Source organism: Bombyx mandarina, chromosome 17 (genome assembly GCF_030267445.1).
Source record: "Bombyx mandarina strain Sakado chromosome 17, ASM3026744v2".
Taxonomy (NCBI): Eukaryota; Metazoa; Arthropoda; class Insecta; order Lepidoptera; family Bombycidae; genus Bombyx; species Bombyx mandarina.
Window position 1 is genome coordinate 16,086,491 of NC_143223.1, and position 121,219 is coordinate 16,207,709.

Sequence of the window (121,219 nt, forward strand, 5' to 3'; positions counted from 1 at the left end):
TGAAGAATATTGGTTTTGAAGCATTACCACAAGAACCTTGTGTGTTTGTTGCGCAAAGGGATGAAAAAATGATGTTAATTGCTATTTATGTAGATGACATTATCCTAGCTACTAATGATGAGGTGTGGTTGCATGATGTTAAGCGTCAGTTATCTAATTCCTTTGAAATGAAGGATATGGGCAAAATCAGTACTTGTTTGGGTATCGAATTTTCACGTGATAAGGAGCATAGAGTGTATTTAAAGCAAGGTGCGTATATAGATAAAGTATTAGAGCGTTATGGAATGAGTGATTGTAAACCTATATCAACACCTATGGATGTGAACGTTAAACTAGAAAAACCCAACAGTGTAAACAATGATGTTATGAGTCAGTACCCTTACCAGAACCTTATAGGTGCCCTTATGTATTTGGCTGTATCTACCAGACGGGATATAGCTTATACTGTAAATTATTTAAGCCAATTTAACACTAATTATGATGTACAGCATTGGAAGGCAGCTAAGCGAGTGTTGAGGTATTTGAAAGGTACATCAACTTTCGGCTTAATGTATGAGAGGACAGGTGTACCATTGTTTGGTGTAGTTGATGCAGACTGGGGTGCAAATACGATTGATCGAAGGTCATATTCCGGTTTTGCATTTATTTTAGCAGGTGCCCCAATTACCTGGGAAGCACGAAAACAGCGTACCGTTGCATTATCGAGCACAGAAGCCGAGTACTTGGCGCTTTCTGAAGCAACTAAGGAAGCTATGTATCTCAGAAATGTGATTAACAATGTTGGTGTAAAATGTGGTTGTGTGACATTATTTAATGACAACCAGGGTGCTATGAAGCTTGCACAGAGTAGAAGCTATCATTCTCGCACTAAGCATATTGATGTTAGACACCATTTTGTTCGAGATATGTGTGAACAGAGTGTGATTGATTTGAAATACTTGAGTACAGACAAAATGCCTGCTGATATTTTGACCAAGGGCTTGTGGTGGACGAAGCATTATGAATGCATGAACAATTTAGGAATGATGGAATAATCATAATTGTCTGTGATGTCTGTAGTTAAGAGCTCACGACTTTGAGGGGAGGTGTTAATAAGGTAAAGTTCGATGAGCAAACTTATCTATGATTAGTCTGTGCGAACTGATATATGTCAGAATATAATGTTAATTTGAAAAGTATAAAATACTATTGAACTACTAAATTGTTTCTAATTATGCACGTCCTAACAGGTCCTATTCTGTTTCCATAAATAGTAAGTGGTCTCTGGTAGCTGAGAGTTGAGTTTCGATTGCAACTGATATTGTCTTCCGCTTTCTGAAGAAGAAAATTCGGTTCTAAAGTCCTACGCCTTTTACTGATTAAATTCGTTGCGGAATCCGAGACATATTCGTTTACCCTCGGGCTACCTAAGCTTCCTCGTTCTCCGCTTGGTTACATCGTGTGTTGACACCGCGTAGTGTTAATAAAAAGACAGCTTTTTCTTCATTTGGCTTATCTTTAATACGCCATAGCAATAACCTCTAGATTTTAAGTTGTTTATTTTCTTTCGTATTGTTTTAAACTTTCTCTGTCTACACTATAAACAGGCTATACTTAACAGTTCCCCTGATGAACTTAGCTTTAACGTTCTCTCAATATTTCAGGGTTAGTGTATATTTTTGGGCCGTAGGTATTATGGTGACACCGAAAAATGGACTAGAACCTGGGTAGACAGATTTGTTTGGTCCAAACGCCCTACCCGCAGTCTCCGGTCAACTCGTGATCATGGCGTTTACAATTTAATTTTTTTGGCGTGGAAGTCGGTCCTATTTGTTTTGTTAATTTGGTATTTACTGCATATGAATTCTGTTCAGATTAGCATTAAATATATTTTGTATTACCTATTAGATTAGCTATGTAAAAGTAATCCCGACTTAAAGGATAAGACGCCCGGTGAACTCATATGAAGTGTTATGAAGAGTTCGGAATCACAAAGTAGTCACGCTTCCCGGTTTGAAGAGTTTGGCAGACGTTGTACCATTACCAGACCTTACCATTCGACTTCCACCTCTTACTTCACGGGAGGGGTCATTCACCTTACGGTATTTGTGCTCTGGCTATAGAGTGACTTATGAGCTTGGTTACTGAACTATAAAAACTACTAATTTGATTCCTTGTTCAATAATAGTTTTTGCCGTAAAGTTACATAAATGTTAAAAGACATTTCAAATTGTCTTCAATTCTAAAGAGGATTTAGTGTCGAAGTGAGATTCCTTTAATGTCGAGAACTGTATCCAATGCTCTGTACAGCTCAGAGGCGTGTAAATAAGACAATGTTATGATTTACTGAGAATACAAGATACAGTCAAACAGTAGCTTTGGGGAATTGTTCGGATGTAAACATTGTTAACGAGACTAAGGATCTATCAGTTTAGGTATTAGATCAAACGTTGAAGGAAACTCTTGTTTGTGCCTACAATGTATTAAGGCATGATGTAGTAGGCATGGCATGGCATGGCAAGGCATGTTGTTTAGCGGAAGGCAGCGGCTTGGCTCAGCCCCTGACATTGCTGAAGTCCATGAGCGACGGTAACCACTCACCATCAGGTGAGCCGTGCGCTCGTCTGCCTACAAGGGCAATAAAAAAAATGTGAGATCGCATGGGCTGGTATACAATGTGTCAAGATGAGCTTAGTTGAGGAAGTTTTCGTAGGTATCATTATGATCATCATCAGCCTACAGACGTCCACTGCTAGACCATAGGACTCTTCCAAGGTTTGCGACAAGGGCCGGTCCTACGCAGCCTGAATACGCCGTGGTTTCGCGGCGTTTAGCAGATCGTCAGTCCACTTGACCCGAAGCTTATTACGAAGGCTGCGTTTTCCATTGCGCGGTCGTTATTTTGTCGTTCTTCGAGCAATGCGTTCTACCCACTGCCACTTTAAATAACAATTCTTCGATCTATGTCAGTTACTTTGATTCTTCTGCGAATCTCCTTCCTGTTCAACCTCGCAGAGTAACTCTGAGTATAGGTTATTAGGTTTTATCAAGAGGCTTGGTGCGCTATTTACTAGTGCTAAATTTTTTAAGGTGCTGTACTGTGCATATGTGCGCAGTATCCTAGAGTGTTGTTCGCAGGTATGGAATCCGCGATATAAAATTTATATAAGTAGGTTGGACACCATACAGACCAAATTCATGAGGTTTCTTCAATTTAAAACTAAAGTGTATGATCCCGACTACGAGACGAGATGTAGAAGGCATCACATACTTCCATTGGAGGAAAGACGTAGAATAGCTAATATTGTTCTTTATAGCAAAATAGCTCAGTCTGAGGTGGACTCGTCTTATCTTCTATCGTTGTTATGTTTAAGGGTGCCCCCGAGATCCATAATGCGCGAGAGCCGTCAATCATCTCGTCTCGGAGTACCTCGTGGTGGTACAAATTACAGACGTAATGCATTCTTTATAAGAGCTGCTAACAGTTTCAATGCTCTAGCTGACTTCCCTGAACTGAACATTTTCAACACTTCTACTAAGAGTATTAGGAGAACATTAGTCAGTCGATGGTTGAATGCAAATATTTAATTAATTATTTTCTATTTACTACGTTTTTCTGTGTTTTTTCTCAAATTGTTTTATTTTTGTTTTTGTTTTACGTTTTACTTTAATTATTTGATTCTAGGCGATGCGACGCCCCAATCGTTTGTAGTTATTTAAATGCGGAGACATTTAAATGGTGCTTAGTTGTAAGGTTAGAGTTTATATAGTTTATGTTCACTGTTTGTCTTCCTAATAAAATAAAATAAAATAAAAATAGCCCTCTTCAAGCGCGCCGTGGGCAGAACACCAGCCAGATGGTCAGATCTAGTCAGAGAAGCACTTGGTAGTAGTCTGTACCATGGGGTCCATACCACCCATGATCGAACACAGTGAAATAACGTCACATTTTGTCGCGATCCTCAGTTGTGAGGGAACGATATAGAAGAAGAAGAATTGCTTTTTAATGACTTCACAGGTATACCCAAGCATAAATAGTTATTTTTAGTGGGTTTGTTGGCCAAAAGATTATACAATGTGAATGCCGAATCATACTTTGCAATTGCTTTGTGATATAAACCGCTACAAAGTAGACAAAATATCTAAACGTGCTATGGAAGGCCACAGATCTTATTCCTTTATGGCCGTTCCTCGCGGTGGAGGTAAACGCGCCAGAATACTAAAAATTTTATTCCAAAAACATCAAAATCGATCAGCCCTATTAAAAACACATAAAATACAGGCTAAGTCTGGGCAAGTACAGTTTTTGCGTTAAAGGCGGAAAGAATACCGACGCGTTCCGAAGATTGATAGCTCCCGAGACGAAAACAGAGACGGGTTCAACCTTAAATGATTTTAAGGACGCCGCATCATTTTTCAGGAGCAATACTGATAGTCTGTTTCGATCCTTCCTGAATCAGATTATCTGGTCACTAATTAGTTACATTAGCCGGATATATACGATTACAAACTTTTATTTATTTTTATTTGTTGCTTAGATGGGTGGACTACTTCACAGCCCATCAGGTATTAAGTGGTTACTGGAGCTCATAGACATCTACAACGTACATGCGCCACCCACCTTGAGATATAAGTTCTAAGGTCTCAGTATAGTTACAATGGCTATCCCACCCTTCAAACCGAAACGCATTACTGCTTCACGGCAGAAATCGGCGGGGTGATGGTACCTACCCGTGCGGACTCACAAGAGGTCCTATCACCAGTAAAAAACTTTTTTGGACCCGATTAATCGCCACATCGTGCGAAGATCGGACGGCCGATGGGTCAGAAAGATCCTCAAGTGGAGATCACGTACTGGTAAGCGCAGTGTGGGACAGCCACATACTAGATGGACCGACGACCTAGTGAGAAATGCAACGAACCAGCCGCACTAGATATCGGTTGGAGAGCAGTGGGCAATGAACGAGATGACGATGAAGATGATAGATTAGTATAGAGGTTTCATATCACAGTTTCACTACGACTATTTCAAAACATCGACATACACAATATACGACACAGTACATGGACGTACTAAGATTTTCGAAGGGAAACTTGAAAATAGGAAAACACGTAAAGTGCCGATTAATGACGTCATTTACCGAAGTTCCCGGGCGATAACTGCTTTAACTAGGGATGATTGGCCCTTCAGGGCTTTCTGGGGGGCTTCGAGGAGTTTTGAGCAGCCCGTTCAAATGCCGTGGTTACAGATATTATAACAAGCGTGAATTATTATTACCGATGTATATATGTTGACAATACAGGAGATAGAAGTCTTATGTATATATAGTATTTTGATCTTCTTCTTTAACTTGTCCTTATCGCATATTATGTGAGGACGATGTAGCATGTTATCGCGCTGCATAGCGATTTGACATGAGTTTTACGACCGGCGGCTTGCTTAAATATCTCCGTGAGCTCTTCCATAAGGGAGGAACTTTTCTGTTTCTTCTCTTGGTGTTACTCTACCTGATTTTGGTTGTATGATAAGCGTTTTATTATTTTAAATATTTACACCAAAATTAAGATTTTCAAATATCAAAATATTTACTATTTGATATATTATTCGTTTTTTTTTATGTAATTTCAAGTCAAAATGACATGCAATGTGGTATGGTGGAGGCTTGTAGCACTCATATTAAAAAGTAAAGAAAATAAAAATTATTAATTCTAGTTTCTAGAAATAGTAATTTTTAAAGCCAAAAAAAATGTCTTGCGATGTGAACTGACCTCGAACGAGAAATTCAGTAACAGAATAAAATAAGTTTTCACATCACTTATTCAGAAAAGGCTGAAACGTGTCTACTCACTAATAGGAATTTTAAGAGTACGTTTAAACAAGGCGGATCTTTTGCGTGTATATATAATATATATTATATATATATATATATAGCGAAGAGAAAACCCGGACTTTGAAAACATAATAATACAGTTATTCTATTTTTATTTCCAACAAACTTATAATAAAATTTCTCAATGTTCTCTGCACTAAGAGCAGCTTCTTTCGTGGAACGCGTACATTCGATTTTCTAATCTATACTAATATATAAATGTACAGTGGTTGTTACGGATATTCCGTTATAACTACTGAACCATGCATCCGATTGACTTGAAACTTGGTATCCATCTAGAAAATTCATCTATTTAATGGATAGGTTAATATTTATATGAATGTTGGACTCCCTACACCAGTTGCGGGGGCGTCGATAATGAGAATCTTTGTGGGGGTGAGAAATAATAATGATAATTTTAAATGCACAGCGAAGCGGACGGCTACAGCTGGTATATATTAAATATATACGTATTTGCATATTTTTGACATAAAGCTCGAACTAGGAAAAATACATTTATAAAATATAATTTTACTACACTAGCCTTTTGTGTCTGCCGCATATGTGAAGCGTGTGAATGTCGAATCCTTCAAGGGATAATGTATATTTGATTCGTGATAGAAATAGACAGACCGATCGCAGTTATTATATCTTAATTTTTGGCTTTCTAAAAGTCATTTATGACGATTTTTGGTGACTATTTGGAAAATTTGATAACAGCTCGGGAATAATACAAACAATTAAATATAACCATATAGCTACAAATTCACGTAGCGTTCTACTTAAGCAGTGCCTTAAATACCGAAAAGCGTTTACATATTATAGTTTTAGAATAAACTTAAAATCTAACCGTAAGTGGTATCGGCGGCCAATAAACGCGGGTCGTGGAGGCAATACATTTTGGGCAGAGGAAGTGCGCCCAAAATGTTTTCTTCACTCGTGGCCTAAGTCAGAGAAATCAGCGATTTCGATAATTTACTTTTACATAATTTATGTATCATGTACGTTTTAATTCTAAGAAAGTAACCCTAAAGTCTGATTAGTATATGAGGAGATCTTGACAAGAGAAACCAACTTTAAGTAAACCGGCACCGATTATAGAGTGCCAACTTAATTGTTTAGATAATAGCGACTTTTCATCTCAACAGGCAGTCAAATTTCCATCCCACCCGGTATAAAGCAAATACCATAGCACGTATCAAAATGAGGATGCTGCAAACTTGAGACATGAAGATTGAAGACAAATTTCTACTGCATTAAGGCATATTCCTTCACATCGTATGCCAGAATAAAAAGTTAGAATAGATGAATAATTGGACAAAATCAAATTGTGTGAATTTATTTGTAAATTACAACTGAAAGTAATATTTCTTTAGGATATGTTTTTAAGACATTCTTCTCCTCATTAGGATCGTCAAAGGACGTGGAAGTAGCGTAAAGGTGATAAGCATGATGTTTGTTTTTTTTAAATGAGTACTTTTCCTTAAATAGACATATAGTTCTGCATGATCAAGCCTCGCTGTATCTAACCGAACACCATCCTAAATGAATTAAATGATATTAAATCGCTTAAGCCTATGCGATTTATCACCCTCGCTCCGATATCCGGACGACTTCCCTTCCGGGCCGTCCATAGAATAAATAAACAAGTGTATCGAAGCCAGATTGGACGTAAATCACCGCGGAACAATATAAACTGTCTATGGACTTGTCGCTTGACTGATTGACGAATTGACTGCCTGGATCGCGTACAAACTGTTTGTCTTTTGAATCACATTAATTATTCAAACTTATTGACAATCACAGTATATTAAATATTGGGAAACGTATGGCATGAATATAATCAAGCAAAGATCTTCTACCCAGCAAATGTCTTAGTTGGGGATGCTACAGACATCACAGTGTGAATAGTGATTCCAAAAGTGAGACACGAGAATAAATAATAATAATAATAAATCAATATATATTCAATAACAATCCCGTGCTAAATTCGTAAAGAACTTGTGTTACAGGTACCAGATAACGGAAATAAATGTATATTTTTTATTATACACATACATATATGTAATATACATCCATAACCCTGGAAAAGACATTTTATATTTATCATATAAATATATTCCTTTGGCGGGATTCGAACCCGCGACCCCCTTGTGTAGTGACCATGTCATTTACCAATACACCAGACGGCCGATAAAGTCTGAATTGTATTGGTACAACGACTGTTTCAGTGGCTGATGGTTTGGTCCGGTACTTTACTTAGTTTATTTATTTTATTTATTGGGTACCAACATGTTATACATCAGCACAGAACATTACAGGTATCATATACATTGATTTCACACTAAATGCTAACACAATTACAGGTACCGACTGCATGCATAAAAAAAAGCGGTTCATTATATAAAAAACAAAGAAAAACTATATATAACATTACATGAAGACCTTAAGACCTTGAAGACCTTAGTTTGCACGGGAATGATCTGGCTATGCAATTACTGCTGTGAAAGTAGAAAATTTAATTATGTTTGAAGAGTGGAGCGGCCGCTCATTGATGCAATCGAGGTGATCTCTTTCTTGTGTTTCTTTTTCTCTCAGTCTCAGTATAGTTACAACGGCTGCCCTTACCCTTCAAACCGAAACGCATTATTACTTCATATAGTCATTCATATAGTTAGGGCGGTGGTACCTACCCACGCGGACTCACAAGAGGTCCTACCCCCAGTGGGGCTTGGGTGAGATGTATTGGGACATGAGTGCGCCGGCGTTGCCGGGGTCGGCGTTAGACGCTTCCGATACCGCGTACATAGGTATGAGGTCCTACCACCAGTTTCAGTGGATTGCGGCATTAATGTTGAGCCTATTGACTCCGGTTACCATTTAGAATGCGAGCCGTATATTCAAGCCACTCTTATGAACTAAAATACGCAATGTTGAATGATAGCACAAAAAAATATTTTCATTTTTATTTCCATTGCACGTAATTAAGGTGGGTGGGGGAAATTATGAACTCGTGATAAGGATATTAATTTTCGGTTTGATAAACGAATATTGTTTTTATTTTACTTTAGGCTAGCTCTTTACTCTGGATCCTGGTTCGTCAGCTGTTCTTTTACAGACTGTGAGACTCACATCTTTTCGCTCTTCTTCAATTTCAACACAGGTAAAACTTAGAGCGTGTACTCTTCTCTTGTTACGCCACCCTCGCGGGAAACTTTTCAACCTCCACGAAGTTTCGAAGTCTAAATTTAATTTAATTAATTAATTTATAAATCGCTCCCAATTTTTTTTTTCATTTCTTCCTATGATGCATCGCCACAGATCAAGATATAATATGTAACGACTTACATCAACTCATATAAATAATATGTGTCATGTAAATAAATGATAACTGTTGGAGTAAACGCGTTCTTGAGTGGAGACCGCGAACTGGAAAACGCAGTGCAGGACGCCCTCAGGCTCGGTGGAGTGACGATCTGGCTGGCAGGAACTGGATAAGAGAAGCCGGGGATCGTGCTCAGTGGCGAAAAATTGGAGAGGCCTATGTCCAGCAGTGGACTGGTATAGGCTGATGATGATGATGATGATGATGAAATAAATGCCACAGTGAAAACACCCTCAAAAAACCTTCTATGGAGTACTAACGCCGCTGTTTTTCAAGCTTTTACTTTATTTACGCTGTGTTTCAATATTTTACTGGGCTCCCATAATTAGAACATACGTCATTATCATCTGCGCTCCGCAAACCTGTTTTATAGAACACCATTCGCTCCCATAGTGGGACTATTTACACAACCCACCAGACTCTGTGATATATTTAGAGTTATAAAATAATTTGCAATATAAAAAAGTATAAGAAACAGCAGGGAACACAGTAAAAACATGCACGTACATATGTTTCGTACAGTCTCGAACAAAAGCTAATATTCAAAACGAGTCAAAGACACGTAGCGCTTTGACGGAACGACTGAAAGGACAGATGAGTGCAAAAGTCGATATACGGAATGGATTGTGAGTAGTCACGTCTTTTAATTAATTGCTTGGTAACTAGAGTTACCGAGAAGCATCCGTGTGTTCTGATATATTTGTAAAGCAGGTCAATAATCATGATAATCTATAAATGAATTTTCGAAACATAAAAATTCTACGTAACCGGCAAACAATAAACTTGAAAATGAGAGCTCTACGAAACTAATTATCATTTATATTTTCTAAATCATAATAAAAAGTATTAGTTATTATTTTTCGATAGTAATAAAAATGAAATGAATAATTTCTAAATTTTATTTTCACATAACACTTTTGTAAGCGACGGTCTTCAGATCGAGGCTTCAATACAATATCGCCGGCGGGCGGGGTTTTCAATAATTGCCGTGACATTTTCAATATTCTCACTTTTATTCAGCAATATTTCACGTTTCGCATCGGAATTGTGCTAGTAGATAATATTTTGTATGAAACTTATTTTATGTAGTTTGACGATGTTATTCAACCATAAAAGATGTTAAGTTATCGTGCATTGGAAGCGATCGTGCCGTAAATTATTAGGCGCTCAGTGTACGTACGAGGCGGGGTTCGAATCTGGCATGCAGCTTGTTGTTACGTTTTTTTTTATTGCTTAGAAAGATGGATGGACGAGCTCACAGCCCACCTGGTGTTTTTTTTAATTTTTAATTTTTTTTATTGCTTAGATGTGTGGACGAGCTCACAGCCCACCTGGTGTTAAGTGGTTACTGGAGCCCATAGACATCTACAACGTAAATGCGCCACACACCTTGAGATATAGTTCTAACGTCTCAGTATAGTCACAACGACTGCCCCACCCTTCAAACCGAAACGCATTACTGCTTCACGGCATAAATAGGCGGGGCGGTGGTACCTACCCGTGCGGACTCACAAGAGGTCCTACCACCAGTAATTACGCAAACTATAATTTTGCGGGTTTGATTTTTATTGCACGATGTTATTCCTTCACCGTGGACGTCAATCGTGAACATTTGTTGAGTACGTATTTCATTAGAAAAATTGGTACCCGCCAGCGAGATTCGAACACCGTTGCATCGCTCGATACGAATGCACCGGACGTCTTATCCTTTAGGCCACGACGACTTTTTAAGTGGTTACTGGAGCCCATAGACATCTACAACGTAAATGCGCCACCCACCTCGAGATATAAGTTCTAAGATCTCAATATAGTTACAACGGCTACCCCACCCTTCGAACCGAAACGCATTACTGCTTCACGGCGGAAATAGGCGGGGTGGTGGTACCTACCCGTGCAGACTCCCAAGAGGTCCTACCACCAGTGAATTAAATTTTATTTCACTGGTGGTAGGTATAAATTACGTATTTCCTTAAAGAGATTTGTACCTGTCTACGGGATTTGAATAGCTACACAGTTGTCTTACTTGATATTTTTGATGTGATAGCATCTTAGAAATCGATAAACACCGGCTGCACGTACGAAAAAGTGTCACGTTCCGCCTGTTCCGTTCGCGTGCAAACGAGAGCGCGGAACAAGCGATAGAGAAGGAAGATCGGACTAATCGTGGCTTGTGGCCATTAATCTCTATTCTTGCGTGACGTCACAGCTAGCAGTTGGAATAGTTCTGCTACTGACGTTATCACTTAGGCCTATCGTCCATAAACCGACTTTACAGACAACCAATTTTTTATTTATTACCTAAACGATCGGACTAGCTCACAGCCCCTCTGTTGTGTTAAGTGGTAATGCCTTCTAAGCCTCGGTTTTTTAGTACAAGGACTGCTTCACCCTTCATACCTAAATGCATTACCGCTTTACGGTAGAAATAGGCAGTGGTCCCTATTAGTTCGGGCCCGTAGGACGCTCTATCATGAATAATTATGGTAATTTTTGCGGGTTGGATATTTATTATACCGTGTGATTACTTCATCATGGATGTCATTCATGCGTATTTGTTAAATACGTATTTAATTTTAAAAATGGTGCCTGCCTACGGGATTCGAACACTAGTACTATTCCATCGCTCGATACGGATGCACCGGATGTCTTATCTTTTAAGCCATGATGACTTTGGGATTGGGACTTTATTGATTTGGTTTTTCCTGTGTCTCTTATGTTGCATTTAATTTGAAAACAGTACATATCCGCAAACGTTCAGATTAAATTGCCTGATTAGATTTGTAAAATCTTGATCCATTTTAATGTACAAAGCTAAGTGCACATGCAAAGTGAGCACAATTCAACTTAAATAAGATTTAAATGGAACAGTGGTATAACAAAAGACTGGACTGCTTGTGGTAGGACCTCTTGTGAGTCCGCACGGGTAGGTACCACCACCCTGCCTATTTCTGCCGTGAAGCAGTAATGCGTTTCGGTTTGAAGGGTGGGGCAGCCGTCGTAACTTTACTGAGACCTTAGAACTTACATCTCAAGGTGTGTGGCGCATTTACGTTGTAGATGTCTATGGGTTCCAGTAACCACTTAACACCAGGTGGGCTGTGAGATCGTCCACTTACATAGGCAATATAAAATAAAAATAAAAACTTACATATTATTATTTCATTTATTGTTTACTATTTAGAGGTATTTTAAACTTTATAGAAAAATAAGGTTTAGCAAAGCTTTCGTTTATTAGCTTTAGCCGTGGTTGGCATTCGAATAAGCTTACAGAAGCTTACAAAAGTTTGCAGAAGAGTATAATAAATGTTTTTACAATACTCACGTTGATTAGTTTCGGTTGGACACACAACATACTAATAGTAATTGTATTTTCAATTATGATTTCTCAAAACAGTACCTCGTTTTTCGATCGTTATAATAAAAAAAAAACTGCGCCTTTGGGTAACACCGTAATTTGAACCCTTAATTTATTGTGCTAAGGCGCTATTTCGGTTGAAGTTTTTCACGTTGTAATCGTTTCCTATTAAGTTTAGCCCACAGAGTTTCTCGCCGGATTTTCCCAGTAGGTCGCGTTTCCGATTCGGCGGTAGATTTAGCGAAGCAGTGCTCTTGCAAGGGCTGGTGTTAGCGACGTTCGTGAGCTCACCCACTGGCTCGGTGAATCTAGTATGACCCCTCGAGGTCACTAGAATAAGTTGGATTTTTTATTTATCTTTAGACGCAATATAATAGGGGTGGTATTCAACAAAAAGAAATATCTCCAACGTAGGCGTCTACCAAAATTTTAGCGGGTAGAAATATTTGTAGCATATTGAGATCTTTTACTCGAATTACGAATTTCAACACTGAATATGAATTACTCTTGCAGCCTCGTGAATAATATTATTATATATGCACATATACACACCGTATTTCATAGCCAATATGGGTAGATGAGTTAGATACAATTGCCTGCGAATTTCTTAGTCATATCTAACTACTTTTTGAAGTCGTCGCGGATATGTACCACCACTCTGCCTATTTCTGCCGTGACGCAGTAATGCGTTTCGGTCTGAAGGGTAGGGCAGCCGTTGTAACTATACTGAGATCTTAGAGCTTATATCTCAAGGTGGGTGGCGCATTTACGTTGTAGATGTCTATGGGCTCCAGTAACCACTTAACACCAGGTGGGCTGTGAGCTCGTCCACCCATCTAAGCGAATAAAAAAAAAAGACGTAATATATATTCAGTAAACAAACATTCAGTTGTCAAGTAATAAAGGTGCCTTAATACACGTGAGGTTGTTCGGAAGTTTCCTGTGTCGCGTGAGCTTGTATTGTTTCAGGAAATCGGATCTCACGTGCAGCGTTTTCTGTTGAAATCCTCCACGGCTCCACGTAAATTATGTTCGTGACTTACTTTTTTTTTATTTATTTTTATTGCTTAGACGGGTGGACGATCACACAGCCCACCTGGTGTTAGGTGGTTACTGGAGCCAATAGACATCTAAAACGTAAATGCGCCACCCACCTTGAGATATAAGGTCTAAGGTCTCAGTATAGTTACAACGGCTGCCCCACCCTTCAAGCCGAAACGTATCACTGCTTCACGGCAGAAATAGGCGGGGTGGTGGTACCTACCCGTGCGGACTCATAAGAGGTCCTACCACCAGTTCAAAAATAGTTAAATAGTGTGTGTTTGAGTTTAAAAAATTCTAAATTAATTTAGTATGGTTATATATTTGGTTACGTCGTTGACAGAGTTGGCGCCAGGCTGGCAGACAAATCAAACAAAAGGGATGAAGATAATGTATGCCGTGTTTACTCTATTTAATGAAGGGAAAGAAGAAAAAGGTATTTATTCAAAAATACATTTCACTAGTTTTTCTGATAAAATAACAGTTGATGTTGAGTTAAATACGCATTAATGTGATAAAAAACAAACACTGGTAAGTCATGGTGGTCTAAAGAATAAGACGCCCTGTCTACTTTTTTTTCTTTTTTTTTATTGGTTAGATATGTGGACGAGCTCACAGCCCACTTGGTGTTAAGTGGCTACTGGAACCCATAGACATCTACAACGTAAATGCGCCACACACCTTGAGATATAAGTTCTAAGGTTTCAGTATAGTTACAACGGCTGCTCCACCTTTCAAGCCGAAACGCATTACTGCTTCACGGCAGAAATAGGCAGGGTGGTGGTACCTACCCGCGCGGACTCACAAGAGGTCCTACCACCAGTAATTACGCAAATTATAATTTTGCGGGTTTGATTTTTATTACACAATGTTATTCATTCACCGTGGAAGTCAATCGTGAACATTTGTTGAGTACGTATTTCATTAGAAAAATTGGTACCCGCCTGCATTCGAACACCGGTGCATCGCTCAACACGAATGCACCGGACGTCTTATCCTTTAGGCCGCGACGACTGTTTTTTTTTTTTTTTTATTGTTATTTTTTATTTGTCTTTTCCATAGCATGACGTCATTAACCATATGGATTTCACATTTATTATGAACTCACACGATTGCGCAAAAAAGTGGCACGTATTGTGAGGCGGCAGAGACTAATAAGCACCATTTTGTCTCTTGAAGAATTCGACCGTTATTCCTACCCAGTTGACCTTATCTAAGATTCCTTACTGATCTTATTTAACGTAGCTCACAGCATTACAACATAAATGGCACTGCTCATCTTGAGACATGAGTTCCAAGTCTCAATTGTATTTGCGAACGGCTAGCCCATCCCCCAATGGACGTACGATGCAATAAAACAAACTATTCATCAATATTTAAAATACAGTGCACTGAATGATATTTCAAAACGGAATTTTTAAGTAGCATTCGCCAGAGTGCTCGGAAATGTTGCGCTCTAGAGACGCACGAGACGAGAGATCTCCCGAAATACATACAACGGCCCGAAGTTCTTTTCGAGCTTTGTTGCCGTATATACATATTTCATTTTGTAAAAGCAAAAGGAAATTACCGGAAAACGTTTTTTTTTTTTTTGTTTCGCTCTGTTGCAACGGTAAATTATTATAAGTCAAGCGTAGCTGTGACTTGGAATATTACAGTTAACAGTTTGATGACATGGTTATATGTGTTATTGTTTTTGTGATTATTTTTTATTGGATTAAAGACAGTTTGAAGCCGTCGTGGCCTAAAGGATAAGACATCCGGTGCATTCGTATCTTGCGGTGCAACGGTGTTCGAATCTCGCAGGCAAGTGCCAATTATTCTAATGAATATAAGTAGGTCAAATGATCACGATTGACCTCCACAGTGAAGGAATAGCACCGTGCAATAAAAATCACTGTACTGTAAAAAGTGAGACCTTAGAACTATTATCTCAAGGTAAGTGGCGGCATTTACGGCATGTAACTGTCAATGGGCTCCGGTGACCACTTAATATCAGGTGAGCCGTGAGCTCGTCTACCCACCGTAGCAATAAAAAAAGATATTGTATTACATTTTATATTTATAGGTAATGCCGAAGAGGCTAGAGAGTATCGGTTTTGTGCAAGGTACAACGTGGGATTCGCTGAGGTGGTAGTTTCTATATTATGGGATAAGGTTGGTTGTGTGTAGCGAGACCAGGCGATATTACTATCTTGAATAACTTTTCACTCACTAGACATCGGAGGCAGTGGCACTAACTTTATTTATTTATTTTATTGCTTTGATGAGTTCGATGAGCTCACAGCCCACCTGGTGTTAAGTGGTTACTGGAGCCCATAGATATTTACAACGTAAAAGCGCCACCCACCTTGAGATATAAGTTCTAAGGTCTCAAGTATAGTTACAACGGCTGCTCCGCCCTTCGAACCGAAACGCATTACTGTTTCACGGCAAAAATAGGCGGGGTGGTGGTCCCTCCCGTGCGGATTCACAAGAGGTCCTATCACCAGTAAAAGGCAACAACAAAAAGTTCAACAAATTCTTTTAATCCAGTCCAGACTACTAATTCTAACTTGAACTACCGCACGGAAGTTATGCATTCCAATATGTACCCGGTAAAATAGCTATTATTTCAACGCAAATGAGACTATGACTACTACACCTCGGGGAATTCATGTCACTTAAATTTAGAGGGGCTTATCTGCTTATCAATGAAAAACGACAGGTATAAACATTATGATATTAGATGAGGGATCGTATTGTGACGCCCGGAGTTTATTTGACGGTCATGTCAACTGACAAGATCAGTACTGAACGATAGCGTTCTGTAGAAATTTGGGTCGAGCAAACAATAGTCAGGAGTTTGAATATTATGGCTAATTCTTTTTTATTTATTTATTGTTGTTTGTGCTGAAAATATACTTTGGAGGGTAACATTATTGAAGTGTGATTGATTATTGGCTGGGAATTGAGCTTGATAAAAAAAATGTGAAGTCTAGAAACATAAATTCGTAATAGCTTTGGCTGAACAAGGACGTGGTATAATTATTTACTACTACTATAATTATCGCTAGCCGTGGAGCAGTAATGCGTTTCGGTTTGAAGAGTGGGGCAGCCGTTGTAACTATACTGAGACTTTAGAACTCACCTCTCAAGGTGGGTGACGACATTTATATTACAGATGTCTATGTAGCTACGATAACTTAACACCAGGCGTGAGTTCGTTCATCCATTTTAGTAATAAAAAAAAAACTTGAAGTCTCAAGGTGGTGGGTCACAAGTTTTGTTATCTATGGACTCCGGTACCAGCGCACACTAAGTAATTTGCGAGCTTAATGTCCATGCAATGTGATACAACCATCTTTGGACATTAAAATAATGTCATCGAAACATTAACTAATCAGCTGTGTGCTTAATGCGAGTTTTTTAACGTTCTCGACAGCGTAAAAGTTAACGTTTGCCTACGTTTGCCGCTAGGGGCGCTGTTTCTCCATACAGATTAGAGTTAACTTTTACGCTATCGAGAACGTTAAAAACTCGCACTAAGCACACAGCATTCAAAAGTCTACGCAAAATGCTACATTAGCTCTGCAATTAACTAAACGAGGATTCGGAAGAATATCATCCGAGGACCAATACCACCACCAAGTACTACTTAAGCTATGAATAACATTTACAAACAGCTGGGACGAAACAAAAAGCTTTTACCGCATTTTCATTGTTGTTTAAAATATTGCTTTTTCATTCCAGAAGCTGAGATGTTAAGTAGTCCGACAAATAGCTAACGAAAAGTGGCAAAAAGATTTTATAAACGACTGAACTAAATCTGTTGAAAATATATAAGGAACAGAGTTGCATTCAATGGGGGTTACGGGGGTTATTAATATATTTAGAAAGAATTTATGTGAAACATAGTGATTGGATGTGCTTTTATAACCACTGTGATGTCGTTATCACAATATCAAATTCCAAATTCAAAAAAAAAACTTTTAATAATGAAAATAATAAGAGAATAGATTTGATTTACAGAAAAAAATATTGTAGTTCTATAGTAAATTTTATAGTATTTTGTACTAATCTCAGTTCTATAATTTACGGATGTCCTACACATCAAATCGAAATACATGATTGATTCGCGGTAAAAATAGACTTAATGGTGTGGTACCTATTAATGCGACCTCACAATTCTTTTACTTTTTAGTAACTTATTGATCGTACAAGTCGCCTTCGGTTGTTTTCATAATGAGTGTAATCCATCCATAGAGAAAAATCCAGATTTTCGATGACGTCATTTTACCGAAAAGCAACTCCAAAAGGCTCTAATTTATTCATCAACGTCTGAAGCGAACATTTTTCACTCGAAAAATCCAAGCCCCCCTTGACTAGGTCCAGTACGTCCCGTGATTTGGTGTAAAAAAAGTCCATGAAACACGCTCCTAATCTCACGACACATGACCGCAAACCGCAAAAGACGCATTGCCAAGGATTATTTTTATTTCAACTTCGGAAACGGAGAATTGTTTTTTTATTTATATTGTTCAGCCATTATTTCGGCGAGAACGAATTGGGTGAAACGGTTTTTAAGCTGTCGTGACGTATTTTTATCGTGACTTGGTTGCTTTAATGACCGATCGCTAGTAAAATAAATAACAAGTTAATTGCTGACAGACTGCCGTCCTTGAGCTTTCATTCTAGACGATTATTGTTCGGATTATTATACAATAACCCCTTTCTTGCATGAAGGAGACAAGTGCAGTGTTCGACACCATCCTAATTCAACTTTCAGAATCTTCGGCTATTCTCAAAAAGCTCAAGCCTTGAAAGCTGCTGCATCGTGGAAGACCCTGTGCATTAAAAAACAACAACGATCCCTTTTCAAATTGCAATATTATGTAGAACCAGTGCGTTCATCGACAGTGCGTTTCCACATGACTTTTGTTATTCTTTGTCTGTCTGTCTTTGGTATGTACTCCCCACGTTATTTCGCTCTATCATAAGTCCTTCTTCAAACAAGGTTCCTGAGAGTATTAGCAGTAGACAGCGGTTCGGTTGTGCCTTTAGCATTGCTGACATCTATGACGGATGACTTCTGACGATGATCAGGCTCGTGTGCCTAAAAGGGCAGTAACAAAATACCAATTTTTCTAATCTTAATGCTTTTGTAAAGTTAGTAATTATTGATAACGAATTGTTATCTATTTATTGAAGCCGCTGTACTGTGACATCTGTTCTTAAATCTGTATCTATACCTATATATAAAAATGAATTGCTGTTCGTTAATCTCGAGAACGGCTGGACCGATTTTGCTAATTTTGGTCTTGAATTATTCGTGGAAGTCCAGAGAAGGTTTAAAAGGTAGATAAATATGAAAATGCTCGGAATGAAATAAAAATAACAATTTTGGTGTTTTTCCTTTGACGTGTCCCCCGTCGGACGGATTTCTTTTGTTTGTTTTAATTTGTATAAAGTCTATTTTATACAAAAGTTTAGGTCCTTTATTTATCGATTGAGGCACTACCAAGTCTGCCGGGTCAGCTAGTAAACTAATAAAATACTTTATATGGTCGGTGATTTGATAAAGGTCAGAAGAATCACTTTTAGAGCAAGTTTTAAATAGTACAGTTGCATGAAAACAAATTTTCGATCGAAATGAGGTATGCGAACTGAAATAATATTATTATAAAATGTATAAATAGGTATGAGATTAAACCGTAAATTGTGCTAGTTCTGTTTCGAAATAACCACAAGATACAATACGAGAAGCGGAGCGGACTTTGATAATTTATTTTCCTGAGCGCCAATACTTATCTCTTTACAAAGCATTGTCATAATTCTAAGAATTCAACCGATTTGATATCGACCACAGAAGCCAATAAAACTTTTATTCATAATGGAAAGTGGGTAATGCCTTCAGTCAGACGAAATGCAAAGGTTACCTAAAAATAAACATTCAGAGCCAAGATCCGGGGGTGGACTACGCAAGCGCGGCTTTCTACCGGCCGCCTTCAAACATTCGGGCTGTCGCGACTAAAAATATTCACGGAATTTACTGGGATTAAAGGTTTTTTTTTATACCGTAGATTCGTTCTTAACAAAGTTTAAATTTTGCGAACCGTCCGTCCGCGCGGGTAGGTGCCACCGCCCTAGGGGCCTATTTCTGCCGTGAAGCAGTTATGCGCTTCGGTTTGAAGGGTGGGGCATCCGTTGTAACTATACTTGAGACCTTAGAACTTATATCTCAAGATGGGTGGCGCATTTACGTTGTAGACGTCTATGGACTCCAGTAACCACTTAACACCAGGTGGGCTGTGAGCTCGTCCAGCCATCTAAGCAAAAAACATAATTAATAATAACAAAAATAAATGAAAAATCTTTATTATTGTATAAGGAATGTACATAAAGATATATCGGCATTTTCTTCTATAGTTTATAGTGTCTTCAGATATACACAGAAAGTCATTGATTTACATACTTTAGAGGAAACCCATTTTGAGATATAATTATGAATTTATCGTCGTGAAGATTCTACTTTACCGTGTGTTCCACAGCGTTTTATTGTGACGAACACATTACAATTTAAACTATTCTACGCCGGAACTTAACCAAGTCTCTTAGGATTAACCAAAATAAGAATAAAATACTGTTCCAGAATATTTAAATACCAATTTAAATTTTTAAGCCTAGCAACACAAAACACCGACGAATGTTATCATTTTGACATTTGAATTCAGTTTCAATCCGGTTCGCGTGGGGCACGGTCGTGTCGTTACAGTCTGAAAATACGCGAACTCCCGCGTGTTTAATTAAAATAGTAAGTCACGTGCTTTTTAATCGAAATGTGAAGTGTATGAGTTTCGCATGGATGTTTTGTTTAGTAAAAATGTGGTTTAAGTGCTAATAATTGTGGATTTCAATTAGTTAAAATGCTGTTGATCATTTTGAGCGTGTTCATTGGTGAGTTTAATTTAACTGTAAGTCATTTAATGATAACGGTGACCACGAGAATGTTTCAGTCCAGGGAAACCTTAACTTTACAACTTAATCTTGTTATTTGTTGCCCAGAGCCGATAATTTTTTCGTAAAAATTTTTGAATTTTTTTTTATAATTAGTACATTTTTGGTGTTTTTAAATGACTAGTCGCAATATTTCCAAATAGAGCCCATTGAGGCTAAATAAGTGAATACAATTTTAGATTAGAGTCATAAAGTCGTAAATAGTTTGAAAATAAATATAAATAAACGATCTCAAGGCCCGCCTGGTGTTAAGTAGTTACCGTAGCCCATAGACATCATGAAGCCTATGTCACCTTCATTTTGAGACGTGAAGTCGAAATCTTAATTGTATTATGTAACGGCCCACCCTTCATCCGAAATCCATGACTGCTTCGACTGCCGGCAGTAACAAGCAGGATAGAGGCGTCTACGCTTCCGGGTTTACAATATGCCCTGCTAGTTGAAGATAGCTGAAGATCGTACTAGGCAAATTAGTAAAATAGCACCGCTTTTTTTTCCTACCTAAGCTGATAGCCTCGAGAGGCTATTTCAGCGTAACTTTAGCTAGTAGTTGAGCTCACGGGGCTCAAACCGGAGTGATGCTAACACTGACCCTAGCAAGAGCAGCGCTTCGCAGAATCTACCAGCGGATCTGAAACACGACCCACTGAGAAGATCCGGCGAGAAACTCAGTGGGCTGTGTCTATGTTACATATTCTTCGGTGAACTGCTTAAGCCCCTTTCACAGTAGACACAGGAAGTGATGGACTGATGGTATTCCAGGCAGACGTCACAAAGCTAACAGATTTAATACAAAAACACGTGTTCCGTAGATAATCATTTTTGTTTATATGGGTGGACGAGCTGACGGCCTACCTGATGTTAAGTGGTTACCAGAGCCCATATACATCTACAACGTAAATGCCATCACCCACCTCGAGACATGAGTTGTAAGGTCTCACTTTGAACAGTACAACGGTTACCCCGCCCTTCAAACCGAAACGCATTACTACTTCACGGCAGAAATACGCAGGGAGGTTGTCCGTGCGGACTCACAAGACGTCCTACCACCAATCTGCAAATGCTTTGTTCTTAAGAAAAAAAATATTAATTTAATAGTTGGAGTTATCGATATACACTTTTGTAACATTAATTGCATTGACTTATAACAATACGTTTAGTGAAGCAAGATGATAATGATTATTTTTTCGTCACAAACACAATGCCGCTTTCAAGCTACATCTACTGTCTCATCTAGAACCGCCAAAAACGCATTCTCCAGCGGCCACATAATAAATAGGGAATCGCGTAATATACGATATAAACGATCCTATAAAGCGCTGCACATCGTTGGCGCATCATTTGAAAACCATAAAAATCGGATTCATGAAATTTTTCGCAATAGCTGCACTGTGATCCCTGATTTTTATGGGCTTACTACTACGAAGCATCGATGTGTTCGATCTTACGTAATTGCGGTAGAAATAGATTTCGGGACAAATCAAATCTGTTTTCTTTTTTCTACCTATAGTGATAGACTTGAGAGGCAATTTCAGCTTCGCCTTGACGTGTAGCTGAGCTCACGGTGCTCAAACCGGGAGTGTTGCTAACACTGGGTTTAATAAGAGCAGTGCTTCGCAGAATCTACCACAGGATCGGAAACGCGACCCACTGAGAAGATCCGGCAAGAAACTCAGTGGGCTGTGTCTATGGGTTAGTTCGCTCGTCGAGCCCTTCGTCACAAGCTACGGGGACGGTGACCGGTGCTTGTGGTACCTAAAAACACCGTTAATGGATCGGGTGGATCCGTTATGACGTGTAACCCTGTTTCATAGACACTTATTTCTTTCCAATTACCCTCTTATGGAGGTGTAGGACTCGAATCAAATTCTTCCATTTGCATCGTTCTTGGTTCATAGACACAAATTCTTATCGTATTTCTACATTAAACATTCATTTCACAACAGTAAAACCTATTAATTTAATGTATTTTATGATAACAGTTACGACTTTAGGACTATTAAATTCTTAATTCACATTTTTATGTTTACAGTTATTATGCAAAAAAATTAAACGTTATAAGCTTTTATAAGTTACGAACTTTAAGCTTTTCATGTTAATTACACGACCGGAAGATATTTAATTAGAATTATTAATGAATTAACTTTTCTTGTAGTATCTTTTGCCGTGGCCGTTTAGATTTTAATTTGTCCATGTTTTTGACGGTGATCTCTTACCATCAAGTGGTAGGAGCGTTACATGCTACAGATCCTTTCGAGTCCGTAAAAAGCATACCACCTTTATTCTTGTTTTAATGTGACCTAACAAGCTATCTGGGGTTTTACGATTACTTGAGTTCATAGACCTCAATATGATAGTGCTGCCATTAATTATGGGGCATTTGTCTCATAAGTCTCACGCATCAGCATTCGGATCGGTACTAAATACGGTACGGCCTGTCTCGCGTGAAACAGCCACTCACTGTCAAAGGAGTATATATCAAAGGAGTATATTATAGTGCACAATTTTATTATCCAAGCCGACTGATGTTACGTTATGCAATTTATTTATTTATTTATTATATTTTTTACACACAGCTGTTAGAAGAAACACGACAATACGGATACAGAGTACAAGGGCACTACTTATTTCATGTTGAAATCTCTTCCAGTAGGCCCGCAGAAGGAAAGAAGAATTAGGAACACAAACCTAGTGCATACAGTAAACATTACATATAATTATATATACATATTACAAGATACATTATATATTATAGTAAATTATACAAATATATAAACTTAGGTTATGTAATTTATGCCATGTAGTATTTATTAAGCAACGATGGTTTAAGCTTTGATGTGTGATTAGATTTAATAGAATGAGGAGAAAACGCGCTGTGAATCCCATGGAGTGATGCGACTCGGCTAGAATTACTTAGGGTTATTTAGGCGCCAGTAAGAGATAGGTATTATATGTAGTATCAACCTACCGAATCCTACTTATTTCTGCCACAAGTGCGCTTCGGCTTGAAAGGTAGGCACATGTCAGGTATTATTAGGTCTATGAAATTGTCGTTTAGTATACAGAAAATTACCCACTGAGTTTCTCGCCGGATCTTCTCAGTAGGTCGCGATTCTGATCTGTGGTACATGCAGTGAAGCACTGCTCTTGCTAGTGTTCAGCAATTCTCTCAGATTGAGCCCGTGAGCTCTACTAGTCGGAGTGTAGCTGGAATAGCCCTTTAGATGACCAGCGATTAGGTAAGGAAAAGGAGATAGTATTTTTTTAATTGGTATAAAGTGGCAAATTTATTTTTATTTATTTACTAGCTGACCCGGCAGATTTTCTAGTGCCTCAATCGAGAAATAAAAAACCTAAACTTGTGTATAAAATAAACTTAAAACAAACAAAAGGAATCCGTTCGATGGGGGACACAACAAAATTGTCATTTTTATTTAATTCCGAACATTTTCATATTTGTCTACCTTTCAAACCTTCTCTGGACTTTCACAAATAATTCAAGACCAGAATTAGCCAAATCGGTCCAGCCGTTCTCGAGTTTTAGCGAGACTAACGAACAGATAAAGATTACACTTCATGTAAAATTTACATTGGCGGACTTAATGCCTAAGGCATTCTCTACCAGTCAACCAAAGGTAGTGCAGAGTGTATAGTGGTAGGTGCAATGAAATTTATATTAAGCTACAAATATATACACAAAAAAGTATATAAAAAGTGTATATATATATACTTAAGTAAGTATATACACACACACACAATCACGTATACATACATATAATAGCTTATACAGTATTTATAACCCAGCGTCAAAACAAAATAAACGAATTTGCTTAAATCTGATTGCGAATTCGCGAAACAATATAGGCTACGGTCTATTCCACCGGCACCCATTACGTGCTGGGAGATCGAACCGGCGGTCTATACGTTTTGATGTTTAATTAACTCTGCGGCCCCATAAGACGGTCCCGAATGACTCGTAGTGCTTGATGTGTGTATACCCTGGCCTGTTTTTTTATCAATTTCAGATCTTTTCCTCACGAGGCATATTATTGTGTGTGCGACTTTAGACTGGAGTGGATTCCGTTTTGTTCATTGTGGAACAGTAACGATGGTGTTACACATTAAGGAACCAAGAATTATGACAACTTGTTTCATTTCTATAAACGATTCAAATTCAAATTCAAAATCATTTATTTCAACTTAGATGTCAGTATGACACACTTGTTGAATGTCAAAATAAAAATAACAATGTTAACTCTATCACCGGTGCCAAAAAAAGCCACAGTCCTGAGAAGAACGGGCGAAAAAACTAAGCGGGCTTTTTTTTTGTTTTTCTCAAAAAAAAAAAAATTTTTAAATAATTAAAAATATTTACAATAATAGAAAAAAACAAGTCAAAAAATAATAATAATAAAAATAATGAAAAATGAAAAGTTAATAATACATAATAGTTCGATAATACATAGTTCGTTAGTAATACACTAAAACCAAAGGGCCTTTTCATTTTGTTTCAGTCATTATTTTGATAAGGCATGTATTTAACGCGGCGACAAACTAATCTCGTTTAGGATTTTAAAAATAATTAAAACGGGTAGCAAAAATAATGGGTTAGGCAGCTACAGTAAAATAGCATTTTAAGTATAAAGTAGCAACTTTATATTGTATTCTATTCGCTATATTCGCTTTATTTAAATTTAAATTGGCAGTGATTTTTTGGTGAAGCAACTGAATTTATTTAGGCGACAACTTGGCGGCGAATATAAAGTAGAGAATAGGCCTTTATATATTATACAATGAGATTTTTTATAAAATTAACTGAGATGAGAATAAAATATGCACAAAGTTATAAAAAACATACTCTTTGCGACATTTTATAAGGTCTAAATAATGCAAATTGCGGCATGCAAAAAATATAATTGGTCTATACTATTTTTTTTTTTAATGGTAAACAGTAAAAGGCACAAAAGTAGAACAATTATCTTTATTTATTTATGAAACATTATAAATGAAAGTAGCTATATCAAGGTAGATAAAAAGTACTACAACTAACAAAAAAAGCTATTGCAATATTAGTGCAGGCTTTGATTTAGTAGGGCGCTCACGTTTTCTTTTGAGTCCAATCGGAATCAATTTTGCCTCTAAAGGTGGAGTGGTTAGTTTTAGCCGTATGGCTATACCCAATATATGTTTACAGATGTATATTTTAAAGAATTGAGGACAAGTGCATGTGCCTTGCTTCCATCCTGCATTAGGTAATTCGGTTTTCCAAAATGCGAAGTTTTTTTCTTTGAACTCATCAAATGTATGCCATGATTCATCATATGTCATGCCCGTAACCTTAACTTCTTCATTAGGTACTAAATATACTTTTTTATTACAATCAGATATTTCTTTTTCTTTACTTTAACATTCTGTTTTGCCCAACAATATCCTTCTGTCCATTCTTTTAATTCAATATTATGAGTTTCTGGGAATGAATTTTCATTGATATCATTAGACCACTGTGTAACCATCTCGCTTGCCACAGTAAGGAATCGTGATAAGGGAAAGCGTTCCCGCATCGTATTATGATCTTTGATTGACTTGTTGAAAGCTTCCAAAGCATTGTTAGTAGTCGGTGAAGGAGTCGCTGCTGCTCCTAAGAACCAGTTAGGATTTTTAAATCTTCTAATACTTAAAATTGGGACCCGTTTTGATTTTTATAGCTGCTTGAAATTACTGCCCGAAAGTGTATTTTTATATGGTAGCCAATAGTTACTATAATACAATATTTGATATCCCACTGTTAATATTAGCTGCCAAGTCATTATTTTTAATACCTCACATATTATTTCATTTTTCCTGTTTAATATATTTACTATCTTATAGTGGCAGCCGTTATTTAGTTATTATAGATCTTATGTTTTGTAGCTCATTATAATATAATTGTTGCTAAAATATTTAACCACTACCAAATGATTTTTTTTGGAACCATGTAGTTAATCGCCTAATAAGTTGTTAGTCGCCTCATTAATAATTTGCCTTTTGATAAAACGATTCTGAGCGGATGTTTCCTTTATTGTTTTCTGGCGTAGATAACAATGAAGAAAATTTGTAACTCGGGATCTTGTAAATCGACACGATTATTATTTGCTATATAAATAGAAAAGTCACTAATAGTTTTTATCCTTTCAACTCATTATAACTTACACGCAAAAACATCGCGCACGATATAAATTTGAAATTAAAAATTGCTTTTACAAAGTATTATATGAACAAAAACTCAACCCCGTATCAGCCCTTCGAAACTTTTGGTGAAATAAATACAAATTTCTCTTCTTTGTTAGGGTTGTTGAAACACAGGTTGGCCCTGGCTTTATTCTATTGTTAATGACAGAAACATACGGAAAAAATTAGCTGACAAGCATGTTAAATTTATATCTAAATGCGAAAGCGAGTTTGTTTTTTATTCTTTACTATACGATGACCGTTTTTTAGAAATTATATTTAAATACGAATTACACATTGATAAAATAATGAAATATTCCAAGATTGTTTAGGCATTTTTATGTGAAAACGTGAGTTAAAAAGACAGAAATAATATAAATAAACAATTCGTTTTCTTGGTCTAACCTTAAACCAAACACTCATTGGCTTCGGGTGGCTTAACAACGCCATCTGTTGAAATAGCTTTAGTGTTATTGTGTCTTTAAAGCAGTTAGTTGCTCTCAATTATGAAAAATAGTACTATTATTCGTCAACAGATGTCGGGAAGAGTCATAAAGTTGATTATCGATAAAGTTGATTATTGAAAACACGAATAAAACAAAATTTTCTGAAAATAAATCGCAGCTAGATCGATTTATCGCCCCGAAATCCCCTGTATACTAAATGTTATAAAAATCGTTGGAGCCGTTTCCGAGATTCAGATTAAATATATATAATCTGAATATATATATAAGAATAGCTCGTTTAAAGGTATAAATAAGACATATTAATTATTATTTAATATAAAGATATAGATTAATTAAATGATTGAATGGTCGAGCCCACGGCCCACCTGGCTTTAACTAGTTACTGGAGCCATAGATATGAGATAAGAATATCGTCATCCTTCTTAAGACATGAGGTCAAATACCTCAATTGTACTATTTGTTTGTTATGTTTTCACATCTTACCTATATGCCGTATCATAAGTTGTGATCTATTAGGTTTCCTCCAAGGGCACTCGAGCAGCTATCGAGCAGCATCCATCGTCCTCCTCACTGACTGACCCCATCGAGTTTATCAACCTGTATTGGTTAAGCGGCAAGATCCAACCGGTATCCTTCCATCTCAAAGAAAGGCCGTAACTCTGATGCCGTTCAGTGGAAGAGCTTTTTATAGGAGGAGGAGGAGACAGTTATAACTTAACCGACAATATCAGTCAAGGCTATCAACATTTTATACTCATATCACAATATGGGTGGAAGTAGCATTGAATTGATTATGGAGTCCAGTGCCATTCCACCAGATAGACTTGTTAGTGGGCTCGTTTTACCTCTCTAAGTCTTTTCACGGGCTTCAGCGTTTAGGTCTTTTGCCTTAGGTATTACCGGTCACGATGAGCCTTTCCAATTTCGATGGTGTGGACATGTGATGCATAGAGAGGAGACGTCTGTGACTAGGAGACGTATGGAAATGGTAGTGCCAGGTACAGGGGGAAGAGGTCGACCGAAAGAAAAGAAAGAGGAATGAGTGTTGAGATGACGGCTGATAGAGGAGAATGGAACAAAAAAATTCGCTGTGCCGACCCTGCCTAGTGGGATAAGGTGGAGACAAAGAAGAAGAAGGAGAAGATGAGCCTTTTCAATTTTTTTCGGGTGCCAGCTTTCTGCGCCGTATGTGGATGAAAGGTTGCTGGTAGTGGGTCAATAAAATGTTGCGGAAAACATTATACCCGTCCACAGCAAAAAATCAAACAAATGAATTTGGGTAACAGCCCTCGGGTCGATGTTTGTAAAGCTTATAACTTATAGGGTTCTCGTTTGTTTTTACCTGATTGGAACTCAGAGGGCGGCCGCTAGTCAATACATTTCTATTACATATAAATTGTATATAATGTGGTTTATTTGGATACAAATTTATTTCGATTTCCAATCGTCGCTTGTAGCGAATTGGTTTTGAAGTGTTCGCAATAAAAAATTAAGTAGAAAACTAAATGACGAATTTATCCCGAAAGGTAGTGAATGAAATGGTTAAGAATCATATTTATTGATGTATCGGGGTGTGGAGAGGCCGGGTTGTTGTCTATGGTCGTTGATTTTTGAAACAGTTGGAAATCTGAAGGTGCAAGGTCAGGACTATACGGCGGATGCATTAACAGCTCCCAGCCAAACTCTCTTAGTTTTTGCTGAGTGGCCTTCTGTTGATTGATTCCGGCCGCTTTCTCTCAACTTCTTGCTTTAATCTCATCATTTGTTTGCAGTACAGTTCAGAATCGATGGTCCTGCCTGATGGTAATAGCTCATAATGAATAATGCCCTTCCAATCCCACCACACACACAGCACAACTTTGTTGCGAGTGAACCCAGGTTTCGCCACAGTCTGTGAAGCCTGACCGGCCTTTGACCACGACCTTTTTCGCACGTTCTTGTCGTACGGTTTCATTACGTCGTAATAAAGAATCACAAATGAATACACGGTTCATTAGGTTCCTTTCAGTGAGCTCGTGAGGTACCCAAATATCGAGCTTTTTGTGTACCCAGTTTTCTTTAAATGCACCGAAACTGTTTTGTGGTCAATTCCCACTAATATGCCCCTACTAATATGCCGATTTTGCTTCACTTTTTCAAAAATGGCATCGATTTTATCCGTAATAAGGCGACCAGAGCGACGTGCAACTTTGACATCAAAATTTCCGGATTGAAAACGCTCTTAACCAAATTTGTGCTACTCTCACAGACACTGCACTAGGTCCATAAACATCGCAATTTTTTCGCGGCTTGCCTTCCATTTTTATCTTTTCTGTAGTAAAATTTTAAAATGTATCGAATTTCTTCATTAGATTCACTCATCTTGATAGTACGAAAAATAAATAAAAAGTGAAGGAATAACATCGTGTAATAAAAATGAAACCCAAAAAATTATAATTTGCGTAATTACTGGTGGTAGGACGTCTTGTGAGTCCGCACGGGTAGGTACCACCGCCCTGCTTATTTCTGCCGTGAAGTATACGTTTCGGTTTGGAGGGTGGGACAGTCGTTGTAACTATACTGAGACCTTAGAACTTATATCTCAAGGTGGGTGGCGCATTTACGTTGTAGATGACTATGGGCTCCAGTAACCACTTAACACCAGGTGGGCTGTGAGCTCGTTCAGCCATCTATGCTATAAATAATAAAAAGTTGAGTGTGGTTGCTTGCATCACCTTACTTATTTATGCTTCGAAGCGTTCGTCGGATCTCGTTTGAAGGGTAAGCAATACTACACTAGAGAATCCCACACAGATCTCCTCAGAGTCCGTCTCTTCACGCCAATGTGAACACATTATAATTTTCGGTGTGAAGCGAATAACAATAAATCTTAGTTAGTGAACATATTTTTGTTTTGTTAACTAAGCTTACATAAAACATTTTCATTATTAAGTAACAAAGTTTTAGTGATCAAAACAGCCGATACAAAAGCTCTTTGCGATATCACATAGACGCTTTCACGGTAAACTTAACTTGTCAGAAAGTTTGGTGCATAAAATACGTAACATTTTCCTTGATGTTACATTAAAGTTATGTCTTTGGTATATACGAGCTGTAAGCTTGGAGTCAGTATCACGGAGATTGCGTTCCTACGAAATTAATGATATAAAATTGAATTCTACTAAAATGTAAGCACGTATTAGATTCGATGACTGCGATTTTTTTTCGTAGGCAACCCAAAAATAAATTTTCAAAATAAAAATGTTTGAAAAAAAATCTGAAAGGTTTTGCCTTGTTTGGAGTTCGTGAATTGCCAAATCATCATCCTCACGCCCCAGAGCCGAAAAAAGAAACGTTGGTGCTGGCTTATTCAAATTATCGTCACGTCGGATTGGAGATTAACTTTGCACTGCGCACCCCAGTATAGCTCGTTATGGAATGGAATGCGGTCAGAAAGTACAGCATTCCGAACCCTGGTAACTATTTGTCATGATGACAATTTAGAACGAGACTTCTAGTTGGAGTCTAGTTGACTTTAAGTCAATCATGGAATAAGTCATAATCTATCTATATATATAAAAATTAATTACTGTTCGTTAGTCTCTCTAAAAGTCGAGAACGGCTGAACCGATTTGGCTAATTTTGGTCTTGAATTAGTTGTGGAAGTCCAGAGAAAGTTTAAGTAGATAAATATGAAAATGCTCGGAATTAAATAAACATAACAATTTTGTTTTTCCTTTGATGTGTCCCCCGTCGGACGGATTCCTTTTGTTTGTTTGAAGATTATTTTATACAAAAGCTTAGGTCTTTTATTTGTTGATTGAGGCAGTACGAAGTCTGCCGGGTCAGCTAGTAAGTCATAAAATATCTCAATGTCAATACAGTGCAGTGTTCATTAACTGTGATCAGCCCATAGACATCTAAAACATAAATGCGCCACCAACCTTGAGATATAAGTTCTAAGGTCTCAGTATAGTTACAACGGCTGCCCCGCCCTTCAAACCGAAACGCATTGCTGCTTCGCGGCAGAAATAGGCGGGGTGGTGGTACCTACCCGTACGTACTCATAAGAGGTCCTACCACCAGTAATTACGCAAATTATAATTTTTCGGGTTTCATTTTTATTACACGATGTTATTCCTTCACCGTGGAAGTCAATCGCGAACCTTTGTTACATACATATTCCATTAGAAAAATGATTCGAACACCGTTGTATCGCTAGATACGATTGCACCGGACGTTTTATCTTTTAGGCCACGACGACCTCAAATTGTCTCTTCGAGATACTTCTGTCTCTTCAAGCGGATCAGAATATCAAAATAGCTACCATTATAATAAAATTTGTATGTTTCAAGGTAGGTAACGTATTTGTGTCGTGAATTATATGAGCTCTTGCAATCATTCAAAGGAAACTAGGCTGTGACAATAGCTTTGAAAAAACAGCAATAAAATTTGGAAGAAAGCTGCCAAGGTGTTACGAGTCTGGTATTCCGTATTTTCCCCAAGTGAGACATTGCTCACCTTGGTCATCTTTGCTCATCTTTTGGCTACCCATAATCAACGGCCATCATATTCGTCTCTTTATAGAGCTGCTGCTTACAACCCCCGCCGAATGAGATAATTGTGATATTTTCGAACCAGAATCTCCAAAATCTCACGCTCAGTGGTGTAATGCTTCTTCAGGTCACAGAGAAAATTTAACCCCAAATACAATTACCAATTATGCTAAAACTACTTACACAACGGCCATTTCAAATTGACCAAAAGCAAGAGAGAAGAGATTTTAAAATGTGGGCTAGTGACCCTAATCTGAAACTGATATATAGGTCGTTATCAAGACAGTTCGGGTAGACAACAGTAGCTCAGAAATAGTTCGAAACGATTCTGGGAACCCTATAAACTTAATTATTAACCTTCGTTATTTATTCAAAATGAAACTGCTTACAGAATATCCAACCCTATTCATCTGATCAGTTGGTTTTCTGAATTATTAATGTCCGTTCTAATGTCCGACCGATAACTAAATAAACAAGAAGGTTTGCAAATTATTTTTTTGTTTACTATTATTGGTACCTATTTTTTTTTGGGTGTTCCAATGTTGGGCCAATAGAAATGATAGTGCGACCGCGTATTCATCTCGCTCACTTGCATATTTTGATACGGCCGTGTTGAGTACGACATACCGGGGTAACAAAATATTTTTTTATTGCGCAGACGAGCATATGGCCCACCTGATGGTGAGTGGTTACCGTCGCCCATGGACTTCAGCAACGCCAGGACAGAGCCAAGCCGCTGCCTACACTTAAGTACTCTCCACAAACCTCGTTTGAAGAAGGACATAATCATAGCGCTCGGGAAACACCGTCGAGGGCAGCTAATTTTAAAGCCAGATGGTACGTGGCAATAAAAAACTCTGGAAACACACTGTGGATGAACCCAGTGGTTCAGTAACTGAATAATGACAAAGAGTAATACTAAAGTACCGTGGACCTCATAACCGACTTGACACTAAAGAATGTCTGGAGCGCATCGATACTATTATGTAAATGCACGTATAATATAAATCCTTTAATATCCTAGGGCTTCTTTCATTAAATACTCCTGTGTATACGAGATTTTATATTATTGCAATAATTCAGTTCTATATAGTTTTAAATGTTTCATGTTCATTTTATATTTTTAAATTTCCACTACTTTCATTTAATTAATTGTATTTCGTTGCCTCTTTTACAAAGTCCTCCAAATAACTTGAAATTGTTCTACCTAGACGGTTGCTGCTAAATCCATACTGTGGTTATGAACATTGTAGCCTCAAAATTTATCATGCATTTTTTGTATCTTACGACGTAATTTGGCAAAAGTTGGTTTATAAATCAGCCTACTTATTGGACGTTTGTCGGTTTCACTGATTGGTGTTGGTACATTTATCAAAAAACGAGGTAAACCGAAATAGAGATTAATCCAAAGCAGCGTGGCGATAGAACTTATGTTATGATTAGTTATGCAGGAAAATCGAAGGAGATGGCTGCACTACATTTGGATCTATATTCAGAATCGAATTACGACATTATGCCCGACTGTGTAGTCGTTCCACAAATACATTCACACTGTATTTGGTCCAGAGTTGTGAAGTCTAGAGGATGTTTTCAAAAACGTTATAGCCATCGAGATATTTTAACTTTATATTTACTAGTAATAGGACGTCTTGGGAGTCCGCACAGGTCGCGTACCCCCGCAATAGGCAAGCTATTTCTGCTGTGAAGCAGTAATGCATTTCGGTTTGAAGGATGTGGCAGCCGTTGTAACTATACTGAGACCTTAGAACTCATATCTCAAAGTGATTGCCGGCATTTACGTTGTAGATGTCTATAGGCTTCGGTAACCACTCAACACCAGGTGGGCGGTGAGCTCGTCCATCCATCTAAGCAATAAAAAATAAAAATAAAAAACCCGCAAAAAATTCTAAGTTGCGAAATTATTGGTAGTAAGACGCATGAGTAGGTACTACCACCTTGCTTATCTCGGCTGCGAGGGTGTTATTGCGCTCCGATTTGAAGGGTCGGATAGCTTTTATACGATACAATGAAATATATAGGTCTATATTATATATCTGAATATAAGTGGTGGAATTTACATTGTGATATGTCTGGGCTCCGGAATCTACTAACACCAACTGCTCTGTGAGCTCGTTTATCCATCTTTGCTATAAAAACCTCTATAACAAATAAACTTACTGATCAGGACTCAAATTTAGTTCCCATAGTACAGCACTCACTGTGCTTCGAACAAAAAGACAAACAAGACGAGGCGGTTTATCAAAAGATACGCCACAACGGTTTTGGCTATTAGTAGCACTAATTTACTACCTCAGCATACACCATCCATATCGATAATTTCGCCAAAACATTTTACTAATCAGCTCTGCGTCAATTCCTTTGTTGAATACTAATTTATGTTAGGTGTTATTTGTTTCTTGAGCACTGTGACAGAACCTAAGGAAAAAGAGTAAAATAATTCTTAGCATTACGCTGGCTATGACATTGTCGATGTCCATAAACGACAGTTACCAATGACGATGTAGACTTTAAAACAATAGGACAACTTTTATGAACCATGGATTAAAAGCGATAGCAATTGCGGTACGGTTTGAAAATTAAGTCCCTGGTCAGTTTACGAGCGTGTTTGTATGTCAAGTAATAACTCTGTTATTGTTAACGTTGAGAACTGAATTACTACCAAACTCACTCAGAATAATATTTAGATTTTGGGTTCAGTTAAAGTTTTGATTCAATATAACCACGGTCCGGTAGAGTTCACACGAATTAGTACCAGATACATACTTATTTCTATATAGAGTCGTTCAAAATGAACTATAAGTGTTTTCTACTATACTATATTTGTATTATATGTGCTATCAACTTATAGTTGATTTTGAATAGGATAGGATTTGGATAGGATAGGATAAGACGGAAAAAGTACAAGACGTCCGGTGTACTCGTATGAAGCGATGCAACGGTGCTTGAATCTCGCAGGCGGTTACCAATTTTTCTAATAGAATACGTACTTAATAAATGTTCACTATTGACTTCCACGATGAAGGAATAACATCGTGTAATAAAATGAAAATCCCAAAATTGTAATTTGTGTAATTTCTGGTGATAGGAGGTCTTGTGAGGCCGCACGAATGGATACCACCACCGTGCCTATTTCTGCAGGAAACAGTGATGCGTTTCGGCTTGGAAGGTTATGCAGCGGTTATACTATTAAAATTGAGATTTTAGAACACAGGTCTCAAGGTAGGTGGTGGCATTTACGTTGTAGATGTCTATGGACTCCGACAGCTTCTTAATGCCAGGTGGGCTGTGAGCTCGTCCACGCTGCTAAGCAATAAAAAAAGAATTCAATACGGTCTATAAAGTCAGTTGTACTTCTTATGAGAAAGATTCCAGATTCTAAGCTATCAGATATAACGCGAAATTATTGAGTGTTCACAGCTCGCAGTCAATGCAATGTAAAATAATGTAAATGTCAGATCCTAGAAATATTTTGAGAATCTGTTGTATCATTATGAAACTATCCATCACGAGAAGCCAAGCTTTGTGATGGTCATGGCAAAAACCTATGAAATCAATTTGATGGAGTTACGCATGAACCGGCCTAAGGATAGCTTAATATTTATGTATCTTTGATTTTTTTTGTGCCATTAAAAAATACATATACATACAACAAGGAAAACTTAAAAAAATATCAACGAAAAAACAGCCAACAAAAAGCTCCCACACTATAGGCCAACTTTTTAAACAGGAAGCTCCAAGTTTACCGTCAACTATAGAATAATTCCCATCCGGTTCGCGCTAACTTTGAAAGCTCCGTTAAACTGAAATAAGGAGTTTATTAAGTTTATCCTTTTTTTTACAAACTTTTTTCAATAACTTTTGGAAAGTAGAACTTTGCTTATAATCCACTGTTAGTTTGTAACTAGAATGTTTTTGTTACTAGCGAAAATATGCAAACGGGTATCAAGAGAGCATCAACGAAACAGTTATTATACAGTTAATTGAATATGTGATCTCATCGTCTCCGCAAAGTGAATGCCGGTCATCTTGGAGTATGATGATAAAGTGTCACTTACTTTGTAATTTGTGATAGCGGTTAAGTTATTATTTATCGTCTAGTTTTCAGATTAAAGTCGTCGTGGCCTAAAGGATAAGACGTCCGGTGCATTCGTATTTAGCGATACACCGGTGTTCGAATCTCAGGAGGGTACCAATTTTTCTAATGAAATACGTACTCAACAAATGTTCACGATTGACTTCCACGGTGAAGGAATAACATCGTGTAATAAAAATCAAATCCGCAAAATTATAATTTGCGTAATTACTGGTGGTAGGACCTCTTATGAGTCCGCGCGGGTAAGTACCACCACCCTGCCTATTTCTGCCGTGAAGCAGTAATGCGTTTCGGTTTGAAGGGCGGGGTAGCCGTTGTAACTATACCGAGACCTTAGAACTGATACCTCAAGGTGGGTGGCGCATTTACATGCTATCATCATCATTGTAGATGTCTAAGCAATTAAAAAAAAAGATCAAGGTACCTTAAATTATAAGAGTCTGTCTGGTTATTGACTGGCAAGCTGTTATGGAATTAAAGCAAAAGCTTAATAAAGCTGGTCAATGTACCTGCGAGCTTACGGTACCAAACTTAATAAATTTAGCACAAAACAAGCAAATTCATGTAAAATAAACCCAAAATTGAATTGCCCTACAAAGAATAATGCTTCACACAAAGCCTTCTTTATTGTGTAAACCCTCTTCAAAGCTCATGCTTGCGCCTTGACATGTCTTTATGCATGTTCTTAACAGCCTTTGTAATAGCCGGATAGTTTTGAGCTCTGTACCGAAAATAGCAGCATTGAATACGAGTGTATGCTTGAGGTCTAATACGCACGAATGGGCACACTGTGGGCCCGCACGCGGTGGTAACGCCGTCTAAATGATTGATATGGATTAAATTCACTTTTCGGCTTGACTGTAGCCTCGCGTCTTAAGTTAAACAGTTATGTTGGTGAGCGTACGATGGACATCCAAATATATTTTTTACAAATTATGTGATTTGTTATCCGTCCTCTAAACTAAGATACCCTGTATTCTGAGAATCGGACACCGTACAGACAAACTTATTTAACCTTATGTTCACCATGGCTTTGGTGAAAGTGGATCTGGAAAAATTAATTATTCGTTGAAGCAAAGTCAAGTACAATAGATACACTATTTCTGGGATTTATTAATGAGACATTATTTAATTTCATCAAATATTTTTTCGATCAATTTTTTTTATTCAGATTTATCGCCGCGATACAGGTAAGTCAAATCTATTTAATTTCTCTTCATTTAATTTTTCGTATATTAAAGTAGGCACGTGTTTAATAATTGACAATTGTATAATCTATACACTGAAGCCGGTTGCCGTACGAGACAAAAGAAGACTAAAAGTTCAACTTAGGCCTACTAGAACTATATAATAAAGCAAATACCGCTATGCCACTGAATTGAAGCTCCTAAGCTAAGGTAAAAGCGCCTATTACGGAGGTATTTCGCAAAATTTGAAAGTAAGAAAGAAAAATAAGCATTTGTAAGTATTTCTAAAGATGGAAAAAATTTTCATCGTCAAAAATGGAATTTAAATTTCGTATTACTGTTGAGTCTATGTTTCTTTTCTAGAAATTACTTATTTAAAAAAATGTTTTAAATAGCCGGGTCGATTTTCCCTAATACGGAGGTATGATTGAGGTCAGAGCCTATTACTGCGGTAGACGGTTCCTAATACAGAGGGTCAGAAATTATATTTATTAAGTTCCGAACATATAATATTTTTTAAGTAAATAATATAAATGTGAAGAACTTAAATTGTAAGTTTTGCATTAATTGACCACTTTTAATGAAATTTATAATACAAATGTACCTAGTAAGTATAACAGTGCATTCACACAGGTCTGCTCGGAAAGAAGAGTACATTTTTACCGCGTTTAAAAGTGATTTGGATTGTATTTTAACATGAGAATTCTAGAGAATTTCGAATGTATACACATAAATAAAATTGGAGTGTCTGTTTGTAATATTGAAATAACCGCTTTTTACCACATGCATATAAATATATATACGGTACATACACCAAAATAACATTTTTTACAATTTTTGTCTGTCTGTCTGTTTGTTCCGGCTAATCTCTGGAACGACTGGACCGATTTTGACGAGACTTTCACTAATAGATAGCTGATGATATAAGGAGTAACTAAGGTTTTTTAGACTTAAACTTAATGGTAAACTTAAGGTAAGTGAAGTTTTCGGCTCAATTCAGACATCGGTGGCAACGGCCGACAGCGATGCGAAGGCCTACCCGATCTTGTGGACCGAATGGTAAACAGTCGACGTCGCCCTAAGCACGTCATTACAGATCTTCCCGATCCATTAACGGTGTTTTAGGTACCTCAAGCACCGGTTACCGTCCTCGCCGAACCCGTCGCTTGCGATGAAGAACTCGAAGAAGAAATCAACCTATAGACGCAGCCCACTGAGTTTCTCACCGGATCTTCTTAGTTGGTCGCGTTTCCGATCCAGTGGTAGATGCTTCGAAGCACTGCTCTTCGTAGGGTCACTGTTAGCAACACTCCCGGTTTGAGCCCCATGAGATCATCTACACGTCAAGGGGAAGCTGAAATAGCCTGCCAAGGCTATCAGCATTGGTAGGAGAAAAAAAAGTTGCGAAGAGCACTTTCAGCTTTGAAAGAATTTTAAACTTTATCTACATTGTTTTATAGATCAGTATCGCTTGAAAGGATAAAAATGTTCGGTGGCTGATGCGGCGGCCGCTGCCACTGCTGTCTGAATAGAGCTATACATATTTAAGATGAACAAAATAGAATTACTTAATGGTAAATTTATTGAGGACTGCTTAGGAACAAACAAACAAAGCATTTGCTTGACCATCTGTGAATGTTTCACAGATGGTCATCTGTGAATGTAAACAAAAGATAAGAAAGTTTAATAGTTTTATGAATGAGTCTTTGTGCCTTTACCGACTCAATAGAAATTCTCTGTACGGGATTTCTGGGAATCTGTCATAAATGGTTCATAAAAACAAATCGCTATACCCGAAATTGACGCTATAGTATCCAAAGTCGCTCTTACCGAATGAATTTCTTACGAAAGTATGCTTTACATTCAAGGGACGTAAGTTCGACGTCGCTATAACCGAGGTCGTTATTAATGAAATCCACTGTATTTAATATATTTTAATAACCTTTCACTTGTACACTATTCCCCTCTTATACATCGTATTTCTCTCTGAAAAGGGTTTGCTGGAAGAAAACTCATGAAGAATTAAGCTCGCCTTTGTACATAGTATTTAGACATTCTTTAAATCTGTTTTTATTGTATTATCTTTTTGTGTAAAATAAGTATAAATAACCTTTCTATTATTTCTATGGAAACCTAAAACTTATAATTTTATGTTCTATGAATATGACCGTAATAGGAGATCATAGAACCTAACACAGAGTTACCTGGAAATAACTACCACCGTAATAGGAAAACTACTCGTATTTTTTTAATCCTAATTCTGACCCATCAAAATTTCGATAAACAAAGAATGTAAATACTTAATCAAACGATAACAGTTTTTTGGCCCAGATGTGTAAAACTCAAGTCAACAGTTATACAAAATAAATGATTTGTGATTAATTAAAATACACCTTCCTATTTTTACCCCTTCTAAGAAACCAACATTTTGCACTCGACAGTTTTCATATTTAACTAGATTTTTAATGAATAATACATACCGCAGAATATGGTTTCTAATTTACAAGATTAATAATTATTCCAACTAAACTTGGAACTAATTCAATAACTTAATAAATTGAAAGTTATAAACAATTAAATATGCCCAGTATATTTCCTATTTCGGAGTTATACCACCGTATTAGGATTAATCTATAAAATTCGTACCGTATTACGGCGGTATTTTGTTTCTGATTTTTTGAGTAAAAAATGAGTTACATATATGAAACAAGCTATTTAAAAAGTAAGTATAATAGTAGGAAAATGCTATAAATAACACATTAACAAAGTTGAACGACTTATTAATACAAAAAACTTAGTTTCTAAATATTAGTGTACTTATTTTTTTGTTCCGCGTTTGTATGGAAACTCCTCTCACGTTGATACCGTGCTACAAACTGATAGATCTTGTAGTGTTGTTTATATGCTACACTTGAAAATGTCAGTTATGTTATGAAGTAATAGATTTAGAATAAATAGATTCCGTTTTGGTGAGCTTAAACTGAATAAAACAAGAATAAATGTCGAAAATAGAAATACCACCGTAATAGGAAGCGATTTTGACTACCGCCGTATTAGGAGCTTTTACCTTATGCAGTTGAAGTTAAGCATTAAGCTCCCAGATGTGTTGGTACCACGGTTGTTCTGCTAAAATTACTAAATAAGAAATTAAAGTGGAGGTAATATGACTTGAGTTTCTCGCCGGATCTTCTCAGTGGGTCGCGTTTCCGATCCGCTGATAGATTCTGCGAAGCGCTGCTCTTGCTAGGGTTAGTGTTAGCAACATCAATTACTAAATAAGAAATTAAAGGGGAGGTAATATGATTACTTGAGTTTCTCGCCGGATCTTCTCAGTGGGTCGCGTTTCCAATCCGGAGGTAGATTCTGCGAAGCGCTGCTCTTGCTAGGGTTAGTGTTAGCAACATCAATTACTAAATAAGAAATTAAAGTGAAGGTAATGTGTCTACTTGAGTTTCTCGCCGGATCTTCTCAGTGGGTCGCGTTTCCGATCCAATGGTAGATTCTACGAAGCACTGCTCTTGCTAGAGTCAGTGTTAGCAACGTCAACAGGTTTTTGCCCCGTGAGCTCACCTACTAATTAGGTGAATCTAGTATAGCCCCTCGAGTTACAGAAGAGGTAGGAAAAAAAAGCTATAAAGAGAAGATTCTTTGTGTTACTAGAATCCTCAGTAGTCGCTATTTCTATAAACTCATCTTACTCTAAAAGTGGAGCCGTGATATGATAAAATGAAAGATCGACCTCATGTCTCAAGATCGCTCACACTATTGACTTTGACAAGTTTTTAGACTCCGGTAGAGGGGAGCTCGTTCAGCTTTCTAGTGCAATAAAAATATCCCGCTAAGCGTTGGATATCCAATAAACCTATGTAAAGCCTGTTGTAATATATACAAAGAATTTTATCGAGAAACCCTGTTTCTAAAGCAAACTTTTTATTTTATATCCCTCATAAAAGCTGTATGCAAATTCACCAAGCGAACCTTACAAGTACTTCGGAGTAACTTCTTAAAAAAAAAGCAAAACAGGCCATAAATTCAGAGCTTCACAATACTCTGTCCTAATATAAAACTACTTCTGTATGCTTCAAGCAAATCCCACAGAGCGAGTAAAATGAAATTTACTACAGGGCAGATTCAACGGTCGTCCGCTGTCGTTACGTTCCCGTCACGGTGTCGTGTCCTCATTTATGTTAAAATAAAAGTTAGTGCTCCCCGAGGATGCAGGGGTGGAGGTCGCGTGTTGATTTTGAAGTTTACGGGAGATATTTCGGTTATTTATTGTGTTTTTCTGGTGTTATACTCTTCATAATCACAGAACGACAAGTTCTTAATCGAACAATATCCGAAAGGAGTCTATTAGCGGTAGGCACTGGCTTTACACTACCATCGGATAGGATGTTGTCTTATCTGCCTATTAAAGCAGCAAAAATCAGACTAAGAAAGTCGATATCAAACTGCATGCTGCAAATATAACTATAAAATATAAATGTTTCCGTTATTTTGATGAGTAAGTGCTTAAATCTTAAATCCAACACCCTAACGGGTAAGGTCGTAAGTTCTTAAGACCCAAATCCTCCAACTATAAACAAAAGCCGTACTGCATCCAAGGAAACTTGGGTTAATGGGCCAAGATGCTTATAAAACTGATGTGAACTTGTCCCTCCGGGCGAAGATCAAATTATCTGTAAGAACGGACCGGAGTAACTCGAGAATGTCCATCGAGATACACTTAATAGCGCTGAGACATTTACTAGTTTCTTGAAGATATATATTGTTGAATTTTCGCCAGAAAGATGGAATTTTTTGTATACCCTAAATTAATATATATACCGTGAAGTGTTTCGTATACAATATTTGTGGGTTCTGGCCACGATAGTATGGCTATACAAATGTGATTGTCACAATCGACCATTAAGCTAAAAAAATAATCACAGAGATTTCATCAGTATAATTGGTAGGACGTCCGCAGTACTGGTATCGTGTGATGCGGTAAATTGGCGCTCAAACCCACACGCAGATGCCGATGTTTCTAATTAAATACGTAGTTAACTCGTTTTCACGAAAGCTTTTGCTATGGTGAAGTAATATCGTGTAATAAAATAAAAACCACAAAATTTTACGTATGAGAGATTTGGCAGAACTCTGAAACCAACCCATGCGGGCTCATAATTGCCTGCAGTAATCAAGATTGGAAGGATAATTGAACTGTCAGAATAAAATGAGATGAACGGGTGATGTTGTTTTGAGAAAAATAAATAGGAAAGTAGTGTTTCTTTCGGTTATCGCGAGCTGTAGACACATTTAGCGCAGAATAGCGGGCGGTGGATGGAGACGATAGGCCCAGGATCGGGTCGCGTGACGTGTCTTTGGAGATGCCTACGTTCAACAATGGACTAAAATCTTCTTCTTCTTCCTAGTTTTACACTCTTGACAGAGAGGTCGTGGTGATGCATCAATCGAATCCTGCGACACCGATGCTCTCGCGATGCGACGCCATGTGGCACGATGTTTCGAAGAATGAGAGCAATCGTTTATATTGGAGCGAGTCATGGGACATAGGATAATATCCAAGTAGTCTTTAAATACAACAAATTGATTCCACGTACAGAGCGCGAACCACTGAAAAAAAAACATACTAACTTTCACAGAGAATGATTGGCGATTTTTTAACACCTGCGATCCTCTTATCGCGACGATGAAAACCCAAGTCAAACTTCAAGATAATGTTAGTTCTTTTTGCTTGCAACGGAACATCACGAAATCTTTTTAATGTGAATGGGTTATAATTAAGCACAACATTCAAGTGTCGACATATAACAACATATTCGTCCATGACTACGAAAACTCTTAAGTATCTGAAACGTCTAGAATTAATAAACTGAAAATATTAAACGCGAAATAAAACCCTTAAAGTAGTTTTAATAGTAAAGTACTAAAGATTATTATTATAATTGTTATGAAACGATCGTGAAAACCTAAGTTCACTTTTCTGTGGAAACGATTTTCTGAGCGGATTACTGTTGATCCATTGTTGCGGGACGATAGGATTAACGGATTAAAATCGCCTTCCTCAGGATTCGCGGCGTGATGAATAGCGGTGGATTTGAAATTTGACAGTTCCCTGTCTTAACGCCTAATTTTGACTTAAAAAAATCCTGTAATCTCGAAGCTAGGAGTATAAATATATCTGAGAGTAAATGAATTGATATTATGGTTTTCGAGTTGGATTCATTCCTAGGGAACGAAAATCTGCGTTGTTTGGTAATAGTTTTGCTTCACTTTAGGAGCGAAGTTCCTTATTGAACGATGCGGAAGAGTACCCTAACCGGGAAAAAACGTCCGTAACGTAAGATTTTTTCTATTTAGTTTGTTATCAACAGATGTCGCTGCATGTAAATTCAACAATTCCTGAATCGCGGTGACGAGATGTTACACAGTTGATAGACATTCTCGTATTTCTCTTGCTAACTCATACTTACCTGGCGTGGGGGATACCGTGATAATGCAGGCGGTTCCCCCTTGCGATTATTTTATTTTTATCAATAAAATAATCATAATAAAACATGTATACCCGAATAATTATTTACTTTATACCTCGAATATAACTTAATATTAATATTTTTATAATGAGGAGCTTTGTTCTTATCCGGTGTCCCACGACACTACACATCTTTTTTTATTATTTTTTTATTGCATATATGGATGTTTGTACACGTTGCTCTCTATTGATAAGGCATATCGTGAGTCCGAACCCACATATTTCTATTCCTTCCTGCTGCTAAGAGGGAATGCGTTTCGGCTTAAGGTTAGAATAGCAATACAACTTAAACTTATACCTCATCTTACAAAGTAACTAAATTGAAGTCGTCATGTCTATGGGCTACGTAATCATTTAATATCACGGTTGCGAGCTTTAGTACTTATATAAAGCAATAAAAACTTTTTGTTGCATGCTTTAATTACCAGGTTTATATTCCATAATATAATTTCGCAGTAAAGCTCATTTATTGGATAATCTCGTTTCAATTATCATAAAACATGAAAGTTAGCTTTAGAGGTTATGCAAATATGATAAAGAAATGAAATAGTTTTAGTCAGAAAAATTGGGAAAAGTTCAGCATTTTAATAATTATAATATAGCTATCTGAAGAGTAAAGGACTGACTAATGAGATAGTTTGGTTAAGAAGTGTTTCCTCAGATTTTCACCTATTTCGGCATCTTTAACATCTTTACTTTGTGGCTCTTTTCGCAGTTTTTCCATTAAAATTACCAAAAATTTCTCCAATGAAATTATGTCATTGCCTATAAAATACCACATATCTGAGTATATTATGAATAGGCTGGTTCCATGGTGTTTTTAAAATTATGACGTCAGCGTTGCTGACACCATACTCTTCATCATTATCATTGCCTTCCATAGTGACAGTAATTAAGACTCACTTTTCCAATGAATTCGATTTATTACATTTCAAGTGTACATCGATAATAACAAAGAGCTCCGCTCCGTTCGACTGCTCGGGTCGAAATGTTTTGTGCGACAATAGTCATTCGTATTTATAGTAAAGTATAGTATAGTGGGGGTCGCTTAGTCATGAATTCTCTTGAATACCATCTTGAACAGATGTCTACATGCTTAATGTTAAGGAAACAGTTAACTTTACCTAATACTAGTTAACCAAATAGTGACGTTGCGCCGAGATATATATTATAATCAAATGTAAATAGATATATCGAGCACTGGTCAAGAGTCTGTTCGGACTGTTGCCATGTGGTGCACATATTGAAACTCACGCGTTTCGTCAGTCACACTGTCATAATCTCTGATCGAATACTTAGCCACTTTGCTATTAGGGTATTATTATGGGAATGATACAAAAGATCCTAAATAGAGATCGCAGTACTGATTCCGACTGGATTGAACCAGGTTACAGTGGTACAGGAGCTGATCACTTATCATTTGAACAACGAGGCGATTGCTTATATTAATATATAACAATATTTCGTAAGTTCTCGGCTCTTTTGCTTTTAGTACATACATGTATGAGCCATGTGTTAATTGCTAGAAGCACTAATTGCTTTTTCGCGTCCAGCGTTTGTTTGTGATGTTTCAATGTAAATAAAGATGTTATTAAGTTTGTTGTTTAACATAGAGCTTTGTTCCAGGCGTTCTGTTTTAATCAGCTTGTATTTCATTAAGACTGTATGCGTACCTACATATTAGTAATTTTACATTATAATAAATTTAAATAAATTTGAATTAAAAATAGTGTAAAAAAAAGGTTTTATTGTAAAAAAAGCGAGGGGTGCTTTTAGGGTATTTATTATCAACATAATCTTTCTACTCATATCTGTTCATAAAATATTTATAGCTATTGATACCATGCTTTTTTTTACAATAAATTATTTTTGCTTACACAATTTTTAATTCAAACTTATTAAAATTTATTTTCTATATTTTAGTTGGATTTTCTATAAAAGCGGATTTATAGGACCTATAAAAGTTTTTTTAAACTATTATTTATTTTTCATTTTTTAGTTGAATTTAAATTTTTTCAATTCTTTTTTTCAATTTTTCAAAAATTTCATCTTAATCAGTTGGTAAGTTATTCGCGAAATAGGTGATCGGCGCGCCTGATGATTTCCCTTCTTGGGCTTGACGCAGACACTCCGGGTCTCAGGAAAACAAAAAATCGCTAATCCTGATTATCATAGGGATGAAACTGCTTAAAATATTGAACTGTCATCGGTCCTTAATAAGTATGCCAAATTTTGAGTCAATCCGACGTTTTGAAGGGGGTCAAAATCATGTACAAAGATTCCGTTACATACTAACATACGTATGAAGCTAATAAAAGCGTATTAAAAATACATCTAGTTTGTACAAAGCTGGGTGACTGCCAATAGCTTGTATAAAGTAATTTTGGTTATTGTATTTCTCATATATTGTATTACATTGTTTTCGAATAAGATTGGCCCGTGTCGTATACAATTCACTTTCTGTTTATGTTCAGAGAATTTGGTCTTTACGACACAAACTAAGCTGTACACAAATCTGCTAAACGTTCTTTGGACGACTCGTCTTTAGATAATTAAGGCTAGGTTTGTTTATTCTTCCATTCTTACTTAAACTTGCCGAGACTTACTTAGAAATTGCTACCAAGACTCGGATAAAATCTCACATAATCCGAATTTCTGTAGCTATATTGAGATTCAGATTTTGACTGGCATGTTTAACAGCTTAATAACTGTGGGAAAAACCGAAGAAAAATGAAAAAAAAAAATATTTATCCAGATAGTGCTGTTTTTTTGGTCTTGGAAATATGTGAAGAATTTGAAACAAGATTTTGATGTTGATGATGTCACGGCTAGATGTTGGTGGCGGTACTCATATTGCGATGTGATGTCTCAAGTAACCACCAACCAATAAACGGGTGATGAGCTCGATGGCCCATCAACGCAGTCAAAATAAAATAATAGCAACCAGATCGAGAATTCATAAGTTCATATTTTAGCGAACATATTGTGTCATTTGAAAAAAACCCTTTTCTACGACGTCCGGCTACTTGAAATGGACTGACATTTTGCTGACTTTTTCACTCTTAAAACACCCTTGATACGACAGGCACTATGAACATCTGAATTTTAGTGTCTTGAACAAAAAAAGGTGTTATACCGAGCTCGGACAATCATATTATAGATCAAAATTTCGATGACCCCTTAAGCTACTACTAATCTAATCTCTACTACATTCTAATCATCCATCAGCACTGATACAATAATACTATTCTGTTTAACTCTATGTCTAAAATACGCATCGGCATCAATTAGTGTTTTTAATTTCCTGACCCGAATAATCAATCATTTATGCTTTTGGATTGAAAGGATATTGACTTAAATGAGATTTCGTCGATGCCCATATTCCCTTCATAGTTCGAATCCTGAGGTAGGTGTCAATGAAGAGGTAGCGTCTAATCCACGATGTATTAGAATTTTCTTAATTGCCCGTGGCTGGACATACTATGTACCCGCAATGGTGCCATCAATCTGCTTGCGGCAAATATATGCCGAGACATTGTAGAGCAGCTGTTAAATGAAACTTAAGATTGAGAATTGACCTCATGTTTCAAGGAGGACGGTGTTGATGTCTATAAGCCTGATGATTCCTTTGATCCTTTTCTATTTCTTCTTTCGATTTCCCGTTTACTATGTATTATACTAACGACGTTCTCAGAAACTGCGCATTGAGTGACGCCAGCTTGAACCGTATTATGAGTTTTGTGACCGGAGTATATGTTCTAAAGACGTGATAAAGAAATAGCAATGTTACTTATTATTGCGGATAATTTAAAATGTCACGTGATTATGCGTAATGAAGTATATTCTACCAATAATGGTGGACTATAGGCATGGATAACTCGCTTGCGATCACGAAACCCTGTTATGTAAAATACCTTTTTTGTTAATATGTAAACAAGAATCAAGCCCTAAAATCAATATTGCCGAGACGCAACAAAAAGCCGTTACTATTTTCTTCGAAGCAAAAACTTAATATCGTTTGACTCCGACGGCCTTAATGTACCTTTATAAGAATTACGAAGAGTTATACCTTCCAATAAATCGTGGCCTGTTACGTCGATATCCTGCTGAAACTTTGATAATTCTTTTGGTTAACTTCATAAGTCGAAATCGGGTGCGCGTAGGGTTGCCAGCCATTTGTAAAATAATATAATGTTATTAGGTCAATTCATATTTTTTTCTAAAAGTTGTACACTTAAAATGGTAGTATTTTTTAATTACAGTTAAAAAATTTTACAATTTGATTATGCATTTGGTATTTTATTCAATTTAATTTAAGATCTTGACTATATCTATTTTCATTTATTAACTATTAGGCATGTTTATCATAAATGCCATTGCTCATGATCGTGAGCGACAATGACCAACCATCATCTGATGGGCCGTATGCTCGTTTGCCTACCAAGGATTAAAAAAATACTAATCGTGCATGACGCTTTTAGTCGAAATTCAGAAAAAATGAAACATTTTTTTGCTCAGCATAGCCAGTGCCACAAAAAAAAGACATTAATGTCGAAAATCACTGATGTACTCACCCATTGAAAATACGAAAAAGGAGTAAATCAATAACGCACCGAAAATTACCATTAAAAGTACGGAATGTTAGCAGTTCAAGGAAGTATTGGATTTATTACTAATATTAACTTGGGCAGTATGAGTGAAAACTGGATCTTTTTTTTAAGGACCTATTTCTTCGAGATACGACCCTTTTTTGGTTGTATACATAGTATGGTATAGGTATGCCCATACATATATATAAACGGTTTAAGAACTAATGTTTTATTTAGTAGTCAAGGAAAATCAAGCATTTGCGGCTTTCGATATCACACATTTTACTTACTTCCAATTAATTGTCAACATGATCATCCATTATCATGTCATGAAGATTAAGACTCCTTATTTAATAGCTGATTTTTCCAACAACAACCAAAGTTTTTACGATCACAATAAAAATGCTATTTCTTTCGACAAAAGTCTGGCAACCCTGCTCTCCCTAGATTCGGTAACTTCTGTAACAAAAGACATCTCGACAATGTGTAACTTCTTATTACATGTTAGATTAACTTGCATTATTACCTTGACTGAGACATGTTGATTACCATGCCATACTAATGCTAGAGAATGGGGGGAAACGTGAAATAATTAATGCCCTTGCTCTGTAAGTTGTTTGAGGAAATAAATCGCCAACCGTCGCATTGGTGTTGGCTAATTAGGGGTATTTTACATAATTCTGTGTTTGTATGAAACTGATTTTGAATTTGTTAAGTGTATAAGGCAAATTATATGCTAAATTATTAGTGTCTCCTATTGTACCTAGGAGGATATTGAGTCTTTTTAAGATTAGTATTTCGCTTTTTGTAACTCGTAAACATATTATTACTACAGTTCATCGGGTGGGCTCGTGGGCCGGGCCGGCGGTAGTGTGTTGGCGAATTCAAAAAAATCTATACAGAATTCAACTCAAATTACTACTTCACATTCACTGTAATAAAAAAAAAACTATTCAAAATGTATTTATGCAAACCAGCTGAGCTTTACTTGTATCGTTCTTTTCTCTGCGGCTTTAACGTCTTATTAAAATTTATAGCTCCCGAGTAAGGAGGGCTTAGAGCTGTAGGTTCGTTTAAAGATCTTTTTTTTTTCGTATACCCATTGTGAATTATAGAACTATTTGAATATAAATTCAATTTCCCTCGTATTAGCCGAAGCAAGCCTTCAAATAATAAGAACAAAGTGAGTATTCGTGTTTGTATTGTTATGTAATCTTCATTTATCGTACAGGAAACATCTGGCGGGGATCATTTCCCAATTAAATATAACCTAATCACAATAACTAGAGGTCCCGCAGTAGTCGAAATTCGACTATAATTTATTGGAATTGTAAGTTTGTACACTATTATGATTAATTTTTTATACTTCTATAATCACAAATTTAGCCAAGACTACACTATAAAGAAAAAATATTAACAAAGACAAACAATATTTAATCTATTCTCAATTTGACAACAGACGTCAAGAACAAAAGTTTGAAAATAATTAGTATGCATGCGTGTGTGCGTCAAATACATGGTATGTAGTGTGTGTAATGGTTTTCTTTATTGATTTAATGTATCTTTTATGCCAGTGATTCTCAACCTTTTTTTTGTTGCGGCACATATTTAACGATTTCAAAATTTGGCGGCACACAAAAAAAAAAGATAAAAATTATTTATTTACTACAACACACTGCATTAATAGTTTATCAAAAAAATTTAATATACGAAATAAACTAAAATATACTTTTTTTTGTGGATTTAAATATATATTCATGTTTAAAATATTTTTCTTTTAAAATGATATAATTTAATAATATTAACATTATTAAATAATCGCAAAATTAGGCGGCACACATTTGAAATTTGGCGGCACACAAAAGTGCCGCGGAACAGTGGTTGAGAATCACTGTTTTATGCATTATTTTACAAAAAAAATAGCATTGTGCACTTCTTCTCTATATTCTCTATAAGTGTGGAAAATTTCATACTCCTCCGTCCGCGCAATTTTTGTAAAAAGGGATACAAAGTTTTAGCTTCACGTATTATCACAATAATAATGAAATGTAGTCAAGTTTTAGTTACGTCCATTTTTGTCTAAAAAGTGTGAGTTTCGGTTTGAAGGTCGTTATGCTATAATACAGACTTAGAACCCATGTCTCAAGTTGGTGGTAGTGCTTAAGTTGATGATACGTTGTTGTATGATATCGATTAGAAAATTTGAAATTGACAACATTTATTTTTTTCACTTACTTGTACTTATACAGTAAGTTACAGTACTTGATCAACATTCTCGCTCACGACTCGGTCGTGCGCGGACGTGCTTTCCGATCCGTGGCCCGCTTGCGAGCTGCGTCTCTGAACTCACAGCTGTGCTCGACAGTGTAGTGACCGTGAATACATCGTGCTTACAATTCGGTAGTGCGGACTTTCCGATCCGTTGGTTGCTTGCGATCTGCGTCTCGGAGTCCATTTTTGTGGGCTAAAGTGTTGTAACCGCGAACCCACCCTTTACCAACTGTCTTTTTCAAGACAAAACCAATCGCTACGACCAGGCTTCCTGTGGCACTCACAGGCTAGCGATTTCCTAACCCTTCCCAAAACAACAGTCTTTTTCAAGACTAGACCCCCGCTCGCGATTCTGCCTGCTGTAGCACTATACAGCCCGAGCGGGTTCCTTTCCTTTTCCCCGCCGATTGCCGTTTTCACGGCATAGGCATCCCCCCCCCCTGCTCCTTGCTGTCCTGCAGCACAGGGGGGTTACAAATCCTATCCGGGGCCTCGCCTTTCGGCGAGTTCAACAAAAGTCCCGGGGCCGCCCCCCCCGGGCAAGAAGACCGAAGAATGGAAGAAGATAGTGCTAGTGATATTGTCGGGTTCCTCCGGGATAGGTACCCGTCAATTAGGGCCGAGTACCTAGAGCTTAGGGCCGCCCGTGGCAATCCCTCCCCCCCCGCGTCCGTCGCCGCGTACTTCAAACGTGCCTCGGAGGCACGCGCCGCGCCCCCCGCCGCCGTAACACATTCGAGCGCACGTTCCGACGATGCGGCTCACATAGCGCCTAACGCTACCCCCACCCCCGCGCCCGCGTCGTTTACGTCATCGCGCGCTTCGTCCGTCGCGACCTCGATCGTTTCGAGTTCAGGCTCCGATACCGAATCGGAGATGGATTTCGAATCCGCGTCAAGCCCTCAGCCTGGAACTGCGGATGGGTTCCAAACCGTAACGCGCGGCAAAAAGCGTACTCGCGCCGTGGAGTCCCGGAGCTCCACGACGAAACAGACTAAATCCGCGACCGCCTCCCGCCCGCAGGTAGTTGTGACACCGGAGTCGGACTCCGCTCGCCGCGTAACCCCACCGCCGCGTCCCAAGCCCGCGCCCGCTCCTAAAGTAGCTGCCCCGCCCCCGCTGATACTTCAAGAGAAGACAGCGTGGAATCGCGTGTCCCAGGCCCTTCAGGCCAATAAAATTAATTACACCCATGCGCGTAACGTCGCGCATGGGATCCAGATAAAGGTCGCAACGCCGGGCGACCATAGGGCCCTCTCTTCATACCTCCGAAAGGAGAACATAGGTTTTCACACCTATGCTCTTCAGGAGGACCGCGAGCTCCGCGTAGTGATACGCGGAGTCCCCAAGGAGTTAGATATTGATTACATAAAGGAGGATCTGACCGCTCAGTCCCTCCCGTTAGTTAGCGTGCACCGGACGCACAGTGGGCGGGGCAAGCAGCCCTATAATATGATCCTCGTCGCGTTGGAGCCAACCCCGGAGGCAAAAAAGAAAATCTCATGCCTCTCGACAGTTTGCGGCCTATCCGGGGTCTCCATCGAAGCCCCCCATAAACGTGGCACTCCCGGGCAGTGCTACAGATGCCAGCTTTACGGCCACTCGGCTCGTAATTGCCACGCGCGCCCCCGCTGCGTAAAGTGCCTCGGCGACCACGCCACATTAGATTGCTCGCGTGTTAGGGAAACCGCGACCGAACCTCCAAGCTGTGTCCTATGCCTTAAGCAAGGGCACCCCGCGAACTACCGTGGATGTCCTAGAGCTCCGCGAAAACGTCCAACCCACCCGGCTCCACGAACCGTCGGCCCAAAGACTTCGGCACCTTCAGTGCCGAAACCCGCCTTCGTGCCGGCTGCAGTTCCCACGGTCTCGGCGTGGAAAAAACCGCTGCCGTATACGAAGGCGGGAACGGAAACCGCACCCCCGCCCCCGCTCGTGACACGCCCCGCGCCCCAGCCCCTGCTCGCACCTCGCCCCGCGCCCGCGTTCCGTCCACCGCAACCCTCTGCCGTCAACGACTTCGCGCTCTTGCGCGACTTTGTCACCGCGGTGAACTTCGACCGTCTGCGATCGTTCGCTGACGCTATCCGTAGGTCGGTAACCCCCGAACAGCGGCTCGCGGCCGCGTTCGATCACATGGACGTTTACGAGTCCGTGTCGCGTACGTTATAAAATCTTTACCGGTAATCAATGGCGCAAAAAGGTAGAGAAAAACCGTATTCCCTTACGTTAGCATTCTACAATGCTAACGGACTCGCGCGGCAACGCGATCAAATTTTCGAATTCCTCCGCGACAATCTTATAGATATCTTGTTAGTGCAGGAGACCTGTCTGAAGCCCTCGCGTCGCGACCCGAAAGTCGCGAACTACGTCATGGTTAGGAATGACAGACTCACCGCCTCCAAAGGCGGGACTGCCATTTACTATAGACGGGCCCTGCACGTTGTCCCTCTCGATACTCCCTCGCTCTTACATATCGAGGCGTCAGTGTGCCGTATCTCGCTGACGGGACACCAGCCGATCGTCATCGCATCCGTTTATCTCCCCCCGGACAAGCCCCTCCTGAGCAGTGACATCGAGTCACTGTTCGGCATGGGAGACTCCGTCATCCTGGCAGGCGATTTAAATTGCCACCACACTAGGTGGAACTGCCATCGTACAAACGTTAACGGTAGGCGTCTCGACGCGTTTATAGACGACCTCACCTTTGAAATAGTCGGTCCCCCAACTCCAACATGTTATCCGTATAACATCGCGCTCCGTCCGAGCACTATAGACCTGGCATTGCTTAGGAACGTAACTCTGCGCTTGCGTTCCATCGAAGCAATGTCAGAGCTCGACTCAGACCACCGACCTGTCGTTATGCAGCTCGGTCGCCCTCACAACCCAGTCACTGTTACGAGGACCATGGTGGATTGGAATAAGCTGGGCACGTGCCTAGCCGACGCCGCTCCGCCAATCCTCCCTTACGGCCCGGATTCGAATCCATCCCCCGAAGACACCGTCGAATCCATAAACATCATTACCGATTACATCTCTTCCGCGATCATTAGATCTTCAAAAGAAGTCGATGTGGAGGACAGCTTCCACCGCATCAGACTGTCCCCCGATCTTAGGAATCTCTTAAGAGTTAGGAACGCGGCAATCCGGGCCTACGATCGTCTTCCCACGCATTCAAACCGGATTCAGATGCGTCGTCTACAACGCGAAGTCCACTCCCGCTTAAGCGACGCGCGTAACGATAATTGGCATAGTTATTTAGAACAACTCGCGCCCTCCCACCAAGGATACTGGCGACTAGCAAGGACTCTCAAATCCGAAACTATCGCTACTATGCCTCCCCTCATACGCCCTTCAGGCCAACCACCGGCATTCGATGACGATGACAAGGCTGAGCTGCTGGCCGATGCACTGCAAGAGCAGTGTACCACCAGCACTCAACACGCGGACCCCGAACACACCGAGTTAGTCGACAGGGAGGTCGAGCGCAGAGCTTCCCTGCCGCCCTCGGACGCTTTACCCCCCATTACCACTGACGAAGTTAGAGACGCGATCCACAACCTCCAACCTAGGAAGGCACCCGGCTCCGACGGCATCCACAACCGCGCGCTAAAACTCTTGCCAGTCCAACTGATAGCAATGTTGGCTACAATTTTAAATGCCGCTATGACGCACTGCATCTTTCCCGCGGTGTGGAAAGAAGCGGACGTTATCGGTATACATAAGCCGGGCAAACCGACAAACGAAACTTCTAGTTACCGTCCGATTAGTCTCCTCTCGACGATAGGAAAAATTTACGAACGGCTCCTTAGGAAACGCCTCTGGGATTTTGTTACCGCGAACAAAATTCTCATAGACGAACAGTTCGGATTCCGCTCTAAACACTCGTGCGTACAACAAGTGCACCGCCTCACGGAGCACATTCTGATAGGACTAAATAGGCGTAAACAAATCCCGACCGGCGCCCTCTTCTTCGACATCGCGAAGGCGTTCGACAAAGTCTGGCACAACGGCTTAATTTATAAACTGTACAACATGGGAGTGCCAGACAGACTCGTGCTCATCATACGAGATTTCTTGTCGAACCGTTCGTTTCGATATCGAGTAGAGGGAACTCGTTCTCGTCCCCGTCAACTGACCGCCGGAGTCCCGCAAGGCTCCGCGCTCTCCCCGTTATTATTTAGTTTGTATATCAATGATATACCCCGGTCTCCGGAGACCCATCTAGCGCTCTTCGCCGATGACACGGCTATCTACTACTCATGTAGGAAGATGTCGCTGCTTCATCGGCGACTCCAGATCGCAGTAGCCACCATGGGACAGTGGTTCCGGAAGTGGCCAATAGACATCAACCCCACGAAAAGCGCAGCGGTGCTCTTCAAAAGGGGTCGCCCTCCGAACATCACTTCGAGTATCCCACTCCGTAGTAGGCGCGCAAACACCTCCGCCGTTAGTCCCATCACTCTCTTTGGCCAGCCCATACCGTGGGTCTCGAAGGTCAAATATCTAGGCGTCACCCTCGACAGAGGGATGACACTCCTTCCCCATATAAAAACGGTACGCGACCGCGCCGCGTTTATTCTAGGACGACTCTATCCAATGCTTTGTAGTCGAAGCAAACTGTCCCTCCGTAATAAGGTAACTCTCTACAAAACTTGTATACGCCCCGTCATGACGTATGCAAGCGTAGTGTTCGCTCACGCAGCCCGCACCCACTTGAAATCCCTTCAGGTCATTCAATCACGATTCTGCAGGATAGCCGTCGGAGCGCCTTGGTTCCTTAGGAATGTGGATCTCCACGATGACCTGGAGCTCGACTCATTTAGTAAGTATCTACAGTCGGCATCGCTGCGCCATTTTGAGAAGGCGGCACGACATGAGAACCCTCTCATCGTAGCCGCTGGAAATTACATACCCGACCCAGTAGACCGAATGGTAAGCCGTCGACGTCGCCCAAAGCACGTCATTACGGATCCTCCTGATCCATTAATGGTGCTTTTAGGCACCACAAGCACCGGTCACCGTCCTCGTCGAATCCGTCGCTTGCGACGAAGGGCTCGACGAGCGAACTAACCCATAGACACAGCCCACTGAGTTTCTCGCCGGATCTTCTCAGTGGGTCGCGTTTCCGATCCGGTGGTAGATTCTGCGAAGCACTGCTCTTGCTAGGGTCAGTGTTAGCAACTCTCCGGTTGAGCCCCGCGAGCTCACCTACAAACGTTAGGGCGAAGCTGAAATAGCCTCTCAAGGCTATCAGCATAGGTAGGAAAAAAAAAAAAAAAAACTTGATCAATGACATCCTTGTATTGAGGTAGCAAACATTTATGAACGAAAAATAGAAAAATTATTAAAGTAGACAATTATTAGGCAAAATGGGTGCGCAGCCCTTCCTGTTAAATAATCTGGTTCCCTGACATGACAGGTTACAAGGGTTGACAAGAATTTTGGCATTGATTATAATTAATTATATTTTTTACGGGGTATTTTGTAACACGTTGTATATGGACTTCGGTAACAACTTAATACCATGGAGTCGTCGTGTTCTAAAGGATAAGACGTTCGGTGCATTCGAATCTAGCGATGCAACAATGTAGAATTTTTTTTTCTAATGAAATACGTACTTAAGAAATGTTCACGATTGACTTCCACGGTGAAGGAATAACATCGTGTCATAAAAATCAAACTTGCAAAATAATTTGTGTAGTTACTGATGGTAGGACCTCTTGTAAGTCCGCACGGGTAGATACCACCACCTTGCCTATGTCTGCGTGAAGAAGTAATGCATTTCGGTTTGAAGGGTGGGGCAGCCGTTGTAACTATACTGAGACCTTAGAACTCATATCTCAAGGTGGGTGGCGCAATTACGTTGTAGATGTCTATGGGCTCCGGTAACCACTTAACACCAGGTGGGCTGTGAGCTTGTCCACACATCTAAGCAATAAAAAAAATTAAAAAAGGTACCAGACGGGCCATGAACTCGTCCCCTTATTAATGCAATAACTTAACCTCTGCTATCTGATGTCGGGGTGGTAGAGCTTGATGTAACTTTTAGTGTGATCGGGAAAGTAAAATCGTTCGTTTAAAATGATATTCCATACAACTATAGTTGGATATCTCATGGCTCCATAGGAAAGAATACAATATGATAAAGTCATGGTGCATATTTTATAAGACATGTCAAGACTATTCCAAGCCGTATATCCTCGTAGTGCAATCTATAGTAGGGGAGCCCACGATGCTAATTGGGGATTTCCTCGAGCGTCATAGAGACCTATTGGGATGCAAAGCTTAGATGATAAGAAGAAAAAAATGTTCTATAATGTATACGTGTTCATTGGTGGGGAGAGCGGCTATAGATTTTAAAAAATGTTAAAAAAATACTGTTGCATGAACATAATCCCCGCTCGGGCTCCCCTACTACTATTGACGTTTTCTTATTGTTTCGTTATTTTCATCTTTCTTGTGTGGACGAGCTCACAGCCCACCTGGTGTTAAGTGGTTACTGGAACCCATAGACATCTACAACGCCACATACCTTGAGATATAAGTTCTAAGGTCTCAGTATAGTTACAACGGCTGCCCCACCCTTCAAACCGAAACGCATTACTGCTTTACGGCAGAAATAGGCGGGGCGGTGGTACCTCCCGTGGCGGACTCACAAGAGGTCCCACCACCAGTAATTACGCAAATTATAATTTTGCGGGTTTGATTTTTATTACACGATGTTATTCCTTCACGGTGGAAGTCAATCGTGAACATTTGTTGAGTACGTATTTCATTAGAAAAATTGGTACCCGCCTGCGGAATTCGAACACCGTTGCATCGCTACATACGAATGCACCGGACGTCTTATCCTTTAGGCCACGACGATTCAACCTTCATCTGAGCTGTATTCATTTCTAACGAACCGCGACACTGCCAGTCGAGGTATAGCAAAGTTGGTTAAGACGAAAAACCTTGGAAATATTATTTTCGTTCAAAAAACTTTTGCAATTTCATGTAAAATTTCCAGTTCCAGTAATCATAACCGAAATCTAACTTCTCTTCCAACATTTTGCAACATTTTGTCAACAAGCCGCAAAATTATGAAACTCATTTAAATTTTCATTATTTATTTAAAAGCGACGAAGGAAACGAGCGTAATATGGAAGTCGTAATTATTTTCTAAACAATTTTCAAGTAAATTTCACTGGTGGTAGGACCTCTTGTGAGTCCGCGCGGGTAGGTACCACCGCCCTGCCTATTACTGCCGTGAAGCAGTAATGCGTTTCGGTTCGAAGGGTGGGGCAGCCGTTGTAACTATACTGAGATCTTAGAACTTATATCTCAAGGTGGATGGCGCATTTACGTTGTAGATGTCCATGGGCTCCAGTAACCACTTTACACCAGGTGGGCTGTGAGCTCGTCCACTCATCTAAGCAAATAAAAAAAAAAAAAAAAAAAACTTAACTATTCTTCCAGTATTCACTTGTTACTCTCTCCCATACCTCTAGTAGCCCTTCTAAACGATGAGGTACAGGTAATCCGAGGGAAGGTTACTTTGTCTTTGATTCCGCAACGAACTTAAACAGAAAAAGATAGGAGGCGTAGGTATTTAGAAGCAGATCTACCATGCACAACGAACTACGCACGAATGTAGAATGGGAGCCATGTAAGGAGCTGAAATACTATTTATGTCCCCAATACTATGTAATTTTTTTTATTGCCGTATAGGCAGACGAGCATACGGCCCACCTGAGGGTGAGTGGTTACCGTTACACATGGACGTCAGCAATGCCAGGGGCAGAGCCAAGCCGCTGCCTACCGTTTAATAATGTATTGAATTAAAATGATCTAAATCAAACAACATTAAAACCTGCCACATTATCTTGCCATCTATTTCTCCCATATCCACCGAAAATATCAGACAAAAACGCACAGATACTCTATACTAAATTATATACTGAAACAAAACTCTATCCGAGAATCAAATAGGGACCTCTTCAGTCGTAATTAAAGTTCACAAATAACTCCACTAGCTCGAATTTGCTGTTAACCAGTGCTATTTGACTAAAACATTCTTAAAATAATATGTTTAATTACATCTCGGGAGACTAAGAGACTAGACAGTCTTCGTCCTCGCATGGCGTAATTATGTTTGGGCTTCAATACCTGTGACGGATACAAATTAATGTAAAAAAAAAATACCCGATAGGCGATCACTTTAATCAAGGCAAAAAAATACCTATCGAACAAGATTTGAAAAGTATTTTCAATCAGTCTTACTACAACTAACTTTGAAATTGGTTTAGAATCAGAAATGGCTGCTAGAAAAAAAAACCTAATATGATAATATGAAAATATAGGGATTTGATGGCAAGTTAAGAAACGGATAAAGTCTAAAACAGTGTCGGCACGCCTAAATCGTTCTTACAGGGATTCAAGCGAATGAATACTCTTTTTGTATAAAAAGAAGCTTAGGCTTAGGCTTAGCTTGGAAGAGGAAAGGCAAGCTGCTTAGTCCTTACAAGTGTACATATGCTCTTCTTATATTTCTAGTTATTATATATTATTATATTTGATAGAAAAAAATGTGTGTGTGTGTGTGTGTGCAAGTCACACACGGTAGAAGTGAAACTTACAAATAAGTATAGATATACTGACTATCCCACTACACAGGAGCATGCATATGGACAATGTATAGTAGACGATAGTGGGGATGCTACGAAGAGTCCCAGAAAGAGGAGACCGAGAACGTCTAATGTGTTCTATCTCATTCTCTCGCCGGCTGAATCCTATACATTTATGTGTTTGTGTCTCTATGGACTTATTTTTTCGTTTCATCGAGTTTGAAATCACAACGATTCTAAAGAAGTTTCACTCCAAAAACTAGGGTAAAATATTACTATACTATAATCGTGCGGCGACGGATCAAACATTTAAGTAATAAGATGAACATTATGATAGTGCCTAAAGTACGACCAAAAAGTGGCCAAAAATAAGACCAAATTGGTTTCTACTTAATAGATTACAGTGCTGACGATCCTTGCGTTTCATTCCAAAGTCAAAATGCTTGGTTAAAATTTTGTTAAAATGTGTTTATTACCAGTTTATTATAATGATCACCAGTTCTGACTATTTATCATCAATGTTCTGGAATATTACTAAAATACACTGAATAGCCTTAGTTAATGAAACAAAACGAAAATGAAAAACTCTTGAAAATCTTTACACAACAACGCAACGCTAATCTTAAATAATTCACGAACTGGAATCTAAGACAACAACTATCATCCTTTTTCATCAATAATATATCAGGGGAGTCAAACGTAGGAATCCTGGAATAAGGATACCTATCCTAAGCTGTCTCCCTGAGGAGACTTATCTACTCCACTCAGCATTTGAATAACATAAGCGTTTGTACATATTGTATGAAGTCACGTTCTACTGGAGTGGATAGGTGAGAATGGATCTTTTAGTAATATGTAAAATACATTTCTTTATTAGTTACGCACAGTATCTCAGATTCCGTCTATTATTAACCGACTTAGGAGATACCCACTTTTATGTGAATTCTATCACCAAACTTCGGACACAAGACTGATGTTAGTTCTTGAGGGGATTTTAGTACAAGACCTTACTACACGCCAAGCGGGCCGTTAACTAGTCATCCATCTAAAGTGATAAAAACACTACTTCAGAGGACACACTTTAATTCTACGTGAAGAAGATAAACAGTTATTCCAGATTCTTGACCTAGATCGTACGACACAAAAACAATCTCAGGAAACTTGTTGTAAATAAATGTAGTGTGTTAGGTAAAAGTGGTAATTAGCGACGGTGAATGTTTTAAAATTTATGATTCTAAACGAGTTACCCTAAACGAGCCACATCGCTCGTAGAGGCCCCGATAACTTGGAGAAGCTTATGGTAGTTGGTCAGGTTGACGGGAGAAGATCACGCGGACGCTCACCTACCCGCTGGTTTGACTTGGTTAAGACGCTCACCGACCTGCCAATAGCCGAGGCTATAAAGACCGCCGAGGACAGGAAGACGTGGGGAAGCATTATGCATCGAGTGGTCCACATTTTAGATTAGACACGACCTTCAGTAATGAAGAGACCGACTCAGAAGAAGAAACGAGCACCTCAACAAAACATAAGGAATAGCAGTCCTTATTAGATCGATGTAGGTTAATAAGCTAGCACCATTGAATTGAAATGCTAATAGCCCTAAATCCTTTATCAGCCTAAAACAATTATCGCCTATATCCGTTGATACGACATTAATCCTTGCTTTGTATGCGTACCCGAGTCTGGGAAAACTTATTTGTGATTAGTTTAGAGAAAATTGTAACAAGGGTCTTTGTGTTTGAGGTCAGCGTGTGTGTGTTCACTCTGACTTAAATCATCGCAGGTTTTGGGTGAATATTTTGTTGGTTTCATTAAGCTTATTCCACGATTTCGTTTCATTGCGATTATGAATGCTTGCGGTTCAACGCTTTTGCATATTTAAATGACAAGTTGAAGTTTTAATTGGATTTTTGCTTATGAAAATGCAGTCTTCAATAATTAATTGATCTTAAAAAGACTGTTGAGGTATCTTAAAAGCTGTCGCGCGAGTAAACTATGTATAAACTATGTATATATCATATAAACTATGTATAGCCCCGGCTTCCTTGAACTGCTTGTGGTAAATATATTTGTAGATGTTTCTTCTTCTCCCTAAACAGGCACTCTTAATAAGATAACCAGACTCCCACCTTCCACAGCACCTAGCCGCTACCATCGGTATCTTCTTTATATTGTTACGCGCTGAGGCCCGGGATAAATAAAACTTTTAACGAAGTACAAGTTAAAACTCTATTTAATACTTAGAACACTTACAGAATACTTTACGCTTTCAATTTCTCAATTCACATCTTCCGTTTCGCTTCAGGTGATCCGTTCGCTGTTTCACATTCAGTAGATCCGATTACTAACTGCCTTCGTGTCATCTCTGCAATGCCTTTATAGTCGATACGACATCTCTACAATTATTGAGAACATTCCGGACAAGTTTAGTCGTTTCGATATGCGTTTTCGCTATTTGATAATAGATGGCGTTACACTTCTGGAGCGTTCTCGATATTACTAGTTCTTTTGATATTCGTTTCTGCCATTCGATGACAGATGGCGTCATTCTTACCAGCGTACCTTTGTATTAACCGATTATTTTAGTATATGCAACAAAAAATAAATGAATTAATTAAAAGGTGGCTGGTTCATAATGATGGAATTAATGATATAAATAATTAAAAAGTCTAAACACAATATTTACCAAGACTATAACATCTTCAGGCAATGCACAACAAATTTCCCTTAAATATGATCACAATACCCCCGAATATTTCAAGGAAAATTTTCTACAATTTGATGGACATAAACTATGTTAGACTCTCAAACCTTTCTCAGCTTCATTCTAATAAAACAAAGTTTGTTAACTCTTTTGAAACGGTGCCAGCATCAGATATGTCCAACAAAACATGAACTTGACGTATTTAGGCATCTCAAATGGAGTAAATAGAAGCGTTTGAATGCATAATAAATCCTACAATTACACAAAGCCCGTACTGTGTGCTGATAGTCAAAGCTAGTCAAATTAGCGCATGTTATTCTTGCTCAATAGCATAGCATAGCATAGCATAGTTATTATTCACCATTGAGATTGAAGTTTTAATTCATTTAGAATAAAGTACTGTTACGCGCTGCGGTTCAGGATGAATAAAATTCTACCGAAATACAAGATAACACTGTATTAGCACTAAGAGCACTTAAAACACTACAGACACTTTAAAATTCTCAATTCGCTTCTTCCGCTTCGCTTCAGGTGATCCGTTCGCTGTTTCGCTTCGAGTAGTTCCGATTACTGACTGACTGCGTGCTATCTCTGCAACGCTTTTATAGCCGATACCACATCTTTGGAATAGTCGAGAATATTCCACAAAAGTCGAGTATTGTGTTTCCGCTATCTGACAATAGATGCCGTTGTACTTCTCGAGCGTTCTAGATGCTACTAGATCCTTCGATATCCGGTCGGCTATTCGGCGATAGATGGTGTTACTGTTATCGGAGTAACAGTACGACTAGTAAGTAAAATGGCTGAGGTAGAACACTAATAGAACCAACTAGTGCCTTATAACTGCATACTCCATAGGAGTCAATTTTATTTAGCCAACCGTTTGATCTCCAGTTAAATAGATGATTGTCATGCTGGTGCGAGTAACGCCATCTGTTTTCAAATGGCAGAAACTAATACTAAAACTACTGGTACTATCTAACATTTTCTGGAAAATTGTAGATATTATGTCGTGTCGACTATAAAATAGTCGTAAAGGCGACATGAAGTTGGTAAGTAGTCAGTTCTATTCGAAGCGAAAACACACACGGAGTACCTGAAGTAAAACGAACGAAGTGAATTGAAATAATTGAAGTCTACTTTTAAATAGTTAAATGGAGGTTTAATTTGTATTTTTTGTTGTCTGTGCTTGAATTGCCCTTAAAACGCCGCGCTGGCCATTGCGGGTTCCCGAGTACACTTATTTCAATTAGTATTTTGATGAACGTTGATATTTAGTTCGAGCTCCAGCGCTTATTTTTCATTGGAATGTAACAATAGACTTAATCATACAATCTTTAACATAAAAATATGCTGTAATCAATTGGCACATCTCATTTAGTGTCTTGTTATTTAAAATGTTTACTTCACGTCATATCTCTATGTTACTACATACCTATATAAAGTGACTACTCGTACTCATATTCTTATATAAATTTAGTTTAGATAAGATAGATAGAGAATAAGTCATTTAATATCGTTTTGTTTTGATTTAATTTAATTGTTTTGATTTAATGTATGGGTAAGTGATTCACACCGAGCTAGAAACAATAATTCGGAATCATTTATTGTAGTTTCTTTTTTGAATTCTTTTATTTAACACGCTAAATTAATTTTGATATTAGAAGCACAGATATTAAACGCGCAACGAAGAAGAATGTTTCAAAATTAAAGAAGTTTTCGAAATGTTATAATTAATGTATAATAATGCTTTGTTTTTTTTTAATAAAAAAAAAAAAAAAAAAATGCTTTGTAGAGTTAGCATAAATGAATAATATAAAGAAATATACTATATTACGAATATACTTTCAATATTATTGCATATGTTCTTATTAATTATCCCTTTCCCATTGTAATGCACTTAAGAATAAGCTCCAGTCGCGCATTGGGATACTTCACGCACTTTTTCTGAGAGAGTAAACACACATCGTAAGAACTGTATTTACAAAAAAGAAATGAGCATAATTATAATATTATTGTGGCCTTTAAATCTTAAACTAATTCACTAATATCTAATGCCATATGCTGATTTCTATTATCCTCAAAAATAGCCGATTGGATTAACTGTTTCTTAAATTTTTTAAACTATTACAGTATTTTATGTTTCGTTGTAAGAAAATTATAAGTTATACATTAATCTCTTGTTTCGAAGGTTTAAATTATGTCTCTTGGTGGATTGTAATTATGACCTTTCATAAGGATATATCTAAGGCACAGGTGTTACGAGCTTTTATTTACAGCATTTTAACTTTAGTCCTACGGATTAGGCAATTTCAGAAATGTCACTTTTACAACTTGATATTGGATATTTATTCATTTTAGAATCCTACATTTCGATTACATTATACATTTTGTTATCACCATAGAAATTTTCTATTTTAATCACATTTAGTAACGTTGTGTTACCGCAATCCATAGGTATCTATGTACTTGTCGTTATAATACAATTATTTATTGAGGTTTACGTTGCAACATTGTACAAAGAGGAAACCAAGAAATCTATGGATACATTTAGTTGATAGTTCTACCGTGCAAACCTTGACATATTCTTTCACTGTGGGCTCATCGTGTTCACGAAAACTATCAGGCATATGACACGTCTGGTTAAGATAATAATAATGTACATAATATGTTAGATGTCAAGCCGAAACGGCTCTTAATGATGTACAATAAAATCTATTTTAAAATTTCAAGTTACATTAAACGAAGGAGTTATGGACACACTCCGTTTAACTGCCCATAATGCCCAAGCTCATAAATTGCTGTATGCAAAGATGATTACCTTGAATGAAATCCTCTTTGACCTTTTTGTGTTTACTTTAAACCTTATTTTAAGTGTGGTGTTTGTCCGCTTCCGGAAATTTCTATAACTCGGAGAATCTCATCATTGTGTGCGCAAATTGAGGATTATGTAGATTTTTCGGTTTCGCTGTTTCAAATTTATCACTCTGCCAAGTAAGGTTTAGTGATTTGTTAATTTTGTAAAATAACTATTTTAAATTAAATTAAAAGAGGAAGGAAAATGTACTGCTACCTTTTGCAACTGCTATAAGTCGAACCTTTGAACACAGATTTTGCATGACACTCTCGCATTCCAATTCAAGGCTTTTGTGGGAGATGACGAGGAGTTGACTTAAAGGTTAAAGTCTTAACAAGCCGCTCTGACTACCCTTCATATCGTAAGAGATTTTCGAAAAGCATGGGCTCTCCGGAGATGCTAGAAATACACTAAGATGTGAAATAGTTTAACGTTTAATTTCTTTTTCCATCTTTTCAAAAATAAAACCATGGTACTGGATAAATATCGAAGAGTGCAACAGTACTGGAAAAATGATATCTAAAAAGGCAGTGTTGATAAACATAGTCAAGTCCAAGTAGAAGAGACTGTATTTACCGACGTTATAAATCACTAGTGGTAGGACCTTTTGTGAGTCCGCACGGGTAGGTACCACCACCCTGCCTATATCTGACGTGAAGCAGTAATGCGTTTCGGTTTGAAGGGTGGGGCAGCCGTTGTAGCTATACTGAGACCTTAGACTTATCTCAAGGTGGCGCAAGGTGAGCTGTGAGCTCGTCCACCCATCTAAGCAATAAATAAAATAAAAATGCAAAATAGGTTGAAACTTTTCCACTTTAATTCTTCTTCATCTGAGTCGGTCTCTTCATTGCTGAAGGTCGTGTCCAATTTGAAATGTTGACCACTTGATGCACACTCGATGCCAACTTTAATTATCATAAGTTATTTTGTTTCCAGCACACAGCGTGTCGCACACTATCACACTTTTGGACGTGCCCCGGTGGACTGATCCTAAAAAAGAAGCTGAACTACGGTGTCAGTACACGAGGCAACCTCTCGATCCTCCGTTGCACTCCGTCAAATGGTACAAGGACAATCACGAGATCTTCAGATACACCCCTCAAGAGGTACGTGGATGTTTTGTTGAAGCTATTGTAAAATAGTATTTATAACAGCGAAGATTGGTCGGTTTGTTCTTGGTGAGTGCCTGTTTATCCCATATAGTATTGGTTGTATGACTGGTATAAATATTGGTACCTAATATTTTTTTACGTACTATAATATTTTACTGGTGCTAGGACCTCTTGTGAGTCCGCGCGGATAGGTATCACCACCATGCCTATTTCTGCCGTGAAGCAGTAATGCGTTTCGGTTTGAAGGGTGGGGCAGCCGTTGTAACTATACTGAGATCTTAGAACTTATATCTTAAGGTGGGTGGCGCATTTGCGTTCTGGATGTCTATGGGCTCTAGTAACCACTTAATACTAAGTGGGCTGTGAGCTAGTCCAACCATCTAAGCAATAAAAAAATAGTATTAATATATTATGCTTACGAAAATGTCCATGTTGGACGAATAAGGTAAATCATAAAATAGGATAATCCGGCATGTCCGTAGATTGAAGAAAAGTAATGACGTAGAAAGAGGGTAACTAAATGAAACATAAATAAAAAAAAAGTTTTTAAAATTATGTTCTATCTCTGTTTGTTTGTTCGAGCACATTTCTGGAACTACTGACAGAGTTTTAACGTAGTATTTACATGTAGGCAGAGATTAATTTGGATCAGAATATAAACTTTGTTTAATTAAAATCGCAAAATGTAATTAACATCATTCAAAGAGTTTTGGAATTCAATATGATACTGCTATCGGTTACAAGTTACAAAATAAACAATACTGTTAATATGAAAATATTCCTGTCTGTCAGTTAAGTTTTCACGCTCAAACAACTCATCTATTCTGATCTGATTTTGATAAATTCGGAATGGAAATTGGTTGAACCCCGGGAAATAATATAGGCTACCTTCATTCTATTGTTGAGTACGGGTCTCTGCTAAAGCGGTATACAGAATTGTCTATGTAGGCAAAGCTATGTATGGAAATCTAGTCCTGTAATTTAATTTTTATTTTTATTTTTTATTGCTTAGATGGGAGAACGAGCTCTCAGACCACCTGGTGTTAAGTGGTTACTGGAGCCCATATACATCTACAACGTAAATGCGCCACCCACCTTGAGATATAAGTTCTAAGGTCTCAAGTATAGTTACAACGGCTGCCCCACCCTTCAAACTGAAACGCATTACTGCTTCACGGCAGAAATAGGCAAGGTGGTGGTACCTATCCGCGCGGACTCACAAGAGGTTCTACCACCAATTATTGATGTCAATGTGAATCCACATGGGTCTTGAAAGTAAAAGTGTCCCACTTTTACTTTGAAGCAAAAAGAGCTCTAATTTGAAGAGCGGGCGTTTTACAATATATCTAATTAATCCAATCTCATTTCTCATGGTGGGTGGGCCATTCACGTCGTGGGGTATATAGAATTTGGTTACCAATTAACACTATAGGTTATTAACACAATAGGTTGAGAACTAGTTTGCTTATCTAGAGCAATAAGAAAAGTAGTAAGGGTTTCATTATAATATAATATACTAGTTGTACACGTCCGCTTCGCGGGGCATTTCAAATTAACATTATTATTTCTCACCCCCCCAAAGATTCTCATCATTAACGCCCCCGCAACTGGTGTAGGGAGTCTAACACTCATATAAATATTAGTAGCCTATCCATTAAGCACATGTATTTTCTACTTGAATACCAAGTTTCAAGTCAATCGGATGCATGGTTCAGTAGTTATAACGGAACATCCTTAAAAACCACTGTAGATTTATATATTAGTATAAACTAGTGGTCCCGCAGTAGTCGAAATTCGACTATAATTAATTGAAATTGTAAGTTTCAACATTATTATGGTCCTATTGTTACAGATTTCGCCAAGACTACACCATAGACAAACTCATAATATTAAAGATAAACAATACTAACCTATTTTCAATTTGACTACAGACTTTAAGCAATAACAAAAGTTTGACAATACTTCAATGGAATAAACAAAGAGTATATGCGTGTGTGTCAAATACATGGTAGTGTGTGTAATGTTTTCTTTATTGATTTAATGTATCTTTTATGCATTATTTAAAAAAAAAAATTAGCATTGTGCACTTCTTCTCTATATTCCCTATAAGTGTGCAGAATTTCATACTCCTCCGTCCGCGCAATTTTCGTAAAAAGGGATACACAGTTTTTGCTTCACGTATTAATATAAAGATTTAAAGCTCGACTCAATCACGTGACTTACGCTCTGGGTTCGATTTAATCTCTTGTGACGTCACATGTCAGTGAGCCGAGTGTGATTGATTGTGACGTTGTCTCTAAAAGTTTTTACGCGTATCTTACGTCACGACGTCAAGTCACGTTAAAGGGATTGGGTTATTGCCGTTTTTTTATGAAATTATTAAACTGATTTTTTTTTCGTTGCTATAGTAATCCATTTTTATTTCAGTTCACTCATATCTATTTATTTTCTTGGTTGCCGGTTTAGCTGAAGTACACCAACCATAGATAATACACATAAATTAGTTATAGATAAGCAATTCAAGCACTCAACAAAAATATTTACGGGCGTCGGCCACTAGATGGCTTCGCTTCGAATAGTTTCTCATTGCTCCTGTAGATGGCAGTAGCATAGTACCTATATTCTATTTTATTTTTAATGAAGGATTTTGTAAATTTTCAGAAACCACAAATTTCATCAATTTGTCTATAACAAGTAAAGACTTGTATCATTTATATTTTATTTTTATTTTTTGTGTTTAGTTATACAATAATTAAATGCCTTAACTTTAATAACATATAAGTTTAGGGGCATCCGCTACAAGATGTCGCTAGTTTCCATACAAAAAAATGTTTGTCTTAAAGTATCGCAGTTTCAGGGCCCTGATTAACATCTAAATATGATTTCAACCACTCATCCAGTTAGATAAATTCGACGTCAAATTAGTATTGTACAACAACTATCTGGTATGTCAAACCGTTATATTATTGTGAGGCATAGTAATTAAAAATTTACAAATACCTTCGTAATTTTATCGAATAACTTGTGTCAGTTTTAATGTCGCATAAAAAATACTCAATTCATCTCGATAATATTAAACGAAAAGTAAATTTTAAACATAGCATTTTAACATTACACCTTCAGAGCTGTACCCTGGGCCCGTCAAAATGTACTGATAAGCACGCATGGGCCCCATAAGAGGCACACGAAGGGTCGTTTCACGAAATCTTATGTGATTTGCATACTAAGCTCTGCTTAGGGATTTACAACCAGTTTTTTTTTTCAAGTATGGTTTGCCAGGTTTTTAGACCTTATAGGGATGCACAAAAGGAATTTTTTGTATCTAATTTCTGTGCATCGCTCTCTTGGGTCAACCATGTTAGAAGGGTTTCTTATGTAGTAGATAATATATTAGAACTACCAAGGATATAAACTACCAAGATCAAATATTTTCACACTCGAAACATGATGAAACGGATTTTTAGTTTATATGGACAAGTATGGATAGTGTTTATTGTAATTACTTGTCTTAAGTACTGCAATATTAGACTAACATCAACATTTCATTCTCCTGATCTTCTTTCTCCTCTTTCCCAGTCATCTGGGGTCGGCGCAACATGTTTTCTCCTTCCATACTCCTCTATCATATACCGTTTCTTCGCTCACTCCCTTCTTAGCCATATCGTCTTTAACGCAATCCATTAATTTCTTCTTAGGTCTACCTCTTCCTCTATATCCTTCCACATTCATAGTTAACACTCTCTTATCAACCTCATTTTCATTTTGTCTCATCACAATATGTCCATATTATTATCATCCCAAACGCGCACTTCTCAGCTTCTCGGTCACAGGTGCCCCACTTTCAGACTACAGAACAGACAGACAGAATATTAGACTAACATATACCCATAACACACACACACCCACACATAAATTCAGGATTTCACAGTACATAAATACGAAAGAAAACTTGTCAATAGAGCCAAACAGGAAAAAACACGTGTCTAAATAGACTATTAAGGAACATCAGTTAATCTAAATCTAAATTTTATTTTGCATCCGCCCACAACTTTCAAGAAATTGAGCTATAAAGCTTATTAATCAGAAAATTAAGCTCGACAACTTTCAGAAAAAGTTAAATGAGCTCAGACTTGGCAACGTCCGCGGATGTCATCTTGTTGTGTAATGAAACTTAAATGTCTAATTTGATGTTCGCTGAAGGATATAAAGGAAAACGAACTGTTATTTCCGTGGCATAAGCCTGACAACTTTACTTGTGACTTGTGGTGTGAGATTTTTTATCAACTGAAATTGTATTTTTGCTGTTTATGGAAAAATTATCCAACTGATAAAAGACTACAAACACACCGCAATATTGGTATCGCTATCCATCCTGAAAGAGGTTTGTGTCTTAATCTGCCTTCAGATTGAAACCCTCTTCTTCCTTGTTGCAGAATCAAGTAGAGCGATGGTGCCAATCAGAGCAATCTCACAACGCGTTCTAACAGTCAATAACCGAAACATTTCATGGCTGTAGTACCACTGTACCAAACTTAATGCTGTCAAAAAAAACTAAAACATATGCTAAACTATATGTAGAGCTTAATGAAAGCACAAATAGTAGACTTCCAATTAACTGCCTTATTAGACCAAACGTGAACTAGGTCAGCTGCTAATACTCGTGCTACTGAATGAGTACCTAAATTTTTAATTACTTTTTTAAACTTCGAACGGATGTGTCTTTGAGATGCTTAGATCGGAACGAACGGCTTATAAATTGATTACATTGATTTGATTGCCTTGATTAAATTCTAAGTATGTACTATATAATTACATAAAACACTATTATTACAGTACAGATTTAAAACATACATTTTCTGGAAAATGAAGAAATGGTGTATATGACACCATGGATGACACCGACATTGGATATTATTATGCTGGTGTCTGTTAAGAGTCCAACGGGTAGTAAAATAGCTTACATCTAAAATGTATCACTAATCAATGTAATTAAATATAAAAGCATGACGTCATAGAACAACATGGCCCCAGACAACTTAAACATCAAACTCGACATATTGTGTTGTTCCGTCGACGTTATTAATTTAGCAGATCTTAGTCTAATGAATAATGAATGTGTAAGCTCTTGCCCCGGGTATGTTGACTTGTACTTAGGGACTGTAAGTAAATAGAGTTCGGGAGCTTGGCTGACTTTATTTGCGTCTTGTTTGAAAGCTCGTTTCTAGACAGCTTGGCGTGTTTCGGTTTCATTGGCTGTGCATTTTCTTTGGTAAGGAATTTGAGTTATCAATTTATAGAGATAAGAATGTCTGTATTTTGATGTTGTAAAGCAAAAATTACTGAGAGACGCAATTACGACTAATTGATATAAATAAACAAAAACAAGAGTCCTCGACCCCTGTCTCCTAAAATTTTTGCTACTACCATAGATTATACGTCCATTTATGCTTTATCTCTATCTTGAACTCTATTTAGGTATCTGGTAACGTGGCATGTTGTATGGGATAATATCAAGGTTTAATTTATTTTTGCCGAGACGCATTTAAACATTTGAGTTAGAGGTACAGAACAGAGATTCATTGGCCCTCGGATAGCCCGCCGACCGACAATTTGTCGCCAATGACCGTCCGTGTTAAGTACCATGATGATCTATACGATACACGTCAATAGTGCAGTCGTAGAATAAGCGTTATTTCCATTCAACTTTTAGTTTTACCTCATGCTTCGAGGCAGCTTTCATGCTCCTCTACGAATCTAGACAATAAAGTCACACGCACTAATTACACGGCTGCTCGTTATTTTGACAACCGTATCGCGCAGCCACAGACACAACGCTGCTCCTGTATGTATCTAAAGCGATACCATCGAAACTAATCCCGCTATGGAATTAAATTACGGAACACCCGAAGAAGTTTCACCGTTACAACGGTTTAATGGGATTTTTATTCTATCTGGATCCTTGTTTGGTTTTATTTCAAAACTTCGGTACGGATGCCGTCTAATCTTCCATGTTTTATTGTAAATGGGTGTAGTTTTGTTGTTCAGGAGTAAGTGCCTTGAGACGGGAGGACAAAGACACCGATCACATTGGAGTATCGGCTTACGCTTCGATCGTCTGAACCAGTCTTCATTGGACCAGTGACCAAGGTGAAAACCGCCACCTACATCCAGAGCCCGAAGTCTAAATTGTACTATATAAGACTTGTCCTACCCTACAAATTGGAAGCCATTATTGTTTTACAGCAAAAAGTTGGAGAATGGTAGTATCTGGTACCCACGCCCTACCACTTTTAATAAGCATTATTGCTCGATTTATGCGGATTAATCCGTCTACAGAATACCAAGTCAAAGCACATTCAATCATCAATTTATAACGTATTATCACGAAGTATCAATTTATTCTAATGGAGTGCGACAAAAGTAAATGTTCATAAAAACCTTTCCGAAAACATTGGGGAGAGAGTGAAGCCGTCGACAAAAAAAAACCCTAACCAAATTCCATCTTCTACAATTCAATTCCGTCATAACAGTACAGCCGAGGGCAGATGTTTTAGGCAATTCCTTACGTCAAATACACGTATTTTGTCAAGAAGAAAGAAAAAAGCGAGGGTTAAACAATAATTCCTTTGGGCGAATGATACATAAGAAATTCGGTATGTTTGTACATTCAGATAAAAAACGATTGAACCGTATCAATTCTATTTGTATGCGCGACTGTCCCGGTTAGTGTGGTGCAAGTTAAGAGCGACTTTTGTTTTAGCAAAGTACGCTATTAAATATTTATTTGGATGTGTTGAATTAGGTTTTCAATACACACTTATGAGGGGATATGAGTGCGTGTTAAGATGTTTAGCTTTTGCTGCATCAAATTACAAAATTTAAACTTGTTTTCAGAAAAACGTATTAAGCCAATCTGTGCCAAATAACAGTGAATACTATAATGGAAGGTTGTCACATTCTCAAGCATTGTAATTGTATCTATAGGTTGTTTTTATCAGTGACCGAACTCACGATCCACCTGATGTAAAATTGTTCACTGGAGTCTATGGACATCACAACCTTACACATCACACCATAGACTACGAAGTTGAAGTCTTATATTGTTGGAACGAAGTTCCTTATCGCGCGTTGTGAAAGGGGGCTAGACGGAAAAAATCTTACGAAAAGTTGTCACGACACTTTTTAGATCCGTCATTCTGACCAATCAACGTGTAGGCGCTTATCGCGTGACATTGCTCGAATCCGATTGGTCCGCGTAATGAGTACAGTTTCTCGAGATAGCGTTTCAACAATAGTAATTTAGTTCATAGTATTGTTTTTTTCTTCTTCATAATGCCGTAATTTATTACTATAACTTAAAAAAAAAAATTACAATTCCTTCACTAATTAATCGAAAGGAACTTCGTTCCATCCGGGTGTCCCTTGACACCTCTGAAGTTTTTATATAATGGTTGTCCACCCTCCAAACTAGTACGTATTAATGTTTCGCGGCAGAATTAAATAGGATAGTGGTACCTACCTGTAAGAGCTTGGAAGTCGTTTTAACAGCAATAAGTGCCAGTTGACTATCGCAATACACTGGTATAATACTCATAAAACGGGGTTGCTCATTCTCCGGTTTTTCATCACCTGCAGGAAGAGATGGTGTTATTTTAGACAGATACCGTTGAGAATAATTGTGTTCTCGACCTTATACAACCTCAATACATATCTCAAACGTATTTATGAGGGATTAAACAATATAATCACAAGTCTAATGAAATTTCGAATTATCGTGATCACTGATGGAAAAGCATCCTGCCTATGAGGACTCAACTAAAAAAGTAAATAGGGTTTCTATTGACTTGTACCATATGTCATCTAGCCCTAGCAAGAGCAGGGCTGTCCTTCAAAGATAAGGGCTCTGGATCAGTCTCCGCGATAACTCAGCATTCTGTTATGTCAATACTGTATTTACAAACAATTTATTTTTAATCATACGGAATTTATTTTACACTCGACTGCGGACTAACTAATGGAACTTTATTTTTTTATTGAGATACGCTTTGGATGCGATTTGGAGTCGGTAGAGCACACGTTTGGGGTCTGCCTAACCTGGAAGGGTCTGGATAGGGATCTCAATTAATTTTTATTTATTGCGTAGACGTGTGAACGAAATTACAGCCCATCAAATGCTATGTTGTTAGTGAAGTCCATAGAGATGACAATATCAGGGGCGCCGTCCAATAAAATTGCGACAAGCTCAATGAGATGCTAGAAACAGCTTAAGCCGCGAGTGGAACAATTCAATCTATACTAATATTATAAAGAGGAAAGATTTGTTTGTTTGTTTGTTTCGAATAGGCTTCGAAACTACTGGACCGATTTGAAAAATTCTTTTTCCATTAGAAGCCGACATTGTCCCTGATGAACATAGGCTACTTTTTTTTATTTTTTTTTTATTTTTATTTTTTGGTTTGATGTGTGTTTTAATGTTTCCGAAGCGAAGCGAGGGCGGGTCGCTAGTTATTAATAAACTAATCGAGTCTTTTAAAATCAGATGCCACTAAAAGCTTATTGCTGATAGGACCTCTTATGAATCCGCACGGGTAGGTACCACCACCCTGCTTATTTCTGCCGTGAAGCAGTAATGCGTTTCGGCTTGAAGGGTGGGGCAGCCGTTGTGACATACTGAGACCTTAAAACTTATATCTGAAGGTGGGTGGCGGCATCTACATCGTAAATCTTTATGGGCTTCGGTAACCACTTAATGCCAGGTGGGCTGTGTTCTCGTCCATCCATATATGCAATTTAAAAAAAAACCAGTATCACGTACCATGACTGTAACCTTTCACAGGAATTGCGAATTCGCAATTTCAGTTCCTGTAATTATATTAATTAATTAACGCAAAGTTCATAACAGCTTTTATCAATTCATCCTTAGAGCTCGCCATCATCAAAGCTACTCACAAAATATTCGTTAATAGGAACATTGATGTAATAATTCGATCGCTTTATGCAAGAAATATTCAAGCAAGAATTAAGCAATAAATTTTGTAAAAAAATATGTATTCGCTTTCGAATTTTCTGGGGGCCTTAAGGATAAAACTTCCGGTGTAAAGACATATTGTGACAATGCTGCAGACAGGAGCATTTTTTTCTAAGCAAGCACGTACTTCAAACGTGTTCACAAAAAACTTCAAAGACGGACGGAATAACACGGGGGAAAAGAGTAATACGCGCAAATTTTTTAAATCGTGTAATAAAGAATAGGAATAATATTGTGTAATAAAAATCAAACCCGCAAAATTATAATTTGCGTAATTAGTGGTGGTAGGACCTCTTGTGAGTGCGCGTGGGTAGGATTCTTTTTCGGATAGATTTCTTTACCTAGCGCAGCGATTTAGTATGGGCTTATTGTAAGACCACACAGGTACCTTCACCAATTAAAGAATTTAAAAAAGATGCAGTTTAATACTTCTGAAGTCGAGATATTTACTGAATAGTCTTTGTTTCTTGTTCGTATATCATGAGAACCTATGAGAACTTAACCTTACCATGATACCTACACACAACTACTTTTTACTGCTGCTAGGTCGTCTTGTGAGTCCGCGCGGGTAGATACCCTGCCTATTTCTGTCGTGAAGCAGTTAATGCGTTTCGGTTTGAAGGGTGGGGCAGCCGTTGTAACTATACTGAGACCTTAGAACTTATATCTCAAGGTACGTGGCGCATTTACGTTGTAGATGTCTATGGGCTCCAATAACCATTTAACACCAGGTGCATCTAAGCAATAAAAAAAATCTGCGTTATTGTCAAAAATGGAATTGGAATTGGAATTTTTGGTCCGTTTTTTAATGGTTTCTATACATTTATTGGATCATACAGAAAAATTGTTCAGAACTTGGATGTTTATTGTATAAATAGTCGGGACATTAGTTAGCTTTCGGGGCTCCAAGTAGCACCTGCTAACATTAAGTTAATTACAAAATTTGCGAAATGGAGTCGAGATAGTGAATTTTATTTGCTCGTTCGATGTTAACTTTTATTAGTCTCTCCACTGACAGTCTGCTTCGTTTGGAAACTCTTCATCTACGAAAACGTTCTCATTTTACGTACCGTAGCTGATTTTATCTTCCTTTTGCAGCATCATCATAATTCTCTTTCAGATAGGACTTTTAACGGTAATCATCGGCTTGCTCCTAGTCTTGGCAATTTTGAAGCCCAAACACCTTTAAAATTAAACCACCGTTACAATAGAATTAGAACAGTATAGTTCATTATATTTCTTATCCACATTGATCATCAGCAATTTCGATAACACCATTAGTCAACAAGAACAGAAGCACCAGTACAAGAAACCAGCTCATGCCGACAGATGCTTAAACGATGATCCCATCATCATCTGACCAGTGATCTTTGTTATAGAGAGCTCAAGACATTTGGGATATACACCCACTGCGGGATGAAGTTCAGCATATAAATGCAGTATATAAAAGCATGTTTTATGCGAGAATAATCTTAATCTTCCCTGTCGTCGTCACTTTAAACCAAAATCAGCTTCAACAGAACAGACAGGCTAGTGTACGTGGCGTTCTTCAAGGGAGCTATAGACAAGATTGGTAATGTATTTAGACACGCGTCTATAAAATAATTTGAGACCCACACAAGAAACTAAGCTTACGATCTAAACAAGACCTACGATCTGTTAAATAAAGCATACATTTGCAGGATCCTGGTGGCCATAAACTGGCACGAGAACAAACAATTGCAAACACATACCAAAAGACTGGACTCAGTCGGTCACCGAGGGTGCCCACGGCCGCTATTTCTTGCGGACCTTTTTATACGGACGCCCCCAGAGATCCTGGTCAACTGTCTCTGGGAACGTCTGCATGCTCCGAGAATTTGGTTTTAAATTTGGAATGCGACGCATTCTGTCCCGGTACCAGTGCGCCTTCAACGGCACGTCCATATGGCTCGCGGGCATGGGTGTCCACGAACCCATCGCGACTGCCTCCACCAAGAGCTCCTTCTCCAGGGGCATCAATTCCCACTTGGCGAATTACGGGGGACAACGCGGGAACTTCTCCTCACCGAAAACTAAAGACTTTGTCAGTTCGTTCTCTGTGAAACAAAATTCTCGACCTAGACGAAATTCTCGACCGACAAATCACTACATAGTATAAAACAAAGTCGCTTTCTCTGTCCCTAAGTATGCTTAAATCTTTAAAACTACGCAACGGATTTTGATGCGGTTTTTTTTTATAGATAGAGTGATTGAAGAGGAAGGTTTATATGCATAATAACATCCATGAAATAATGGAGAAATATTGTTATTTTTGAGGTTTCTAATGTGATGTCGTAAATAATCTATACCTATATATATAAAAATGAATTGCTGTTCGTTAGTCTCGCTAAAACTCGAGAACGGCTGGACTGATTTGGCTAATTTTGGTCTTAAATTACTTGTGGAAGTCCAGGGAAGGTTTAAATATGAAAACGTTCGGAATTAAATAAAAATAACAATTTTGTTTTTTCTTTGAAGTGTCCCCCGTCGGGCGGATTCCTTTGGTTTGTTTTAAATTTATTTTATACAAAATTTTACGTCTATTATTTATCGGTTGAGGCACTACGAAGTCTGCCGGGTCAGCTAGTCAATAATAAAATTTCATGTTTCCGAAGCGAAGCGAGGGCGGGTCGCTAGTTACTAATAAAACAGGTATTCATGCTTCACTTAGTGAATGCATTATTTTTTTATTACTTAAGGCTTCTAGAATATTTCGCGTATGTTTCCAAAAAAGGTCTCTTAGACCCTGTGTACGTGACGTTGCCAATTTATTTTCCGAGTTTTAAGTAGTCAGCGTGAAACGTAACACTTCGTGATGTACGTTCTCTTTGCTTCTAATAAAAGTCTCATTTTCAAGGAGAAGGCGAAAATTAATTTTCATGACACGTAATATTGTATGTGAGTGCCTTTGAAACGTCTATAGCTTAATGGATAAAATGCATGGTAGCATACCGTGTAATGGGACAAATGAGATATGATATAGAGAGTATTTTTAGGACAAATAATGGATTCACTGTTATTTGATGACTTCAGGTTATGGCTGAGTACCTACTGTCGATACCGAAAGTGTACATGGAACATCGAGTTTCAATGGTAAAACTTCAAAGCGTTAAGACAGAGGATAGTGTTTTTTTTTTTTTTTTGGTCAGGAGGAAATCGCCGGACTTCCGCCCTCCACTGGGGATAGAGGGCGGAGCATGTCAGAGTCGAACTGACTAAAACCTCCTGTCGCTCAACAACCAACGTCCAAACCTCGCATGAGACAGAACTCATGAAGAGGCAAAGGGGGGAAAGTGAAGCGTTTAGTGCGGAGCACATCTCTCCCATCACCCTCCCCCTCGGGACGCCGGACCGGCGGTCGTCGGCGCCACGACCACCAACCCTCTCGGTCGGCAGGCTATCCGAAGCCCGCCTAGATGGCGCCGGTTAGAGTGAGCTATCCTACGGAATACCCCGCTGGACCAGAACCAGCGTGGGTCGAGGATAGCCGGCCTTCCATCACCCGGATGCTCTTGCGTAAAACGCGTGCAGAGCAGCTTGCACGTCGTCTTCTTAGGCCCCCCTCGCCGGTCCCCAGACCGACATGTGAGGGGGGACCCGAAACACTTAGAGGGCCAGGGCTTGGGCGAGATCCGCCTCCCTGGCCCCCGCTCGACGGCGGCGGGATTGTGCGTCTCTCACGCGCCCCGCCGCCTCCTTCTGCGAGATGGTGCACTCCCAGAAGTCGAGCATCGCCTTCCACGACTCGTCGTCGCCGAGCATCGATGCCATAACACTCGGCAACGACAAGTCGTTTCCTACTTTTGCGACGAGGACACGGCGCCATCCCTCCCATGCGGGGCAGGCGACGAGCGTATGCTCTGCCGTGTCCAAGTCGCAATCACAATGGTGGCACTCTGCCGTCGGCTCGGCTCTGATCCGGTGCAGGAACTCACCGAAGCAACCATGCCCAGTGAGCACCTGCGTGAGCCGGAAAGTGAGGCGTCCTCTGTCACGATTCACCCAATCCACAAGGACCGGGCGAATCGCCTCGACGGTCCTACGACCGGCCGAAGGATCAGCCAGCCGTCTGGACCATGACTCCAGCACGGACCGCCGAGATTGGGCCCTCCGCGCTCTGACCACACTGTGGCTGGGACGCGCCACGCCCCGGGCGCGAAGGTCAGCCCGCCACTGATAGTCAGCGGCGAGCGCCTCCGCTTCCAGAGCCCAAGGCGGCGTCCCAGCCAGTACACACGCCGCCTCAAAGGAGATGGTGAGAGGGTAGGGTAGACAGCTTACAACGGCTGCCCCACCCTTCAAGTCGAAACGCATTACCGCTTCACGGCAGAACGAGGCGGGGTGGTGGGACCTAACCCTGCGGATTCACAAGAGGTCACACGATGTTATTCCTTCACCGTGGAAGTTTTTTTTTTTTTTATTGCTTATATGGGTGGACGAGCTCACAGCACACCTGGTGTTAAGTGGTTACTGGAGCCCATAGACATCTACAACGTAAATGCGCCACCCACCTTGAGATATAAGTTCGAAGGTCTCAAGTATAGTTAATCGTGTACAATTGTCAAGTGCGTATTTCATCAGAAAAATTGGTACTCGCCTGTGGGATTCGAACACCCTTGCATCGCTAGATACGAATGCACCGCACGTCTTATTCTTTAGGCCACGATGATTTTAAAGATAAATATGTGTGCCCTATAATATGCATCAATCAGTCGTAGGCTCACAGATACCACACTGCCTTATTTTTATTTACTGCGTAGATTAGTCAACAGGTTCAACGTCCGCCTGGAGTACAGTGGTCACCGGAACTACCACCCTGCTTATGTCTGCCGTGAAGCAGTAATGCGTTTCCATTAACTCCAATAACCACTTAGCACCAAGTGGGCTGTTAGCTCGTCCAACCTTCTAATCAATAAAAAAAAAGTTGTAAGTTATCGGAAACGTCTCGAAAATCTTCCTTCAAACTCAAATTTACATCCTGCAATGTTGAGACATGTGATCGGAATTTTTTTTGCGAGAATCTCTGTGAATAAGCGCCCGTGAGTTTTGTTTCTGGAATGGTAATATAAGGCTCGTACTCCTGTCTTTTTGTTTAGGAGAATGTGCCTTTGATCTTACGTGATAAATTCTATCAAAGGATTAAATTATATTTCCATAATCCTGTATAATTTTATAGCGCTGAGATTAATATGAGCGTAACAGTGTATATTGAATTAGGATTCTTTTACGTCATTTGTTTTATTAATTTGGGATTATCCTTATAACGTAATTGGTTACAAAAAACATGCTACGCACGATGTAATATGGTCTGTTGAACGATATGTGACGTGTGTTTGTCGATGTTTCAATAAACCTTGTTAGGTGAGGCAGTGGACAAATCGTTTTCTAAGTCACTGAATATTCTACAAGGACTTAATTTGATCCTATTAAGACTGACTCGGTATCAGAAGAATGAATAGGACCCCTTTACCGCAGCTACCACAGTAAAAAGCTTATAATATCCTCATCTTTCACGGCTTTTACTGGTGGTAGGACATCTTGTGAGTTCGCACGGGTAGGTATCAACACCCTGCCTATTTCTGCCGTGAAGCAGTAATGTGTTTCTGATTGAAGGGTGGGGTAGCCGTTGTAACTATACTGAGACCTTAGAACTTATATTTCAAGGTGGGTGGCGCATTTACGTAATAGATGTCTATGGGCCTCACTTACACACAAACACTTAACACCAGGTGGACTGTGAGCTCGTTTACCCATCTAAGCAATCAATAAAAAAAAGGCTTGCCAGAGTAACTGAACTGGAGGGAATTTCGGAATAGAATTTTTAGTTCATATTTATTGTACTCCCAATACGCTTCCTCTAGATAATAGGTGACATATGAGCTCTATTAATTGTCTTCTATTGCGTAAAATTTTTGTATTTTTTTAGTTAGAATAAATTGAAAGTAGAATATTTTGTTCGCTGTGTCTGTTACAGTAGAACCTGTAAACTGACGACTATCGATTAAGTACGCATTCGAATCATCCGAAATTTATTCGTTTTCCATCCGAACGCACAGAGAAACAGCGCTTATAGCTTTTCAACTGTGAATTTACGAAAAAAAGCGCACCTCTTGTACGTAGGAAAAAATACGTGAAAACGTTCCGTAATTGAGTTTACATACAGTGTGCTAGATGAGTTGGCTATTAAATCAGAGGGCTTCGTACGGGATACGAAAGTGATTTTAAACGTTGTTATGTGATTATACCTTGTTTTTTTTTTATTTTTTTATTTTTTTTTATTGCCTTTGTAGGCAGACGGGCATACGGCCCACCTGATGGTGAGTGGTTACCGTCGCCCATGGACTTCAGCAATGCCAGGGGCAGAGCCAAGCCGCTGCCTACCGCTTAATACTCTCCACAAGCCTCGTTTGAAGAAGGACATGTCATAGCGCTCGGGAAACACCGCGGAGGGGAGCTCATTCCATAGCCGGATGGTACGTGGCAAAAAAGATCTCTGGAAACGCACTGTGGATGACCGCAGTGGCTCCAGGTAGTATGGATGAACTCTACTCCGGTGGCGGGCGGTGCGATGGTAAAAACGAGATGCTGGTATCATCTCGAACAATTCCTCAGAGCACTCCCCATGGAACATACGGTATAAAATACAGAGGGAACCGAAGTCCCTCCGCAAACCCAGAGGCTGTGTGATGGAGTTTATCATAAATACCTAGTGATACTGGTGGTAGGACCTCTTGTGAGTCCGCACGAGTAGGTACCACCGCCCCTCCTATTCCTGCCGTGAAACAGTAACGCGTTTCGGTTTGAAGAGTGGGGCAGCCGTTGTAACTATACTTGAGACCTTAGAACTTATATCTCAAGTTGGGAGGCGCATTTACGTTGTAGATGTCTATGGGCACCAGTAACCTCTTAACACCAGGTGGGCTGTGAGCTTGTCCACTCATATAAGCAATAAAAGTATAAATAAAAAAAGTGGTGTGCATAATTCATTATTCAATTCGTTTTCACCTGTGAAAGTTAGTATCTGCTACTGATGACATTATCATAATAACATATGTGGTCTTATCAAGTTAATCTGGTCGTTAAATCATTGACTTTCAGCTGAGCATTGCCTTAAATGAGAGGAGGAAGATATTTTTTTACTTTTAACACAAAGCTAAATTTAAAATGTAACATGACCATGTTATATGAACTCTCATTATGCATGTTCAGGTGAGATTTCTACTTTGAATTTTTTAAACGATCTTATAGCTGGCGTTATGTGATTACCGGAGGTCAAAGGCATCAATCAGAACGTCAATGCTACTATCGTCCTTGAGCCATGAGGTCGAAACCTCAATTATCTCCAAACTTCATGACGCTTCATAGCAGAAATAAGCAGGATGGTGGTACCTCCTTGTGCGAGCTTACAATAACCTGGTGAATATCAGTTAGCGATCGTAGTTAGCTGGTATTATACTTAGATAACGACGCTGCCCATTCTCCAGTAAATCCTAGAATCACCTTTTATGACACCCGCGGAAAGAAATAGGGTGTTTCTTTTCTAGACTGACACCAAGCAGCCAATAAAATTAAAACTTCCTAACGTGCTACCGTCTTTTTTTTTATTGCTTATATGGGTGGACGAGCTAACAGCCGACCTGGTGTGAAGTGGTTACAACGTGAATGCCACAAGAGGTCCTAACATCAGTAAATTTCAATTTTGAACTTAGAACCGGATTACAATGCAAAATAACGCAAGTTTTATACTTCATAATTTGTTTTCAAAACTTGATAGTGTTTTATTTAATTTTTTATTTCAATTTGAGGCAAACGACCAAGTCTTACATATTATCGTTTTAATAAGCAAAGCCATGAAGTGTATGTCACTGACTGACTGAAGTGAAGTCACTGCCCAATATAAGATAAATAATGAACATCATAATTGTATTTTATTAGTTGGCGTCTCACCTATAACTTCTCTTTCTAACATATTAATTAATATGTAGTTCATAGGAAGCGTGAAAGTAGCCCCGGTAATCAACAAATTAAAGAGCGGACGGTTAGCGTGGTATGGACATGTGATGCGTAGAGAGAAGACGCATGTGACTAGGAGATGTATGGAAATGATAGTGTAAGGTAGAGGGGGAAGAGGTCGACCGAAGAAGACATGGATGGAGTGTGTTAATGACGATATGAGAGAGAGAGTGAATGTTGAGATGACGACTGATAAAAGAGAATGGAAGAGAAAAATTAGCTGTGCCGACCCCACCTAGTGGGATAAGGTGGAGAAAAAGAAGAAAAGAAGATATCAATATGTAGTTCGCGACTATAACAGACCGGGTAGAAGTGAAAATCTTTATCTCTTAATTGGGGCTTTTTTTTTGTTAATGTCCTCTTTATTTCGTACTCTTTGCCTTTCATTCTATCTATTCGGTTCAAAAATAAATACCAATCTAAAATGTATTTCGGCAACTCATCGCGTTTCGTGGCCGAAAGTTCAAAAGCACGCGAGCAGAAGTGTGCTTTTCAAACATTAAACGAATATTCCGTGTGTATCGTCATAATTCATGAGTAAATTATTCAAGGGGCCGAGCATTTCCATGCTGGTTTCATTGGATTATATTCCTTCAGATGGACGTGGAAGGTGCAAAATAGATTCTTAGTTGAATTTTTAAATATAATCTCTTTTATGGTGGCTGTAAGGCTGTCAATGTTTTGTCACAGATCAAATCGGGCTGAGCTGTTAAAGTAATTATGAAACGACTGCTTCTCAAGTGATTGGTATCAGCTTCGAGATTGGACACGTACTTAAAAGATAATCAATTCCAGATTTCTTTACCAAGCGCAGCGATTTAGTTGGGGCTTATTGTAAGACAACACAGGTACCTTCACCAATTAAAACATTTAAAAAAGATGCAATTTTATACTTCTGAAGTCGAGATATTTACTGAATAGTGTTCGTTTCTTGTTCGTACCTATATCATGAGAATGTATGAGATCCTAACCTTACCATGATGCCCTAACAACTACTTTTTAATAGTGGTAGGACGTCTTGTGAGTCCGCACGGGTAGGTACCCTGCCTATTTCTGCCGTTAAGCAGTAATGCGTTTCGGTTTGAAGAAGGGTGGGGCAGCCGTTGTACTATAAAAACTGAGAAGGTCGGCGGCGGCATTCTTACATTGTAGATGTCTATATACTCCGGTAACCACTTAACACCAGGTTGGCCATGACCTTGTCCACCCATCTAAGCAATAAAATAAAATAAAAAACTACCACACTTAACGGACATTAAATTTCATTGCTTTACAACGCGTCTCCTCTATAATTTAGAACACTTTACTGGCACTTTCTTCTCATTCTTTGGAACAGTTCGTTTCAATCATGGTTTATCAACCGTAAACGAATGCTCAACTAATTATGTTATTGAGATTATCAAAACTACATTGCATTCAGCATGTCTCTTAGAAGGTCAATGATGTCTAGTGTCAATAAAGGCTAAATACGTCACAAATATAGTTCTGATTGGTAATGACAAGTATTAAACTCTTATCAGAGTAGTCAGTTAACATAATTTGAATAGACCAGTACATCTCAAAACACGAGGTTAAAGTCGTAATAGAATAAAAGCTCGTAAAAGCCATCCTACTCTGAACAGGTGACTATTTCTGTAATAAGCTCTAATATTGACTCGTGCTACCTCAAAACTTCTAATTTTCAAGGCTTAAAATTTCTTGCGAAGTTGTTAAATGGTTTTGTTAATTCATTGTGAAAGTCGTTTGAGCATACAAGTAGCTAAGTCTTTTGGATAACAATGTTCCAACCCCAGATCATAACCACACCGCGCGTGCCCCGCCCCCTAGGCTCGAAAACAACGCTAGAGGTTTGGCATTAAAAATAAAATTTATTATCACGGCATTATTGTATGTTTACGAGTAAGTCGGGCGTCTAACAACCACTTGCTGAAGGACAAGAAAATTAATTACAATAGTGGTCGACCGGTAGTCAATATTCGACTATAATTAATTGAAATTATAAGTTTATACACGATTATGATTCTATTATCAAAGACTATTATACTTCTATAATCACGGACTTCGCCAAGACTACATTTTAGACAAAAATATTTAATCTGTTCTCGATTTGACCACAGACTATAAACATTAAGAAAAGTTTCACAATAAACAAATAGTATACATGCGTGTGTGTGTCAAATACAAAGTAGTGTGTGTAATGTTTTTATTTATTGATTTAATGTATTTTTGATCCATAATTAAAAAAAAAATTAACATTCTGTACTCCTTCTCTATATTCTCACTATAAGTGTGGAAAATTTCATACTCCTCCGTCCGCGCAATTTTCGTAAAAAGGGATGCAAAGTTTTTGCTTCATGTATTAATATATAGATAGATAGATAGATAGATACCGACCTTAAACCTTACGCGGATGAAGTGTGTTAGTATCAATCAAGCATTCTCTCACTTCTCTGTTTTATAAAATTCATGACTTCTTCAGATACAGACTGGGTGATGGAATATGCTCACTCATTAGGCAAACTTATTAATTTTGCTTGTTCGATTTTTACATTACACAGCTTATTCTTTTTCGTCTTTTTTTTGTTATTTAATAAGCACGTGTTGGCTACATTTTTCTTAACAATAAGTGTTACCAGCGAAGTTCTGATTTGCGTTCGAAGTCAGTAACATTATCAATGAAATTTGGCATTCAGATCTAGATGTCTTTGTATGTGTCTCGTAAATATTTTTGCGTCAGCCATTAATTACTCTGAGAAAATCTTGGGGTAGAGCCGTTGTACAAAGAACTTTAAAAGTTTTTAACTGTGGAAACTTCTAAGAAGGCTTAAAACATTGAAATATATCGGAGACGAAAAATTAATACAAAATAAATTATAAATAAGGTTAATACCAAGATCTTGTACCAAGATCAAGATCAATACTAATACCAAGTTACTGATGGTAGGACCTCTTGTGAGTCCGCACGGGTAGCTACCACCACCCTGCCTATTTCTGCCGTGAATTCCTGCCGTGCTGAGACCTTAGAACTCAATGTCAAGGTGGGTGGCGGCATTTACGTTGTAGATGTCTATGGGCTTCGGTAACCACTTAACACCAGATGGACCGTGAGCTCGTCCACACACCTAAGCAAATAAAAATATATATATAAAAAAACATGTCTATTTATCTCCTTAAATGGAATGCTTCATTTTTGTTGGCAGCTGGAGACCAGGGCCTTCAATAGCAGTGGAGTAATCGTCACGAATGATTCATGCAACCCCGAGGAGTGTGTCATCACGGCGCGGCCTGAACGTGGAACCAGCAAGTTTACTTGTGAGGTCTCCAGTGAGGGGCCGCGTTTCGCCGTGGACAGACAATCGGCCAACATGACGGTGGCTGGTGAGTGCATAATATATTTGAAGCTTGATGAGAAAGTTTTAGGAACAAGGATGGGTAATTTGATTTTATGATGAAGTTGAAGAAATGAACTCTTGGGTCTTTTTTCCCCTTACCTTCGCTGGTAGCATTGAGAGGCTATATCAGCGTTACCCTATCGTGTAGGTGAGCTCTCAGGGCTCAAACCGGAGGTGTTGTTAACACTGGCCCTAACAAGAGCAGTGCTTCGCAGAATCTACCATCAGATTGGAAACGCGACCCACTGAGAAAATCCGGCGAGAAACTCAGTGGGCGTCTTGGCTCTGTTTGTGTTAAGTCGTTACTTTTCATACCCTAAAAAGAGTGCCAACCGTCTTGGAATGGTTATCTTATATTTAAAAAAAAATCTTTCTGATTTCCAAACCCTAATTCCATGCAGAAGCAAACAGAGCAGTTCGAATATGGTCACAATAGGCTCTTCCATAAATAAAAACACCCACACCACTACCCTAGATTTTCTAATTTCACTAAACACGCCGCACTAACAGTAAAGATCTCCCTTCACTTCAATATTATCTTTCGCAGTTCTACCAGAATATGATCCACTGATCACGGGTCTCCCAACCATGGTCCAGGCAGGAGAACAGGCTGTGGTCAACTGCACTTCTGATTACTCGCTACCAGCGGCCACAATAGATTGGTTTGTGGATTCAGAACCTCAAGAAGTTAGTAATAATTATATTTTATGAATCTTTTAAATTAAATTATCTCCTATCATTTGTTTATTTGTGCACTGGTCTAAGGCATCCACTTAGATGGAGCTCCTACCGAGACTTTTAACGTGTTCTCTTGAAAATAGTTTGAATCTTTAATATTTTAGCCACCTTCGTTAATTATTTATATTTTGGTTTTGGCTAATGTACTTAGTTGGACGAAATGGATAAATATTTTATTTCGTCTACGGAAGCCCATGAATATTAAATTAGGAATTCACTCTAAGATAAAGTGAAATACAACTATACGATTTGAATATCGGATAGCCCATCCTTTATTTCCATTCGAATACATAATTGCTTTGAGTCCGAAATCGGAAGGAGGGTGGTAGTGGAGGTCCTAGCTCTTGTAAACAAAATCTCAACCACAAGACCTTAGGATATGAATTCGGGGGGAAATAACTTGAGTGGTATACTGTAGGCGAATATTGAGAAAGACTTTACTTTTTGGTGGTAAAACCTCTTCTGAGTCCGCACGGGTAGGTACCCCGCCTATTTCTGCCGTGAAGCAGTAATGCGTTTCGGTTGGAAGGGTGGGGCAGCCGTTGTAACTTTACTGAGACCTTAGAACTTGTATCTCAAGGTGGGTGGCGCATTTACGTCGTAGATATCTATGGGCTCCGGTAACCACTCAACACCAGGTGGACTGTGAGCTCGTCCACCCATCTAAGCAATAAAAAAAAAACCGTAACTGAAAACAACTTACTGAACCTTGAATATCCTCATGAGTGAAATCATGCGATATTTTCGTCGTGTGAAACCTGCCCACTAGTATCGATCCCTTTTTGAACAAAATCATTCAAAGCAAGACAATCATATTTCTCAAAATTTACTAAGAGGATTTAAATGATTCAACAATGTTGTTAAATACTCTCTGAACAACTGAACTGCTTACAAGCGAATGATACGCTAATGTTCTCTAACTGAATAATGAAACTGTTGAAACTTATTATACCGCATTTATTATTCTATTATGATATTTTAACCAATAATTATTGCTCTAGCCTCGTAGTAAGCGCATTACCTCTAATGGCTTAGTTCGAAATAGAATATACTGTATTTTATATTTTTATATTTTAAATCATATTTTATTTGGAATAATTTAACGGTCACTTATTAAGTATATGTGAGAACCATCTTCAAAGCTAAAACGACGCGTTCTTCAATAACTATCTCGATACAAAGGGAAAACGATTTTTGTTTGCTAGGTTAAGCACAAATTCATATTTTATGAGCCCGCAAGCTAAAGTGAATCATTTGAGCCACGTCGGACTGTGGGGTATTGACCCCGCGCGTCACCTGATTCCTAATTATTATACATTGCGCGCTATGGTCAACAAAGTGCGATCATGATTACTTTGTTGGTGTCGAATACAAATCAACAGCATTACCAATCTTATTCATTTTCAATCATTTACTGGTTGGTGAATATTGTTAGGTACGCGCTGGGGTTCGGGATAAATAAAAATTCACAAAAGTACAACTTAAAACTGTATTCAACACTTGGAACACTTAAAATACTTCACAAACACTTTCGAATTCTCAATTAGTTTCTTTCGCTTCACTTCAGGTGATCCGTTCGCTGTTTCCGTTATCTGACAACAGATGGCGTTGTACTTCTCGAGAGTTCTAGATGCTACTAGATCCTTCGATATTCGTTCGACTATTCGGCGATAGATGGCGTTACTCTTACCGGCGTAACAATATGTTTGACCAACTTCGCTTTAAAATACCGTAATAAAGTTTTCTCGAGTAAGTTGATGTCAATAGATCATTAATTATGAGATGTGTAGCTTAGTATCGGGCTTATTTGATCCATGTATAGCTCTGACTTTTGGATGCCATCAAAAATACTTAAATCATTCTGAGATCAATACAAGAAAAGCCAAAGCCCAAAAGTCCATTCGACAGCTTCTAACAATAGTTATTCAAATGACCTCATACAATCTCAATTTAGTCGGACTAGTTTCACGAAAGGGCTCGAAGTCAGGCGACAAAAGAATTCACGTCGGTCCTTTGGCTGTTTCTTTTATTAGAAACCTCAAATGGGTGTGCGTATCGGGCTTCTAATGCTTCGTCATAACTAGGGCTGACTTCCTTGATATCTCACATACCTGATTGTCCGTAACTCGCGCTTGTTATAGCTACCAGCTGTTCTTGTACTGGTACGTATTACCTGAAGATTATTGTACAGTTTCCGGAATAAACATTTCGTCTTCGGTAAGCAGTAAAACTTTTGTAAACTCTAATGGAGCAATTTTTGTACTACAGAAGCTGAGACTTAGAACTTATGTCATATGACGGGTGGTGGCATTTACGTCGATGATGTCTACGGGTTCCGCTAACCACTTAACACCGGATTGGCCATGAGCTCGTCCAGCAATCTAAGAAAGAAAAAACGAAAGATTTTAGTTATATCGCTTTTATTAATCGAAAAATATACAAAATAACATAAGAATTACAAGCATTAAGGCATTCCATTCATAAAAATGCAATGTACATTTAATCAATGTAAATAAATCAAAATTTCAACACGCACGTGCGTCTCGGGCCATGCGTGATAGACGCTATAACGATTCCACTATATGTATACTGTGTAGCGAGCTATATTTGTGGTCACGATTCCTTTGAGCTGCACCGAACTAAAGTGCTGCTATACGCGTTCTTCTACGCCGGTAGATATTGCAAATTGACAATCTATTGGGCCACACTTGTCGCGGCAAAGCGATTTTCATCGAATCAGTAGTTTAACCGCAGCCTAACTTAGGAAATATGTTGGAGACTACAAAATCTATACTCCGTTCACTTGGCGTTGTGACCTTGTCTTGTACAAACTTGATAGCAGTACTTTAAGACAAGCATCTGTTTTGTCTCCCTGAAATATCTGGTGACCATAGACAATGGCTTTCACTGATCAGACTAGCTGTCTGCTCGTATCTTTGACCATTGTGCAATATAAATTGAAATGGACCAGCAGTATAAGAAAATAAGGTCGGAAATCCATTATTGTAACATTTCCAATTAATTAATTCTATGTTAGCCCGTCCATTAGTCCGATTCTCATGAAACTTGGTCAAGTAGTAGCTGGTACTCCATGGAGGGTTTTCAGATAATTGTTGGTACTCCGTGGACGGTTTCAGTCATGCTACCATCTACGTCCACAATGGCACGTGAGTCAACTTCTCAATGAATTTCATGCAATTAGCGACAGGCACAGCGGAGTGCCACCCTGTTTTAGTAGTATAATTTTCAACCAAGTTCAGAATGAGATTGAAATAAAAATAAAACCTTCAAAGCATGGATGACGAGATTCTTAACACCAAGGAAGAACCAAGAAAAGAATCGTTATAAAATTAATTTTACCAAAAATAGACCAGTCCTTCGGTTTTGTAATTGGTTTCGTTTGCATAACTATTGTTTGTAGGTCTTATTGTTGGCCCGCATGGATCGGTACCAGCTTTCTGTCTATTTTTGAAGCGAAACGATCATGCGCTTGAGTTAGGAGGTTGGAAAAACTGTTTTAAAGTTCAATGAGGCTTCGATTCCAAATGTCAAGATGAGTGGCATTCACGTTGTGATTATTCCTTACCATCAGGTTCGTTCACGCGTCGCTTCCACTTCAGCCAAGGCTTAAGCCTCAATTACATTGAAAACAATAGGTGCGTATGCCTCGCGCTAATAAGAGGTAGACCGGTGATACAGATCTTCGCATAGGACATTACCTAAAACTCCTCTGCGGTCTTTTTTCAGACTTCAATTTATGGTTATAATGTACATACGAGTCCAAAAAACATAGTTATAGCACATATAATAATATGTAGCCTGCATTGGGTCCAGACAGCATAGATTCTATGAAAATAACTTTTGTATCACGAGCTTATATTAGAGTTTTAAAAATAAAATTTGTTTATGTATTCGGTTCATCAAAAAGCAAATTTTATTTATTCTGTTCTTACAACCCTATTTTAACATGTAGCCTTTTCTCGGACGAAATAAGAATAAGGCTTACTGTGATGGCTCCCTTTGCCGTTTCCCCGGGAAATGCCCTGTAGGGCTCCGTCGGCTGGTTGTCGTTTAGATTTATGTTATTAGTGTACGTTTTAAGGGCGAAATGAGGGAGTTTTAGGAATACAATTTTTTTATGTCTAGATCATGTTTTATAACTAAATATTCGAGAATTTTATTACAAAGGTCGAAGATATTAAACAATTCTATCTCTCATCAACCGAATGATTAATGTTCTATACTCTTCGTATATACTGTGTTACATATAATATTTTGTATTCAAGTTTAACAATATTTGCTATGTGTATGTGCATTACTATAATTTTCATGTTGTATTTGTTATTTTAGCTGTTCTACACACACTCATCACTTTTAATTATTATTCTCATAATCCTCTCGTAAGTCTGCTGGAAGAGATTTCTTAAAGAAATAAGCAGTGCCTTTGTACATAATTTTCCTATTACTCTGTACTATGTCTTCCTTTTTGTGTGTACATAAATAAATAAATTATTTTCTTATAACTGTATGTTTGATTACTTTATACTGTTACTTATGTCATCCTCATCATCATTTCGCTTAAAATCAGGGAGGCGATATTCATCTATTCATTTTACTTAACCAAAAAGAAGTTTTAACCTCACCTTCATTTTTTACAGCCACTTTCAAGACACAAAACATTTTACCTCCATTATTCATTACAATAAACTACATTTAAAAAAGGTCTCTAGAAAGCAAAAAATGAAATTACACTATTAAGCACTCAAAAGTCTCTCAAACACTTTTCACTGAAACATTAAATTATGGCGGTGACCTCGTAAAAAGCACATTACATCTAATGGCGTGACTCGGGATTTGAGATAAAATATACAATGCTTAATAACAAAAATATAACGTTAAATTTTATCAATTTTTTTATTGAATCGGTTAGATACAATGAGAATTGTTTTTATCTTTCGATTTGAACGTTGTATTCGCTCGCAACACTACGAATGGAAACTGCGATTTAGAAAATTTTATGTAGTCCTCACTGGTAGGTACCACCACCCTGCCTATTTCTGCCGTGAAGCAACAATGCGTTTCGATTTGAAAGGTGGGGCAGACGTTTTATGCATGGGACCTTAGAACTCATGTCTCGAGGTGGGTGGCGGTATTTACGTTGTAGATGTCTATAGGCTCCAGTAACCAATTAACACCAGGTGGGTCGTGAGCTCGTCCACCCTTCTAAGCAAAGAAAAAAAGTAAAAATAAGGTGAGCTGCAAGTTGGTTCACCAATTATTAACGTAATAAAAAAATGAAAGATGGGAAGGGTCCAATGTTTTCAGAATAATCGTCAAGTAGACCTATATTTTAATATCTCGGAAGAAGTAAAGCATATTTATCAGTGAAAAAAAATGGCAGAGAATTACGGAGACTACAAGCATTTTAATTTCATACATGATACAGAACACTACCTGAATAGTATATTGAATCACTTATCGTCAATTTTCCCTTCTGCCAAAAAAACTAGATTTACGGAATAGAGGCAAAGCACCCTAATGGGTAGCCGAGAATATCACAGTACTTAAGTGAGAATTTCAATAATATCTTCAATAGATAGCGTTTCTCTTGTTTTTTAATTATTCTTTCTGTTTAATTTATTGTTTTTCTCTTTCATTCTTTTGACAAATATTTCGTAAGTGTGGGTATGTGGTACATGATCCTTTAGTGAAATACATAAAATATAAAATACTTCGATAACAACCTACAGGGAACGAATTTTGTACGGAGTTAAACTCCTTTATCTGACTAGAGCCCTGGTATATTGTAGCTACTTCAATTGTTGTTTACTCTATGTGATCTTGCTGTGAGGCAATGCTGCTGATGCCGTTGTACAGAAGAAGGTTATTCGTACGATAATTGTTATTTTTTTACAATATTTTATTTCTGGTTCCTAAAAGTACAGTACCAGGCAATAAATATTGCACATCGATATTTAGAAAGAGACAGTCGTCTAATTTTGTTTTTGTTGTTGTAGGGCGTTATCTGTACTTGACAAATGCGACGAAACACTAACGATCCGGTATCTATGGAGACTTAATGTCAATTAGGTAATGTGCGACAGATATAACGCTCTGCGAAGCAAAAATAAACCGTCTCTTTCCCACGCTCGATGTGCAATATTTATCGTCGGGTACTGTACGTACATATATTGCGAATTAAGATTTCGACCTTTTCGATCTGATGACGCATTAGTGTTCCCGACTGTTAGAGCGTGGGTTGTGAGTTGGATTTCCACTTCGAAAAAACAGTCTGAGATTGCTTTGTAGCAGAATCAAAATTGAAGGTGGAACCTTCCCATGCGGGCCATTCACCCGGAGCTGCTCTCACTTGTTTGCATATCACACACGCTTGTATTCTATAGTCATACAGATAATTGGGTAAAGATAAGACAGTTAAATGCCATGCTCTCCTATATTTGTCAGAGGTTTTTTTTGTAGCTTATCGATGTCATCAATAAAGAAAAGAGATTTTTTAGAACGAAGCTCCTTATGGGACGATACGGAGGGGTACCCTAACCGGGAAAAAACGTCCGTAACGTAAGATTTTTATTAGTAAGTAGTGTACGACTTAACTTTGTAATAACGTACAAATTAGTAATGTACACAGTGTACGACTTAACTTTGTAATAACGTAGAAAAAATTACATATTTTTTTATCATTCATTAACTACCATCTCAGAGCGTTCGTTTGCTCAATACACTAACTCTTATGCAAACAACCGTGAATGAAGTGTACCACAATAAGTTCGCACGTTACCGAATGACCGTGGGTTTTTGCGAAACCTCCAGTTTTATTTTCTTTATATCTCGAATAGAACTTAAAATTAATACTTTTATAATAAGGAACTTCGTTCCTATCCGGTGTCCCACGACACCACACATCTTTTTTTTAATCCCTAAATGTCAGTCACAAAACAAAATTAATAATATTATACAATCATTTTATAATAAAATAATTCTAAATATAAAAGAGTTCGTTATCTCGATCGGTCGGCGATCAGTAGTTCAAATAAAAATAACGAAAACCGTTGTACCAACCTTATTTATTTATGAAGGGTCATCGCGTGTACTATAACAACAGCGAACGGGCTTTTGTAAGCGAATTATGCAAACAGAAAAGCCCTACTGAATGAAAAAATAACATTAAAAGCTTCAATTAGCCGTCGAAGTTTTTATTTGTTGAGAGTAGATGAGCTCAAGGTACGCCCGGTATTAAATGATCACCGGAATTTGTAGCTAACACAACGTGACCATGCTGTCCAAAAAACCCAAAAACATCGACTTGAATGCTCTTCACGGCCGCTTCTTTATCTTTCCTTGTCTGGTAGATGTCTATGAGCTCCAGTAACCACTTAACACCAGGTGGGCTGTGAGCTCGTCCACCCATCTAAGCAATAAAAAAAAGATTGGTGGACGTGCTCACGGCCCACATAGTATTAAGTGGTTAGCGGGCGGAGCCCATAGACATCAATAACGTAAATTTTGCGACCAAACTTACGACTTGAGTTCTAAGTTTCCTTCATTTATTTAGTACAACGGTTGCCCCAGTCGTTAAACGCATTACCCCGTGCGAGCTCACAAAACACCTTACCACCAGTAAAATCAAGCAATAAATGTTATAAATCACTAGAGAGCCATTTAATTTAACCAACAGCATTATTTAAATACTTCTTATTTTTTCCTCTCAATGTATTAACGAAATATGAGCTATCTTTCTGGAGCATTTGGAGAGAGCCGTCGGTTTTTATGAAACACATTTGAATTGCGTCTTCAAGTTGAATCATTACTCGCAATTAGGGTTATCCCCTTAAATCTTACTAATTGTCGGCAGTGGAGGGCTGTCAGTGGATGTCGGGCTTGAGACAATTGATTTGGTTGGAGGTTCAGAATTTGTAGAATAGTAGCTCGCCGGCTTAGATCTTTCTGTTTTCAAAGGCTTACAATTATTTTAGGGCGACGTCCCGACTGTTTCTATTCCGGCCACAAATCTATATATTACAAGATCAATAGTAATCGACGATTCTTATTGCGTTTATCTAACGCAATGATAACTATTGTAACTATACTTGAGACCTTAGAACTTATATCTCAAGGTGGGTGGCGCATTTACGTCGTAGATGTCTATGGGCTCCAGTAACCACTTAACACCAGGTGGGCTGTGAGGTCGTCCACCCATCTAAGCAATAAAAAAAAACAATAAAAAAATATAGTATATAATTGTATATGTATATGTTACCGGAAATGTATGAAATCAAGGAATTGTATACAAATCCTAGGAAATGTGTACAATTCCGATACTATTTAGGAAATGTATAAAATATTGTTTGAAAATCTATTTAATGCATAGATATCCTAGGAAATGTATAAATTTCCTCGGAATTGTATATAATTCCAATACCGTATTAGGAAATGTATAAAGTAAATGCTTTCTGTAATAAAACACGTTGTTAATAATATTTTTTTAATATAACACTTAGTGAGACAATCGGGTAACAGTCATACCGTAAAATAATAATAATATATTCATATTATCTTACTGATTAAAACTTCTAAAATCAACTATCTATTAACTTTTAACGTATCACAAAATCAACTTATATTTATTCTTATAAAATCAAATTTTCATTTGGCAAGTAATCAGTCTGATAATTAAGTAATTATAAATGTCAAAGTATAAAAGTAAATCTTTATATTATAATACTTTGTCAGTCCATATAGCTATTTATTTTTGCAGGGTAAGCTCGAATGGCATTTGGAAGTACATAATACTTTATTTTTAAAACACAGACATCTTGATGTAGCACAGTTTTTCTTGCAAAGGCACTTCTTAAATCCCTGGCCGGTTCCAGTGGATTGCAAGTTGGCAAGTGACCGTAGTGCAAGACTCGTCCCGCTGTCCCCGCGTACCCACCAATATCTTAAATGTTTTACATTTCCGATTGCTATTTAGGAAATGTATAGATTTCCTAGGAAATGTGTAATGTGTAAGTATAATATAATTTATTTCACACATTTCCGTGCGATTTTAGGAATTACATACATTTCCTAGGAATTGTATACAATGACGGATTACATACATTTCCGTTAACATATATATATAATTGTATAGTAATAAATGCTATGACCTCGTCGACATTGGTAATTTTATAATAATGCGGAAATAATTGTACATAACTGAATATATTATTGTCGATTATTATTAATCTAAATAAAGTAAAAATCCTGGATTAATGTCTGGTATTGCCGACGTCTATGGGTATCGGTAACCACTCACTATCAGGTGGACCGTATGCTCTTTGTCGATGAAAAAAGGTAATCTGTAAGCAATGACAGTCGTGCCACAGGGTCCACGAGCGCTGGAGTCATGGTCCAGACGGCTGGCTGATCCTTCGGCTGGTCGTAGGACCGTCGAGGCGATTCGCCCGGTCCTTGTGGATTGGGTGAATCGTGACAGAGGACGCCTCACTTTCCGGCTCACGCAGGTGCTCACTGGGCATGGTTGTTTCGGTGAGTTCCTGCACCGGATCACAGCCGAGCCGACGGCAGAGTGCCACCATTGTGGTTGCGACTTGGACACGGCAGAGCATACGCTCGTCGCCTGCCCCGCATGGGAGGGGTGGCGCCGTGTCCTCGTCGCAAAAATAGGAACCGACTTGTCGTTGCCGAGTGTTGTGGCATCGATGCTCGGCGACGACGAGTCGTGGAAGGCGATGCTCGACTTCTGCGAGTGCACCATCTCGCAGAAGGAGACGGCCGGGCGCGTGAGAGACGCACAATCCCGCCGCCGTCGAGCGGGGGCCAGGGAGGCGGATCTCGCCCAAGCCCTGGCCCTCTAAGTGTTTCGGGTCCCCCTCACATGTCGGTCTGGGGACCGGCGAGGGGGGCCTAAGAAGACGACGTGCAAGCTGCTCTGCACGCGTTTTACGCAAGAGCATCCGGGTGATGGAAGGCCGGCTATCCTCGACCCACGCTGGTTCTGGCCCAGCGGGGTATTCCGTAGGGTAACCCACTCTAACCGGCGCCATCTAGGCAGGCTTCGGACAGTCTGCCGACCGAGAGGGCCGGTGGTCGTGGCGCCGACGACCGCCAGTCCGGCGTCCCGAGGGGGAGGGTGATGGGAGAGATGTGCTCCGCACTAAACGCTTCACTTTCCCCCCTTTGCCTTGTCATGAGTTCTGTCTCATGCGAGGTTTGGACGTTGGTTGTTGAGCGACAGGAGGTTTTAGTCAGTTCGACTCTGACATACCCCGCCCAGTATCCCCAGAAAAGGGCGGAAGTCCGGCGATTTCCTCCTGACAAAAAAAAAATAAAAATAAAAAAAATAAAAAAAAAGGGTCCACGAGCATCCACAAGTAGGTCATCAGGTCTGATCTCCCACGGTATTATGGTAATATGTGGTAATATGTGGTAATAGAAGCTGTTAAACATTGGGCGCTATTTCAAGGGTGATATGATGGAAAATTATTAGCAGTAACTTCAAGAGGCCGAAGTAACACATCCCTAATCCCTGATCGATAATCGAACAAACTATTATCATCATCAAAGATCATGGATTGTAGAGCATGATTATTTTAATCATCGGAAAATTCGAGCAAAAATAAATAGGACAATGGGCGCTGTTGATTTTTTGTTGTAAGTATTTTTTTTCCTTCCTATACCAGTAACCTTGAGGAGTTATTCTAGATTCACCGAGCTAGTAAGTGAGCTCACGGGGCTCTTACCGGGAGTGTTGCCAACACTGGCCCTAACAAGAGCAGTGTTCCCCAGAATCTATCACCGGATCGGAAACGCGACCCACTGAGAAGATCCGGCGAGAAACTCAGTGGGCTTTGTCTATGGGATAATTTACTCGTCGAGCCCTTCATCGCAAGCGATGGGCTTGGCGAGGACGGCGATCGGTGCTTGAGGTACCTAAAAGCACCGTTAATGGATCGGGAGGATCCATAATAACGTGTTTAGAGCGACGTCGACTGTGTACCATACATTTCACAGGATCGGGTATTAAGCTAAATTTGTTTTATGTATTGTGCCACCCCTGATTTTTAAGCGGTCTTTTAATGCCATTCACAGCAAGCGATCCATTGTACGTACTCCGCCCGGCCTTTTTAATTTTTACACGTCACAAGAAATGTCATTTTACACTGTGCAAAAGAAAGCTTTTTGTACTCTTGCCACTTTATTGTCTGTGAATTTTTTTATAGATTTTGTGCTCTTCGAATTTTATTTATATACAAAAAAAAAATACTGCTTTGATGTGTGAACGAGCTCACAGCCCACCTGGTATTAAGTAGTTACTGGAGCCCATAGACATCTACAACGTACATGCGCCACCCACCCTGAGATATAAGTTATAAGTTCTTAGTATAACTACAACGGCTGCCCCACCCTTCAAACCGAAACGCATTACTGCTTCACGGCAGAAATAGGCGGGGTGGCGGCACCCACCCGCGCGGACTCACAAGAGGTCCTACCACCAATAAAATGGGCGAGGATAACATCATAATTGTGTTCGTTGTGTGATCGATTGATACTTTAATACACGCTCAGTGTGTGTGATACGTATTTGTTGTCTATTCAGACTTTTTTGTTTTGTTTTATTATAATTTGTTTCAATTAGTAAAATTAGTTATTGAAATAACATTAATGAACCGCTTCCACTAGCTAGACGGACATAACATAGCCAGAGACCAGTATTATTTTTCTTATTCGGTAATGGTGTTAGCGGTGGTGAAATTTCAAAGCAGAGCGTGTAGAGCCTTCTAGTCGATCAACCTGTTTCGGATTATTTCTTAAAGCTTTCTTACAAGGCCATGATCCCTTATATAAAGCGAAAAAACTTGGGGTGATAACAACATTTTAACGGGAAGGCTGTCAGATTTTCATGACGTTGGTGATACTATTATAAATCATTCACAATGTTACGCCGGTAAGACCAACGCCATCTAACGTCGAATAGCAGAAACGAATATCAAAAGAACTAGTAAAATCGAAAACGCTCGAGAAGTATAACGCCATCTATTGTCAAATAGTGGAAACACATGTTGAAACTACTCGAATTGTCAGAAATGCTCTCGATAATTCTAGGGAAGTCGTATCGAGTTTAAAAGCGTTGAAGAGGTGACACGAAGGCAGTTAGTAATCGGATTTACTCGAAGCGAAACAGCGATCGGATAACCTGAAGCGAAGCGGAAAAATCTAAAGTAATCTAGTGTATAAATCTAGTGTGTAAATCTAGTGTAAAGTGTTCTGTGAGTGTTCTGAGTGATAAATAGAGTTTTATTTTGTACTTTGGTGGAAGTTTTATTGATCCCGGTCCTCGTCGAACCCGTCGCTTGCGACGATGGACTCGACGAGTGAATTAACCTATAGACAGAGCCCACTGAGTTTCTCGCCGGACCTTCTCAGTAGGCCGCGTTTCCGATCCGGTGGTAGATTCTGCGAAGCACGGCTCTTGCTAGGGCCAGTGTTAGCAACACTCCAGTTTAAGCCCCGTCAGCTCACCTACATGCAAGGATAAGCTGAAATAGCATCTCAAGGCTATTAACATATGTAGGAAAAAACAATTGTTCCCGAACCCCAGCGCGTAACAATAATATGCGTTATCACTACGCTTGCCCACAATGCGTTCCTAAAGATCGATAAGATTAAAACCTGCTTCGAATTTAATCAGGAACACCACGACGAGCGCCGCTAACAGATTCTTTGAGCCCAAAACAAAAACTCATCATTATTAATCACGAACGAACGATAAATTTTTGCAGAGACCGAATTGGACCGAAGATGTGACCCGCATAATACGAATATTTACGTTATTGTAACGTTATTTTTACAAGCGACCTCAATCAGCGGGCCCCGACGGAAACGGAAACCGGCTAAATTGTACGAGTTATTTACATGACAGCTGTGAAAATGCGGACCGCGTAGCCGGTGTCGCGTATTACATTTGATCGGTACAATGTCATATGCGCTTGCTCGTGTTTGTTGTTTTGTAATCAAATTTATATCTACTTTAAATACAAAGACGATAGTTAACTTTGAAATTTATGCATCAGAAAATAGAACGCAATAATATTATGCATAATTATACATTTCGATTCCTTTTGTCGGCGATAATTACAATCCAACATAATTTAAAAGCCGCATTCCGAGTTTCTCGTACTCAAAAGAAACATCAACGGTTAGTTAAAATAAATTATTAAAAAGGGATTATACCAATTGCAAACACACACTGTAATACGTTTGCATTCAGATATGATTTGCGTAATTATGTAGTTTCCAAAATAAAATCTAAATTATTGGTGCGCGTTAACATTTCGCGTCGCGACTGTGATTGTTTGGTTACTAACGCGGTATATATAAACTTCAATGTTTGTATTGTAACGGGAATATTAATTATTACTTTTTGTGTTTTTTTTTTAGTAGAACTTGCGCGATCTACATATTTGTAGTACTGATTGCAAATTGAATAATGGACTGTTTCTTTTATTAGTCCTATAAATAGATAGTTGAACAAGACACTTCGTTAGCTAGCTATTATATTTGCTAACTATTTGCTAGCAAAACGAGAGATACGAATGTTGAGATGGATGTGTGGAGTGATAAGAATGGACAATATAAAGAATGAGTATAACAGAGGAAGTGTGAAAGTAGACGGTGATTGACAAATTAAAGAGCGGACGGTTAGCGTGGTATGGACATGTGATGCGTAGAGAGAAGATGCATGTGACTGGTGAAGTGGTAGTGCAAGGTAGAGGGGGAAGAGGTGGACCGAAGAAGACATGGATGGAATGAATGACGATATGAGACAGAGAGAAGTGAATGTTGAGATGACGGCTGATAGAAGAGAATGGAATAGAAAGATTCGCCGTGTGCGATAAGGTGGAGACAAAGAAAAAGAAGATATTTGCTAGCTTGGTAAGCTATATTTTCCCATAGACACTAAAACCAATATATACAAACTTAAAGCTAAGAGACGTAATTTTTTATTGAAAAATATTTTATCATTGAAGCTCACATTTCATCCGTCCAACGTTAACGTACCTTCAGGGGCTGTGCTATGAAGGAATAATCGTAAAAATAAAATATTAATTAAATTTACAGTAGGTACCCAAAAGAAGCCGTATCGTTTCATGGACGCAAACAGAATAATAAAAGGTTTCAATTATAACAAGAGTGTATTTCGAAACGGTGGCTGCGAATTTCATTGTGTTGTTTCACGGAAGATCGGGTTAAAATAGCGGTCTGCCCACCAAATTACCGCGAGGTGGTGTCGCGACATGTTCAAAACAAACTGAATTTGTTTTAATGATGCCGGTTTTTGAACCCGCGAGAAAGTAAAATGAATTCGAATCCGGAGCTACTTTATCTTAATTATTTTATTACTCTTACCTTGCCATACCATTTTTCGGGCTGGTGGCCGTACCTCCTACGAGGTCCCCGCGCCTTGGGGGCGCACGGGGTATGTGGGACTTGACGATCTACAAGGTGTTGGGAGCAGACCGCGGGCCCAAAGAATTTTAGGGCCCACCCACTAAATGACTCCCCTGCACTCTTCGCCCAAGCGTCCAATCCCCTCCGAGGTCAGAACCCGGATGAGGTAGGGGTGGTTACTACGGTCAACACTGCAACCAGACAGCGCAGCTCACCTCAATGACGCCCGGCCGACGGAGCCTTCGAGGCGAATTGAAGGCTCTGAAACGTCGGCCGTCTCGGTACGGCAGCCTATCAGGCCGCCCAGACGGGGCCGCTGGTGTCCCGGAATGCCCCGTTGGACCAGAACCAGCCTGCCGGGTCGGGACGCGCTACACTGCCAACCGGTCGCTCTTTCGTATCTCCTTGGCAGCGCGTTAGAGTGCTGGTAGCGCGCCCCGTGGCCACTACCCCCTCGCTGTTTACTACAAAGTGCCTTCCTTGAGACATAATAAACCAAATATTTTCTTCATAATTACCATCAAGATACGCAAACGAAACACCATGACTACATCCAGAATACTCCACCCCTACCTTTTAGTTCCAATGTCGTATTTAACAAGGAAAAATAGCTAATCATGAAAAAATCTCATTAATTTCAAAGGGTACCTACCCCTTTATGTGGGGTGAGATTAGGGAACGGCTTCAATAACGGAAATTAAACGTTTACCAAAGAACGATCGTCTGCACAAAGGCTTTTGTACGAAATTCTTGTTATGATTTTTATGAACATTTATTAATTCATTTCGAGTTGTAATAAAAACAAATTGAAGGTACTTTGAGATAAGCGGTGTTTAATCTTGATTTGATTTTCATAAATTATGTTTTTGGGATCAGATCGAGTGAAAAGCTAATGAGCTATCGCTTATTATATGAATTCCAGTAAGATAATTTCATCATTGAACACAGTTTTAGGAAACGTCAAACAAGACTGCCTCTCCGCAAAGACTAGCAATCGATTAATATCTTTGATGGATTTTATATTAGCAAATGTCTCGATGTCAGAAAAATAAGGTCATTTAAACCTATTTAAAAAACGCCTCTGTGTGCACGCACACAGGTCACAAATTATTATTTTTTAAATTAAAGTATCGTTCGCGCCATCTTCGAAATTTAACAATAATCACTGACCCTTCAGATTTAGAAAGAAGCATTTCTCGTGTTTTATATTTTTTTCGTTTTTCTGTTATTCACTCCTGGAAAAAAGATTCTCCAAAAAATATAGATAAAAGCCAGAGTTCCTCAATATCCCCGAACATACATACAAATTACTTAAAAAGAAGAAGAATGAAAAACGAATTCAACAACAAACCAATATAAAAATTATTCACTTTTTAGTGCAGCAAAAAATACTATTCGGCCTATACCTTTTTTTTTATTACTTAGATGGGTGGACGAGCTCACAGCCCACCTGTTGTTAAGTGGTTACTGGAGTCCATAGACATCTACAACGTAAATGCGCCACCCACCTCGAGATATAAGTTCTAAGGTCTCAGTATAGTTAAAACGGCTACCCCACCCTTCGAACCGAAACGCATTACTGCTTCACGGCGGAAATAGGCAGGGCGGTGGTACCTACCCGTGCGGACTCACAAGAGGTCCTACCACCAATAATATACCTACCTACCTACATAACAATACCTACAAAATTGGCGTTTATTATACAAAAAGTTAGTCTTTTTTATAAACATTTCTTATTTCTATCTTTGGGGGCAAACAAAAAAGGGGAGGATTTCCACCGGGCGGGTATAATTTCTCGGTAGAAAATGTCGTAAGCGACATTCAGACGTCTGTCAGATATCTGGCCATGTATGATGGCTACACGCCACATTACTCCCCTTCGAGACGAAGGTCGTGTCATTAGGTTAGCATTGTCCGTGCTGACATTAGCTTGCAAGTGCCAGTGCTGCTCGAAGTCTGCGGTAAGTCGAGACTGAGCTCTAACGCTGCGTCAATTCCGTGAATATCCATGTAATGCAGAGCTGCCGTCGGTTTTTTATTTATTTATTTTTATTGCATAGATGGGTGGACGAGCTCACAGGTCACCTCGTGTTAAGTGGTTACTGGATGCCATAGACATCTACAACGTAAATGCGCCACCCACCTTGAGATATAAGTTCTAAGGTATCAAGTATAGTTACAACGGCTGCCCCACCCTTCAAACCGAAATGCATTAATAATTCACGACAGAAATAAGCAGGGCGGTGGTACCTACCTGCGCGGACTCTCAGGAGGTCCTACCACCAGTACCTTGTGTGACCCCAAGTGTTAATGATTCGGTCGTTGACTGTGATGGGTTGTAGCGGCGTTACGAGGCAATGAAGATGCTTGCCGTGGGACCAGTAAGCGCGGTGAATCAGCTACCATGGACCTATTGAGCTACAATGCTGGCTCGGTGGAAGATTTCCCCTTGGTCGTTAACTCCCAAAGGGGCATTGTCTAGCTGCTGAACTTTTAGTGTTCTATCTGTTCTATCGGAACTCGTTCTGCAAAATTAATCGTATTGTTATCGTGTCCATATTGGTGAAAAAGATACAAATGTAGTGAAAACAATATAGTTATCAATAAACAAATCACCGAATTCGAAAAAAGAATTCCATAAATTTTTTATTCATTAACAAACTCACAACTTACTGCATAAGGATCGTTGTTATAAAATTAAACCAATTTTCTATTAAATGAGAATTTAAGTATAAGTAAAAAGTTGCTAGGATGATTACTTACAGCCTCGCAGTCTGCAGCAGACGATGTCTTACGTAAGAGGATCCCTTCACAACTTTAAAATAGGTTTGGTCTGCGAACTTATCCAGTTTTCAGAAGTTCACCTATTAAAGTTTCAAGATACCGTCGTGTAAGCATGTGCTTGTTGATAGTCTGATGTTAGGGAACGGTGGATTCGTGTGGACTACTGGTACAAGGAAATAAGGTCCAAGTAGGTAAATACATTGATTGAGCACCGTTCTTTATATTGCTCTATGTTTAACCTGATGCTAGTGAGTATGGATTCAATAGAGATGAACCAAAATTCGAAGACTATCCACTGTGCGTCCAGAACTCGAAAACTCCATCAGCAGTGTATGATCTAGACTCACAAACTAGAATACACGACTGCTCTGCGACAGTAATAGGTAGATCGGTTTTCAATACTTTTCAACACTCTCAACTAGTAATTTTTTATTCAAGGATTCTAACAAGAGCTCTGTCGCGATACGGAAATAATATAAACTAGGCCTCACAGCTGATCTTTTACTGGTGGTAGGACCTCTTGTGAGTCCGCACGGGTAGGTACCACCGCCCCGCCTATTTCTGTCGTGAAGCAGTAATGCGTTTCGGTTTGAAGGGTGGGGCAGCCGTTGTGACTATACTGAGACCTTAGAACTATATCTCAAGGTGTGTGGCGCATTTACGTTGTAGATGTCTATGGGCTCCAGTAACCACTTAACATCAGGTGGGCTGTGAGCTCGTCCACACAGCTAAGCAATAAAAAAAAAATAAAAAAAACTAAGCTACAAGTATTGAGAGTACAGTAAGAATTCAACCAATAATCCAACTCACGAGTTTAAGAGCCCCTTTCACTAGTCTATAAATGGCAAAATAAAATGACAATTTCGGAATGTAAGCTTAAGGGTTCCTTAACATTTTTCGGGTAATCACATCGGTTAAGCTTCGTGGGTTTAATGTCGTTATCGCTGAACTTAGATCCCGAAAGGGCCAAGTGTATTTGCGGGCCGATAAATTGAGCTGATTATCAGTGTAAATTTGGCATCAGTGACGTTTCATTTTGTTATGGATCAGAAGACCTTACAGGATAAAAGTCGGTCAGACGACTTATTAGGAAACCCGCATAACTCTACAATTGACTTCTTTTTTTTCATACCAATATTTATTTATACCTAATTTCTAGGCTATGTATTGTTAGTACGATACGCTTACGATATTCTACTTCGTGCGTGGACTTCCAGGGTACATGGGGCACCCTCTAAAGGGGCTATGACTATGAGGCACTACCCGCAGACTAAGGGACGCGATAGCCGAATTTCTACACAAGCCACAACATTGCACCTGCGTGGATCATGATTGGAACTGCCAAAAGAAAGCCAGCGGCATTTTCATTGTGGTTACTAACTATATCTAGGCTTTGGTCCTTCCGCGAAATAGTTTTTTTTTTCATTGCCCTTGTAGGCAGACAAGCATATGGCCCATCTGATGATGAGTGGTTACCGTCACCCATGCACTTCAGCAATGCTAGGGGTAGAGTCAAGCCGCTGCTTAGTCCAAGCACGGAATATTACTTAATATCTTGCCCATTAAGAGACGAGTAAATGGTTTTATAACACAAGGCTACAAAATATATCTTAAAAAGTGGCTCTTTGAATAAATTTCTATTTTGTATTATTATTATTATTATTTATTGCTTAGGTGGATGGACGAGCTCACAGACCACCTGGCGTAAAGTGGTTACTGGAGCCCATAGACATCTATAACGTAAATGCGCCATCCACCTTGAGATATAAGTTCTAAGGTCTCAAGTATAGTTACAACGGCTGCTCCACCCTTCAAACAGAAACGCATTACTGCTTCACGGCAGAAATAGGCGGAGAGGTGGTACCTACCCGCACGGATTCTCAAGAGGTCCTACCACCAGTAATACATCACTTAGAATGTTACAGATAATGAAAACATAATTCAAGAAGTTGACATTGTCAAAAGACGACCATGACGAAAAAAAAATCTAAAATAAATATTCCATAAAAAATTTAAATGTATTCAAAAAACCTTTTCAATATTGTATTAAATATAATCCATTAGATTTGTGCTAAATGGGCCAACCGCCATTCTGGTTTAGTTAAACTCAAACTAACACCGACTTTGCATAGACTGTAATATGTTGATCCCACAGCTCGGGTTGTGTTAAATTTACAAAAAGTAATGAATTTTAAACGAAAGCTCAACTTATACTGGTAATTTGGTTCTGAAAATGTGGTTATCTCGTTACACTTTCGACTGCCACTATAGTAAACTAACACTGATATGTTTTTAAGCATATATTATGCTGTATGCATTATATTTTGATTATATTTCCTTAAGCATAACTTTAGTATCTTTTGCGTTATATTGCAACATATAATTCGTCAGTGAAGTCGTCGTGGTCTAAAAGGTCAGACGTCCGGTGTATTCGTATCTTACGGTACGCCGGTGTTCGAATCCCGCAGGCCAGTACCAGTTTTTCTAATGAAATACGTACTTAACAAATATTCACGATTATCTTCCACGGTGAAGGAATAACATTATGTAATTTATTACCAATCAAACTAACCAATCCCGCAAAATTATAATTTGAGTAATTACTGGTGGTAGGACGTCTTGTGAGTTCACACGGGTAGGTACCACCGCCCTGATTTTTGCTGCCGTAAAGCAGTAATGCGTTTCGGTTTAAAGGGTGGGGCAACCGTTGTACTGTAAAGCCCGTGAACTCGTCCACCTAAGCAATAAAAAATAAATGAAAAGCATTGAAGATTGTGGTAAGAAATTGCATGTCATTTGGTCAAATCTGCAATTAGCGGTGAGGAATATAAAATCGACCCGCATAAATATATAGGCACTCCTTATTTCTGCTGAGAATGGGTTTCTGTTTGACAGTTTATTTACTAAGTATATAGTTTACAATATTATTCCATTGTCTATGGAATTCGGTAAGGAAGGAGTACAGGTACAGGTAGATACACGAGGTGAGCCGTGAACTCCTCGGCCTATATGAAAAAAAAGCATAGACACAGTCCTCATACAGTTTTATAATAGGAATACATTCATATCAAAATAAATACAGATCTTTGGATCATCATTTAAATTGCTCTTCGTTATCTTGGACCGAGACTGGTGCACTATCAAATTGTCAATAGAATTTAAAGCCTTAGCTTCGTTTCTGCGTTATTTCGAATCACGTAATCTAAAATGAACCATAAGATGATGTACGTAGCTTTAATAATAGATTGAAAACCAAGGAAAGGTTCACCGAACTAAACTTTCAATAATTTTTCTTCACTGATGTTTTCAGGGTACGCTTCGATTATATTTACGTATTATCGATAGTAATGTATTCTTAATAAGGATTAAAAATTTCAAGTTAACCCAATGTCTCAAAGTTGGGGAAAATTACGTAGAAAGATTTCATTAACAGAGCTTTATGACTGTCGGTACTTGAACCATTGTACCATGGTTCACTTGCGGACTAAATAATAATAATAATGGTTGGTTCGAGGTAAGTATCAGTTGAATGGAATATTTGAAATGTATGCAACTGATAATTATTTTTAATAAATGTATCTTTTTTAATTTTACGTATTTTTCAATATGATTATGTATCTTTGGTTCGACCAAATCCGCACCACACTAGAGATCCCATTCCACGACGCCCTTCATGCGGCCAGTGATCGGAGGCGCTGGCGGGACATCACAAGGAGTAAAATCATGTCGAATCATAATGGTCACGACCCTCAGCAGTGAGGGAACGACGCGAGGAGGAGGACGAGTATCTTTCAATGATACTATGTACACATATGGACTTATGTTGTCTGAAATAAAATAAATCATTCATTCATTCATTCATTCATTACACGGATAAATAGTTGCCAATCCAATAAAAACGTGTAGACAATAGTGTATCCAGTGTTGTGTAACTTTACATAGGTAACAAAAGCATATTCACTTTCAAAATGAGAACATTACCATACGTAATAGATGCTGTGCGAGAAAATAAAGTCCACAGCTTGTTACCAGAATTTATGGTAGCGCTTCAGAATTTTACTCCGAGAATTTCAAAGACAAGCTTTTCGTTTAATAAGAGTCTTACAAACAATGTACATAGGTATCGTTCAATTATAATGCACATGATTTACTGGTTTTTATGGTGTATTTTATTTTGATAGCTTTGAAGGTAAATTAGCTGACGGTCGGTCTGGTATGAAGCGGCCAATTATAGATCCCGTAGACACCACTAAGTGAATACCACTTCCCACCTTCAGACAGAGAGGCTTAGGTTGGGATTTGAACGAATTGTGGTTCAGAAGTAAGCCACATAATTCGCTACATACCTTCCCACTAATGATCGCGATTAGTGGCTTATGAATTTAGGAGCACCGAATTTTAGACATGCTACTTTTCGCTGGCTTAGTGACCACTACCGTGCTGTGTGACTTTAAGGGTAAAATCGGATCATCTATCTATACTTCTATATTAATACTATAAAGAGGAAGATTTGTTTGTTTGTTTGTATTAAATAGGCTCCGAAACTACTGAACCGATTTGAAAAATTGTTTCACAGTTTGGAAGCTACACTATTCCCGAGTGACATAGGCTATAATCCTTTTGAAAAAATTTGGGATCCTTACTAAAACTCTAATAATATAACCCAAGATGTAAAAAAATTACCTAAAATATTCTTTACACCGCGTGCCCTGCGAAAACTATTGATGATAGAATAAAAGAATGTACTACGACTGTGTACAACACATTATTATTTGCAAAAAGTGTCGCGACAGCATATGTCAACTATTATAATTACACCGCAATTGGTGTTCTTTTATTTAAAAAAATAAAACAATGTCATATATCGTTGAAATTTTTGTTAAAATCCCGAGCGAAGCCAGAGCGGGCCGCTAGTCAACAACATTCGTAGGAAAGTCCAACCATTTTCAGTAAAAGATACATAGATAAACTACGTATTGCGAAATAAGCCCTCCTAAAAAGCTCGTAACTGCGGAAGCTCCTCAGTGTTTCACTTCGAATAGATTCGCTAGTGGATTGTGTACGAAATGTAATGACCCGTAACTGATGTTAATAGGGACGCGCCTCGATTCAATGGTTTCGGACATGCGATACAAATATTAAGGGAGAAAGGATTGAGAGAATGTCCCATACGCTTCAGGGTAATGTGTTCCTCAGTCTTTGTTAGTTTTTTTTATTAACATAAATAGACAAACCAGCTGAATCTTTGAGAATTGCCAGTAGGGACTATTGTGAATAGACAAAGGTATATCTTTTTTACGACCCTTATAAGTATCTATCTAATATGAGCTCAATATTCCACAAAATTCTTCACCTGGAAGCAGAAAATGATAACTGCTTGTGCTGATTTTAGTTGGCACGATAACATTAAAACAATAAAGAAACCAGAACTTTTTTGACTTTATTGGAGAAGTTAAAAAATGCCTCTATGACTGTGAAAGGATGCAGCGACGCCCAGTCCAATGTTAGCCCACAGGAATCCGCTTGTCTAATCTCGAGATACTGGGCGCTTGTGCTGAGTTGGGATGTTATTACAACAGGCAAATGAAATCCACGGTCTTCTGCGAACATTTATCAGTACTTTGACCCCTGTAGTCGACTTGTCTCTTAGATTGTTAACAACCGAATCTATGTGCATATTTTAAAACTGAATTTTAAATTTCAAACTAATTTCACTGTTTTCTCACAGGATCCGCTCATCACCAGTGAAAATCACGTCTCGGGGGCTGACGGGGATGGTCTTAGTGCTTCCTGGCGAACTCTACACGTGTACCCTGATGACTACCCCACACAACGGGGGTATCTCGCTTTGATGTGCCGCGCGACGGTGCCCACGCGACCCCCAAACGTGAGGTCGATGTCCGTGCGACTGTACGTCGCGAGTCGACCTCATATTTCTACTTATATGTTTAGTAAAAATAGTGAGTATTGTTTTTAAACCAAACGTAGAAAAACAAGATGCTATTTAACTGCTATTTTTGCATCTGTAACTTTGAAAACAATTAGTTTGTTATCTTTGAATGATTTAGCTTTCAACCAGAATGGATGTTGGTGTCTATAATAGCATCTTGGCCTCCCCTTTGTCGAGGGCAGCCAGAATGCTATATAAATTGCTAGACGTAAGTATAACGCGTCGCGTTTAAAATTTTTGTGTAAACTTTGAGGGTGACGTCTCGAAATCGAGAAAACCTTCATTAAAAAAAAAAGACATGTGGCACTCGGGGACTGCCGCGGTAAAGCTATTGCAAAGCATTTTTTATCAAGTTATGCAATTACAATTAGACAATTATAATTTAATATTAAAACAATAATAAAAACAAGACCACGCTATATTTATAAACATTAACAAAAGCAAAACATTAACTGTCCCCTTCACACTCATAAGCTAGACCGCGTGAGAGAGAGATGGGCAGACTTTTCATGATGCTCATGCAGTGCGACGTCACGCCGCCCACTTATTCACAAACACTACACCAGCGCAACGTGTGAATGTGTTGAACGCGAGCTACATAGTAGGCGTAGTGGGGGTGTCAGGTTATTTTCGTTACGGAATTTCATGATTCAGTCGCCGCGCTCAAGGCCCGCGATTGAGGCTATGCAATAGCTTAAAAAAAACTTCGAAGGCGTAGTCTCCCGGCAGGAATTGGGAGAAGAGGAGGACCCCTGTCTTCTTCTTCTCCCTGTTCTTCTCTGGAGGCGCCGGAGTCCGACATAACCCGGTCTCTTACCCCCCTCGACCGGGTATCCGTAAAAGGATTCCCCAGCGTTAAAAAAAAAAAGGTGTCTCGTGACGTCATGCAACAAGATTCGCGCGCGTCAATTTAAGTTGAATGTAAAAATGTAATTTTGGTTTTAATTCATATCTTCCAGTGCCTAGCGTTGTTTACTTTACTTTTGGTTTATATTTTAATATTGTACACATTATAATAATATATATTGTTGAAATTGTGTGTTCGTCTTTTATATGTTCGGGGTAAAATATACCGCGAATTCGAACAACAAGTACCTAACAAACCACAGATCTCTGGATAGGTACTGAGGATGAACGCTGCAGTTTTAGTTAACACGAACAAACCATGACCGAACCGGTCAATGCTAAAAAAAATACCACAAACAAATCACAACTATCCACTTCGAAAAGATTAAAGTTAAAAAATCATAGAGAACTTATCTTATCTGTCTCTGCATAGTCGTGGCTTCTGTTAATCTGATTTTCAGCCGACCTGTGCTGAGTACACTCATATAAATCAATAGTTTCCAGATCTTTTGTGATTGAACACAATAAAATCTATCAGCAACCATTCCATCGCACATTCGCTTTTGCCATCAAAAATCAAATATTAAGTTTCCGATTTCAATCAACTTGATCGACAACCAGGGGGAAGATAATAAAATGTACGTTACAAGAACGCTTCACAGAGCAATAAATTATGTATTATCGATTTTATGATATGAAGTTTAATATCGGCACAATATATATGAATTCTTGAGTTGGTTAGATGCTTTCTTTTATTTTCATATTATTATCATCGACATATCAAATTAATGTTTCTTACAATAAAATCTCGTCTTTTTTTGTTCAACGCTATTTCTGATTCGTTTTGAAAAATAAAAATGTAATTTAAGACAAGGTGACATCCAAATATATGATAGACCCAAGCGCCTTATTCTTTCTCTTTATTATTTATAATTGAATTTAATTTGGAGTTTGAATATTAAAGTCGTCTGTTTTTCTTTTGGTATTGGTGTAATAATAATATTAGGCGTGAGGCAAGGCTGCATCCTATCACATATTCTTTTAAATATGTACGGAGAATATATAATGAGGCGCACACTTGAAGAATGGGGAGGAGATGTTAACATTTAAGGAACAAGGATAACAAATCTGCGTTATGCCGATGATACCACCTTGTTCGCAAAAGACGAGGAGGAAACGGCTTGCCTTTTCGAGAGGATGGAACACATTAGCGACAAAATGAGACCCAAAATTAACCAGATCCAAGACTAATATAAAACTGATTGATCGAAGTGGCACCCTCAACTGTTCGGGTACACTTGATCTGGAAGTGGTGGACAATGTGGTCTATCTAGAATCCACAATTACCAACAACACTTCGTGCGAATGTGACATAAGAGGACGTATCGGTATGGCCAAAAACGCTACCTCCCAACTTTACCTAATCTAGGTTGACAGGTGTATATCTTAAAAAACAAAAATACGCCTCATGAACACACTAGTATTCTCCATCTTCCTTTACGGCGCAGAGACGTGGACCATGAAAAAGGCAAAACGAACACGTATAGACGTATTCGAGATGTGGTGCTGGAAGAAATGCCAAGAATTCATTCAGAACACCGTACCAATGAATTTATACGAACAACACTACAAATTTAAAAATGACTCCACATCACGTGTCTCAGAAGAGTCTTCGACTTCTTTGGGCACATAACACGCAAGAGTAGATACAACATGGGAAAATTCTTGTTGACTGGGAAGGTGGAAGGCCGAAAGACCGAAGGGCAAGTTCCCCATGCGTTGGTCAGACCAAATCCGTACCGTACTGAGCACCACCGTATGTATGGCGGTCTGCGAAAAATCGACGTGGCGTTTTTTTTTTGAAGTGAAACTGCTTTCGACGCATTGAGAGTAAAGTTTAATCCGCGACAGATTCGGAACGACTAGAGAGAAAATATATAATTTAGAAAGAACGAGAGTGGGGAAATAGCCAGTGCATCTCCCAAGCCACTCGATTGTACAGAGAGGAAAAGGACAAAGCGAGCTACGTTGTTTCTCTTATACGCAGCATTCCTATAAAAGAAATTTTATTTAAGGATAAAAATGAAGAAAACCACAATACTACACACCACAAAAGAAGTTTTACTTCTTTCACGTGGAGGAAGGAGGAAGAGGTATTAGAATAAAGTTATAAAATTATTAAACTGTGATTGGTTCTTAGTCCACGTGCAAAGTTTTAAGTTAACCGGACGACTCTAAATCAGTAACAATGATGTTGAAACACTCCATTATATACAAAAATACCAAGCTATTAAAAGCGCGCTAATAAATACAAAACATATTTCAACAAAAAACAAAGACAAACTTAAGATTGTTGATGTCTGATGATTAGGTTCGCAGTTCGTTAGATGTCGTCCACCAAGAAAGTAAACTTCATCTTGCACCGTAATTGGTAACAACAATCATAATAATACAATTTCCAAGTTGTCGTACTTAGAAATCTTTTGAAGAATCCCGTGAGCGCGTTCCAACTCGACAATTGAGTTTTATCTTTTTAATGTTGTTTCTGAATAAACGAACGTTTAATTAGACTTTTCTTGTTGAATTTAAACGGTCTTATTAAGATATTTAGCTGTTTTTCATTCAGTATTATACTTGGAACGTAAGGTATTATATTTAAGGTATTTATATTCAAAAAAAGTCCTCGTGGCCTAAAGGATAAGACTTCCGGTGTATTCCTATGTAGCGATGCACCGGTGTTCGAATCCCGCAGGCGGCTACCAATTTGTCTAATGAAATACGTACTCAACAAATGTTCACGATTGACTTCCACGGTGAAGGAATAACATCGTGTAATAAAAATCAAACCCGCAAAAATTATAATTTGCGTAATCACTGGTGGTAGGACCTCTTGGAAGTCCGCACGGGTAGGGACCACCGCCCCGCCTATTTTCGCCGTGAAGCAGTAATGCGTTTCGGTTCGAAGGGTGGGGGTAGCCGTTGTAACTATACTGAGACCTTAGAACTTATATCTTGAGGTGGTTGGCACATTTACGTTGTAGATGTCTATGGGCTCCAGTAACCACTTTACACCAGGTGGGCTGTGAGTTCGTCCATCTATTTAAGCAATAAAAAAAAAAAAAGATATTTCAACATTCATACTTGGAACTGGAAAAAATTCGGAATTAGGCTTTATCTATGTACCTTGATTAGCAAATTGCAAACTGTTGTATTTGCCTGAATGTACCTTAATGAATAATTTATGATACATAATTCTACTTAAACTAATACATGAAAAAATTTAGTTAAAACTAAAAAACACGCTTCTATAGAAAATCCTACTAAAAATAGAAAATAAACTTATTGTAAAAAAACTAGGATGTTTTTTTATATATCATCAAAATCATAAGACGTCTCCTCATATCTGTCAAAAAAATATTTAAGCTATTGACATCGCGCACCTCACGTTTTTTTTTATAATAAATTAATTACATAATTATTAAAACATACAACAAGATTAATATTCCAGCTTTTCCCGCTGTATACTTCATATGATCTGATATGATTCATTTAATAATTAATCCGTTATGGTGATGTCGCGCTTATTAAAACCAATTAATTTGTGTATAATTTGATGAAATGTAATACTTGTTTTGAAGAAATAATTAAATCAGCTTGCAAAGAGCTGGGATACTTTTACGAGATTGCTTTAGTGGAGTTCCAGAAGAGAAAGCCTTGTCCAAGGCGAGTTTCATTCTAGTTGCAGTTGGACGTAAACAATGACGTCATTATTTCATAACCCTGTATGCTCACAACGCCCAACCCTAAAGCTTTTTTACTGGCGTTAGGATATCTTATGGGTCCGCATGGTAAGTACTACCACCCTGCATATTTCTGCCGGAAACAACAATGCGTTTCGGTTTGAAGGGTGGGGCAGCCGTTGTACTGAAAAAAGTGAGAACTTAGAACTCATGTCTCGAGGTAGGTGACGAAATTAACGTCTTAGGTTTTTATGAGCTCCGCTAACCACTTAACACCGGGTGGGCCGTGAACTCGTCCACCCACTTAAGCAATTAAAAAAATCGTAGAGAGAGCGTACTCTCTCCTTTGCGAGCAGATACCGTAAAATTACTTGAACCAATAGATACCGTTGCGCTAATATAAAAACTCATAATTTCATAAAAGGTTTACCCCCTAAAGGTTTAGCAGAACGATAAATTACTACGAATCAAATAAATAAAAACAAAGAAAAAAGTGAATTCATTATGCAAATATAACAAGTTCGTGAGTTCGGATCGAGTTTCGTAAAATATGGTAATTCCCTTTTTTGGGGGCTTCCTTCCAAATGTAATGACTTAAGTGCAGTTTAAGAGTTTTGAAGGACGGCTGTAGCCTTCCGGGCGTAACTTGAAATTCATTTTAAGTTAACATTATTTATCGTTCGATTAAGCTGCAATAGCATACGTATTTTTGGTTGAAGAAATGAATGGAGTGGACATACCTAACCTTAAAACGCGAGGGGGAAGTCTGGATCGGTTTGAAAAAAGAAGACATGTTAATCTGAAGGCTTCGATAACTTTTTTTTTTTTATTTCTTGACATGCACGCTGTGGTAACAACAAGGCTTTATAACTAAGGTGGTCGCAATTGAATTGTACTGATAGCCGACATGTCGTCCACGCCGGAACTCATTAAGTGCTCTGTGGGATATCTAACAGCGGAGGCTTAAATACGACGAATATTAACATGGTGCTTTCTTAAAATTTTTATGTTCTCGTCCTCCTCCTTGCGTCGATAATCCTCATTGCTGAGGGTCGTGGCCTCCTCTAATAACTTTCTCCTGCATCATCTTGCGCCATCCCTGCCTGTCCTCGGCTGTGTGGATAGCAACGTGGACTGAGGTATTGAGAGTGGAGCGTATTTGGTCCGACCAGCGCATTGGATTTCTGCCTCTGTGCCTTCTCCCGCATACCTTGCCTGTCACCAGCAGCTTCTCCAGATTGTCATAGATACATTCTTCTTCTCCTACCTAAGCTGGTAGCCTTGAGAGGCTATGCCAGCGTATATACATTCATATTAGATGCCTAGTGGCTCCCTAAATTGGTGCCTGTCAAAAGTTCTGAACTCCAGTGTAGTGGATACACCGTATTACCTATTAGGCGCGGTTTTTCAGCATCAAAGAAAGAAAGAAAGAAAGAAAGAAATCATTTATTCTCCAAGCATAGTGAAAATGAGTTATTACATAAATTAAAAGCAGCGTGTATGCTTTGTCATTATTTGACATGCGAATTTTAGTGCAGTGCATAGTTATAATATTATATAATTTACCATTCATTCATCCATAATTCAATTAATAATTAAAAATCCATTTATTTTCAATGTCATCCCTAAGAAAATAATTTATGTGATAATAATTTTCACTAATAAGATTACCTTTTAGGTTTTTTTAAAAATTAAAATCATCTAAGTCTCTTAATTTCTTCGGTAGTTTATTAAATATCCTAACGCTTATACCTAGTATACTATTATTCTTTAATGTAGTTTTGGTTTTTGGAAAACATAGCTTATCGTCGCGTCGATTTCTGTTTGCCACATTAAAAAGTTTTGATAACGAAATTGTCCTTGGCACGGCTTATTTTAATATTTCCAGTGTTTTTATTATAGACAATTAAATTATTTATAGAACCAAAGACTGTTTATGTAACTCTTTTTATTGCTTAGATGAGTGGACGAGCTCACAGCCCACCTGGTGTTAAGTGGTTACTGGAGCCCATAGACATTCACAACGTAAATGCGCCACCCACCTTGAGATATTAGTTCTAAGGTCTCAAGTATAGTTACAACGGCTGCCCCACCCTTCAAACCGAAACGCATTACTGCTTCACGGCAAAAATAAGCAGGGCGGTACTACCTACCCGCGCAGACTCACAAGAGGTCCTACCACCAGTAAATTCCTAAATTCCAGTTTAAGTAAATCCCCATTTATTCCCAAGTCACCGGTTCAAGTGTTTTTTTTTAATAAATTAACATACTGTTTCTTTCCTTCCCAGATGCCCTGCTACCCAGCAGTAGCGTGAAGACATTTACGCAGTACACTTGGACGTTGTTAGTTACTGTGCAAGTGTCTATATTTGTGACGTAATTAATGGACACCCTACTATTTAACATACGTACGAAATGCTGTGAGTGATTTTAAGTCTTGTTTCTAGGTATTTAAGGTTGTAAATTAAGAGGTAATATTCATATTAAGATTGTCATGTTTTGCAGCGCTTGTCATAGAAATAATTTTGATTATTGAAAAGATTTTTTAAAAAAAGAGCTCAAAATTGTTTCTTCATAGAAGACTGTTACAGAAGACGGTGCAAACATAGTTATATCGGTTTAAACCAGAGTATTATCGTAAAGTCTACAGCTAGAGAGATGCTAAATGAACATTGATGGTATCGTGCATGATAAGGTCACATGGTTCGCCAGCAGAGTCCCGTCTGTTTCTGTCCCGAAGAAATGATGAATCCCAGTTTTATAGTGGGGCTACCATTCCATCGAGACCTCAATCTCATGTTACAAAGTACAAGGCGGCATTCACTTAATAACCAGGACTCCGCGAACTTATCCACGCATCAATCCAATAAAGAGATTTCCAGTAGAATGTCGAACCATTGCTAAAGACTACCATAACAAAGTGACGTGACATGTGGTCACATCCTAAATTTAATCAAAAGATATTTTGTATGTAGTACCGTCTATTGTTTGAATCTTATATCAAAACAAAATAATTCGTTTATGAGTAATTCAGTAGAAGATTGTAATTTAAATAATCCTGGAGCTCAAACTAGACTCAGAATCTAAACGGCAACTCCTTACCGGTGGTAAAAATAAGACAATATGTCGCTTGCAATACAGGTATAACCAGATTTAAAAGAGATTCTAATTTAATAAAATCAATACTGGACCAATTAGTGGCCAGAATGTAAAATTGAAAAATTAACATTTCAAAAATTAAAAATTTATCTTATATTGATTCCATAAAGTTTTTGTTTTACAGTTTCAATGAAATTCTAATATTTTTGTAACAAATTATAAATATCGTTATTACTCTTATGTAAATAGAAAAAGTTTATATTTAAGTTTTGAATTTAAATAAAAAAAAAGCTAATTAAATTAAGATTACATGTAAATGATAAAAGAACATAGATACATATTTTTCCACTATTTATTTGTTTGTGCACATACTTTTTAACTTTTTCAGTTAATAATAGTTACAATGATCACTACTATCTCTATAAATATACATATAAGAATATAGTTATATAAATATAAATATTATTTGTTATACGAGACGAGCAGATTTATTTAAAATAAAAATCAAAACATTTAATTACAATCACAGAAACCTCAATAATCTAGAACAAAATCATTAAAGCACCTCACTTATTGTACTATGATTATGTATTTCTAATATCAGTACTATTTACGTCAAGATCCCATCACTACTTCGATATCATCCGTTAGCAGTAACTATCAATCTTCACTTTTGAAATTAACAAAATAAGTATTACCGTGCTGCCAACTGCGCAGAAGTCACGGAAAATGTGAAACTATATTTACAATTTTTTTTATTTTTTTTATTGCTTAGATGTGTGGACGAGCTCACAGCCCACCTGGTGTTAAGTGGTTACTGGAGCCCATAGACATCTACAACGTAAATGCGCCACACACCTTGAGATATAGTTCTAAGGTCTCAGTATAGTCACAACGGCTGCCCCACCCTTCAAACCGAAACAAGATTCCAAGACATCATTTCGGGGGGTGAGCATTCACATTTAGAAATATTTTTGACCTTAGACGGACCAGAGGATCCGAGAGTTCATCTGCCCAATGGTTCTTTACGATTCTAGTTTTGGTTGCAGACAAAAGAGAAATGCTGATGCATTGATATAGAGTACTTAGATCTCTTTATCTGTACTAATACCAGAAACAAGTTGAGATTTATTCTTATCTTTTTTAAATCTTATTTAGGTACTTGTAAGAGCATAATTCTGAAGATAGGTTTAAGCCTATTTCGTTTTTACCATCTCACCATCAGCTGTTTAATAAATATATTCTTGAAACTTTTTCGTCTCAATGACAAAGGAATATAATTAATTAATTAATTTTACAATGCTTATTGTGTTCACAAGTAAAGATTTAATCTCAAGTTTCTTCTTTGAATATTATAAGTTAGGTACTTCAATATTAACTGAAGAGAGTTATTAACTTATTTATTTATAAACTACGTAACGAAGCTATCTCATCTTACACTAGAGGTACCTCTAAATTTAACGGAGTCACGATCTCACAAACTAGATCTCATTCAATATACTCACTAAGATTTTGTTTTACTGACTCCCTTCGCATCGTTTTTATCGTATGTAGGTTTTTTTTTATTGCTTAGCTGGATGGACCAGCTCACAGCCCACATGGTGTTAAGTGGTTACTGGAACCCATAGACATCTACAACGTAAATGCGCCATCCACCTTGGGATATAAGTTCAAAGGTCTCAAGTATAGTTACAACGGCTGCCCCACCGTTCAAACCGAAACGCATTACTGTTTCACGGCAGAAATAGGCAGGGAGGTGGTACCTACCCGTGCGGACTCACAAGAGGTCCTACCACCAGTAAAAGGTGGGTAGATTTCTTATTAATCTGGTATATGGTCACTATATAAGGTGACCACCAACACCTTTGGATATGAAGTCGAAGTTCCAGTGGTATTAAATTAACATCTCCTCAAACTGGACAAGACTAATGCGCGACTGAAATACAAATACTAAAGACACAAATTCACGTCACGTCCCACCGAAGACATTTATGCAAATTCCTAAAGCTTAGTTATGAAAAGAAATGTACAAATCTGTTTTATACCAGTAGTATGTTGTATCATACATTAGAATTAATAAATCACTTTATACAATTTACTATTTGGCTTGGATGCCGTGATTGTTATCAAAAGTATATTCTGCTCGTCTTTTTGTCCTTTGAAATAAATAGGCAATTACATTTAAAATGTATTTAAATTTACATTACTTGATATGTTACGTGATATATTCTGTTAAAATAAATGCAATATAAAGAAGATATTTTGCTCAAATTGTACGAAATATTATTAAGTTTTATAGAAGAAGTAAATTTGCTATAAACGCCCACGAATGTTGTGTACCTTAAGATATCATTATAAAAGGTAGATAGATATGAAATTTTGTAAATAAATATTTATGTAAGTCTGTCTCGGACGGACGGTGTTTTGTTTTGACGGCGTAAAAAAATTAAATTGTTATAATTTGATGTTTGAACTCTCAAACAAAAAAAAAATATATAATAATACTTCAATTATTTATTCATACTGCTTTGTTTTAGGTTGTGCTCGTATTTTAACTCGCGAAAGTCTTTTGATGATGAAATGATAAGTCAACCCTAAATTTACCAAGTTTAATGTCTTATTTACCAAACGTAATTACCTCACGCCCACCCGATACGTTGAAGCTAGTAGATACGACAGCGTATCGCAGCTCACCTTGGATCAGGACGTCGTAATAGCAGCTCTTCGTATCGTTGATATGAAGACACAAAATTGGTTTTGTGGCAGAAATAGGTAGGTGCGGACTCACAACACATCCTAAATCTGCGCTGAGGAACTGTTTGAAATGATACCATCATCTCGTTTTTACCATCGCACCGCCCGCCACCGGAGTACAGTTCATCCATACTACCTGGAGCCACTGCGTACATCCACAGTGCGTTTCCAGAGATCTTTTTTGCCACGTACCATGCGGCTTTGGAATGAGCTCCCCTCTACGGTGTTTCCTGACCGCTATGACATGTCCTTCTTCAAACAACGCTTGTGGAAAGTACTTAACGGTAGACAGCAGATTGGCCCTACCCCTGGCATAACTGAAGTCTATGGGCGACAGTAACCACTCACCATCAGCTGGGCCGTATGCTCGTCTGCCTAAAAAGGTAATAAAAAGTAATTAAGGTCAACGAGTTTTTGACAATAAGTGAGGTAACTACGTGAATGTGATGTGAATGTAGAAGTAGTGGCAGATAATACATCGTAGGGAAGAGATTTGGTAATAAAACTACTATACTGATCGGGCTGTCAGCGCATCAGCATTCGTTTCAATAAAAAGAACTGTTGCA

The 121,219-nt window shown here is 38.5% G+C and overlaps 1 protein-coding gene across 1 annotated transcript; it reads left to right on the forward strand.

Moving 5' to 3' along the window:
• Positions 1–20,339: 20,339 nt before the first annotated feature.
• On the forward strand, positions 20,340–117,310 carry LOC114248060 (uncharacterized). The gene is made up of 6 exons (XM_028181177.2): positions 20,340–20,566; positions 65,641–65,810; positions 86,079–86,256; positions 86,818–86,957; positions 109,993–110,224; positions 117,089–117,310. The coding sequence occupies exons 1-6, from the start codon at positions 20,536–20,538 to the stop codon at positions 117,178–117,180; spliced, it is 843 nt and encodes a 280-aa protein (XP_028036978.2). The 5' UTR covers positions 20,340–20,535; the 3' UTR covers positions 117,181–117,310.
• Positions 117,311–121,219: the final 3,909 nt, after the last annotated feature.

What these genes read in the sequence shown, in the direction of transcription:
- LOC114248060 (XM_028181177.2), top strand. Translation starts at nt 20,536, where the DNA reads ATGCTGTTGATCATTTTGAGCGTGTTCATTG. An exon ending in CATTTTGAGCGTGTTCATTG is followed by an intron (nt 20,567 to 65,640) that starts GTGAGTTTAATT and finishes TTTTGTTTCCAG; the next exon opens with CACACAGCGTGTCGCACACT. An exon ending in GGCCAACATGACGGTGGCTG is followed by an intron (nt 86,257 to 86,817) that starts GTGAGTGCATAA and finishes TATCTTTCGCAG; the next exon opens with TTCTACCAGAATATGATCCA.